The sequence below is a fragment of the Odocoileus virginianus genome, chromosome 2, assembly GCF_023699985.2.
Source record: "Odocoileus virginianus isolate 20LAN1187 ecotype Illinois chromosome 2, Ovbor_1.2, whole genome shotgun sequence".
Lineage (NCBI taxonomy): Eukaryota > Metazoa > Chordata > Mammalia > Artiodactyla > Cervidae > Odocoileus > Odocoileus virginianus.
The window spans coordinates 7,059,001-7,170,814 of NC_069675.1; the positions used below are offsets into that span (position 1 = coordinate 7,059,001).

The following is a 111,814-nucleotide window of genomic DNA, read 5'->3' on the forward strand; positions in this document are numbered from 1 at the left end:
TAATGTGGCTGACCCCTTACATAGATTATTCGTTTACTATTGACACTAGTCAAGTCTAAAGGTAATTAGCCTTGAATATTCATTGCAAGGACTGATGCTGAAGCTGAAGCTCCAATACTTTGGTCACCTGATATGAAGAGACAACTCATTAGAAAAGATCCTGATGCTGGGAAAGACTGAGGGCAGGAGGAGAAGGCAATGACAGAGGATGAGATGGTTAGATAACATCACCAACTGAATAGACATGAATTTGAGCACACTCCGGGAGATAGTGAAGGCCAGGAAAGCCTGGAGGGCTGCAGTCCATGGGATCACAAAGAGTCAGACACAACTTAGTGACTAAACAACAACTGATAACAATACCCACTTGCACTGAGACTTAGGATGGGAAGTTTGCCCAAAGTGACGCAGGCAGTGAGAGCAAAACCCTCTGGATCTAAAGCTCCTGCTCTTTCTACTGTATTAGAGAGTCCTAGGGAGATCATCCTGATCATTTGCAAGTCATCAACAGTTTGAACGGAGAAGGGAAAGGCTACCCACTCCAGTATTCTGGCCTGGAGAACTCCATGGGCTGTAAGAAAAAGAATCACACTGGGGCTTCCCTGGTATCTAGAGGCTAGGGGTCCACATTGCGATGAGGGGACACTGGTACGATCCCTGGCCCGGGAAGATGCCACATTCTCCAGAGCAACTAAGCTCCTGGGCCACAAATATCGAACCTGTGCTCTAGATCCCGGGAGCTGAAACTACTGAAGCCCATGTGTCCTAGGGCCCGCGCTCCATAACTAGAGAAGCCGCCGCGATGAGAAGCCTGAGCACTGCAACTAGGGAGGAGCCCCTGCTCACCGCAACTAGAGAAATGCCCAAGTAGCAATAAAGACCCAGCACAGCCAAATGTATATACTAGTAATAATAATAAAATCACATAGATGATTAAAGTCAGTTTATTCGGAATTCTCATGGAAAGAGTCCAGTTACAGAGGCTTTGGATTTTGGCTGTTGCCCTAAGTAGGGTAACTGATTAGCCCCTCTGAGCATCCACTAAGCCTCTGAGGAGTGCAGGGGTCAGCGTGTGTAGAGATCCCTGGGCACAGAGCCTGGTTCATGCCTAGGCACCCAATCGTATCAGAGTTTTCAAAACATAGACATCATGGCATCAACAGTAGAACCTCCTGCATAGATGTACACTGTTGTACTCAGAGCCATAGTTTCAGCTGCCAACTCACTGTAGGGGCACTGAGTGACCTGCCACCTAGATGATGTCAGGAGGCTTTGCTGAAAAAGTCAGCTACAAGGAAGGCAAAATAGAGCTAAGAGGAAACGTGACCAACTGCAGAGCTACCGTCACAGTGGAAAGTACAGCTTCATCAGAGATCTTTCAAATAGAGAACATGGTACAAACTGAAGTCAGTATTTTTTAACAGAGCAGCTCATCAGCAACCTGGTTCCTGTTTCTTAACTGATAAGGACAAAGGAAGGCTTCAAAAGAAATGTGGCTGTCACATGAAGCACAGAGCTGTTAGAGAACTGGTCTTTCGAGTTAGCAAACTCTGCTGGTAGGAAGCTGAGGGAGAAAGAGCTCACCAGCCGGATGGTAAGTGTCTTTCCTTGGGGCGTTTTTCAAAAATGCTTTGATCTCAAAGGGAATGGAATTTGAAAACAAAAATTTTGGTTGAAAATAATCATTGCCCTTGATTTTCTGTCTTTGAGAAAGGTAGTCTTACCAATGGGAAAACCAAGGTACAGAGTGATGAAGTCCCTTAAAGTCTTGTTTGTATTACATGGAACTTTGGCCTCAGGTGCGTGCTAAGTTGCTTCAGTCATGTCCGACTCTTTGTGAGGTTTTACTGACTGTAGCCCGCCAGGCTCCTCTGTCCATGGGATTCTCCAGGAAAGAATACAGGATTGGGTTGCTATGCCCTCCTCCAGGGGATCTTCCTGACCCAGGGATCGAACCCACATCTCTTACATTGCCTGCATTGGCAGGTGGGTTCTTTACTGACCCAGGGATCGAACCCACATCTCTTACATTGCCTGCATTGGCAGGTGGGTTCTTTACTGCTAACACCAAATGGGAAGCCCATTGGCCTGCTGTACTAGAAAAGAAATGGAGAGGGGTGGACTTGGGAGGGGGGTCTTGTGGTATATAGTACATGCAGAGTGCTCATATTCCAGAATTGTTCTTGCTGGAATCCACTGAATTCAGAAATGGAATCTGCTCAGATGGTGGAGAAGGAAAAAAAAGTTTGGGAAGAAAGGAGCTCCTGGGTGGCAGAGGGTGGGGAGGTGGAGAGGAATGTGGTGTGTGGAAGGGGAGAAGGAAATAGAATAGCAAAAGAGAGTGATGTGTTTCAGGAGGAGGGCTGCTGGGGGCCCATCTTTTGAGGGGAGTGGTGGGTAGGGAGGAATAACCGACTCAAATCCATGTCTGTCATGGGCACCTCTGGTTGATGGCTCCGTTCCTCTCCTCTCTGAAGGGCTCTCAACAAAGCATGCAGGGTCAAATGTGGCAGAGCTGGTCCCTAAAGCTGTACCCACAGGAGAAGAGGGAGGTATGCATATGTATGTGCCATATTCAATGACATATTCATGTGTCATTGCCCCCAAAGTCTCAATGTGGACCTTGTCATGCCATTCCTGCTAGTCTTTGAGAGAAAGCTCCAACACCCACAGAACCACATTTAATCCCTGCTCTTGCTCTTACTGATGACTCTAGACCTTTCATCTAACCTCTTTAATTCTTGTACTGTTGACTTATAAAGCCAGCATGTTAGTACTAACGTCAGGCTCAGAGGGTGGTGTCTAAAGATGAAATAGAATCTGCCTGCAATGCAGGAAAGCCAGGTTTGATCCCTGGGTCAGGAAGATCCCCTGGAGAAGGAAATGACAACCCATTTCAGTATTCTTGCCCAGAAAATCCCATGGACAGAGGAGCCTGGAGGTCTACAGCCCATAGTGTCGCAAGAGTTAGACATGACTTAGTGATTAAACCAGCTAACATCAGATTAAGAGTTAGACACGACTTAGTGATTAAACTAGCTAACATCAGATGCTTAATAATGTCAGTCCTCATCATCATCATTATTTTCTTATTTTTCCTACTTTGAGAACGTTCACCTCTGTGCCCTACTGGTGGCCCCCTGTGGCTGCTGATTTGAATCACAGAATCCCCAACAGGAAGGAGAGTTCTCTCTGCTCTTGAACAGCATGTGTAGGTGAGAAGCTTGATCCTTCTATATTTGGATATGTGGGCTAGTAGCTCAAAAATTTCGGGGACGTCTTTGGTTTTCAGATTTCTGCTTTTCCAATAGGAGAACTCTTCATCTACGTCCTTCAAAATATTTGTCCTATGATTATGAGGGTCTATATTTCTCTGCTTGCCCTTCCACACTTTCCAGTTTTTTGTGAGTATGGAGAAAGATGGGGCTTCCCAAGTGGCTCAGTGGTAAAGAATCCACCTGACAATGCAGGAAACTGGGTTCAATCCCAGGGTCAGGAAGATCCCCAGGGGAAGGAAATGGCAAACCACTCCAGTATTCTTGCTTGAAGAAACTCACGGACAGAGGAGCCTGGCGGGCTACAGTCCATGGGGTCTCGAAGAGAGACACGACTCAGTCACTAACAAGAGCAAAATTCTCAATACTTCTGCAGTGATTTACACCCAGAGGTTCAAACTGATCTGTGAAGCAAAGATGAATACCTCTCTCCAGGGAAACTTTCCAGGGAAGGTGAGCAGCTTTTCTCTTGTGTAGCTTCAAGGTCTTTCTGCTTGCACTCTGGAAGATCTCCTCCAGTCTAGTGGGTTTAATTTCATCTATACACTCATGTATGCCAAATTTATATATATCTGGATGTAGGTCTCTAACCTACATGTGTCTCCTGAACTTCAGCAGCAAATAGCTCATTGATGCCTTGACATCTCCAGCTGTATGTCTAAGAGGTATACCTGGTTGTATACATCCCATACTGAGGGACTCTCACTCCAAACCCTGTCCCATGTCCAGACTCCACCTTAATAATAGGCAGAAAAAATATATGGCTAAATTTTGTGCAAAGTCGCTTCAGTCATGTCCAACTCTTTGTGACACTATGGACCATAGCCCGCCAGGCTCCTCTGTCCAGGGGATTCTCTAGGCAAGAATACTGGCTTGGTTGCCAAACCCTCCTCCAGGGGATCTTCCTTGACCCAGGGATAGAACCCGAGACTCTTGCAGGGTTCTTTACCACTAGCATCACCTGGGAAGCACCCCATGGCCAAATTAGATTAATTCTGAAAATCCTAAAGGAGATCAGTCCTGGGTGTTCATTGGAAGGACTGAGGCTGAAGCTGAAACTCCAATACTTTGACCACCTTATGCAAAGAGCTGACTCATTGGGAAAGACCCTGATGCTGGGAGGGGTTGGGGGCAGGAGGAGAAGGGGACGACAGAGGATGAGATGGCTGGATGGCATCACCGACTCGATGGGCATGAGTTTGAGTAAACTCTGGGAGTTGGTGATGGACAGGGAGGCCTGGCGTGCTGTGATTCATGGGGTCGCAAAGAGTCGGACACGACTGAGCGACTGAACTGAACTGAATTCTGAAAATGAAGAGTAATTCTGAGAATTCTTAAAAAGAGGATAATCTGCCCTTGCAGTCAGCAGGCATTGGAAGATTTCTGCTTAACTTGGCAGAATTCATGGCTGCTCAATATCTTGGATTTAGTTATTTATTGGAAGCTCTTGCCTTTCATGTTTTGTCTTGCTGAGTTATTATAAACTACTATACTTTTACACTGGATGGTATCATAGTAGTTAGAGACCAAAATGGCTTAGTTCTCTATAGAAAATGGGCTTAAAGGAAATTAGGGCTACTTATTTTATTTCATCTCCCTGTCTCAATCATAAGAAGGAAAGATTTACCACTGTAATCTCTCTTTTTAGTTGAGGTTAGGGGCAAAAAAGACGTGTCTTTGAGGTTCAGCAAGTCTGATTTCAACCCCAGCTGCAACTGTGTGAGCTTGGTCAAATTATTTAACCAGTCTCATCCTTGGGTTTTTATTTTAATCTGTAAAATTTGAATGCTGCTGATGATAAGTACTATGCAATATTGTACTTTCAATGCAAGGACTTAATTGTTGAATAATTGAATTATTTTATAGTGATAGCTTTTATTTATCACAATAGCTAGACTTTATTAAATGCTTCTGCAAGATATCATGGGTATGCTATTAAAACTCTAACTGAAGCCTTATTGAAAACTAGGAAACCAAGATAACTATGGCCTAGTCTGAAGGAATAAATGCCTAAACTTAATTTAAAAATTTTAAGATATTTTAGGATACAAAATGTAAGTTTGTATTCAAATGTAAGCATGTTTAAGGTAGTATTATTTTGTTTGTCAAAATGATACCTAGAGGTTACAGTGTCCTGGGCGCTGTTACAAGCTTGCCTTCTCCTGATTCTGTGGAGCAGATTCTCATGCCAAAACCGATATGGTCTTAACAGCTAAGTCAAGAATAGTGGCAAGCGGATCTAATTCCTTGAAGTGATGCCAGCATCTTGTGGTGAATCTCCCAGCAGTGACAAGACTTTTCATCTCTCCCTCTGAGACCACATGACTGATATTGGTGCAGAAGGAGACGCCTGCCTCAGAAACACTGCCAGCCACAGGGGAGCAGGGCGGGGAGTGGTGGTGGTGTCAATGGGCTCCAAAAATCCACTGAAACTTTTCTTGGGCAGCACCTCCTCTTTTAACCTTCATCATATCGTAGCAAAATAGTACAGAATCTAAAATAGTTAGGAATCTAGCCTTTGGAGCCAACCTGCTTGGGTTCAAATTCTGGCTCCATCTCTTAGCATAACATAACTGGTACCATTTGCTTACCCTCTTGGTGTCTCAAGGCTTCCCTGGTGGATCAGACAGTAAAGAATCTGCCTGTGATGCCGGAGACCCAGCTTTGGTCCCTGGGTTGGGAAGATCCCCTGGATGAGGGAATAGCAACTCACTCCAGTATGCTTGCCTGGATAATCCCATGGATGGAGGAGCCTGGTGGGCTACAGTCTATGAGGTTACAAAGAGTAGGACGCGACTGAGCAACTAACACCTGCTGTCTCAGTGTCCTTGTCTGTAAAACAACTGTAACAATAATAGTGCCTGCTTCACGGGGTGGTTGTGAGAATGAAGGGGCTAACACATGGAAGTCATTGAGAACTGTATGTGACACGCAGTGAATTCTAGAGAAGCCTTAGCTTTGGTTATTATATTACAGTGCTAGTCTGGAATCAGCCCCAGAATCCTTCTGGGGTGTGGTGAGGTTTGAAAGTAAGTCAAATTTACTCATGACTGAATCACACCAGCTGTGTGGAGCTAAAGGCAAATGTGCAGCTAACATTTGTTTGACATGGAACCCAAGAGTTGAGGCTTATGGTTTTCCATGTCATTCCCTGTAAGGCAGTCTTATGACGTCCCTCTATTTCTATGAATTCTTTAGAAAAACCTGCCTTTCCTGTCTAAGAGCCTGTAGGGACTTGAATCTGAGAATCTGGAATCCGTGTTTGGATGAGACTATGTTAGTTCTGGACCTTAAATAGTACATTTGCAAAATTCCTTAGAGTCTGTTCACTTCTCATCTCTTGCCCCCATTTGCTTTTGAAACTCTCTCAGAACCAAAGCTGTTATAACTGGCTGAGCCTTCCTCGCTAGAGTCTGCCAAATGAAATATCAAAAAGTATTTGGATGGGCAGTTGTAGGGTTCCCGGATTTCCAGATCATTTGGAACTGGAAGTGTAGTAATATCGGAGTCACAAACACCAAGCATTACCTTGAGTAACTGATGCTAAAACAGATAAGATTTGATTACTTCTTCCAAGGGATTATTCACTGTTGTCCTTAAATATTTGCATACCAGGGTCAAGAGTTCTTGGTATACAGTGAACCAGCACTTTTGAACGAGTCATGGATTTTGGCTTAAGGTGAAAATTTAGGGTGGGTGGAGTGGGTATGTGGAAGGATGTCTCTTATCTCCCCTTTAAAATAAAAGAGGGAATTTGTGTATGTGTGGAGTCAGTCCGTAAGGAAGAAGCCGAAAGAACTGGAAAGTATTCACGACTCAGTCACTGACTTGAAGTTCTTTGCTTCTGCCCTTCACTTTGGGTAAGCATCCCTTACTTAACTAAATTTCATAGTAAAAACGTTTCCATACAAGTAATGAGAAAAGTACCAACAATTAATGCTTAGAGGAAATGTGCTATCCTGAAATATATTAAGGGTTATTGTAGTTGTATTTGTCAGTTTCTTTATTGGTTCCATCCTTCCTCTGACTTTTTAAGAAAAAAAATATTTTTTAAGAAAAAAAAATATAGCTGTTATCCTTTTGTTGAAAGAAAAAAAAATGCAATTGTTTTTCGTAGACCTTCAACTTATCTTAGAAAGCCTTTGGTGGATCTTGGGGACAAACAGGATGAGAGACATATTTTTCAGGGTTTGGTATAATGTCTAGGGCAATAATTTGATGGCCATTTTACCCATCTCTTTCTTATTATCCTTAGGAAATATGGGATGACAGCTTCCCTGTGTTCTTGGGGGAAGAAGGGGATCATGTGACCGCACAACAGTTACCAGCCTGTGTGGATGTTTGTGGTTTTATGTCAGCATTTATAATACTGTGTTGTCTAGGGTCTCTTAATTTTATGATTTTCTTTTTTCCCAAAAATAGAAACTTATTTTCTTTCCTCTTAACTTAGCTTCATTCACGAGACAGTGAAACAACACGGCCATCATAAGGTCTGCATGGCACCAAGGTCCAGTATTCAATAATGTGCGTCTGAAGTCAGCTTGTATACTAAAGATCTGCTAATGATGAATGCTCCTTGCAGGGGGCAGGGGTATTAAGCAAGTCAAAATCATGGCTGTAAATATTTTGCTTGTGATTTTTAAAAATTATTTTTAATTGGAGAATAATTGGTTTTTTAATTAATTTATTTTTAATTGGCGGATAATTGCTTGCTTGTGATTTCACATGATTTATTTTTTTGGTAGAGATACTGACAGTTCTTTGCAATTATCTATCTTAGGGAATACCATCAATCTCCTAGGTGGGAGCTTTGCCATTGGATGTCACAAACTCAACCTGAATCAGCTTGAGAATCGGTTCTCAACATCTGCTCTCACTTGAGAAACTGAGAATGAGACTTTGGGTCTCAGTAATTCTAACAGCTCTGATATCTTCCACATCAGCTAAGTTTAGTAAGTATTGCTTTTGAAATGAGATTTAAAACAATTTTAATTAAGTAATTACAAGAACATGTGCCTTGCTATCCAATTGCTCTAGCTGAATGGCAGTGTGGAGAGTTCATTTATGCTCTACAGTTATTCTTTTTTAAAAATCCATTTATTACTTATTTTTGCTTGCTCTGGGTCCTTGTTGCTGCACACAGGCTTTCTGTAGTTGCGGGGACCAGGGGCTACGCTTCACTGTGGGTCATGGGCTCAGATGCCCTGTGGCATGTGGGATATTACCAGACCAGGGATCGAACGTGTGTCCTCTGCATTAGCAGGGGGATTCTTATCCACTGCACCACCAGGGAAGTCCCTAGAGTTATTCTTCATCAGCAGTTCTTCATTTGTCCCCTTTATGGGGACAAATTTTTTATAACAAATACAACATCATTTTGATTTAATGCATTCAAATACATCAAAATGTAACATGGTGCCTGCATATAGAAGGTATGGTCAGGGTTTGTTGACTCAACAACTTGCTTTGTGTAGGTGAACTTCGCTGCTTTTCTTTGGAGCAATGTGGAGGATCAAGGTCAAGGTTAAACCACTAATTTATGTACCCACTGTTAGTCGCTCAGTTGTGTCCAACTCTGCAGTCCCACGGACTGTAGCCTGTCAGGTTCCTCTGTCCGTGGAATTTTCCAGGCAAGAATACTGGAATGGGTTGCCATTTCCTTCTCCAGTGTACCCATTAGAATATTTCATAAAAGAGCCTAGATGATTTACTTATTCTTTCTCAAAGTATCACAGAGTATGACAGCTTTCTCAATTTAATCTTGCTGTTGTTTAATCATTAAGTCATGTCCAACTCTGTGCAATCCCATAGATTGTAGCCTGCCAGGCTCCTCTGTCCAAGAGATTTCCCAGTCAAGAATATTGGAGCAAGTTGCCATTTCCTACTGCAGGGGATCTTTCTGATCCAGGGATTGAACCTGAGTCTCCTGCATTGGCAGGCAGGTTCTTTAGCACCAAGCCACTGGGGAAACTTAGAAGGGGATATTTAGAATACCAAAACTGTAATCTTTTCATATGATCACTTCAAGAAATTTATGTGTTTGTTTGTTTTTTTAATGCAGGCAGATCATTTTTGGGCCTGGAAAATGAGGCTTTAATTGTGACATGTCCCAGACAAGAAAAATCTCCACACCCTGTGGACTGGTATTACTCAAAAACCAACAAAAGTATTACTACCCAGAGAGGAAATCGAATAGTTGCCTCAGGGAAGTGTCTCAAGTTCCTCCCTGCCAAAGTCAACGACTCCGGATTTTATACCTGCATTGTCAGACGGTATTATCCAGGCCTGCTCCTTTGTCTTTAACAGCTAATATTCTGAGCCGCCTCACTTCTCTTCCCTCTCTAGACCTCTCTGGAACAGTCAAATTTATGAAGTAATCTGAATAAAAGAGCAACTTCTAGGAATGTCCTCATGGTGAAGTTCAGGTGGTGGTAAACTATTTGTTATTATTACTTGGAGGCACTGCAAAGTATGCAGTATTTTAGTTCCCCGAACAGAGATTGAGCTCTGTTTGGGGTGTGCTCCCTGCAGTGGATTCATAGAGTCTTAACCACTGGACCACCAGGGAAGCCCCTGGTGAGCTATTTGGATGTATAATTGCAGGGCTTAACTTGTAGCCCAGGTTTTTCTAGTGACTGTGAAGCTGAGAGCACTCGCTCACTCTGAGTTGCAAATAAGAACAACCCAGTATACAAAGCAGTGACCGAGATGTATGACATCCAGGTTAGGCTTGTGATGAATGTAAAAGGGTGGGCACCTGGGCCTTCCACCTGAGGGGCAAGCCCGAGTGCATTACTCTACAAGTAAATTGTCACAAATGTGATTTTGTGCCTGGTTGGTAAATATAAGCGAGGAGACCAACCATGTCAAAAGGCAAGTTGCTCTAGCTCAGCGCCTGGGCTCTGAGGTCAGATGGTGTTAGTTTTGAGTCCATGGTCCTCACCACTTATCTCTGTGCTGTTGTTAAGTCACTGCTCCTTCTCTGTTCCCTCATCTGTCAAATACACGTGATAACAGAACCCACTTCAGAGGCCGTTATGAGCACAAAACGAGGTAATGTTACCACCTTAATAAATGGTACATAGGAAAGAAACTCCTAAGAGATACTAATTATTTTCATTATTATATCAGGTGTTGGTGTGACGGCACATATAGTATATAGAGAAATGGTGAGGGAGTTGTTTTTAAGGCTACAGTAGGGGTTATGTTTTAAGCTTCCTTGGTGTCTCAGTGGTAAAGAATCTGCCTGCCAATACAGGAGATGTGCGTTCATCCAGGAAGATCTGCTGGAGAAGGAAATGGCAACCTGCTCCAGTATTTTTGCCTGGACGACCCCCTGGATAGAGGAACCTGGTGGGCTACAGTCCCTGGGGTTGCAACACTGAGCAACTGAACCGCAACTGCAAGGGGTTGTGTTTTATTTAAAATGTAACCATAAAACCAATTAAAACTTCAGATTTTAATGATTATTTTAAAATAAGAGCTACTCTATATCAATTGTTTTAGGAAGAAAAATTAGAGTTGCATTATTTCATAATGTTAGTATTAAGTTAAAAGTTAGAGTCAGATTAAGTCATTTCATAATGCTGATATTACAACCTGCCTGCCGATGCAAGAGACGCAGCTTTGATCCCTGGGTTGGGAAGATCCTCTAGAGAAGGAAATGGCAATCCACTGCAGTATTCTTGCTGAATTAAGAGTTGGATTAAATCATTTCATAATGCTAAATAATATCAAGTAAAAGTTAGAGTTGGATTAAATTATTGCATAATGCTAAGTGACTTTTAAAAAATTGCTTGATTTATTTTAATAGTCCTACCTCCAATAAGACTGGATATGTGAACGTCACCATTTTTGAAAAGCAATCAGATTGCAATATTCCAGATTATCTGATATACTCAACGACATCTGGATCAGAAAAAAAGTCCCTAATATTTTGTCCTACAATTGACCGCTACAATTGGACACAGCCTGTTGAGTGGTTTAAGGTAAAAAGAAACTTGCAGGGAAATAGATGAAAATACACAACCAAAATAGATGTGAAAGAATTACTAAAAGTGTACTGGAACCTTTCATTTCAGAACTGTGAAGTTCTCCAAGGACAAAGGTACCTGGCACATAAGACGTTTTTGCTGATTCATAATGCAACCGACAAGGACACTGGTGATTATACATGTAAATTTATGCACAATGAATATGGAGTCAAATATATTGTAACAGCAACCAGATCATTCACAGTTACTGGTGAGCTACTAAATGTAACAAAGGGCAATACTGAAAAAAGATAAAGTTAGAGAAATTGTGTCCTTCTTGTTGACTTGCCTGTATTTTATCCTCCTCCTTGAACTTCCTCCTGGCTCATCTTTTCTTACACATTCTCTAATATGATGCAAAGAGCTTTTCTATATTATACACCATCAAGTTTTAATACATTTGGGGGCAGTGGGCGAAATTACACTAATAATTCAAAGCCACATCTGCTCTCTCCTCTATATTTTAATTTTTCAAAGGTAATGCAATCACCTAACATTATTTTGAACAGCAGCTCAACTATTTGAAGAGCGGGATTACTTTCTCCCAATGTCTTGTCAGACTTTCTGTAAGTAGAGCAAGATCTGTTTACTCTCTGATATAACTAAATGGATTAGAAGTACAATGAGAAGCTTTATAAAGAGATACATAGGTATCATTGGGTGGTTTTCAATCTTGATTTGCAAGGCTTTCATCATCATCTACAACCTTAGGTAGGTCATTTAATTCTAATTTTTATTTCAAGCTCACTTTACATTCTATAAAAATCCATCAGGGGAAAGTCTTCACAATCAAACCTGAAAGATCAACAAAGAGTTGGGGTCTCCTCAACATAGCTTGATCTGGGAGTATAGATGAAACCTATATGCCTGGCACATTTCTTCGGGCAGAACAATAGTGGACAAGAGTTTTGTCTGGAGTTTTCCGGTGCTCCACCCCTGTAAAATGAACACCACTGGACCACATTTGTGTTAGTATCTCTCAGTGATCAACATCAAATCCCACAGAGGTCCTTAATCAGAGCACTCTGAAATAAGTGAGAATCAAGGGGTACAGGAATGCATCTGTGCTCCATTAGAACTAATTTCTAATTCAGTTAGTTATACTAGAGATTAAATAGGTTTCTCTCTATTTACATAACCTCTGAGAATACTTTTACCATGTCTAGGCAACAATGCTACAGGAATTTGAACTTTCTGATACGGTGAGCCACACAGGTGGAAGGCTGTGAGTACAAGTGTAGACTTACGTGTTTATCACTTTCATGGGCCTTTGAAAATCTTCCCTGTAGTGTTCTGCCTATTCTATAGAAATGAGGTTTTCTGGCAATTGCTACATTATGCAATTCATTTAATGGTTTGCATAATATTTGTTATAACAATAAAAAAAGAGAAGAGAAAATATCAAAAAAACAACATAGCTAGTAGCAGAAAGGTGTTGTTTGACTGTTTTTGTTTAACTGTGTGCAGGTGTATGTGTATACATGTGTGCTTGTTGCCATGGATCACTTTCGAAAGATGTGAGAAACGTCGCTATGAAATAGGACAGAAATATGAAAATACAAGCTTTGTATTTTCGGCTAGTCAGTGCTCTCCAAATACTGAAATTCTGTCTTTGTCTTTAATTTCAGAGGAGCAGCACTCTTCTTTGCCTCCTGAAATTAAAGCACCTGCACAAAATGAAATAAAGGAAGTGGAAATTGGTAAGAAAACTATAAGAATACTGTAAAATGTTTGCCTGGAAAAACTTCCATGTGACCCCAGGGTCAGGCTATCTCCATAGCAGGTCTTGAGGATTGAGTGAGATATACTTGCAAACACCCGTCTTGGGCACTTTCTAGTATCAGGGGTATGTGCTCACCACCATATACAGCACTTACATTTGTTCTGTGCTCTGCTTTGCTTTTTGTGTTTTGGTGCTTTTGCCCGTGTTGCCTCATTTCCCTCTTGCTTCTGTCCAGGAGGTAGATATTGTCCTACTTTATGTTTGTGGATGGTTAGGCTTAGACAGATCAATGTGTGCTGTGCTAAGTCACTTCACGTCCCACTCTCTGGGACCCCATGGACTGTAGGCTGCCAGGCTCCTCTGTCCATGGGATTCTCCAGGCAAGAATTCTCCAGGGTGTCTTCCCAACCCAGGGATCCAACTCGCAACCCACATCTCTTACATCTCCTTGCACCGGCAGGCGGGTTCTTTACCACTAGCGCCACCTGGGAAGTCCCATCTTTCTATAAGAACACTAGAGTACCTTGTGTTCTGATTATCACAGATTATACCGTTGTCACCTCCTGGGAGACTCTAAGCTCCTTTTCTCTCTTCAGATGCCTCTTGTTTGTTTTTTTAGTATTTTTAAAGTCTTTCCTGAATGTGTCACAGTATTGCTTCTGTTTTACGTTTTGGCTTTTTGGCCGTGAGGCATATGGGATCTTTTAGCTCCCCGACCAGGGATTGACCTCACACCCCCTGCCCTGGAAGGAGAATTCTTAACCACTGGACCACCAGGGAAGTCCCTGAATGCCTAATTCTTGACCCAGGAATGATGAACTCAGTAGGGGACAGCTGAATGTACTGTCCTAAGGCAGGAAACAGCCCTTAAGTCTTTCCTCTGAAGGAGGAAGTCTCAAATTAACAGGAGGGAGAGTAGAGAGGCTCTTGTTAGAAGATAATAAATAGTGGAATAGTTAGAAATCATGGAATTGTAGCTGAGTCAGATGAAATGGTTTTACCTACAAAGGTAATAACAGGGAAAGGAGGGGGATTTGGTAGGATGAGAAAGGAGTGGAAGACAGCCATTAAAAAGAAATTGCAAATGACCCAATTTCATTCCCTTTTATGGCTGAGTAATATTCCCCACACAGTGAAAAAAGTCAGAAAGAGAAAAACAAATATTGTATATTAATGCATATATGTGGAATCTAGAGAAACAGGGCAGATGAACCTGTTTGCAGGGCAGGAACAGAGACGCAGATGTAGAGAATGGATGTGTGGAAATGGTGGGGGTGGTGGCATGAACCGGGAGATTGGGACTGCCGTATATACACTACCCTGTGTGAATCAGTTAGTGGGAACCTGCTCTGTCGGGCAGGGAGCTGGGCTTGGTGCTCTGTGACGACCTGGAAGGTTGGGATGGAGGTGGGGTAGGGTGGGGAGGGGTGGATGTCCAAGAGGGAGGGGATATGTGCTTACATACAGCTGATTCGTGATGTTGCACGGAAGGAACTAACAGAACATTGTGAAGCAACTATGTGTGCTCAGGTGCTCAGTCGTGTCCCACTCTTTTCAACCCCATGAACTGGAGCCTGCCAGGCTCCTTGGTACATGGGATCTCCTAGGCAAGAATGCTGGAGGGGGTTGCCCTTCCCTTCTCAAGGAGATCTTCCCAACCCAGGGATCGACCTGTGTCTCCTGCACTGGCAGGAGGATTCTTTCCCACTGAGCCACCTGGGAAACCCAAACAACTCTATCCCATTTTTTTTTTAAAGCAGCTATACCCCAATTAAAAAAGATAAATTTCAATGTATAGTAAAGGGAAACCTTAGATTACAATGTGGCATTGGTGAAGGCTCTTGAGTTTCTGCTGCAAAGCAGGGAAGAAAGGAGAGGGGAGAGGGGGCTGAGCTTCACCCTGACCTGTGAGTGAAGTGAGGATGCTGGGAGAGGAGAGGAGGAGGCAAAGGGGGGCAGAGAAAGAAGAAGGTGCTAATGATGAAGAAGGGAAATGGGGATCCATTTATGGCCACGTATCTGCCTGCAGTGCAGGAGACGAGGATTGGCTCCCTGGGTCAGGAAGATCCCTGAAGGGAGTGGCAGCCCACTCCAGTATTCTTGCCTGGAAAGTTCCATGGACAGAGGAGCCTGGCAGGCTGCAGTCCATGGGGTCAAAAAGAGATGCGACTTAGTGACAGTTTCACTTTTCTTTCATGGCACACAGAGAGTGTTCAGTGAATTTTTTTCACCTTAAATTAAATCCCATTTGAACAGAATTTTATTGGTGAGTTTCTTTCCTTCTCATCTAGGAAAACCAACAAACATAACGTGCTTGGCTTGCTTTGGGAAAGGCTATCAGGTCATGGCTGAGGCCTTCTGGCGGGTGAACGGAAGTGAGGTTAAGAACTTTGGTGAAACGAGAATACAAGTGATGCAGGAGCGCACACAAAGGTATTTTTCAATGGCAGTTAAAGCAGCCCCCACCTTCCCCCCTGGTTTGCAGCTGCACAGTAAGCACTGGAAGTAACAGCCTGCTGTTTAATCCTAGTGGTGAGCTGACTTGCCGAAGAGCTGTTTTAAAAATCGAGGAGGTCAAAGAAGAGGATTTGACGTGGAAGTATGAGTGTCTGGCCATGAATTTCCATGGCTTCGTCACGCACACTGTAACACTGCGGAGGAAAAACCCAAGTAAGGCGTGTTTCTGAGACTGCAGTCACTTGAGTTTGCTGTATCAACTGTAAGCTGAAATCACATTCTCAGAGAACAGTGCGTTGGCCAGTGGTTGCTGGAAAATCCATCAAGACAACAGAATGCTCCATCTCACAAATTGAAGAAGGCAGGGGGAGAAAAGATTTGTCTTGGGTATAGGCATTACACATATATACACTGTATATAGAGATAGGTATATATTGTGTAGAGAGACAGAATTCAAGACAGAAAGGAAGCCCTTGAACTGTCACTGTGCTTTTTACGATCAGCACACTCAGACCCTGTTAAACCAGTCAGTAAGGACACACGTCTTCTCCCTGGGAGTGAGTGTGTCTTTCTTCCACTCCCTCCATGTACAACTATGCACAATGATGGCAGCAAAACATAGTTTCACAAACACTTCCTTCCTGAGCACCTGTCAATTCTCTCACTTGTTTGCACATCCAAGTAAAGACACTCCATTGGTTACATGAAGCATTTATTCCAGTGTAACAAAGGATGCAGGGAAATTTTTGATATCTTTTCTTGTCACTCCATGTGTGATGATGTAGAAATTATTTAATGTGTTTGTCATATAGTCACAGGGAGAATTCAACTCCCAGTTTATACCCATAAGTGGGGTACTGTGCTGTGCTTAGATGCTCAGTCGTGTTGGACTCTTTGTGACCCCATGGACTGTAGCCCTGCCAGGCTCCTCTGTCCATGGGATTCTCCAGGCAAGAACACTGGAGTGGGTTGCCATGCCCTCCTCCAGAGGATCTTCCCAACCCAGGGATCGAACCCAGGTCTCCCGCATTGCAGGCAGATTCTTTGCCAGCTGAGCCACCAGGGAAGCCCAAGTGGGGTAAAGTCCAGATTAATTTGGATAAACCCACAGAGGCACCACTTGATTGGGAGAGATGGGAAAGTTTAACAAATTTGATAGGGTTATTTAGTCTTTGCCTGAGGTGGTCTTTTGGATTTTTCTTGTTTGAATTCAACACAAACCACTGATTTGTAAGTTTTTATAAAACAACAGAACCATGACTGCTGTAGATGATTTTAAATATTATTATCATGCTCCATGGGTTGTCAGGATTCTGCTAGTTATATATATATATACATATATATATGCATGTCATCTCAGGATGTGTGGACCCTGATGAGATGTCATTTTATGGTGACATCGTGGTGCTGGTGGGCACGGAAGGCCCCACAGGAAAAGGGAAGCCTCCCGACCCAGCTCTGCCATGGTGTCCTTATCCCATTGCTGTCTGTGCGCACATTGTCATTTTATGAATGTTCTCTAGGTCCCTGTGTATTGGAATTGTTTCCTTTCTTTCTTTTTTTTTTGATCGGAATGTAATTGCTTTTGTTGTGTTCATTTCTGCTGTTCAACTAAGTGTATCAGCTATGCACATACATATATCTCCCACCTTGGATCTCTCTCCCATCCCTGCCCCCATCCCACCCCTCTAGGTCATCACAGAGCTCCCAGCTGGAACTGTTCTCATGTTACGCATACATGTGATTTTGTTTCTTCTAAATCATCTTTATATGCTAACTTTCACCTGCTTTTCTTCAAATCAACACAATTATACTCTGTCTCAATAACTGTGTAAATTAAACAAAAATTGTTGCAACTGTTTTTAATGGTCACAATAAGTTTCTTTGTTTCTAATAATACAGTAAAAGAAATTATACACTGTCCTGAATTTTAAAAATAAAAACTTAAAAGCCTATGTCCCCATATGATTAAATATTCAACATTTGATACTACTACTATTAATAATAATAATGTGTGCGTTCAGTCTGTGTTCAACTCTTTGTGACCCCAAGGACTGTAGCCCGCCAGGCTCCTTTGTCCATGGGATTCTCCAAACAAGAATACTGGAGTGGGTTGCCACGCCCTTCTCCAGGGGATCCCCCAGTGCAGGTATTGACCCAGGTTTCCTACATTGCAAGCAGATTTTTTACTGTCTGAGCCATTAGGCAATAATAATAATAATAATAAGCATTTATTCACTGTTCTCTAAATATGAGGACCAGGCACTATTTTTCATATAATTTTTCATTTGTTTTATAAAAAATCCATAATGAAGTTACTATTATTATTGTCTACTTTTATAGATTAGGAAACTGAAAGAGGTTGACTAATTGTGCAGTTCTATGAGCCAGGACTCAGACGCAGCTTTTCCTGTTTATAAACACTTATGGAAAATATTCAGTGTTAGGCATCGCATATAAGGGTTATTTATATCATGGCATCTGGTCCCATCACTCAATGTGAAATAGATGGGGAGACAGTGGAAACAGTGTCAGACTTTAATTTTCTGGGCTCCAAAATCACTGCAGATGGTGATTGCAGCCATGAAATCAAAAGACTCTTACTCCTTGGAAGGAAAGTTATAACCAACCTAGATACCATATTAAAAAGCAGAGACATTACTTTGCCAACAAATGTCCGTCTGGTCAAGGCTATGGTTTTTCCAGTGGTCATGTATGGATGTGAGAGTTGGACTGTGAAGAAAGCTGAGCACCGAAGAATTGATGCTTTTGAACTGTGGTGTTGGAGAAGACTCTTGAGAGTCCCTTGGAATGCAAGGAGATCCAATCAGTCCATCCTAAAGGAGATCAGTCCTGGGTGTTCATTGGAAGGACTGATGCTGAAGCTGAAACTCCAGTACTTTGGCCACCTAATGCAAAGAGTTGACTCATTGGAAAAGACCCTGATGCTGGGAAGGATTGGGGGCAGGAGGAGAAGGGGATGACAGAGGATGAGATGGCTGGATGGGTTTGAGTAAATTCTGGGAGTTGGTGATGGACAGGGAGGCCTGGCATGCTGTGATTCATGGGGTCGCAAAGAGTCGGACACAACTGAGCAACTGAACTGAACTGACTGATGCATTTGTAAAGTAACATTTAGGAAGATACTGAACTTCAAATTCTCTTAATGTCTTGAATTAACTTCTTTCTGCTTGTAAACCAGTCACATGCATATTGTGCAAGAAATTGGGATTCCCAGCGCATGTCCAAATATTATTTTTAGAAAAAGTGACCTGGAGAGGAATCAAGTTGAAATAATTTACGTAGGGAATATTTATCATTTAAACTGATGACAAGACAGATACTAGGCTCACTGCCAATTTTCAGTTTTTAATCAGCTCACTTTATTCATTCTTTGTAAATTTTTTTATTAAAAAGAATTTTTTTTTTTTTGGTTGTGCCATTAGGCATGTGGGATCTTAATTCCCTGACCAGGAATCATACCTGTGCCCCCTGCAGAGAAAGTGCAGAGTCCTAACCACTGGACTGTCAGGGAATTCCCCACCTTGGTAATTCTTGATTTCATAGTGCTAGATAGTCAGGAAGCTGATGAGCTAATGAAAGAATTTGCAAATCTGAACCAGTGATTTTCTTTGGCAAAACTGGGAGTCTATGTTTTGAGATCAGATGGAAATGAAAAGGGAACTATACAGCCAAATCTCATTTGAGTCTCCTCACATTTATCGTTAAGTAGGACTATTTGTAAGATAGGATGGTTAACAATTTTAAAGTGGGAAGTAAACTTACAACAGCCAAAATTACTATTGATGAGCACAGTCCTTACATTCAGTTTGTATATATCTGATACAGTCCAGATGGGGACCATCTTGCGTATATATGTTGTGAAGCAATGAGTAAAGGTAAAGGTGCAGCAGTGGCTAAAAAATGTTCAACAGAAGGGAAATAACGGTGTATTTAGGACCAAAAACCCAGTAATTTGACTTCATCAAACACTCATTAGAGACTTACAAAGTTCTTGTTTTTCCCTTTGCTTTCCTGTGTCACCAACCCCAGATGTGATAAGTCTCTAAAGACCTGTTGATTATTTCTCCCTGATGCCACCAATGCCAAGCCTGTCCATTCCTTTCTCCTTATTACACGAATCTGGCCCCTCCCATGCTGCAGAAACTTCTCATCTCATTCTACTCCGAGGGTCTATTGGCCACGGAAACAAAACTTCATGCCATCAGACTAATCTTGCTTGAAAACCACCTTTATTGTTAAGGAACCACTCAACACTCTTCAGTGGCTCCCACAACCAGGACAGAGACAAAATGCTTCAGCTGGACCCTCCAGTCTGATCAGAACCTAGGCCTAGAGCCAGCTTTCCAATCATGTATTCCAGCAATTCCCCAGATTAGAGTATCTGTCTTCCTCAGAAAACACACTCCCATCGCTGCCCTTGGGATCATAGCATCCTTGCGTGCCAGGAGCGCATTTCGTGAAACTCTCCGAATCTCACTCATCTTCCAGGGACCTCATTCCGCAGGAAGTCTCCAATTGCTAGTCCAGCACACAGTGGGTACACCTTCCTAAAACCTCTTTGAGCTAAAACTGATGCTTTCACTTCCTATCTTAGCTAAGTTTACATGTGTCTCTTTATCTTTTATATTGAAAAGACCCTGATGCTGGGAAAGACTGAAGGCAGGAGGAGAAGGGGACAACAGAGGACGAGATGGTTGGGTGGGATCACTGATTCAATGGACATGAGTTTGAGCAAACTCCAGGAGATGGTGAAGGACAGACAAGCCTGGCATGCTGCAGTCCATGGGGGCGCAGAGTCAGACCTGACTGAGAAAGAACAACTGTATGTCTTATGCTTTGAAAATCCCCTACAATGCCTAACCCGGTGCCTTGCACAGAATAGAGGCTCAATAACCATTAATTTACTGATTCTTGAAACAGCCACGAGAATTCCACATAGGCAGTCCTTGTGCGAATTTCTTGTCCTCCCAATGGATGGCAGCACCCATGTGTTTTTTTATTTTCTTCTGTTTTAGAAATAATAATGATCATGTTTCTCCTCCCCCATCTTTTGAATAGTGGATCAACAAAGTACCTACTACATGCTTGCAGGATTTAGCCTGTTGTTACTACTAATCAATGGCTTGGTGATAATTCTAAAAGTGTTCTGGATTGAGATTATTCTGTTCTGGAGAGACATAGCTAGACCTTCCAAAACTAGGAATGGTAAGTGGCAAGTTTCAAATTTTCTTTAATAGAAAAGGTTCTATACTGGCTGTTGTTTGCTTCTAATAATCTCTTAATAGTTATGATACTAAACCTAGATTTTCTCTTATTAGCATATTATCAATAAATCTTTTTGAGTACTCAGAGGACACTCTTCATCCTGTCTGGTCATTCCTTGTGGTTTTGAAATTCACCTAAACGGCTCCAATTTTCTTCCCAGTAGAACTGCTGTTCTTACTAATTCCTCAATATCAGAATCTGCTCCCAGCCCAGAAAGACCATTTGGGGAAATTTGTACTGGTAAAACTTTACGGAAGTCAAACATTTACAAAGTTTTTCGTCTTTTCCAGAGGTGAACATGTTAGAAAGGTCCATCAGATTGTAGGTGTATTTTTACCAGAAACCCTGTTCCATAAAGAGTCTTACCTCCCTACGTATGTATACACATGAAAGGAAGCAGTTATACCTGCTAAATATGAACACCATTCTTTTATTCGGAGGCAGATAAAACTTAGATTTTCCATATGAGTCACTCAACTACAGCTAATTGTTTGATTTGTGAGAAATTCAGACCCCTTAAACATTTCTCCTCCCTTGCCACCAAGAAACTACCTTTTAGCATTTTCACTGCCCCATGGGGAAAACAAAAACTAAAATTTAAATCTGCCTGGCACAGCAAAAAAAAATCCCTTATCTGTGACTATAAATACTTATTAATATATTATTAATCAAACAGGACAATATGGCTTGAACTAAACTGGTCAGGCATTTGTCTGTGTTCAATCTGAACAACTTGAACTCTGTTCAAGTCTGAGACAGTAAAAAGGAGAATGTTGGGACTAAGACTAGTTTCCTGATGACTGTACTGTGTGTGTGCTCAGTCATGTCTGACTTCTTTGTGACCCCATGGACTGTAGCCTGCCAGGCCCCACTGTCCATGGGATTTCCCAGGGAAAAATACTGCAGTGAATTGTCACTTCCTGCTCCAGGGGGGTCTTCCCAACCCAGGGACCAAACCCAAGTCTCTTGCATCTCCTCTATTGTCAGGTTGATCCTGTATCACTGTGCCACCTGGGAAGTCACTTCCTGATGACATTTTGGGGACAGTAGATTGTTGTCATCCTCTCTGGATTCTAGAATATTTGAGGGGATGTGGTATCTTCACCAATAATCCTAAAATTCCAAGAGAAATGTCTATCAAGAGTAAAATGAGAATTTTTTAAGGACCAGTTAATAACGTTGTGCTCCTTGTTCTCATGCTCAGATGGGAAGATCTATGATGCTTATGTGATCTATCCACGAAGCTGCAAAAACAGTCCAGAGGGGGCCAGCTCTGTGGAGTACTTTGTTCACCAGATTCTGCCCGATGTTCTTGAAAATAAATATGGTTACAACTTATGCATCTATGGGAGAGACCTGCTCCCTGGACAAGGTAAACTTATCCACAGTCATCAGGGCCAGAAACTCTCATTCTTCAGAAAGCTAAGTGATGAGCTCTTGAATCAGGAGTTGCGATCATTATTCCAGGTCTTAGGACCAGAACTTATAAATACTTCTCCAGAAGAAGGAAGTACTTCTTTTCTTCTCCTGTCCCCATCACCACTGTGATCCTGAGGTCTTCACAGGAGTGGCAGTGATGTGAAGACAGGGTAAGACATCCTTGCTTGTGAATCTGGCAGGCCCAGCCCCTACTTCGGGTTTCCCTGGTGGCACAGTGGTTAGAGTGCACCTGACAATGCAGGAGATACAGGAGACACTGGTTTGATCTGAGTCAGGAAGATCCCCTGAAAAGGGGAATGGCAGCCCACTCCAGTATTCTTGCCTGGGAAATCCTGTGGACAGAGGAGCCTGGCGGGCTACAGTTCTTGGGGTCACAAAGAGTTGGACGTGATGAGCAACTGAGCACGTCCACCCGCCCCTGCTTCACTTCCCGTGTCCACCACGAGGAGGAATGAAATCTCTGAAGTCTGTCTAGATCTGAAAGACTTAACATCCCAAGAATTATATTCTCCTATCCAGAGGCACTGGCTAACATATTTGAAGGGACTCAAAGTTTCTATAACTCTCCTGACACTGAAGAAACATTTACAAATTTATGTCCTCACAAGAACAGATAGAACTGTGTCTTCTCTTTCTTAATACTCCTAGTCAGTTTCACGTGCTTTTGACAGTTGGGTCACAATTCTAGCATTTCAGTAGTGTTTCCTCTTTCCCTAAATAAAGTCTCAAAATAATCAACTTGTTGGGGTCTGGATGCCAGGTTCTTTTATAGAACAGAGATGGGTGGGGGAGGTGAGAAAGCCAAGTAAAAAGCCCATTCATCTTTCAAATGTCTCCTAGAATGGCCAGCCTCAGAGAGGGGATGTGTTAATTTCCTCCTTCCTGTAGCTACCCCCAGATGGACAGGGTCCTGAACAAAGGCACGTTGGAAACCCTCCTTCTAATGCTACTCGAATTCCTCAGGGACCAGGAAGTATTTGGAACAGGAATGAGGGAGGGTTCGTTTCATAGACTGTGAGTTTAAACTGGCATTCCTACCACAAAGAGGGATTCAGATGCCTACATGCAAGACAGCAAAAGAGACAGATATAAAGAAGACTTTTGGACTCTGTGGGAGAAGCCGAGGGTGGGACGATTTGAGAGAACAGCATTGAAACATGTCTATTACCATATGTGAAATAGATCACCAGTCCAAGTTCGATGCATGAAACAGGCACTCAAAGCCGGTGCACTGGGACAACCTGAGGGATGGGATGGGGAGGGAGCGGGGAGGGGGCTTCAGTATGGGGGACACATGTCCACCCACGGCTGATTCATGTCAATGTATGGCAAAAACCACTACAATATTATAAAGTAATTAGCCTCCAATTAAAATAAATAAATTTATTTTTTTAAAAAGAAGTAAATAACACATCACAGGTGAATCTGATTTATCCTGAAATATTTAGGTAATGTTAATGGCCTAGTACCAGCTTGGGAGAACGGTAGAGTATACAATTCTGGAAGATGCAACCCACATCTCTCCCAAAGCACCCTTCTTCCTCCAGCTCTCCCCACTGGCTAGTTGTGGACCCCATGGACTGTAGCCCGCCAGGCTCCTCCGTCCACGGAATTCTCCAGGCAAGAGTACTGGAGTGGGTTGCCACTTCCTTCTCCGGGGGATCTTCCTGACCAGGCATGGAAACCGCATCTCTAATGTGTCCTGCATTGGCAGGCTGATTCTTTACCACTAGCGCCACCTGGGAAGCCCATGTCCTCTGATCTCACCTCAACCAAAATAAATTAAAAACCAACACCCAAATTCACTTTTCCCTTAGAAAAAGTTCATAACTGGCCCCTGAGGTGCATTTCTTCTCATGACGGTCACCTGCCATTTGCCCTGATAAGCCCGCTCTGCACCGCCCTGCTCCGTCCAGTGGCCTGGGGACTGATCTGTATGGAAGGCATCATCTGCTTCACACCGGGCGTGGCCAATGGGAGATGCAGGCAGGCGCTCAGAGGGCAGGGTGTATCCCTGGTCCCCTCCGGGTGGGGTAGCCCAGGTGGCCGTGCTTCTCCCTGCTGAGCACTGGAGCTGGTCCTCCAGGTACACACCTCGGGCTCCATAACCGTTCCCACTTTCACACCTGGAGGGTGACTGTCACTCTCTGATGTCACCAGTTGTAGAGGTCTGAGCATCTCTCATTGATTTCCCTTGGCTCTGCCCACAAACTGTCCTTTCATTAAACTCTCTCTACTCAGTGCTTTCAAGTATTCTGAGATTTCTGTTAGGATCTACTGACACAAGGTCTCTGGCTGGCACTATTGACATTTATTTCCTGCTTCCAACCCTGTGGACTGGCAGTCTTTGGCCCCTGCTCTCTAAGAATGTCTGGACTTGTTTTTTTTTTTTTCATGGTTGTTCCTCCATCACAGTTCCCTCCTTGCTCTGACAGCTGTGTGTTTTACATGTTTTCACTCCACTCAGAAGTTAAGGGAAATCACCGTAGAGCTGATGGTCCACAAACAGTGGCTTGACAAAGGATCTCATCTTCCTTAAGATTTTCCTAGTTTGAATCAAAGTAGCTTCTACAATAGAGATTACGGGGGGTGGGGGTGGGGGCCTGGGGGTGGGGAGCAAAGTGGATCCAAGACTTCCTGAGACTTGAGTCAGTTCAGAGAAGCAAAGGTTCCTGAGTTTGTGCTGTTTAATAAGAGTTAAAATTCTAAGTCAGAGAGAGAGTAGCATGGAAGTATACACATTACAATGGATATTGTAGCTATACTGCATAGGGAAGTCAGTTGGGAGCCCTGTGATAACCTAGAGGGTGGGATGAAGCGGGGTTGGGAGGGAGGCTCAAGATGGATGCGATATGTGCATACTTATGGCTGAATCATGTTGTTGTACAGCAGAAAGGAACACAACATTATTAAGCAATTATCCTCCAATTAAAAATCAAAACATTTTAATAATTCTAAGTCCTTTTGCAACACGTAAACTAATATTCTAGGAAGATAATGTGTAGATAATTCATCTGTCCATGGACTTCTCCAGGCAAGAATACTAGAGTGGGTAGTTGTTCCCTTCTCCAGGGGATCTTCCCAAACCAAGGATCGAACCAGGATCTCCCGCATTGCAGACGGGTTCTTCACCAGTTGGGCTACCAGGGAAGCCACAACGTGTAGACAATGAACCTGAATTCCAAGTCTCCTGCTATGTAACTGTCGGTTCCCCCTGAGCTGAAGAGCTCTGGACTGCTCTGCCTGGGAGAGAAGAGGGCTTGACTGGCGCGGTGACAGCGGCGTGCGGGTCCTTACCTCTCCCGCCCTGTCTTTTATCACTAGATGTAGCCAGCACAGTGGAAACCAGCATCCGGATGAGCAGGCGGCACCTCTTCATCCTCACTCCCGAGATCGTGCACAGCAAGGAGTTCACCTACGAGCGGGAGATCGCCCTGCACAGCACCCTCATTCAGCAGGACTCCAAGGCCATCCTCATTGAAATGGAGGCTCTGTGCCAGCCTGGCGGCCTGCAGCTTGAGGAGCTTCAGGACTCCCTGAAGCATCTCATCAAAGTTCAGGGGACCATCAAGTGGAGGGAGGACGACGTGGCCAACAAGCAGTCCCTGAATTCCAAGTTCTGGAAACACGTAAGGTACCACATGCCACCGGCGCCAAGCCGACTCCCCAGGAAAACTCCAAGCTTGGCATCCTTGAGTTCCCAGGGGTAATAGTGCTTGCTTTGATGGCGAATGCATCCTGTGTTGTGTACCCGAATTTCTCCTAACTGGGTCACGCTGCTGTACCAGACACTGAGCTCCAAAAATAGTACTATAGCAGAGGGATTTCAGACCTCAGGCATCATACTCTAACTTACTTGGGTGTCCCTGATTCCTGGTGCATGCAAAATGCCCAGGGATTTTCAGCCTCAAGCTCCGGGACTCCTGACCTCATGTTCCATCTCCCTTGGCTAGTCCTTCTCCACTGTGGTCCAGCATCTTCTAGCTACTCTTCCTCTCTCTCACTCTCTCATCCTCTCTCCTTATTCTTTGTCTATATTACATATTTTGAACATATTTTGAAAGTTTTAGAATTAAATTTTCATGTAATCTTAACAGACACTCAGATCATCTCTACTGGAACACCGGTATTAAATCTTCCTCACTCTGCCAGAGTGTGTTAGAGTTTATTCAACCAGATGCTTAATTTTTATCATCTCAATATTGCCGATTTTGTTGGCGTATTTTACTCAATTACCCAATTGTCATTATATTTGTTATTTTCAATTCTAAAAGTTATTTCATATGAGAGAAATGAGAATAATCATACCAAACTCCTTGTATTTCTGTGCTAATCAAGTGAAAAATAAAAGTATTTAGACCAGAGTAAGAATTCATTAAATAGTGACAACTTGTTAAGACATTTTCTTGTAATGTGGATTTCATTCTATGTTCTCTTAAGCAGAGGTCCCCAACCTCTGGGATCTAATGCCTGATGCTCTGAGGTAGACCTGATGTAATAATAATAGAAATAAAGTGCACAAGAAACGTAATGTGCTTGAATCATCCTAAACCATCCCCCCTCCCCCCTCCTCACCACCCCCTCCATGGAAAAATTGTTTTTCATGAAACTGGTTCTTGGTGCCAACAAAGTTGGGGACCACTGCTATAAAGAGTAAATTCTCTCCAGATTCACTACCACCTAGAATGACAGAGGCTTTTCTGATTTATGAACACAGGATATTTTGGAACTGATTTTATTTCCTTCTTTGCATTAACTACTTGAAAGCATAAAGCCAAATATGAAATCTTTCTATAGCAAATACATGGGATATCATAACAGGGAATTGAAAATAATCTCTTCCCTAGCTCCATAATAAAAGAAACTAAAAAATTAGAATGGGGAACACATGTACACCTATGGCGGAGTCATGTCAATGTATTCAAAACCAATACAATATTGTAAAGAAAATAAATAAATAAATAAAACTGAAAAAAAAATTTCAAATGTCTGCTGATAATTCTCACCTTACTAGTCTCTTTGGGAGGGGCAGTTCCTTTTCAGAAAGAAGTAAGGTAAGAATTTTTCCAGGTTTGCCTATTCATTTTTAAAATCACCGATTGATTAGCAGACATTTAAAATTTTGATTATGCCCAACTTATCAATTTTTGTCACATGGATAGTGTCTTCTGTGTCCTAAAAATATATGTGTATATATATATACACATTTGCTTATCCCAAGGTCATGGAGAATTTGTCTTATGTATGTACTGTTATGAACTGTGCCTTATTCCAGCTTTTATGTTTAAGTCTATGGCCTATTGTAAATTAATATTTGTATATAGAAATATCCCCCTATCAGTTTAGTTCAGTTCAGTTCAGTCACTCAGTTGTGTCCGACTCTTTGCGACCCCATGAATTGCAGCATGCCAGGCCTCCCTGTCTATCACAAACTCCCAGAGTTTACTCAAACACATGTCAGTCGAGTCGGTGATGCCATCCATCTATCTCATCCTCTGTCGTCCCCTTCTCCTCCTGCCCCCAATCCCTCTCAGCATCAGGGTCTTTTCCAATGAGTCAACTCTTCGCAGGAGGTGGCCAAAGTATTGGAGTTTCAGCTTCAGTATCAGTCCTTCCAAAGAACACCCAGGACTGATATGCTTTAGGATGGACTGATTGGATCTCCTTGTAGTCCAAGGGACTCTCAAGAGTCTTCTCCAACACCACAGTTCAAAAGCATCAATTTTTCGGTGCTCAGTTTTCTTCATAGTCCAGCTCTCACATCCATACATGACTACTGGAAAAACCATAGCCTTGACCAGATGGACCTTTGTTGGCAAAGTAATGTCTCTGCTTTTTAATATGCTGTCCAGGTTGGTCATAACTTTCCTTCCAAGGAGTAAGCATCTTTTAATTTCATGGCTGCAATCTCCACCTGCAGTGATTTTGGAGCCCCCCAAAAATAAAGTCTGACACTGTTTCCACTGTTTCCCCATCTATTTCCCATGCAGTGATGGGACCAGATGCCATGATCTTAGTTTTCTGAATGTTGAGCTTTAAGCCAATTTTTTCACTCTCCTCTTTCATTTTCATCGAGAGACTTTTTAGTTTCTCTTCACTTTCTGCCATAAGGGTGATGTCATCTGCATATCTGAGATTATATTTCCCCTGGTAATCTTGATTCCAGCTTGTGCTTCATCTAGCCCAGTGTTTCTCATGATGTACTCTGTATATAAGTTAAATAAGCACGGTGACAATATACAGCCTTGACGTACTCCTTTTCCTATTTGGAACCAGTCTGTTGCTCCATGTCCAGTTCTAACTGCTGCTTCCTGACCTGCATATAGGTTTCTCAAGAGGCAGGTCAGATGGTCTGGTATGCCCATCTCTTTCAGAATTTTCCACAGTTTATTGTGATCCACACAGTCAAAGGCTTTGGCATAGTCAATAAAGCAGAAATAGATGTTTTTTCTGGAACTCTCTTGCTTTTTTGATGATCCAGTGAATGTTGGCAATTTGATCTCTGGTTCCTTTGCCTTTTCTAAAACCAGCTTGAACATCTGGAAGTTCACGGTTCACGTATTGCTGAAGCCTGGCTTGGAGAATTTTGCGCATTACTTTACTAGCATGTGAGATGAGTGCAATTGTGCAGTAGTTTGAGCATTCTTTGGGATTGCCTTTCTTTGGAATTGGAATGAAAACTGACCTTTTCCAGTCCTGTGGCCACTGCTGAGTTTTCCAAATTTGCTGGCATATTGCATGCAGCTCTTTCACAGCATCATCCTTTAGGATTTGAAATAGCTCAACTGGAATTACATCACCTCCACTAGCTTTGTTTGTAGTGATGCTTTCTAAGGCCCACTTGACTTCACATTCCAGGATGTCTGGCTCGAGGTGAGTGCTCATACTATCATGATTATCTGGGTCATGAAGATCTTTTTTGTACAGTTCTGTATATTCTTGCCATAGGGATACCCAATTACTTCAGCAACATTTGTAAAATACTTTTCATTCCCTACTGAACTGACATGGTATCTTGGTTAAATAGTTATAGACTATATATGTGAAAGTGAAAATCACTCAGTCATGTCTGACTCTTTGCGACCCCATGGACTACACAAATCCATCGAACTCTCCAGGCCAGAATACTGGAGCCTTTCCCTTCTCCAAGGGATCTTCCCAACCCAGGGATCAAACCTAGGTCTCTCACATTGCAGGCAGATTCTTTACCAGCTGAACCACAAGGGAAGCCCAGACTACATAAGTATGGATCTGTTCTTTTATTTTCCATGTATATGCTCATACTAATATCACACTACCAAGATTACCATTGCCTTGTTGTAAACCTTCAAGTTGGTTTGATTCCTCTTTGTTCTTTAAGATTGTTCTGACTATTCTAGATGGTTTGCATTTTCATATGATTTTTAGAAAGTGTTTCAGTTTTTTTGAGAACTCCTCCTGTGACTGAATATACAGACTCTATAAATTCTGTAGTTTGTGGAAAGTAGATACCTTAACAATGAGTCTCCCATTCATAGACATGGTCTAGCCCCCCATTCACTGAGGTCTTTCCTGTCTCCTAGAGGTATTTTGTAGATTTCATAGGAGATATCTTGCATATCTTTGAAAAAAATTATCCTTTGGTATTTGATTTTTTTATGTTTTTGTAAGTGGTATCTTTCTAACAAAGTTCATTTTCCAAATTTCTATTATTAGTACATAGAATTGCAATCTGTTGCACTAATGGTCTGGTAGCGAGCGAGAATGAAGACAACATGAAATCTGGTGCAATGGGTTAGCCTATCAGCAGCCTCTATGGACTGAGGTGCAGAGTCCATTCTGAGTCCAGCTTTTATTCCTAATTGAAGACTACAAGACTTTCTCAGGTCTTATCTTTCTCAAGATACATACTCCTAAATGTCATGGACTATGCTGACAAAGTCCAGATCTCCTTGTGTTTACCCCAGGCCTTTCCCTTCTGGGCTAGTCTTGGGAACGATTAGCAAGTGCGTAGGCGGTGTTAGTGCCTGAAACTGACCAGCATTGCAAGGTCCATGCTTTTATGATCCCAGTCATACTCCCTTCTGGGTTTGGACTTGGGGTTTGTAACAGGGAGATTATTCTTAAGGAAAACATGAAAGATAATCATTAACATAGTTTCTTAATATATGCTATTTTTCCAGGTGCTCTTTTTGTGAAATTTCTCAAAGCTGTGAAAGTACATTATTAGAAATTCCCACTATACAATCGATTTCTATATATTCACCTTGTATTTTGTGATCTTGTCAAATTCATTAATTTTTTCCAACAGGCTTTTTTTGTAGATTTCATAGGGAGGTTAACATAAAATTTTGCCCTCTGCCAAAACCAGTAGTTTTATTTTTTTCCTTTCCAATCTTTATGCCTTTTATTTTTATTTCTTTACTAATTACAGAATGATTGTCCTAGGTGAGAGCTGACATCTTTATATTATTCCTCATCTTAGGAAAATGCCAAGGGTTTCACTATTAATTATGTAGTTACACGTAGTTTCTTATAGGTGTTCTTCATCAGAGTAAGAATGGTCCCTTCTGTTCCTAATTTCCCTAATGTTATTAATCAAGAAACAGTATTGAATATTGCCAGTTGCTTTTTAATTGCATTTCTTGAGAAATCCTATGGTTTTCTCTTTTATTAGATGAATGATTTTGATTGGATAAAAAGAATGAAAATCTCTCTCTTTAAACCCTTTACCTGTCTGCCATGGGTTTCATTTCTCATTTTTGCTTGAAAGATACAATCACAGCCCAGTCTAAAAATACATCCTGAGTTCCATTTGCTGATTTTTTTAGAAAAATGCACAATGTGGGAATTGAGAGTTAAAGTTGTATTTGGGGCAAAATAAGGACCGCACCCCTAAAATAGTGTTTCAGATAGTTCTGAGAAACTGCTGTGAGGAAGTGAGGGGAGGAACTAGGATATTTAGGAGTTTTGCAACCAAGGGCAGGCAGTTGGGAAAATCAAATGATTACTGTTAATTAAAGAAACCAGATGCTTCAGGTTAAGGAATTTAGCTCTTTTTTATGTGTGAGAAGACAGAAGAGTCTGGGCTCATTGAAACTATTCCTTTGTTGTGCGTCTCAGCTGTCTGAGGGTCATATCCTGTGTTTGCACGCCCTGAAGTGCCTCAACGTTCACCTTAGGGAACGGCTACATTCTGATGACAGCTAGATGGCAGGTATTCTTTCCTTCCAGAGTGTCCTTAGGGCTCATATTGGAGGGCTGAAATCGTGGATGTCTGTGACATCCTTATTTACTGACATGGCAGGAAATGTTCCATTTCTCACAGCACACCATAAAAACTTACAAACACACCTTCTCCTTTGGCCTCCTTTTCTTCTAACCCTATTAAAATTTCAATTTAACACCTCTGTACTTCTTTTACTTCCCAAGATGGAACGCGCATTCATCAGGCTGAGCAGAAAACCTTAGGACCCAGCCAGGACCCCAGGGTTTAAAACACCGAGTCCTCCGCACCTTTGGTTAGCCTCGGGGAAGCCGGGCCCCCAGGCTTAGGACTCCCCTTCTGCCTCCTCGGGGTCGCTTGCCAGCCCAGCCCCGTCCCCTAAAGCGCAAATGCTCTCCGTCCAAAGACTGACTCCGGGGCTCTGGTGCAAGCTGCCCGCTGCGCCCAGGGTGCGTAGGGGCTGCCCAGGCGCGCCCCCTCCTGGCCCCGGGGGCCGCTCGCCAGCTTCGGGGACCTAAGCGCGCCGCCCCTCGCCGCAGCCTCCACGGCCACCTCGGCCCCCGGCTCCAGCGAGCCGCTCCCCGGAACCCAAGGGCGGGGCGCCCAGAGACAGGAGCCTGTACCCCGAGCGCGGCGAGGAGCGCGCAATCCGCTCCCGGTGCGTCGCGGACCGGGACACCCAGGACCCAGAAGGGGCCGAACCTGGGACACCCGGGACTCTAAGCGCCCCCATCCGAGGAGCATCCCCAAACTGGGAGAACCCCAGACCCGGAGCGCCCCGACGGAGGAGCAGCCAGACTCAGAAGAATCTTGACCGGAGCAAGCCCGGACGGGAAGCATCCCAGACCCAGGACACGTCCCCCAGCCGCGGAACTGGAGCAGCGAGCACCCCACTCGCAGCTGAGTTCGGCCAGACTCTTTGTCTTCGCGTTCCTTTTCTTTTTCAGCCTTTCCTGTTTAATAACACTTGCGGCTCCTCCTTTCTTCTTTCACGGTGGGAGAAAGGCAGCAGGTATTGTTTCTCGCCTGCCTCCGTCATCTGAACCTTGTGGAGGAAGGCCCCGCTCCAGCCTCGGGACCCCTTCTGAAGGTAAGAAAGACCTGTCTTTTTCACCTTCACATTCTTTCACTGCCCACTGCTGCCCAGGAGGCGGCCAGCCTCTGGGGCAGCATTTCTGAAAGATCAGTTAAATATGTGTGCATACACATATGACGATGTATGAAAGTGTTTAGTCGCTCAGTCGTGTCTGACGCTTTGCAACCACATAGACTGTAGATGGCCAGGCTCCTCTGTGTATGGAATTCCCCAGGCAAGAATAGATCTAACGGAGTCTCCTGTATGTGTCTCCTGCATTGTAGGTGGATTCTTTACCGCTGAGCCACCAGGGAACCCCATTATATATGTTATACATATAATTTTAAATATTAAGTATATGTGCATACTTACATGAATAATTGGTGATTCAGCATCATCAACTTTCCCTGATGGTATGATTTTAGAGGCTAAAACCGTCCCAATTTTTTTTTTTTTCTAGAAAGGTGAGAACAGGGAAAGGAAGTGAGAGTTTTCATTTACCAAGCAGTTACTTGTGTCTGACACTGACTTTTAGGTGCTTCGTTTTCGATTTAGCCTCCTACAGGCCAAAGGAAGTATGCTTCCCATTCTCATTTTTGGTGGGGTGGGTGTAATTGCTTTAGGATGCTGTGTTGGCCCTGCTGTACAGTGAAGTGAATCGGCTGCCTGTGTACATATATCCTCTCCCTCCGAGCCTCTGCCCCGTCCCCCCAGGTCATCACAGAGCTCTGAGCCGAGCTCCCTCCGCTGCCCGGCAGTTCCCACTGGTTATCTGTTTAATACATGATAATAGATATGTCAGTCCTAATCTCAGCTCGTCCCACCCCCTTACCCTCCCTCTGCCCACACGCCAGCTCTCTATCTATATCTGTGTTCCTGCCTTGGAAACAGGTTCATCAGTACCATGTTTCCACATATATACGTTAATATATCATACCTGTTTTTCTCTTCCTGACTTACTACATTCTATATGACAGACTCTAGGTCCATCCACGTCTCTACAAATGACCCTATTTCATTCCTTTTAGTGGCTGAGTACTATTCCATGTAATCCACTCCAGTACTCTCGCCTGGAAAATCCCATGGACGGAGGAGCCTGGTAGGCTACAGTCCATGGGGTCACAAAGAGTCGGACACAACTGAGCGACTTCACTTCACTTCGCTGTTCTGTGTAGTACCACATCTTCTTTATCCATTCATCCATCACTGGACGGATTTAGGTTGTTTCCATGTCCTGGCTATTGTAAATAGTGGTGAAGTTTGCTTCTGAAAATGAGGGGGACCTGAGTGCAGGGAGGTTCAGTAGTTAACCCAAGGGGATCCAGCTACTAAGTAACACTCCTAAATTTTCCTAATTTCAAAAACTTTGCCTTTCTCTGAGGTGCCTCCAAGGGTTTTAGAACCCCAGTGGCTGTATGCAATTTTCAAATAGCTGCCTGAGCTGTGCCTTCAGATGCAGGTACCTGAGTTCAGTGTATTATTGACACACCACACCCATTCGGTGCTGTTGTCCTGGGATCTGGAACCCCACTTCCCAATGCAAGGGCCTTAGATGGGCTGGGAGGGAGCACAGGTTCAATCCCTGGCCAGGAAACTATTGATAAGATCCCATGTGCTGCATAGCTCAACCATAAAAAAAAAATTACAAAGCAAAAGAATGATAGATTTGAATGCATAAATATAAAATTGTCCATACGTTAAGACATCAAAACAGGGATTATAAAGGAAAACAATGCAACAATTTGAAATTTTGCAACAAATTTCTTAAAAATTTAAGAACTGGATAAAAAAAAGCATGAAGACATGAATATAAAATAGCTGAAAATACATGATTGGTATTTTGCCTCATTTATATCAATAGAAATGCAGGTTAATAAGCCATGAGATACTATTTTACCAACTTAAATACCCAATCAGATTTAAAGAAGGGGAGAACTCAACGCTAATGTGGGTATAGTAGAGGAATATTGTTTCGTGCTGGTGTGTTAGCCACTCAGTCATGTCAGACTCATTTGTGACCCCATGGACTGTAGCCCACCAGGCTTGTCTGTTTTTCCAGGCAAGAACACTGGAGTGGGTTGCTATTCCCTTCTCCAGGGGATCTTCCTGACCAAGGGATTGAATCTAGGTCTCCTGCATTGCAGGCAGATTCTTTACCTACTTAGCTACCAGGGAGGGTGCAGGTCTTGCGCTGGTGAGGGGTATGAATTATTACATTTCTGGGTACAGTTTGGTGGTATGCATTATATCATGTTTAGAATATACTCTTTGACTCATAGCTATATTGCCATATAGTAGCACCAAGGAAAAATAAGAAGTACAGAAAAATATTTGGTTGGCCAAAAAGTTCCTCCTAGTTTTCCACACCATGATACAGGAAAACTTGAATGAACTTTTCGGCCAACCCGTAATAATAGCTCAGTGATATTTATCACTCACCAGGCATTTTGCAGCAGTAACTCATGTAACCTTCACATTTCTGGGAGGTAGTATTCTTATTCCCTTTTATGGATAAAGTGATTGAGGAACAGAGATGATAAGTGACCAGCCCAATGTTATTCAGCTGCTAAAGAGTAGAATGAGTTATCTATTTTATACATACTATCGATAGTGTATATGGGTCAATCCCAACCTCCTGATTCATCCCACACACCCCCTTTTCCTGTTGGTATCCATATGTTTGTTCTCCACGTCTGTCTCTTTCTGCTCTGCAAATAAGATCGCCTGTACCAGTTTTTTTCAGATTCCACATATGTGGAATCATATATGATGTTTGTTTTCCTCACTCTGTACAGCTGTCTGTATAAAAATAGATAACTAATGAGAACTTAACTGTAGCACACAGGGAACTCCACTCAGGGCTCTGGCATGACCTAAATGGGAAGGAAATTAAAAAAAACACCAAACAGGGGATATATGCGTGCGTACAGCTGATTCCCTCTGCGGTTCAGTGGAAGCTGACACGCTGGCAACAACTATGTGTGGGTGCGGTGGCTTCAGGCGCGTCCAGCCCTTTGTGACCCTGTGGACTGCAGCCCGCCAGACTCTTCAGTCCGGGGCGTTTTCCAGGCTAGGATACTGGAGTGGGTTGCCGTTTCTTACTCCAGGGGAAGCAACTATACTCCAGTAAAAATTATTTGTTTGAAAAGGGTAGAATGAGGTTTCAAATCCAGCCAGTCTTGTACCAGAGGCTGTACCCCAAAAACTGATCTATGCTGCCGTACACAGGAAGATGGCCACAGAGTCATTTTATAATAAAATATATCTTGTAAATTATAAAATATCCATAAGAAGGAATATCATGTGGTAGTTAAATTCATAACAAAGGGTATTTTTTGACACAGGAAAAGGATATTTCATTAAGTAGTAACTGCAGGATATGAGATGATTTTAAATCTTAATTATTTGAAAATATACAGAAAGAAGTATGAACCAATGCTAAAGTATGATGCACATTGAAATTATTTTCTTCTTTTCAATCTTTATTTTATAAATGTTCCATAATAGGAATACATTACTTTCGAAATCAGAAAAATTTTTTCAAAGAAAGAAATAAAAAGAAAAAATTTTAAACTATGAAAAGGCAAAAAAAAAAAAATGGTATCAACATCAAACATAACACTAAAAATACCCACCAAACTTCCTGCATGTAAGAAATGTAACACTTATATCCTCCTAAAGGATATATAAGGATTGATAAGTTCCAGGGTGTCTATGACATTTATCAAAATAACTTTTATTTTGGAAATGACTTTCATAATTTAATATCTTAATGTTTTAAATCCATAATAAGTACATTAAAAATTTTATATATACACATACAGAAAGCAATGCAAATACCAGTTAATCTGTACACTAGGATCTTCACATGTTGCATATTGAAACTCAGAGTTAAATCATCAGAATGCTGAAGAATCTTGTAATAACTTCATCTCTTAGCAGACCTTGAAAATTTTAAAAATAAAACAAACAAAAAAAAAACCCCAGTGGTGTCCTTTACAAGGCTGTGTTGACCTTAACCAGAGGAAATGAAGCTTTTCATTCTACCTGAGCTAAGAGGATAGCGTTAATAATAAAATTGTGTGTGTGTGTGTGGTCAAGGGATTGATTTCAAACCATAGATGTATTCTAATTTGGTTATGATCAATTGGTACTTTCCACTCATACTATATTCCTTTGTCTTTACATTATTGAGTATTCTCTCTCAGAAATTACATCAAAGCCTTGGTGATGTTATTCCTAAGGCTTAATGTGAGTGGTTTGGCAGGTTAGCCATTAAACTTCACTGAGGATTCAGGCATTAACAATATTCTAAGAGCCTCTTGATGAAAGTGAAAGAGGAGACTGAAAAAGTTGGCTTAAAACTCAGCATTCAGAAAACTAAAATCATGGCATCTGGTCCCATCATTTCATGGCAAATAGATGGGGAAACAGTGACAGACTTTACTTTTCTGGGCTCCAAAATCACTGCAGATGGTGACTGTAGCCATGAAATTAAAAGATGCTTACTTCTTAGAAGAAAAGTTATGACCAACCTAGACAGCATATTAAAAAGCAAAGACATTACTTTGCCAACAAAGGTCCATCTAGTCAAGGCTATTGTTTTCCAGTGGTCATGTATAGATGTGAGAGTTGGACTATAAAGAAAGCTGAGCACAAGGAGAATTGATGGTTTTGAACTGTGGTGTTGGAGAAGACTCTTGAGAGTCGCTTGGACAGCTAGGAGATCCAACCAGTCCATCCTAAAGGAAATCAGTCCTGAATATTTATTGGAAGGACTGATGCTGAAGCTGAAACTCCAATACTTTGGCCACCTGATGTGAAGAACTGACTCATTTGAAAAGACCCTGATGCTGGGAAAGATTTAAGGTGGGAGAAGAAGGGGATGACAGAGGATGAGATGGTTGGATGGCATCACCGACTCGATGGACATGGGTTTGAGTAAACTCAGGGAGTTGCTCATGGACAGGGAGGCCTGGCATGCTACAGTCCATGGGGTCACAAAGAGTGGGACACGACTGAGTGACTGAACTGAACTGAGTGGCAATTAGTGAAAGAATTGTTTGGGGCAGAGAGACTATCACACCTCTAGGAATCCTTCATAAAGACTTGCTCATTTAATTGCTCAGTACTTTTTGGAGATAGGCCTTGTTATCAACACTATTTTGGTAATGAGCAAACAATCCTTGTGACTTCTAAGTAACTTGCTCAAGGTTGCAGAACCTGTGAGGACTCAGGCAGGAATGCCAGCCCAGTTTTGTATGTCCCAAACCCCAAGCTCTTTCCACCATGTTTCACTTCATTTACAAGTGTGTGTTACATAAGGAACATGGGTATCCTTTATGAGATATTCAGTCTTGATCTATGAAACCCAATGTACCCATTTTTGTATTCTCTCTCAATTTGTATTGTAATTAGTCAAGCAAAAGATCGGTTGGATTAGCATCAAAATTCAACACAGATTTGAGTTCACTGAGTCCATTTAGCTTAGGCATCTGGATTGTATAAAACTTTGAAATTTGGGAGTTTTTCTATGGTCATGTGAGTATAGACACACTTCTTCCTTTTTAACGAGTATTAATGAGTACTTACTATGTGGGAGGCATTGACTTTAGTGATATAGTGATGAGCAAGATAAACGTAGCTCCTAACTTGTGAAAAACTTAGTTCTGAAAAGAAAAAGGTCAATATTTAAAAATTCAACCCATATGAAGATTGTGATGAATATTTTGGTGTAGTGGGAGGGAAAAAAAGAAGCTTCAATGTACATACACACACACACTTCCACACAGGCAGACTGTTCATTTGCAGGATAGTGGATTTTCTAGAAATACTGTTGTCCTCACCTTTGACCTTCGAGGTCAGATTTAGTGGACCAGACCTAAAATACAGCAGGCTGTCTTAGAAATTTGCATTTTTAGGTATTCCCCCTGAATTGCCTTGAAATTTTATTAATTCTACCTGGCTGAAAGTTCTAAGGAACACTGGTGACTACAAAGGGATATGAAAATTTGTTGAGCTAATTTTTTAGCTTGTATGCCAGAAGACTTTTAAAACCTCTTTCATGAAACAGGTATGCTTTTGTTTGAAAGTCTTGGCTGAATCTGTTTTATTCTGTTTTCCAGAGAAACCGTTTGAAGCAGAATCCTAAACATGCATTGTAGAGAAATACCCCTGACAGTTTGGCTACTTATGTTTATAAGTGCCTCAGGTGAGTAGTTATAATCAATCACAAGCTTGCTTCATTGGTGTTCTAGAGAGGATATCAATGATTACTCATTTATGTGGAGCTGGTTACTAAAGATGTTGAACTTATTAAAATTTGTGATTTAAAATTTTACTTTAGAAAATTACCAACCCTTTGGTATCCCTGGAATAGAAAATGAGAGATTCATAGGAATGGAATCAAGTAAAAACTCATGTGAAGTTACTGATAAAGATTGAACCCTGTGAGTTTATGTAGAGAGCAGGAAGTGAAAACTTTTACTCTGAAATACATTTGTCTGAGATTAAAATTGGCTTCATGTTATTTGAAACCAAAGAGATCACAACCATCCTTGTCACTGATTTTTACAATTTTTCACATGTGATTTCCATCCCAGAGGGAGGTTATGTCATGGCTCCCTGGGGTTTCCCTGGTGGCTCAACAGTAAAGAATCTGCCTGCCAAGCAGAAGACCTGGGTTTGATCCCTGGGTGAGGAAATATCCCCTGGAGAAGGGAATGGCTGCCCACGCCAGTATTCTTGCCTGGGAAATCCCATGGACACCGGAGTCTGAGAGGCTACATTTCATAGGGTCACAACGAGTCGGACACGGCTGAAGCTACTTAGCGTGCACGCGTATGTAGGTTATATCTCTTAAACTGGAAAATATATCAAGCTTTTACTGACCTACCATCCTTTCAGGTGTCAGTTAAAACTAACACCCTCATTAACACATGTATCACGCCTTCTAAGTTGAAGTCCTGAGCTGTAAGATAAAGACTTTGTAACAACCACCAGAAACAAGGTTGATGTTCATTAAGTGCTGTGCTTTGAGGTCGTTTTGACAGCCATGTTTTCAAAGGACGCTTTTGCTGTTGGAGCCACTTCCTCTCTACCTTGTGGTTAACAGCACTGAATTAAAACCAGACAGTGGCTTTGGAAAACAAACCCTGACTATAGAGAAGGCACATACTTTGTATCCCCCCAGAGCACTGCTTTGTTCAACATAAGGGTTCTCATGTTCAAAATGCAGCCAGAGGGAACTTTCAGAAGACAGGATAGGAAAAAAGTCCATTCCTGCCTACTTTGAACTATTGGAACTGAAGAAGGAGGGGAGAGGTGACTCAGGATGACCCAAAGGATCTGATAAATCCCTAAAGCCATAGTGTCTGGGTTAGTTGAGAAAGAGGGAAGGAGAGAGAGATCTCTGAAAGGAGAAGTGACCCAGATTTGAGTAAGCCAATATGAATTAATCATCAGTATGAATTATATGAGTTAATTATTGATTATCCACATGATAACCTAGAGAAGTAATGGATTTACACATACATAGGCATACTTTTAACCATCCTCACCCTTGCCTGGGGAATGGTTAGGTAGACTGATTGAGAACAAGACCCGTGAGACTTCTGATGTTTTAGGTGGGAAACTGAGGTTTCTAGGTTTCTTTTTCTCCCCATGCTGATGCCTCAACTGGGATGTTTCAGGGTAAGTGTGGCAACATTGTGACCTTGCTGACTGTCATGTGTAACCTTTTCTTTCAAGAGACTATGTGCATTTATTTGCCTTCCAGCTTCTGTAGGTTAAGTTCCAGTATTTTCCTGTTTGGGAGACGATGTTGGAAATTTTGTCTTCATTTACCTTCTGCAAGTGCCTTACTGTTAGAGAGATTGACCTCCTGTTTCTTAATGTCAGAAAGGTTGACCCTAAAATAAGAACCCACAGAAATGAGGCATCGAGTTTTCTCAGGATGTTCTTCCCAACCCAGCTTCTTCATCTGAAGCAACCTTATGTTGTCATTCTGTGTTTTTTTTGTTTTTTTTTTTTTTACTTTGCTAATCTTTAGAAGAAACTTGTACCTCACGTCTTCATATTACCGCAGTCGAAGGGGAACCTTTCTATCTGAAATATTGCTCGTCTTCACCGGAGCATGAGAAAAAAACAACCACCATAAAATGGTACAAAAATGAATCACATGGACCTGTTGACCTGAACTTGAGCAGTTCACCCAGAATTCTTTTGCGTGGTTATGTTTTGGAGTTTTGGCCAGTGGAGTTGACTGACAGTGGATCTTACTCCTTCCGAATGGGGTGAGTACACCTTCTCTTTGTGGTAGTATATTTCACAGAACCCTTGGACTTGGTTTGACAAATCAAATAAACAATAATAGGAGAAGTCTGATTATCCATACGTTTTCTTCTTCCTGTTCTTCCTACAACATGAAGTAATATGTCATTGTTGAAAAATTGAATTAAATACTGCTCTATATTTATTTTCTTAGTAATGTTAATGAAAGGGGATTGCTTCAGTGTGACTTACTTGTAGTTGACCCTTGCCAAAGATAAGTGAGGCTTCAGTGAAATTCATTTTTTAATTCAGCTGTTCCTGTTGCCCAAAGTCACCAGTCAAAAGAATTAAGTGGTACAGGCTTCATGATGTTTCTAAGCATGAAGTGAAGGAAAACAGATTCCTGGGTGATGACCTCAGACTGGGGAGATGGGCTGGCATTGGGTAGACACTCTAATCCTGGTGGCCATAATTCTTTGGTGGCTTGGTGGTAAAGGATCCGTTTGCCAGTGCAGGAGACACAAGAGACACGGATTTGATCCCTGGATTGGGAAGATCCCCTGGAGAAGGGTATGGCAACCCACTCTAGTATTCTTGCCTGGGAAACACCATGGACAGAAGAGCCTGGTGGGCTACAGTCCCCGGGGTTGCAAAGAGTCAGACATGATTGAGCGATGAACACACACACCCTAGTCCAGTTTCAGGGTTGATTGAGAGCCAGGGGGCAGTGCTGGTGAAAGATGTGCGGGTCAGACAGTCACAAACCTACCTCCCAGGGCAGTGAGAGGGGAGCATCCAATGGACTTTGCACAGCCTTCTCAGGACTAAGCCTAGATAGTCTTCCAGGATACCTGTAGTCAAGAATGCTGAACTCTATGAAATGACAGACACTCACTGAACATGTCAGTGATTATTACTGAACTTAAATCTCTTTATACTTTATTTGGTGAGATGGGGAAGGAGTAACTGGGACAAGAAATATTCTATGTGATGAATCGTTAGTGAGAACATGGGTGACAGTAGTGTTAATCTGGTACGTTTGTGATGTTGTGTATGTACTTATGTATACATGATATATGTCTGGTTTTCTTTTAAATTAATTTATTTTTGTTTTTGGTTGAACTGGGTCTTCACTTCCTCTAGTTGCAATGAGCAGGGGCTACTCTCTAGTTGCAGGGAGCAGGCTTCTCATTGCATTGGCTTCTCTTGTCGCAGAGAACGGGTTCTAGGGCATGCGGGCTTCAGTAGTTGTGGCACGTGGGGCATAGGTGCCCCATGGCATGTGGAATCTTCCCAGACTAGGGATTGAACCCATGTCCCCTACATTGCAATGTGAATTTGTAACTACTTGACCATCAGGGAAGTTCCATGTGTGGATTTTTATAGAGATTTGAGACTGACCTGTAGAAAATAGCTCAGGGCCAGGTACATGGTGATGCAGCACTGCTAGACATAGTAGATTTCTTTCACAAGCACCTCTGGAGTGAGTCCTGATTTATCATCAGAGCTCTTGAGAGCTGAGTGAGACACCGCAGTGAAACCTTAATTGCACTCCTGTGGTTTTGCACAGAGTGAGGTCATTTGGGTTTGTTTTTACATATAGGAACTCTCAGGAGTCAGAAAGAAATCTTATTAACCTGTGAATGTTATGTGACCTTTTAGCAGGGGTGATTACAGAAGTGAGTTGCAGTTGGGTCTTTCCACACTAAGGTAGACTATATAACTCACAGTTGGGGTAGAAGAACAGGATTTGGGCATCCATGAACGAGTCTCTTTTTACAAAATAAGGGAACATTTTTTCACTGGATTAGTTACTGAAAAGTGGTATTTGAAAAGTCTCTGTCCTAATGATAAAATATCTCTAAACCTTTATTTTCTAGAAATGATACTCATGACTGGAAATTAAATGTCATCCCAAGAAGTAAACACAGCTGTTTTACTGAGAAGCTGGTAACGAGTAAAGCTGTGGAAGTTAAGAAATCTTTGCAGATAGCCTGTGAGCACAATTACTATCAACAACTGGTCAATAGAACGGTATTGTATAAGGTAGTGCTTTTAAAATACTTTAACTGAAGACAATAGAAAAGACACAATCCCAGAAGCAGGGTCTGATGGCTGTGCAGCATTCTGGTCTCATAACACGTAACACACAAGCTGTGGGTCTGCACAGCTCAGCTGACTTGGCTGAGCTCCCACATCCATGTAGGATGCTCCAGGTTGGGCACTCAGTACACACGCTGAATCTGCATTGGCAGTCAGATTCTAAACCACTGGATCAACAGTGAAGCCCCTCTTTTTGCCTCTCTAATCAGCCCACTGTCTTCTGGTGAGGGACTTCAGCGGGGCTGGGTGGTCTGCTAGGAACATGATTCTCTGAGTAATTCTGCTCCCCGCTCCACTACCCACCCCTAGGATGGGTAGTCCTGAGTGGAATTAGGCTAAAAGCATTAAGAAATAGTTGTGTGGAAAGTTTTGACCCAAACAGGGATATTTTCGTGGTAGTAGTTTTTTTTTTCCTCTCTCTCTCTCTCCCCTTTCTCCTCTTCCTCCCTCTCTTTGTGTGTATAAGAGAGAGATTAAAAGGAAATGATAAAAGCATTTACAATATCCCCATACGCTATTTCCCAGAGAATATTAATAATGCATATGATAATACCAGAAATAGGATTGTATTTCTTTTTTTTCTTTTTTTATTGTTCACATATACCCTTTATTCATCTTATCCTTGTTAACAATATACATACATAACCGTATAATACAATAGTCATAACCAGGAAATTAGAACTGATACAATATGCTTTTGAACTGTAGTGTTGGAGAAGACTCTTGAGAGTCCCTTGGACTGCAAGGAGATCAAAGCAGTTCACCCTAAAGGAGATCAGTCCTGGGTGTTCATTGGAAGGACTGATATTGAAGCTGAAACTCCAATACTTTGGCCACCTGATGCAAAGAGTTGATTCATTGGAAAAGACCCTGATGCTGGGAGGGATTGGGGGCAGGAGGAGAAGGGGACAACAGAGGATGAGATGGTTGGATGGCATCACCAACTAGATGGAAATGGGTTTGAATGGACTCTGGGAGTTGGTGATGGACAGGGAGGCCTGGCCTGCTGCAGTTCATGGGGTTGCAAAGAATCAGACACGACTGAACAACTGAACTGAACTAAACTACAGACCTCATTCTAATTCTACTAGTTTCTCTTTTTTGTTTCAGGCTCCAATTCACTGATGGGACTATATTTCATTGTTCCAGTAGAGGCAGTACCAAGTCACTGAGACATTTGTTCAGAAATTGCTAGTTTTCATTCTCTTTCCCTAAAGATCTTTAACTTAGCATTTTAAATTCTTGTCATAAGATACCATTTTTACTCAAGGTATTTTAACTTGCTTTTTCTAAAACAGAACTGTACAAAGATGGAGAACAATCAAAACCCATTTTTAAAGAATGCAGAGTTTAAAGATCAGGGATATTATACCTGTGTGTTTTTCCTACATCATAATGGAAAATTATTCAACGTCACCAAAACCTTCAATATTACAATAGTTGGAGGTAAGATAAATTTTAGAATCAGGAAGAAACAAATGTGTCTTCCTAAAACAGACTGTTTTCTTTCTTCTAAAGTCATACAGGAAGGCAGAGGCAACTTAGATGGACTTGTGACCACATCACTAGTTCACATATAAGGGTCAAAATCATTTTGGCATCATCTTCCACTCTGAATAATTTTGCACTGATGGAGTGAGGGTGGGTAATGAAAGTTGATATAAGTGAACCTCTGATGTTCCCTCATTTGGTATTTCAGTACATTGTGAAATCTTTTATTAAGCATCTGCTTTCACTCAATATTGCTTATTTAGCATCTATATTCAATAAACTGAGTATTCGGAGGTAAGAAAAGCAGGGAGATAGTAATTAGGTGAGAAATTAAGTGAGTAATGCAGTTTTCAGGAATTTGATTATATATAGTCAGGAGAGGTTAACACCAAATCTGAACTCTGGACCCTGACACTGAATTAAATCTTGGAGACAGATTTTTAGGTGAAGTAGAAAGAAATAGCTTTATTACTTTGCCAGACAAAGGGAGTCATGGTGGGCTAATACTCTCCAGATTGTGTGTCTCCACCTGGAGGGGGTAGTGAGGAGTCATGGTTCAAAGAGGGCATGGTCAGCCTGAGGACAGTCTTCTGATTGGTTGGTGGTGAGTGAGCATCAGCATGATCAACCCAGTTGTAACCAGTCTGAGGTCTACATTCTTGTGGGCAGCATACCATTGTCAACTTAAAAAATATTCACAACCTAAAAGTTGAGAGTGTTGAAGCCCAGAAGGCAGCATCTCAAGTAACCCTGAGAGAACTGCTCCAAGGAGGTGAATGGGGAGCCAGGTTAGAAGTTTTGCAACAAAGGGCAGATAATCTGAACCTCAAGAGTATTGTTAATTAAAGAAAACTAGATATCACAAGTTAAGGAATATAGCGCTTTTCTGTGTATGGGAAGATACAAGAATCTGGGCTCCCTGAAGTCATTACTTTGCTATGCACCTCTGCTTCCGTGATGGCTCAGCTGGTAAAGAATCTGCAATGTGGGAGGCCTGGGTTTGATCCCTGGGTTGGGAAGATCCCCTGGAGAAGGGAAAGGCTACCCACTCCAGTATTCTGGCCTGGAGAATGCCATGGATTGTATAGTCCATGGGGTTGCAAAGAGTGGACACAACTGAGCAACTTTCACTTCACTTCACTTCAGCTCTCTGGGGCTAGTATCCTGTGTTTGCACATCTGGAGGTTCCTAAGGGTTCACCCTAGGGAGTGGCTGTGGCCTGATGACTGAGATGGCAAGTATGCTACTTTCTGAGTTCCCTCAGGGCTCACAAGCTTACATTAGCACTGTCCTCATTTGCTTAGTTGTGTCTGACTCTGTGCAACCCCATGGACTGTAGCCTGCCAGGCTGTTCAGTCCATGGGATCTCCCAGGCAAGAATACAGGAGTGGGTTGCTGTTTCCTAATCCAGGGATTAGGAATCCCTAATTCTCAACCCAGGGATTGAATCTGGAGTGGGTTGCCATTTACTCCTCCAGGAGATCTTCTTGACCCAGGGATTGAATCTGTGTCTTTTGTGACTCCTGCATCAGCAGGTGGATTCTTTACCGCTAACACCATCTGGGAAGCCCTAGCTCACATTGGAGGGCTCATCTCTGATGAGGATAAGATGGTTGGATAGTATGACAGACTCAATGGTCATGAGTTTGAGCAAACTCCAGGAGATAGTGAAGGGCAGGGAAGCCTGACGTTCTGCAACCCATGGGGTTGCAAAGAGTTGAACTTGGCTGAGCAACGGAACAACAACAGCAGCAGTCTCTGATGACTGTGATATCCTTTGTTAACTGGTGTGGCAGAAAGTATTCCATTTATCACTGCTAACTTCTCCCACCTGGTGGGGGTTTCAGTATTTGCAAAACAGCTCAAAGATACTGTTCTGTGTGTCCCTTGAGGGGGAACCAGGACTCTGCCCCAAGGCTGTCTATTGTTTCTTGACTGTTCCTCCCTTGTCCTGCATCCTGGAAACTCAGGGAAGGCCCTAGAGGCTGAATGAAGCCAATTTCCTGTATTCAATAAATGGAGGACACAGAAAGGCTTTTGTGCCCAGGAGCCCCACTGGATCCTGCTCTGTATCAAGATGATAAGCCACATAGAAGCACCACAGAATATGAAATTGGAGTCATCTGTGAGTTTCTAAGGGCTCAGAAAGAGTTCAGAGGTAGAAGAGAGGCTGGAGGCTATTTGAGCTGGTTCCTAGAGGCAGAGCATGAAGGACAGATAGGAGGACATGCTAGGGACTGTCCACTCAGGTGAGAACATGTAAGGAGCACAGGTGTGGCTGCAGAAGAAGCTTTACATTTTGGGATGATGGCTTTTATTCTGGTTTACCATGAACCCAGACCCTATGTAATGGAAACACTGAAGCCTGGACTTGTAGGGTATTGGAGAGCTTGCTTGCTTGCTTGGAAAGTCTGTTCAGTCATGTCTAACTGTTTGCGATCACATGGACTGTAGCCTTCCAGTCTCCTCTATCTATGGGGACTCTCCAGGCAAGAATACTGGAGTGGATAGCCATTTCCTTCTCCAGGGCATCTTCCCAACGCAGGGATCTAACCCAGGTCTCCTGCATTGCAGGCAGATTCTTTACCATCTAAACCACCAGAGCACTGGAGCTGGAGACCTTAGAAGTAATTATTTAGTTAAATCCCACCCAGTGAAGATATCCTTCATATGGCTCAGCCAGTAATAGATCATTCAGTCTCTTCTTGGGAACTGCCATGGAAATGACCAAATCACTCAGCAGCTGGGTCAAGATTTTAATGCTTGATTGTCAATGAGTCTTTTTTTCCCATTCAGTCCAGTTATGCCTTTACAATGAACTGTGGGAAATTCTTAAAGAGACTGGAATATCAGACCACCTGACCTGCCTCCTGAGAAATACGTATGCAGGTCAAAAAACAAAAGTTAGAACTGGACATGGACTGGTTCCAAATCAGGAAAGGAGTACGTTAAGTCTGTATATTGTCACCCTGCTTATTTAACTTATATATCATGAGAAATGCTGGGCTGGATGAAACACAAGCTGGAATCAAGATTGCTGGGAGAAATATCAGTAACCTCAGATATGCAGATGACACCACCCTTATGGCAGAAACAGAAGAAGAACTAAAGAGCCTCTTCATGAAAGTGAAAGAGGAGAGTGAAAAAATTGGCTTAAAGCTCAACATTCAGACAACTAAGACCATGGCATCTGGTCCCATCACTTCATGGCAAATAGATGGGGAAACAATAGAAACAGTGAGAGACTTAATTTTGGGGGGCTCCAAAATCATTGCAGATGGTGACTACAGCCATGAAATTGAAAGACACTTACTCCTTGGAAGGAAAGTTATGACCAACCTGGATAGCATATTAAAAAGCAGAGACATTGCTTTGCCAACAAAGGTCCATCTAGTCAAGGCTATGGTTTTTCCAGTAGTCATGTATGGATGTGAGAGTTGGACTATAAAGAAAGCTGAGCACCGATGAATTGATGCTTTTGAACTGTGGTGTTGGAGAAGACTCTTGACAGTCCCTTGGACAGCTAGGAGATCCAACCAGTCAATCCTAAAGGAGATCAGTCCTGAATATTCTTTGGAAGGACTGATGTTGAAGCTGAAACTCCAATACTTTGGCCACCTGATATGAAGAACTGACTCATTTGAAAAGACCCTGATGCTGGGAAAGATTGAAGGTGGGAGGAGAAGGGGATGACAGAGGATGAGACAGCTGGATGGCATCACCGACTCAATGGACATGAGTTTCAGTAGACTCCAGGAGTTGGTGATGGACAGAGAGGCCTGGTGTGCTGCAGTCCATGGGGTCACAAAGAGTTGGACAGGACTGAGTGACTGAACTGAACTGATGTCTTCCTGTAGTTTCCACTTGTGGCTTTGGTTGCCTTCAGTAACTCCACAAATTAAATCTGGTCCCTTCTGCAAATGACAGCTCCTTCAAGTGTCTGAAGACAGGTGGCTTATCCACCCTTCTTCTTCTTTCCCAGGAAGCTGTCAACTCCTAGGTTGATTCATCCAACAAGGTCATGGGCTCACAGTTTCTAGAGCTCATTTACTTTAGCAGCATTTTCCCTCTTCTCTCCAACTGTCCACTTATATAGCTGTATTCCACGCATGCATTGTGAATGTGCAAATTACCACAAACTTCCTGTCTTCAAACAACATAAATTTATTGTACAGTTTTGGAGGTCAAAAGTCTAAAATGGTTTCCCTGGGCTAAATTCCAGGTTTTGGTAGGATTGTGTTCATTCTAGAGGCTCTGCAGGAGAATCAATACCTTGCCTTCTCCAGCTTCTAGAGGCACCTGCATCCTTGGCACACGCCACTTAGTCAGTGCCTTGCATCCAGTAAATCTATTTTGAGGTATTGATGGCAGAGAGAAGGGAGAACACAAAGACAATTCCCAGTGAGTCTGCATCTTCTAGGTCTGGAGGTATCATTGTCTTCTTGCATCTTCTGGCTTTTAGCTGTGCTGGGCAGAAGTCATAGGTGGAACTGAGGGGAGACCAAGTTCAGTAAGCTCTCTCCAGTTAGGTGAGCTTTGAGTTGATGAAAAGTGATGGAAAGGACAACCAGTATTCCCTGTCTCCCTTATCTAATGAAAATACAATAAAATAATAAATGTAAAGTGATGATTGTTAGAATGTTTGTTACCTGGAATGATAAGTATATTACAACAGATGTTGTAATACATCTGTCTTAGCAAAGCTCCATGCAACACTAATGCATTTTTCTCTTCTTTATTCGCTTTCAGACCACAGTAATATAATTCCAGCTCTTCTTGGACCAAAGATCGATGAAGTTAAAGTGAAATTAGGTATATTTTGACATATGTATATTTTGGATTTATGAACGGGGGCATAATTGAGTCTTTGAAGGCTAAATCTGGTTTTTTATTGATCAACATTGTGTTCCTAACACATACCATGTTTACTGAAGAATATTACAAAAGCAGGAAAACCTTGTCATTGTTTGAATGTTGCGCTTCTTAGTGATAGTTAAAATTAGCAATGTGTTCAAACGATTGTGGAAGTGCCTATGGTTTGCAGGCCCGTGGTTTTAGTCACTTTCTATGTGGCTTTTCTCTAACAGTAACTGTTGTTTAGTCACTAAGTCATGTTCAACTCTTCACAATCCCCTGGACGTGTAGACCTCTAGGCTCCTCTGTCCATGGGATTTTCCAGGCCAGAATACTAGAGTGGGTTGCCATTTCCTTCTCCGAATAGTAACTGTGGTCACTTTTAAATATGAAAACTCAATGAGAACTCTCTGGAGAAATTATTCAAACTTACTGTATGGTTTGAATATTTGATTAAGGGATTCACTTTGAATCAGTGGACTGACTTGACTGTTGTTTTTGCTATTCAAAAATTGCTGAGTTGTGTTGGATTCTTTTGTGAGCCTATGGACTGTAGCCTGCCAGGTGCCTCTGTCCATATACTTCTCCAGGCAAGAAGACTAGACTGGATAGCCATTCCCTCACCAGGGGATCTTCTGACCCAGGGATTGAACTTGTATCTCCTGCATTGGCAGGTGGATTCTTTACACCTAAGCCACCAGAGAAGCCCCAGTTCACCCTGGAAGAACTTTATTCCTCACTGTGCTTTATGTCCAACTGTTGCTCTTGGTTTGCCCTGCACTTTGACATCTTTAACTTTTAGCTCATTCAATTTTTTTGTTTTTTATCCATTTTGTTTTTCTAGAAGTTAGAGTGGGTGTTTTGGCCTGACACTACTTATTAGACTATTGGTTGAAAAGAAAGTCCACTGGCCTTCCTAAGTTTTAATAATTAATTTCAACATAAATATTTGAATAGAGGCCAATTCATAGTTTGGTGATGACTTGTAATCACAACCGAATTTCTCTGCTTTATAAGTTTTTTTTTTTAATGAGAACAAGGCATATTTTTCTTAGATGCAGCACTATATTAGCATTATATGTTATATTAATATACATTGGCTTTATTAATTTTAGCCTTTGGGAAACTTGAGTTTCTAAAATCAGGACGTTGGTTGTCAACTTTTACCTAGGAAAAGATATACAGCTCAACTGCTCTGCTTTGCTGAATGAAAAGGATATGATTTACTGGAACACCTGGAGGAAAAATGGAAAGGATCCTAACGTACATGAAGGGGAAGTGACGAGAATTAGGTATGGATATGTGATATATTGTTGTTGTTCAGCTACTAAGTCATGTCTGAGTGTTTTGCAACCCCATGGGCTGTAGACCACCAGACTCCTCTGTCCATGGGATTTCCCAGGCAAGCATACTGGAGTGGGATGCCATTTCCTAATTTAGGAGATCTTCCCAGACCAAGAGTCAAACCCACATCTCCTGCATTGGCAGGTGGGATCTTTACCACTGAGCCACCAGGGAAGCCCCTGTATCATATATATATATATATATGAGATCAAAACACCAGACTCCTGAAAGACTGATAGGGATGCTTGAGATGAATTTAACTTATTATTATAACTTACATATTTCATAACTACAATTCTCATATCTAAGCTGATGAATGATGCAGAAATTTATTGCTGATATCTAAATTAGAAAGAGAAGGTTGGGACTTCCCTGGCAGTCCAGTGATCAAGTCTGCATGCTTCCAATGCAGGGGGTGCGGGTTCGTTCCCTGGTCAGGGAGCTAAGATCCTGCATGCCATGTGGTGTAGTCAATAAAGAAAAAGAACGTCAGTGAGGCTTATTAGCACCGCCTTACAGAAGTAGCTTTTGGTGAGTCAGGATCTGATGGGGGTGAAGACTTTACCTTAGGCATCTTATGGAAGAGTGATTAACTAGGCCACTGTCATATGAACTTTGAACATTGTGTTAAATGCTTTGATTTTACAAATGTGCCAGAGAAAAGACCAGGTCAGGAGACTGGGACGTGTACAAGTCGGTCTGAGCCCCTTGAGTGCGCCCCGGACCCTTATTGCATGCCTGGCTGTGTTGCCTATGTGTCACCTTGGGGCCAGCTGGGTGTCCACAGGTGGCGCAGCGCATCACCAGCACCTCTCTGAGAGTCCTGGAACACCCCGGCCACAGGTAGGCCATCTATTAATACCACTTCCTCTCCAGATCTGCCCCCTGGACTTCCCCCGTACACATTTTTCTTTGTTCTGTTGCTGGAAATTACGGAAACTTGAGGAGAACTGAAAATCACAAAGATGGAGAGAGCCCTTTCAATACAGGTTTTTGTGTGTTTGGGGATATCCTCACTGGGCATGACCTATGCTGACATAGACACTGCCTCCTGCTCTTTAGGGATAGTTCAGAGCTTCTTTGTATAACGTTCCTTATAGTGATTATCTATTTTTTTTTAGGGTAGTCCCACTAATCAATTATATTTGCTTTTTAAAATTTTTTTTGGAGTGTGGTTGCTTTATAGTGTCATGTTAGTTTCTACTGTACAGCAAGCCAAATCAGCTATACGTGTATATATATATATATATATATATATATGTGTGTGTGTGTGTGTGTATATATATATATATATATATATATATATATATATATATAATTATCTCTCTTAAAGATGAGAATCAAGGAATTTCCTCAAGTCCAGGAGGGTCTCCAAAGATTGTCAGGTGTATATGATCACTCAAGAAAACACTGATTTAAATGACCAATCACCTACCCCACGACATTTGTTGTTGGTCGATTGACATTGTTCCTAGTAATTATGGCAGCCTTTTCCTGTCAGTGTCCATCATTGGAAATAAGAAACACAATAGGAGCAGGTAGAAACACCCAGCAGGGCAGTGGTTACGTATGAATATCCAGGAGGCAGAGTTAGTGCAAAAAGTTCCAAATGGCATATAGTTTAATACTTAAGTATCCTATATTAAAGAACATGAGTTTACTCAAACTCATGGGGTTGCCGAAGAGTCGGACATGACTGAGTGACTGATCAACAGCAACAAAGGAATGGCTATACTTTATTAAAACAAAACACCCTGAACTGATGGCCAGTTATTCATTTTTGCCTGCACCTGCCTTTGTGGGATCGTAGTTCTCTGAACTGGAATTGAACCACCACCTCCTAAAGTGGAAGTGCTAAATCTTAACCACTGAACCACCTGGGAAGTCCCTCTATGGCCATTTAAATGGTTCTGAATGGTTTGGAGTCATTACTGTCATTATTAAGGAAATTGTACACTCAGGTTTTAGTGAGTTGTGGTCCTGAGGTGTCTGTCACCTTAGCTACATTTTTGAGATTGTTCTGCTTTTTTATATGCACCATATATATATGTTATATATATATATATATTCTCTGACATCTTGCTGGCAGCCCTCAATTCTTGCTGACACATGTCTACAAGCTTCTTACAGTCCAAGGTCTATGCCCTCACCCAGAATCAGGTGTGAGATTGGTGCTCATGAAATGTTGGCTCAGCTGGACTGTGTGGCCCCCCAGCTGCTATATTTATCTTGTCCTCAGCATCTATTCCCCCACTGGATTCCTGCATTTCCCCCTTCCCATGGTCTATCGCTCATCTCTGGAGGCACAGCAAACCAACTCACCAAACTTACAGAAATGGAGCTTAAACTCAGCTAAGAGCCTAAGTAAAGCTGAATCTTTCTTTATAGTGGGTGCATGAACTTATGTCTTCTATTTTGGCTTCTCAGTAGTTTTTTTGTGTCTTGTTTGTGGATTTTACATTGATGTTGAAAGAAAGATGAAAGTGTTAGTCGCTCAGTTGTGATTGACTCTTTGTGACCCCATGGACTCTTTATCCCAGGCTCCTCTGTCCATGGAATTCTCCAGGCAAGAATACTAAAGGGGGTTGCCATTTCCTTCTCCAGGGGATCTTGGCAACCCAGAGATCAAACCAAGGTCCTCCTGCATTGCAGGCAAATTCTTTACCATATGAGCCACCAGGGAAGCTATTTCTGGTTTGGTGACTTCCGTAGAGAATTGGTTCTAAAATGAAACTGAGAGAGTTGGAGGCTGCAGTGGATCCCGCATCCAGCTGCTGGAGGCCTGGCAGGTGAATGACTATACTTGGGAGTGCTGGTTGACCCTAAGCCTATAGAGCCTGCCACTGGCAAGAGGCAGATAGCAAGAGCATTTGCCTTGTATCAAAGACAGGACATCTTGAGTCCTTTCAGAAGAAAAAGACAGCTGGCTGCACTAGTGGTCTCTAGTCATTTTCTGACACTCTCTGAGCAGCTTAACTGGTATTTCTCATGTGCTTGGAGGATGTCTGAAAATAGTGTTGTGTTTTAATTTAAATGCTGAACAAAATAAGAGTTATCATTAGGATTGTGAGGACAAGCTTGATTTGCATCTGCATCTGTACTAATGATTCACAGCCTTGTCACTGCTGGCAGAGACTTCACGGTGGGAGGGACACTGGATAGTCGGGACAGGAGGAATAGATGAAACACAGGCACACCTTGGAGCTATTGCGGGTTTGGTTCCAGACTACCACCATAAAGCAAATACCGCAATAAAGTGAGTCCCATGAACTTTTTGGTTTCCCAATGCACATGAAATTATTTGCACTATACTGTGGGCTTCCCCAATGACTCAGTGGTAAAGAATCTAGGAGATGCAGGAGATGCAGGTTTGATCCCTAGATGGGGAAGATCCCCTGGAGAAGGAAATGGCAACCCATTCCAGTATTCTTACCTGGGAAATCGCATGGACAGAGGAGCCTGGCGGGCTACGGTCCATGGGGTTGCAAAAGAGTCAGACACGACTGAGCGACTGGGCATGTACTGTACTCCATTAAGTGTGCAATGGCATTAAATGTAAAGAACAATGTCCATACCTTATTTTGAAATACGTGATGGCTAAAATAGATGCTCAAACCATACGAGAGTAGCATCAAAGATCCCTGATCACAGATCCCCTAACAAATATAATGATAATGAAAAAATGTGAATTTCTGAGAATTACCAAAATGCGACACAGAGACATAAAGCGAGCAAATGCTGTTGGGAAAATGGCAGCCAGAGACTTGCTTGATTTTGTAAAAAGTGCAATATCTGCAAAGTGCAATAAAGCAAGGTTCAGTAAAATGCAGTATGCCTGCATTTGAGAGAATATTTTCTTGTATTTTCAACTGAACATCGTCATCTTCCAGGCATTTTAGTTCAAGGCAGCACCTGCCCCAGATGGTCTCAGGAGGACTGACATCACCAGGGAGCAGGAAGCTCACACTTGAACAGAACTCAGCAGAAAGCGAAGATCTCTGAAGTCCATAGAGCATTGCTTTTTACAGACGTATTTGTGCATACAGATTCCTCTCTCATGGGTCATGTCGCTGGTAACGGCACACAGCCTATTGTTAAACCATGTTCCTCTCTTACAGGACTTCAGAAGGCAAATGGCTTGCTTCTACAATACTGAGGATTGAGAACATAAATACAAGAAATCTAAACTTTGCATACAATTGCACTGCGGTCAACCAGGGAGGCATCGACACCAAAAGCTTCCTCTTGCTGGTAGAAGGTGTGAGAAATTTTATTTTTGGAAGTCGGTGCAAACCTAGAACGCTGCAACTGAGAGGCCCGTCATAGCTCATCACTTCCTCACCTTACAAACCAGGAAGCAAGCTCCTGAGGGGGAAGGGTCTGACTTATCACAGGTGTTCAGTGGCAGAGCGGGTGCTCAGCCTTCGCTGCTGTCCTTTGTGAGGAATGAAAGCCTCAGGTCTATCTTTGCTCTCAGTCATATTCCAATCCTATGCAGCAGCCAGGAGCCTGGAGCAGGGAGGTAGGTGGAGCTCAGGGTTGAAGATGCTGGTGGGCAAGGATCGTGGGGGAGGTAGTCTGAACAGCTCTGCCACACTCTGGATAACCACAGGGAAGTTTGCAGCTGGGCAGAGGATGAGGCCAGTGGTCCTGCCTCCATCCTAACTCAGCGGGGCTGTGGGCACAGGAGCCCTTGGCCGGTCTTTCATTCAACAAAGGCGAACTTAGGTTTCCCTCCTTTGGGCCAGTCCCTGGTCTTGGCATGTGGACAGTTATTTGATGACTGATCACTGGACTCTTCAGGTGTTTCAGTACCTATCTGATGGAGTATTCCAGAATCACCCACCTCCATGTTGGGTGTCCCTGGTGGCTCAGTCGGTAAGGAATCCACCTGCAATGCAGGAGACCTGCCTTCCATCCCTGGGTTAGGAAGATCCCCTGAAGAAGGAAATGGCAATGTACTCCAATATTCTTGCCTAGTAAATCCATGGACAAAGGAGTTGGCAAGCTACAGTCCATGGAGTCACAAAAAGTGAGACATGAGTTAACAACTAAACAACCACCACCACCGACTCCAACCTCCACCAGAACAGTCCAGCCCCAGGACGTGAACTCAGGAGATGCTCAGAAGTGGCTGCTCAGACAGCGGTGCACTGTCCTAGGTCAGCACAAGGCTGTGCTATCTCTGCCGTAAAAGTTTCTACCCTGACCTTATCTTCTTCTCCTGGGCTCACAGATATTACCTAGGGAATTTGGTCTTTGATGCCATCATTTCCCCTGGAGGAGTATTTGGGCTAGCATGAAAGTGTATGCATTGTGTGATACAGTTACATTCTTCCTTTCAGAGATGCAGGAACCTCAGGGCCTATGTTTATCCAGAGTTAACTTATTAAGCAACAGCATTTGCTTTTGTTGTTTAGCCGCTTAGTCGTGTCTGTCTGTGACCCCATGGACTATAGCCCGTCAGGCTCCTCTGTCCATGGGATTCACCAAACAGGAATACTGGAGAGGCTTGCCATTTCCTCCTCCAGGGGAATTTTCCTGGCCCAGGGATCAAATTCACGTCTTCTGCACTGGCAGATGGGTTCTTTACCACTGAGCCACCAGGGAAGCCCGGTGTTTGCTTACTTACATCCTAATAGTTACTTTTACTGGAAAGATAATCCCTAAAATTGTGTCAAGATGACAAGAACTTTGTGTATGTTTATACTCTTTGACCCAGAAATCAATCCCACCGCCATTAGAATGTACTTGAGGAAAATAATCAGAAACATAGGTAAAGGTTTATACATATATTCATTGCAACATTATGTATATTTATGAAAAATTGGAGTTGATCTAAATATTGGGATGGCATAAATTATAATTGTAAGATGTAGAAAAATGCTCATAATATAATGTTAAGCAATAAAGAGTGATCACCATGTGTTTCCAATTAAATGTTTTCAGGGAAAAAAAATCTAGAAAGAAATGTACTAGTGTGTTGGTAGTGGCCATGGTCACACTGTGGAATGGTTATTAAAAATTATTCTATTGGGATTTCCCTCCTGGTCTAGTGATTGGGACTCCAAACTTCCAATGCAGGGGTGTGGGTTCAGTCCCTGGTTGGAGAACTAAGATTCCTCATGCTGTGTGGCCAAAAAATTAAAATTTAAAAAAAAAAGTGTGCAACTTTAAAAGTTTTGAACAGATTTATTTAAAAAATTATTCTGTCCTTTATACCTTTATGTGTTATGTTGTCCGTAATGAGCATAAATTTAGGAAAGGTAACTTTTTTTTCTCAAAGGACATTTTCATATAAAAATATGCAAAAATTCTCAGAGCTGAGTGCCAGGTAATGTGTTCACTATTTATTTGTAATATTTAACCCACCTTCAAAAGAGCAGCCCTGTAAGTGAAGGAGAAAATGTTCCTAGCTTCCTTGCTGTCCTGTGTGTACAGATAAGATGCTAAGAGTTTAGGGCATCAGTGACTTTCTCCGGGACACAGAATAGGTGATGGGTCCAGGCTGGAGCCCACGTGCCGTTACCTGGGCACTCCGTCTGTCAAGGTGACCAGGGAGTAAGGGGTGGGGAGGGGTGAATTGGAAGGTTGGGATTGACACGTACATACCGCTATGTATCAGATAGATAACAAATAAGGATCTGCTGTATACCACAGGGCACGCTACTCAGCATTCTGCGATGGTCTATGTGAGAAGAGAACCTGAAGAAGGGTGCATTTATGTGTACACAGAACAGACTCACTTTGCTGTGCGCCTGGACCTAGCATAACAGTGTCAATCAACTGTGCTTCAGTTAAAATATAGTGAGTGCCCTTTGCAGAGACACAGGTGGGCCTAGACAGTCATACACAGTGAAGTCAGAAAGAGGAAAATGAACACCGCACATTCATATACGTGTGCAATGTAGAAAACTGGTATGGATGATCCTGCCTGCAGAGTGGAAATAAAGACGCAAACGTAGAAAACGCGTGTGTGGGTGCCAAGGGGGAAATGGGGCGTTGGGGTTGACACATGTAGACTCATAAGACAGATCACTAATGAGAACATACTGCGTAGCACAGAGGACTCTGCCGAATGCTTTGCGGTGAGCTGAACGAGGAGGAAGTCCATATAGGAGGGGGTGTGTGTATATGTGTGGCCGATTCATTTTGCTGTACGGTAGAAGCTAGCACCACATTGTAAATCAGCAAAAATTAATTAAAAAATAAAATAAAAATTAATCTTCAACGATCCCACACCTTCACAATATGTTCCCAGCCCACGAACTGAGGTTTACATGTGGGTCCTTCTGCATTTCACCCTGGTGTCTCAGCACGCTAGAAATCTGACTTCCTCGGGTAGGAACAGACTTTCAGTTCACATCTCTGAATAATACCCTTGTACATGTTTCTGTGGGGCAGAAGGATCACCACAGGAGACTAAATGCAGGAGTTCAGAGTAACTGGATAAACAAGTTGACTTGTGTTAAAGGTTAAAGAAACTGACCACGGCAATGTGACAGTGAAAGACTCCAATGAAATTTCCCTGACTTATTATTCCCATTTTCTTTTTCTTTCTAGAAGACATGGTTGACATCCCCGGCCACGTCTTCACTAGAGGAATGATCGTAGCTGTCGTGATCTCAGTGGTGGCTGTCTGCCTTGTGACCGTGGGTGTCATTTATAGAGTTGACTTGGTTCTATTTTATAGACATTTCATGGGAAGAGACGAAACCTTAACAGGTAACGAATGTCTTAATGCTGGGATCTCTTGTCTTACAGTTTCATTAAGAAGCTATGTAAATACATATTAATCTTCACCTTATGTTGGTTATATTGTTGAGTTAATGGCAGTAGAGGTTTTCCGTAAGAAAAATTGATCTGATGAATCATCTGCTGTGGATGTTGTCTGTACCACTTTTTCCTGTGCTTGCTTACCTGTTGCCAAAAATTATCCTCTAATCATTTCATGCATGTATGCTGTGTCCTTCTAAATGTCCTGTGAGGTGTTCTTGCCCAAGGACTGAGTGTCTGAACGTCATTGCTCACACACCATCTGATGCCTTACACAAAGTGCACATTCATTAAAGTCATTTAAATTGAGTTGAGCTGTATCATGGTTCATTATTTAAACCCGGCAAAGGAGGCTGCATGATGGACTTGCAAGAGCCTTGAATTCCATACCACATGACCTGAGTTCCAGTCCCATAGATCTACGATTTTTTTTTTTATCTGCTCCTCCTTCTATCTTGGGATTGTGGTTTCTCAGTTTTCCTAATTTTGAAGGTGACTAGAAGTCCTCAGGGTTTTCTGGCTCGCCCGCCACAGCGTATTGCGTCCCGGGCCACCCCCCGCTCCAGGCACACCCAGCTCCTCATGCTCGCTCTCCCCTGGAGAAGGAAATGGCAACCCACTCCAGTATCCTTGCCTGGAAAATCTCATGGACAGAGGAGCCTGGTGGGCTACAATCCATGGAGTCGCAGAGAGTCGGGCACGACTGCGTGACTAACACTTACACTAACAGAAGTCCTCAAGATTCAAAATAGAGGGGCTTCCCTGGCGATCCAGTGGCTAAGACTCCACGTTCCCAATGCAGGGGCTCCAGGTTTGATCCGGGTCTGGGAACTAGATCCCACATGCTGCAGCTAAAACAAGAGATTCTGAATGTCACTACTAAAAAAAAAAATCCCACATGCCACACTGAAGATTCCAAGGGCTACAAATAAGGCCAGGGTGGCCAAATAAAGAGATAAATATTTTTTTTAATTCAAAATAGTTACCAAATTAGAAAGATATGTGTATAATCTGTTGCGCTTGCTTTTGTATCTGTGTTGTGTGTGTGTGGCACATACAAAGCTCAAAACACCAAAACTCTTAGAGATGATGCGTACATGTTCATCCAATGCCTGTTTCCCACCTCACTCCTATTGGTAGTATATTCAAATGAATATTAATCATATAGAATCATAGTTCACTCCTATTTGAAAGACAGATCTTGCCATGCTCTACACCCTATTCTGAACTTTGTTTTACTGTATCTTGGATACCCTTCCATCTTAGTTTATAAAGCCTCTCATTTTTTCGGGTTGCACAATGTTTTATTTCTGTGGATTCGCCTTTGTTTACTGAGTCACCACTTGGACATTTGGGTTTCTTACAAACTTCCGTTATTGCAGAAGTGATGTAGTGGAGAAATTTGTATAGTTGTCATTTCGTTTGTATGCAGTGTAACTGAAGGAAAACTCCCTAAAGTAGAAGGACTAGAACTGTAGATGTGGATCCAGTTGTTTTGATTACATGTGTGCGCTTAGTCACTCAATCGTGTCCAACTCTCTAGCCCCATGGACTGTAGCCCGCCAGGCTCCTCTGTCCATGGAATTTTCCAGGCAAGAATACTGGAGCCAGCTGTCATTGCCTACTCCAGGGGATCTTCCCAGGCCAGGAGTCAAACCTGTGTCTCTTGTGTCTCCTGCATTGGCAGGTAGATTCATTTACCACTAAGTCACCAGGGAAGCCCAATGGAATCACTGGCTCTTACTTATACTGTTAGATAGCTGTATTTCACAGCAACCTAAGAGTTATTCAAGAGACCCACTTACTGATTAAATTCAGAAGTAGCTCTATTTCTGCCAACTTTTCTTACCTTTGATATGCATGTGAATTCCACAATCTTTACCAAATATTCAGTCTTTCATATATGCTCTATTCTGCAAAGCAGTTGCTCTAAACCCAACAATAAGTTCTGATTTGAGCTGCTGAACCAGGATGCAAGAGGCAGAACTGGAGAATCTTTTCCCAGAGACAGAAAGGGTTGTTTTGTGAACCTGGACACTGCTGAAAATATTGGGCTGGGTCATTGAGCATAAGTGATACTCAACATAAAGAACATGGACCAAGAATGCTTTTACCCTATTCTTTTGAAATAAAGAAGCTGATAATATTTAGCCTTCAACTCAGTAGCAAATTCATTCAGTCCAATAATGTACCCAAGCATAAATCCAATTCCTCTAGCATCTAACCAAATGTCATGGGATAAGGTAGACTTTTTTACAACTACTCCACCTTCTTCCTCTACTGACCCCAACTAACACCATATCCATGGAGATCTCTGCTTACTCTTTGACCAAGTTACTTTGTTTGTTTGTTGTTTTGTTTACACTGACTCATAGCTGCTAATGTGTTATTTGTCAGCTTTTTCAAGTTGGTGCATGTGTCCACTCTGTCTTCTCAAATAGATTGGATGAAAGCAGAATAGAGGAATGTGTATTATTTTTCAGTCATGCAGTTAGTAGAATGGTCTTTACTGTTTGCTGACACAGTCCCCTTGAACACTAGTTTCCTATCCAGAATTAAATAGGAGCAGATGTCATCAATGAAAACCTTTAATAGACCAGAAGCTTTACTATTGCCATCTAAAGCATCATAGACCACATAGCATATGTTCCTATAGCATATGATTTCAATCATCTCCCATCACTTCTTTCCATTCACCAGGGTAAATACTCAGCTTTATTTTTATTCTCACTTTCAGGGGGTTCTTTTGAGGGTAGATTCAGATGGCAGTAGAATTAAATGATATTAATAGCAGTAGAATAAGCCAACGTAAGATTTGCTTCCTTGTCCTGGAAAGAGGGCATCTTTGGGCTCCTTGACCTTGTATTTTCTTTAAATTCCCTTAGTGCCCTAACCTATAGTTTGCATTCCTTCCAGTTATGGCCTTTGGGGGCCTGGTCTAGGACTTGAACTCTTCATCTGTCTTCACAGGTCTCTGTGGCAAGAGACCTTTTTGGTGTCAAGCAGTGGGACTCTTAATGTACATGCTTAGGAAACATTTGCCAGTTGACTACTTGATTCCCATACAAGGTCTGAGTATGTTATTTTTTTGTTGGCCTATAATAATAATTGAGTGTATTCCTTGTTTGTTGACAGCTTCAAAAGTCAGAGATAAAGAGTGATGCATGAAAAACATGGAACCAAAGGATACTTGAGGGACCTTAGGCATTACCTAGTTTAAACCTTCTTGTTATATTTTTTAATTTGTTCTCTATCAAAAATGTTTTATTCTTTTATTTCATAGCTTCATCAAGGTATAATCAATATATGAAGAACTGCACAGATTTTTTTTTTATTGGAGTATAATTGCTTAATGGTGTGTTAGTTTCTGCTGTACCACGAAGTGAATCAACTATATGGATACATATGTCCCTTCCCTCTCGGACCGCCCTCCACCAACGTGCCCCCCACCCCCCGACATCCCACCCCCAGGTCATCACAGAGCACCAAGCTGAGCTCCCCGTGCTATACACAGCTTCCCACCAGCTCTCTGTCTCACACATAGTAGTGTATGTAATTTCATGTATGCGCTGCATTGGATTGATGTGTTTGAATGTGAGGATGCTATACTTAACCTTCCTTTTTCAGTGATTCCATCCCCACCTTCCAGGACTTTCACTCCGTCTTTAGTTACATAAAGTCTTGTTTTCACACTAATGAAAAGGGTCAACCTTATCTCCTAGACGGAAAAACATATGATGCCTTTGTGTCCTACCTGAAAGAATGTCAGCCTGAACACGGGGAGGAGCACGCGTTTGCTGTGGAGACTTTGCCCAGGGTGCTGGAGAAACATTTTGGGTATAAGTTATGCATATTTGAAAGAGATGTGGTTCCTGGAGGAGGTAAGAAAGGGAATACCAGATAGAAAACTAGTAGAAGGGGACTTCCCTGGCCATCCAGTGGTTAAAACTCCTAGCTTCCAATAGGAGGTGTGGGTTCAATCCCTGGTCGGGGATCTAAGATCCCACATGCTGTGAGGTGCGGTTAAATAAGTAAATACACATTAATAATAAATAAACACAGTACATCCAATTTTAAAAGAAGGCACTTTGAAAAAATAAGGAAAATTAGTAGAAATGGTTTTTAAAAGATGCATGAGACAAGTGCTCAGGGCTGGTGCACTGGGAAGACCCAGAGAGATGGGATGGAGAGGGAGGCAGGAAGGGGAATCAGGATGGGGAACACATGTAAATCCATGGCTGATTCATATCAATGTATGGCAAAAACCACTACAATATTGTAAAGTAATTAGCCTCCAACTAATAAAAATAAATGGAAAAAAATGCATTAAAAGAAAAATGTTAATATCTAAGTAGGTAAATATACAGAAGATGTGATGAGGTAATTTACACAGGAAAAAACAACATGGTTCACAAACATGGAAAATGTTTAAACCTACTGGTATTTATGATAACATAAATCATTGTTGTTCAGTCACTAAAAAAAAAAAAAAAAAAGATGAATAGCTTGCCTTATGAAATGCTCTCCTGTTTGCTTAAAAATGAAAGAAAAGTGAAAGTGAAAGTCACTTAGTCATGTCCAGCTCTTTGCGGCTCCATGGACAGTCTAGTCCATGGAATTCTCCAGGCCAGAATACTGGAGTGGGCAGCCGTTCCCCTGTAAACCAGAAATTATGAGCAACCTGCACTCCTTCCAGTGTGGCCTCTCGGGGGCCTGGTCCAGGACTTGGCCTCTTCATCTTAGTTCACAGGTCTCTGACTCTGAAGAAAGGGAGCAAGTGCTCCGTTTTCAGAACCAGGGCCAGAATTACTATCACAAAGCGTTTAATAGACCAGACTAAGGACTTCACTGGGGGCTCAGTGGTAAAGAATCTGCCGCCTGCCAGTCAGAAGATGCGGGTTCTATCTCTGGGTGGGGAAGATCCCCTTTAGGAGAAAATGGCAACTCACTCCAATATTCTTGCCTGGAGAATCCCATGGACAGAGGAGCCGGGTGGGTTACAGTCCATGGAGTCACAAATCGTTGAACATGACTGAGCACAGGATGAATCCCTCTTTTGATGGGATTTTGTGTATAGCAAAACCAGTCCCTAATTTAATATGTGATTCTTTGGACAATAAACACAGGTTAATTCTTACCAAAAAATGTTTCTTCTTTATCATGTTGACATTGTGAGAAAATTGAAGTAGAAATTAGGAGTAGTGGTAAAGGTTAAATAAAATGAGATTGACAGTTCATACTATATTTTGATTGTGAAATTCAATTTTTAAATTAATATATGAATACAAATGGCTATAACATGATACTGAAGTATATTACAGCTAAACTCAAAGAGATTTAGTAATACTTCCACATTTTCTCTGAAAGTCTTTCAGAGATTTGGAATCTGGTGTCAAATTATTCTAGATGCTAGTGCCTCACAAATGATGCAACACAAATGTCTTGATAGTTACCATCACTCGTTCATTCATTCAGCTTTCACTGAGCACCATCCTTGTTCCCAACTCTAAGTTTGGGCATTTAGGATAGGGCAGTAAATAAGAAACAGTTGTGGGGACTTCCCTGGTGGTCCAGTGGTTAAGACTTTACCTTCCAATGCAAGGAGTGAAGATGGGTCTGGAAGCTAAGATCCCATGCAGCCAAAATGCAAAGCGTAAAACAGAACAATATTACAAGAAGTTCAATAAAGACTTTAAAAATGGTCCACATCAAAAAAAAAAAAAAAGTCTTTAAAAAAAAGTGTTTTTTCCCTCCTAGGTTACAAATTAAGAAGGGAAATGTTACACATTAGAAAGAGAAAATATTTTTAAATAACAAATAACCTCTCTAAGGAATAATATACCAAATTGTCAGATGCATTCGGCACTGTGATACTTTTGTGTGTCACTTCTTTGTATCCAAGAAGACATGCTGTCACAAAGTATTTCTTCTTGACTTTGCATCCATTTTATTATTAATATATTTCCATTATTTTTTTGGAATCATTTAAAGAACAGGTTTCTTCTTCATTCGTAAATGAAAATAGGAATGTTTGTATTGTTGTTCAGTTACTTAGTCATGTCCATCTCTTTGGAACCCCATAAACTGCAGCATGCCAGGCTTCCCTGTCCTTCACTATCTCCCAGAGTTTGCTCAAACTCATGTCCAAACTCATGCCATCCAACCATCTCATCCTCTGTTGCCGCCTTCTCCTCTTGCCCTCTTTTCCCAGCATCAGGGTCTTTTCCAATGAGTTGACTGAGTGGCCAAAGTATTTGAAGCTTCAGCTTTAGCATCAGTTCTTTCAGTGAATATTCAGGGTTGATTTCCTTCAGAACTGACTGGTTTGATCTCCTTGCTGTCCAGGGGACTCCCAAGAGTCTTCTCCAGCACAACAGTGTGAAAGCATCAATTCTTAATTAGTTTGGATTAGAAACTCAGTCTGAGAAGGGCTAGATCTAGAGCAGAGGTTGGCAGTCTGTCAGCCACAGGGCAGGTCCAGTCTTTGAAACAGCCACACGCCTGTGCTCTGGTGCTGTCTGTGGCTGCTTTTGAGCCAAATCAGCAGAGCTGAGTAGCTGTGACAACGACAGTATGACCTGCAAGGTTAAAATATCTACCATTTGGCCCTTTACAGAAAAGGGTTTTCAACCTGTGGTCTAGAATAATGGCAGTGTTGTGTGTGTGTGTTTTTAGAATATTTCAATTAGAACTTTAGCATGCTCTTCCGTGTGTGTAAAGAGGCAAGATGGTGTCATGGTTAGGAATAGACACTCTGGAACCAGACCACTTGGGTTCAGATTCCAGTTCTGCCATTTACCAGCTGTGTGACTCTGGGCAAGTTACTTAACCACTCTGTGTTTTGGTTTCCTCGTCGGTAAAATGAGGGTGAGTACAGTACTTTCTTCATAGGATCATTGTGCTGATTAAAGGAGTTCATTTTTGTTATGTGTTTAGAAGAAGGTATGGGACAGACTTGGAAAAAGAAATAACAACCCACTCCATTGTTCTTGCCTGGGAAATCCCATGGATAGAGGAGCCTTGGTGGGCTACTTCCGTGGAGTTCAGAGTCGGATGTTACTGAGCACACACACCAGGCACAGAATAAGGCTAAGTGGGTATTTATTATTATCTTTGTGCAGTTGATTGCTTCTTTTAATAGGCATATGGACTTCCCTGGCAGTCCAGTGGTTAAGATTCCTAGCTTCCAATGCAGGGGGTGTGATTTCTATCCCTGGGCAGGGAACTAAGATACCACATGCCACACAGCCAAAAAAAAATTAGTTAAAAAAATAGGCATATAAAACTGAGAATGACTTACCTTAAAATTTATTAGTGAAGTTGAGTTCAATAATGCAAAATAGGATTGTGCAACATGATTTTTATCTCATGTCCACCCTTTTGGTTTTCTTAAATTAACCTGCCATCTCTTGTATTTTCAGCTGTTGTTGATGAAATCCATTCATTGATAGAGAAAAGCCGAAGGCTGATCATCGTTCTCAGTAAAAGTTATATGTCTAGTGAAGTCAGGTATGAACTTGAAAGTGGACTCCATGAAGCATTGGTGGAAAGGAAAATTAAAATCATCTTAATTGAATTTACACCTATCGGAGACTTCAGATTTTTGCCTCAATCACTGAAGCTTTTGAAATCCCACAGAGTTCTGAAGTGGAAGGCAGATAAGTCTCTGTCTTATAACTCAAGGTTCTGGAAGAATCTTCTTTATCTAATGCCTGCAAAAGCAGTCAAACCCTGCAGAGATGAGTCAGAAGTCTTGCCTGTTCTTTTGAAGTCCTAATCTTCAGAAACACTGAGTGGAAGAAAGAGCTCTTGGCAGTCTGAGGACTGAGTGTCTGAGCCTGTGGATAACAGAGGGCATTATTCAAATATTTAACTCTAGTCTGTGAACATCTTACTCACAGACTGAAGATGAACTTGGCATTTAGGTTGCCGGGGATAAGACTAAACATTCCTCTATGGCCGTGGACTTCCACTGTGTGTGTACTTAGTTGCTTAGTCTTGTCTGACTCTTTGTGACCCCACCCAGGCTCCTCTGTCCATGGGAATTCTCTAGGCAAGAATATGGAGTAGGGTGCCATGCCCTCCTCCAGGGGATCTTCCCACCCCAGGGATCGAACCCAGGTCTCCCACACTGCTTGCATATTGTTTACTCTCTGAACTACTAGGGAAGTCCAAGAATACTGGAGTGGGTATCCTATCCCTTCTCCAGGGCAACTTCCCAACCCAGGAATCAAAGCAGGTTCTCCTCTATTGCAGGCAGATTCTTTACCAACTGAACCACCGGGGAAGTCCCTGGGCTCCCAGAGGACTGGGGAACTCAACAGAAATGTGCCTCCTGCTTCTCCTTCTGTAACTGGATGCAGGCAGTCTGCTCAGTCACACATTCAGCAACTGTGAGGTCAGTTGTTGTTCAGTTGCTCATTTGTGTGCAGTTCTTTGCAACCCCATAGACTGTAGCCCACTAGGCCTCCCTGTCTTTCACTAACTCCTGGAGTTTGCTCAAACTCATGTCCATTGGATCAATGATGCTACCCAACCATCTCATCTTCTGATGTGAGACTGGACACGGTGCAAATAACTTATGCCTTAAAATAAGGACATGTTCTAAGAGCTTTTTAATGCTAAAAGTTGAGCTAAAGGATTTTAAGTTTACCTTGTGGTATTGTCTATGAGCCAGTGGGTGACACAGGAACTGGAATGGTGTCTCCAAGCTCTTGCAAGAGCTCAGTTCAGTTCAGTCGCTCAGTCGTGTCCGACTCTGCGACCCCATGAATCACAGCACACCAGGCCTCCCTGTCCATCACCAACTCCCAGAGTTTACTGAAACTCATGTCCATCGAGTCAGTGATGCCATCCAGCCATCTAACCCTCTGTCGTCCCCTTCTCCTCATGCCCCCAATCCCTCCCAGCATCAGGGTCTTTTCCATTGAGTCAACTCTTCGCATGAGGTGGCCAAAGTATTGGAGTTTCAGCTTCAGCGTCAGTCCTTCCAATGAACACCCAGGACTGATCTCCTTTAGGATGGACTGATTGGATCTCCTAGCTGTCCAAGGGACTGTCAAGAGTCTTCTCCAACACCACAGTTCAAAAGCATCAATTCTTCGGTGCTCAGCTTTCTTCACACTCCAGCTCTGACATCCATACATGACCACTGGAAAAACCATAGCCTCACCTCTAAATACCTCAGTGCCTGGGATTTGGTGGCGGTGGGGCTGCAGGGCTATGTGCAGGGCAGGGTGTGAGGTATGGGCTATTGAAACAGTGTTTCAACCTCAGGGCATCCTTAATTATCCTTGCTACAGTTGGAGGCCTACAGTTCTTGAAATCCCACTAAGATGCTACAGAGGGCTTGCTTAATTAGACCTATTTGTGGAAACTTCTTAAAAGGAAATGAGAACAACCTTTTATGCCAGACACAAATAATTTTCTGGGTTTTTAAAAAAAAGTCTCAGACATTTAATGATTTTAAATGTTTAGACATGGGATAGGGACCAGATCAAATTAGTTATTCAGCAGCCAAAAAATTGATGGTTACTGGCTTGATTTTTTTTTAACCTTTTATTTTATGTTGGGATATAGCTGGTTAACAATGTTGTGATAGATTCAGGTGGACAGCAAGGGGACTCAGCTATACATACACATGTATCCATTCTCCCTGAAACTCATCTCCCATCCAGGCTAACATAACACATAATGTTACATAACATTGAGCAGAGTTTGCTGTGCTATCCAGTAGGACCTTGTTGGTTATGCATTTTAAATATACTTGCTCGATTTTTAAAAGGTTACAAATCTAAAATGCCCCTCAGCTCAGCTGTAAAATAAATCACCCTGTCAATTTACTTGATCCCTGGCAGGATCGAACTTGCCAGGGAGATGCAGGTTGTGTCCCTGGATTGAGAAGATACCCCAGAGAAAGAAATGGCAACCCACTCCAGTATTCTTGCTGGGAAATCCCATGAACAGAGGAGTCCAGTGGGCCACATTCCATGGGGTCTCAAAGAGACCAGACCGAGCACACATGCAGAGACTTCGGATGGAGGGACATGCAGGGGAGTGTGCAGCCAAGACCCTTGAACTGGATCCTGGGTTTACTATGACCGTGACCTCTGGCATCTCCTCTAACTCACCTGAGATGAGTTTTCCTCATCAGTAAAATCAGAATTTATAAGAATTGTCCAGGGGGACTAAATGAATCAGTATACATGAAGCACTTACATCAGTTACTGGCACAGAATTAACATCTCTGTAAGTGTTGGTACTGCCACTTTTGTTATTACTAGTTGTTTTTCAGTTGCCAAGTCGTGTCTGACTCTCTGGGAGCTCATGGACTGCAGCTTGCCAGGCTTCCCTGTCCTTCACTGTCTCCCCAAGTTTGCTCAAATTCAGGTCCATTGAGTCAGTGACTTGAGGATATTCGTTTATTCAGAGAAGCATAGAGGAGAAGCATATCCTTAGGGCAGAGGATATTTCTTCACTGGACATGTGCAACTTTCAGTGTCTAAAGACATGTATCTGTCTCCTTAAAGTGAACCCAGTGCTCTGGGCCTTCCTGGTGGCCATAGTGGTAATGGCTGGACCTGAAAATCAGTGAGAGAGTGAGAGCTATCAGCCTTACAGAGAAAGGAAAGAGCTGGGTAAGCTTGGAAGCCTAGTTAGGATATATGGGTGCAGTATGACGGTTCCAAAAAAATTTAAAGCAGATACTGTTTAAAACAGCTGTGGTACTACTGTATATAAAATAGATAATCAGCTAGGACCTATAGTACAGTCTGGGAAACTATTCAATATCCTGTAATGACCTATGTCGGAGAAGAATCCGGAAAAGAATGGATATATGGATATGGATTCATGAATCACTTTGCTGTACATCTGAAACTAACACAATATTGTAAATCAATGATACTCCAACATAAAACAAAAAATTTAAAAAATAAAAGGCAACTTAAATAATAGAACAGCTGTGGTAGATACTACTGAAAATCAAAAATAAGATTTTCAGTATAAGAAAGGGATCTAACTTTTGTAGCACTTACGACTTTGCATGCCAGTTGTATGGTTAAAAAAGTAAGAGGATTTAATTACTAAGAAGATTTATATGTGAAAATATATGGTCACGAGAAATTTTATTCCTGTCGTCATTGTCTCTAACGCATAGAATGATTTGCTTTTTTATTATGTTTCTTTAAATACATTAAATGGATTTTGTAGTAAATGTGTTCAATGTATATATTAACTAGGTGCCTTAAAACACATTAACGAATCATTGATGTTGTGCTTTTATTTTTGAAAAATCTCAGCATCTTTTTCGCTTATTTTAAAATTTCAGGGACTTCTCTGGTGGTCCAGTGGTTAGGACTTTGCCTCGCAATGCAAGGAGTTTGAGTTTCATTCCTGATCAGGAAGTTAAGATCCCATATATCTCTCAGCCAAAAAGTCAAACATAAAACAGAAACAATATTGTAACAAATTCAATAAAGACTTTAAAAAAAATGTCAACCCCTCATTCTCAATGTGGATTCCCACCTCTTTGATAAGATATGGGTTATTCACAATGAATGCTTACACCTATCTTTTTTTATGTCAAATTACTTTGTACCTACCTTCTTAGTTTCACCTTCCATCCAGGAGCCAAAAATGAACTTACTGTCACAAGGCCACACAATGCCCAGCAGAGATATCAGGTTATTCACATGCCAGTTAACTCATGTGCATATTTTAAAATGTAAAAGCAAACATTTTCAACCAGGACCAGTAAGTAACTGGCTGATAAAATAATGTCATTCTCTTTTATGACTTCATATGTCCTTAAATGTGGAGTCCATCTCAGAAAATCAGAGACGAGTCAGCCATCTAAGATGTACAAAGAAGCACTCCATGTGTGTCCATTATGTGCTGGAAGCATTTACTAAATTATTCTGACACTTTCTTAGAGCAGGTGGTGGTTTAGTCACTAAGTCGTGTCCAACTCATTGCCATCCCATGGACTGTGGCCCACCAGGCTCCTCTGCTCATGGGATTCTTCAGGCAAGAATAATGGAGTGGGTTGCGATTTCTGTCTCCACTTTGCCATTTCCTTCTCCACTCTTAGAGCAGAGAGAGACCTTATTACCCAATATTCTAAAGCCTGGAACCTGAGACACGGTCAATCCAGGAACCAATCCTGAGCATATAGGTAGCTAGTGTGACAGGCTGGAGCAGAGAGGGTACCGTCCCCTCTCTTTGGAATCACCTGTTGCACAGTGAGACTTGAGGGAAGCTGTGGGGACTTCTTGGGGAGATACATTGTACCAGAGGGTCTAGAGAGTCTTGCAGAGAGGAAGCAAGGCTGCTTAGGACTGGCTCATGCTATGCATGCTAAGTCACTTCAGTCGTGTCTGACTCTTTGTGACCACAGGGACTGCAACCTGCCAGGCTTCTACGTCCATAGGATTCTCCAGGCAAAAGTACTGGAGTGGGTTGCCATTTCCCTCTCCAGGGGGTCTTCCCAAGTTATGGCTCAGAGGAGGGTAAAAGAGTACAAGGGTTCTTCTAGGCTACTGTGGTAAGGATGGAGGGCAATAACACCCATGTTCTCCACAGGATGGGAATGTACACTCGACCATGGTACCTGCTAAGATACAGGGAGTCAGACCCCTGACAGGTACTAGGAGCGCATCCAATACAGATGCTAGCGGTTGACCAGCTGGCTCCAGAGGACTGTCAGCCAGGTGTAGAGAGGGTGAGCTCCCTGCAGCCATCATCAGCCTGCTCGTCTGAATGAGACACCAGCACAATCGAGTTGGATCGCAGCTCTAAATGCTCAGGGGAAGCAGCTCATTGCATCACCCCGGCATGAGTGCAGCTCTGAGGGAGGAGACCTGGGCTTTGGGGGGGACCAACTTCCTGAGCAGAAGCTACTCTGAGAAATGGGAGCCTCGCAGGGCTCTTCAGAGAGTGGCCAAACCACAGCTCCGACAGGAAACGGGCTGTGTGTGCTATAGGCAGGACGCAGGGTCCCTCCAGCCCCACCTCCAGACCACAGTGATAGCGATCACAAGCCGGGCTGGGAGTGCCGAGACCAACACTGTGTATCTGCAAGAGACTTGTGAAAACCAGCTTTCATCTCTTTGTAATCTACTATGTGGTTGCCCATACCATCCAGGGGACACATGATACCCCAATTACACAATAGCCACAACTTGATGCGCAAGTTTAATAATTAAAGGTGAGAACCTAGAGAGGCTTTCATATAGAGTGAAGTCAGAAAGAGAAAAACAAATATTGTATATTTACACATATATGTGGATCTAGAAAAATGGTACAGATGAACCTATATGCAAAGCAGAAACAGAGATACAGACATAGAGAACAAGTGTACGATTCCAAGAGGAAGAGATGGGATGGGCTGGGAGACTGGGATTGACAGGTATACACTACTGATACTATGTGTAAAATAGATAACTGATTACTGTATAGCACAGGGAACCCTATTCAATGCTCTGTGGTGACCTAACCAGGGAGGAAATCCCAAAAGATGGGATATACTTGTATGTAATACTGATTCACTTCATTGTACAGTAGAAAGTAATGGCATTGTAAAGTAACTATACTCCAATAAATAATAATAATACTTAGTGGTTAACATATTAAAATCAACTTTCAAATTGGGTTTCAGGAATCTCAGGGTTCATGGGAGGTGTCTTAGTGAATATCTAGGCAACGGGATGGAGTGAGGAGGGCACATAGATGTGCTGGACTCCAGACCTCTCCCCACCTCCCACTCCCTCCAACATGTCAACCGGACCAGTACTGCTTTTCCCATTTTTATGTTGAGATTTCATGTGACAATTTTATTTGGCAAAATGAAACATGTCTGAATAGGCCATGTTTTAGATGTAATGAATGCAATCGATCCTTTCTAGCTAAACAGAAATGGTTATAGAATTGTGTAGAAAGGGAAAGAAATAGACTCTAGGCTAATCTTCCAAGGATATCTTCCAAAGTGTTAAGTGCTAGTCACTAAGTTGTGTCTGACTCTTTTTGACCCCAAAGACTGCAGCAAAACAGCTTCTCCTATCCTTCACTATCTCCCAGAGTTTGCTCAAATTCATGTCCGTTGAGTCAATGGTGCTATCTAACCATCTCACCCTCTGCTGCCCCCTTCTTATGTCTTCAGTCTTTCCCAGAATCAGGGTCTTTTTCAATGAAAAACATACAGCATTATATGGCTCAGCCACACATAGTATTTACCTGGTCACAATGTTGTAAATATTCAACATTCAACTAAAATTATGGTATATTATTTGGAGGTGGAAAGGGAGGGAAAATGTGTTTGTGGTAGTGGTGGGTTTGGGGGTTAAAGCACAACTTTCATTGTTAGGAAGCCGACAGATTATATATACTACTTTGTTCAGAGTCAAAGTTCTTAGAAAGGCAGGCTATGCTTGACTTACTCATTAATCCCTGATCCATTTGCTGCAGTGTTTGCAGGCTCTGGATCCCCAATTCTAATGGAAACTCTTCAATTCAGCTTAACTTCTCTGCTATAGCCCACAGTAGCCACCTCTCTTTTCCTCTGAAACTTCACTTGGTTTTGTGAGATTCCCTCCTTGTTTTAATGAGGGAACGTGTGCATTCTCAGTCCCTCAGTCCTGTCCAACCCTTTGTGATCCCATGGACTGTAGCCTGCCAGGTTCCTCTGTCCATAGGATTTCCCAGGCAAGAATACTGGGTTGCCATTTCCTCCTCCAGAGGATCTTTCCTACCCAGGAATTGAACCCATGTCTTCTGAATCTCCTGCAATGGTGATTATAGTCTCCCTCATCTTACTGGAACCAGTCAGCATGCCTGTGTCTTTTTTCCAGCCATATTCAGTGGTATATGTTTAACTAGGGGATAGAGTTAGTATTTTTCAAGCTAATGCAATCAAATAGAGTGTCAAGTGAACCAAGGGTATAGGCAAGTGACTGATAATGCTGAATGATGGTAAAACTTAAATTGGAAAATGAAGAAATGGTGGGTATCATATTGGTAAGACCAACAAAGACTCATGTGTGACCACATGATGTCACAAATGAATCCAAATTGGAGTGTTTCAGGGAATAAGCTGATAGGAGGAGACTGTCAGGGTGGAGGGTGCTTGAGATGGAAATCACAGAGGCACGTCAATTACTGGTAACGGCAGGTGTAGGAATAAATGCCTGAGGTAGGTGTGGAGGACAAGACATTTAGAAGAAAGGAAGTTGAAGAACTGAGAGATCAGGGTGTTTCTTGGATCATCTAAGTGAATATGAAAATTACCAAGAATCAAAACAGGGAATGTTCTGGTGAGTATAACAATAAGTGGGGGGCTAAACTCTTCAGGGAATGTGAAACTGAGAGGACCCCTGGGGGCATTCCCAGGGACTGAACCCCATGTCCCCCACCTCTTGTCTATAGGAAAGCTTTAGCTGCCTAGGCTTTCCTTGAGTTCCAAAGAGCAAATTTAATCCAAGTGAGAAAATGTAAAAACAAAGGATAGCAATAAAGCAAGATGAAACACTAACAGTTCAGCCATAAATCTAAGTCAAGGACCTTTAGTTCCTCCTCAAGGGCTGTAGATAAGATTACCTCTCCTGTCAAGCCCTCTTCAAACTCAGTTTGAGCTGTCAAACTCACTTTAGGAATCGCCTCCCTGAATCACTTTAGACTCAACTCCAAGGTCTGCGTCAGGATCTCTGAAGCTTCACAAAGACAGCTCCTACAACCCAATTCACTTGAATCTAGTTCAGTTCAACAGGCATTGAATATAGGCCACAGACAACCCTTATGTTTGGCCTTTCCCTTACCATCTAGACATATCTCTTCCCAGGTCTATTTTTTTTTTTTTTCATTTATTTTCATTAGTTGGAGGCTAATTACTTTACAATATTGTAGTGGTTTTTGCCATACATTGACATGAATCAGCCATGGATTTACATGTGTTCCCCATCCTGACCCCCCTCCTGCCTCCCTCCCCATCCCATCCCTCTGGGTATTCCCAGTGCACCAGCCCTGAGCACTTGTCTCAGGCACCCAGCCTGGGCTGGTGATCTGTTTCACCCTTGATAGTATACTTGTTCAATGCTGTTCTCTCAGAACATCCCACCCTCACCTTCTCCCACAGAGTCCAAATGTCTGTTCTGTACATCTGTGTCTCTTTTTCTGTTTTGCATATAGGGTTATCTTTACCATCTTTTTAAATTCCATATATATGCGTTAGTATACTGTATTGGTCTTTATCTTTCTGGCTTACTTCACTCTGTATAATGGGCTCCAGTTTCATCCATCTCATTAGAACTGATTCAAATGAATTCTTTTTAATGGCTGAGTAATATTCCATTGTGTGTATGTACCATAGCTTCCTTATCCATTTGTCTGCTGATGGGCATCTAGGTTGCTTCCATGTCCTGGCTGTTATAAACAGTGCTGCGATGAACATTGGGGTGCACGTGTCTCTTTCAGATCTGGTTTCCTCGGTGTGTATGCCCAGAAGTGGGATTGCTGGGTTATATGGCAGTTCTAATTCAAATTTTTTAAGGAATCTCCACACTGTTCTCCATAGCGGCTGTACTAATTTGCATTCCCACCAACAGTGTAAGAGGGTTCCCTTTTCTCCACACCCTCTCCATCATTTATTGCTTGTAGACTTCTGGATAGCAGCCATCCTGACTGACGTGTAATGGTACCTCGTTGTGGTTTTGATTTGCATTTCTCTGATACTGAGTGATGTTGAGCATCTTTTCATGTGTTTGTTAGCCATCTGTATGTCTTCTTTGGAGAAATGTCTGTTTAGTTCTTTGGCCTATTTTTTGATTGGGTCATTTATTTTTCTGGAATTGAGCTGCAGGAGCTGCTTGTATATTTTTGAGATTAGTCCTTTGTTGCTTCATTTGCTATTATTTTCTCCCATTCTGAGGGCTGTCTTTTCACCTTGCTTATAGTTTCCTTTGTTGTGCAAAAGCTTTTAAGTTTCATTAGGTCCCATTTGTGTATTTTTGCTTTTATTTCCAATATTCTGGGAGGTGGGTCATAGAGGATCCTGCTGTAATTCATGTTGGAGAGTGTTTTGCCTATGTTCTCCTCTAGGAGTTGTATAGTTCTGGTCTTACATTTAGATCTTTAATCCACTTTGAGTTTATTTCTGTGTATGGTGTTAGAAGGTGTTCTAGTTTCGTTCTTTTACAGGAGGTTGACCAGTTTTCCCAGCACCACTTGTTTATTGCTGTGTTACTCCCTCATGACGCTTTGAGCCTGGAGCTCCATGTGCCTGGAATATCGTTCATCTGCTCCCTATGAGCTGTCTGGAAACAGGTCTGGAAGAAACCTCATTTTCTCTTGGAATTCTAGGTAGATTTGTGACCTGGGACGGATATGTTTTGGGGTTCATTCCTAGTTGTAACAACTCACTCCCTTTTTTCTCCTCCGTCTCAGGTAAACACTTATTTTGCCTTCATCCCAAAGTGAACATAGTCTTCTTTTGCATTTTACATCACCCTCTAGATAAACGTAGAAACAGCCCTGGAGTGCTCAGATGCTCAAAGAATCAGCCTTATCTTGAGGAAGGATGGTTTCTAGGCTTAACCAAGAAGCTTAATCAAGACTCTTTCTGACCAGGAAGCTCTCAGAGAGTCCTCAGGTTCCTATTAAGTGATTTTATTTGTTCTATGAAAGGAACATTAGTATTCTCAATCGGGATTTCCCATGTGGCTCAGTGGTTAAATAATCCACCTACCAACGTAAGAGATGGAGACACAGATTTTATCCCTGGTTGGGAAGATCCCCTGGAGTAGGAAACCACTCCAGTATCCTTGCCTGGGAAACCCCATGGACAGAAGAGACTGGTGGGCCACAGTCCATGGGATCACAAAGAGTCAGACCCAGCTGAGCACACACCACGCAGGATGTTCTTAATTAGATGTTATATTTTGAATCTTTCTTTTAATCATAAATAGGTGCCAAACATCCTTGGTGATTTTAGACTTTAAATTCATTTCCATGTCTGTATAAATAAATCATTGTTTCAAAAAAATGTTGATAGAGTTTTTTTTTTTTTTTCCTTTTGCAGAATTAGAAAAGTGAATCACAAGAAAAGCTTTAGGCTATATCATAAAGGTTACATTTTTGGGAGTTAGTTTTACAAAACAAAACAGAAAACCCCCAAACCCACAGTTGAGAAGTTGAGTTGAGTGCTAATAATCTGTAGAGGAAATTCCTGTAAAGGAAGTCGGCTTACTCACTCTTTCAACTAAACCTGACCGCAAACCTTATCTAGTCAAGGAGGTTGGCCTGGAGAGAATTTTAGATGCTTCATCTTTAGGTCATTTCCTTCTACTGACAGAGGCAGTTAATTTGATTTTTCTCTTTATGATCATGAATTTGACAATGTCAATGGTCATTTTCCTTTAGTAAAAGATTTTCCTTTTTTTTTTTCTCTCCAGTTTTAGCTTATTATTTCTAAACGTGTATGAGTTAAATGTATCTCTCTGGGCAGGATGACATACTGTATTCCTCTTTCAAAATGGATATGCTCACATTTCTTCATCAGATAGAAAAGCCGGCAGTCACTGAAATAAAGCCTTGAAGTTCCTTCCTCTTTTTCAGTGTCTTAAGGACAGGAAGTACAGGTAAGACATGAGTACATTTTTTTTTTCCACTAGATTTCCTAACCAGCAAATATAAGTTGAGAAAAGAACTTGAAACATTTTCAGAATGGATTGCTAATGCAATTCCTTTTCATTAACTATTTTATGCTGATAGGTGTGGTATTGAACTAGCAAATTTTGTATCTCCATATATATGGAGGCCTCACATTATTAAAAAACTTGTGGTTACCAAATAAGCCTTTCTATAATGGTTTGAGTATGTTGTGGAAAGCTGGAGAGTAGAGGGATTTAAGGTGCTTGCTGAATTTCAATGTTTGTCTTGACTTGACCGCCGTAAGATTGCTAAGAGTGTGAGCTACACTCTTTAAAAAAAAAATATTTATTTGGCTGCACCAGGTTCTAGTTGTGGCACATGGATGAGATCTTTAGTTGCAGCATGTGGCATCTAGTTCCCTAGCCAAGGATTGAACCCCAGGCCCCCTGCTTTGGGAGCTCAGAGTCTTAGCCACTGGATCAAGCTATACTCTTGATCTTCTGTAATTCCTAGACAATGGTATATAAAGCTACCATGGATTATGTGAGAACCATAATAATATTAGTTGAATTAAATGGTTGCTATTTCACCAGACCAGATGTCTACATGCACGTGTGTTCTCTGTGTATAGTCACTGATGATCCCATGGGAAATTGTCTTTGATGGTGGAATTCCCCTACTTGAGTCTCAGATTCTTTGTTGATACCTGCCTACTCCACCTGCCTTTCCTCTTCTTATTCTCACATCAAAAGTCTGGATCAGCAAAAATAATAATTCATCATCAACCAAAACTATTGAAAGCATAGTCTTGACAAACTGATTGGGGGGGTGGATCTTCAACCTCTGACAAAGGAAATATGGAAAGCAGGTATGGAGGCTGGTTTGGAGAAGAGACCCATCAGATACTTGAAGTCACCCTGTGACTCTCATTTCCATTTAAAAACTTTATTTATTTGGCTGTGCTGGGTCTTAGTTACAGCTTGCAGGATTCCTAGTTGTGGCATACAAACTCTTAGTTGAGGCATGTGGGATCTGTTCCCTGACCAAGGATGGAACCCAGGCCCTCTGCACTGGGAGCACAGAGTCTTAGCCACTGGACCACCAGGGAAGCCCCCCCTCATCTCCTCCTCTGAGGTGATGACATACGGTGATAGGAAAATTAGAGTCTCTGAGACCCTTTTCATATGGACACAAATTCCTCTGCTAATATTTCTAAGATGTGCAATTATCATTAATAGTGGAGACCACTCTTTCAGCAATGTGAGCCTTGGTTGTCCATCAGTAAAACCAGAAAGACAACAGCTACCTTCCCAAGTGTGAGCATAAAGTATGTAAAAGGGCAGGACCCCGTTAGATTCAGATCTTCCTGGCTATTGTTTTACTCCCATGAAAGACTTGCAGCCTGGTTTCGTTAAGTTGCTCAGTGCATGATAAATGTTTGGTAAATGCACCTTGGGTAATTCCTTATGATTCTTAGAAGTGTTTTGGTGATGGTGGAATGGACAGCATCTCATAGATACTAAAAGATCTCAAAGAGGTAGATGTTGACAAACAATACCCATTGAGTTATCCCACACGGATGGGGTTTCCAGAATGGACTAGCTCCCATGTTCCGTTGACAGCAGTGCTGGCAATAATTGCCATAACCTAGCACAGACCTACCTCCCAAAGCTCTGTTTTTGTCCTTGAGCAGGACTGCCCAGGGGTGCTCTCTGGGTCACAGTGACTTCCCTGACACTTGTTTATTTTTTTCATTTATTTATTTATTTTTGGCTGCACTGGGTCTTCATTGTTTCATGCAGGCCTTTCTGTAGTTGCGATGAGCAGCGGCTCCTCTTCATCGTGGTGTGCAGGCTTCTCATCGTGGTGTCTTCTCTTGTTGCCAGCACAGGCTCTAGGCTCATGGGCCCAGTGATTGTAGCACACAAGCTTAGTTGCTCCACAGCATGTGGGATCTTCCTGGACCAGGGATAGAACCCCTGTCCCCCGCATTGACAGGTGGATTCCTGTCCACTTCACCATCAGGGAAGTCCCCTGACACTTGTTTATAATATAGAGCCCAAAGTTCTTCTCTTTGAGAATCTGATTTAATATGGTTTGGAGAGCTCAGACAGGTGAATTTGTAATAAGTGTTTTGGGTGATTCTTGTAATGGAGGTCATCTGAGAAATGTAATCCCAGAGACAAAGGCCTTGCCTAGAGACAGTCCCAGGCAGCCTGAGGTCCTAACCCAGCAAGTGAACTTGTCGTGGACAGATGTTCATCTGTCCACTCAAGATTTGGATGGGAATTTCTGAGAGCTGGAGACTTACAGGTGTCGTGGTAGTCGATTTTCTGATTGGTCATTGGTCATTCAGTCATGGAATTGTGGAATGTTAGAGGTGAGATAATCTTAGAAATCATAGTCTCATGATTTCTCCAGTCAGGGAACTTTAAAAAAAAAAAAAGCAGATTTCAGAGCCAAATCCCCAGAAGTTTGAGCCCCCTATCTCTAAGGTGGAAAAACAACTATTACAGTCCAAATAATTTATTTTGCCAGTAAAAAATCCTGAATTGCAGAGGGAATCTAGGTGTCTTAGTTAGAGTCACACAGCAAGTTAATTGTCAATATTGATTTGTTTTGACTCCTCTTGAATTCTTCTGCATTTATTTGGACAATAGAATCGATTATGATTTATGCACGAAGATTTGTCCTAGGCTTTGGAGATAAGATTTCTGAAACAGGATCTCTGCCTTTAAGGAGCTCCAAACCTGGTGGGAGAACACGGTATATGAAATGACCACACAGTGGTGTGGATAAATTCTGAATGAGGACTCACTGAGCTCTGTGTGAGCCACACCCTACTCCTGGAGACAGTGCATCCCGCGAGACGCTCAGTTCCTGCCGGCATGGAGCTTTGATTCCAGTTAGGGGAAAAGTCTCTAAAACAAGATGTTTTTCAGACAATAATGAGTGCTAAGACAAAGTAATCCAACACGTGAGTTAATAAGAGAAATGGCTGCTGGCTGGTGCAGCGGGGAATAGGGAGGGAGGTAGACCACTTGATCATGCCGCGGTCAATGGAGGTCTCTCTGGGGATGAAGCACAAGATAAGTCAGGAGGGAGCCATATCAGGTCATACAGGGTTTGGCATCTGATGCTTTGGAATGGAGTCTTTATCTCATGGGTGGAGGGCTGGTGAGGTTATCAGCACAGAAGTGACATTCTCAGGTTTGTTTTCTAGGCAGGGGCTTGTAGACCTTGTTTCCAGGCAGTGACTGGAGATGGAGATATTGTCCCTTCAGGGGTTTTGTGGGCAAAAGAAAGGCAAGCAGAGGTGGGAAGCAGACCTCACCTTGCAAGGCAGTTACTTACCCGGCCCTGTTCCTTGCTTACAATCTTGGCAAGAAGATGAGAGCAACCCCCGCCCCGCCATTGTCACCCCTGGGAATAACTGATGCAGTGACTCTGGTCCCCATCCCTGACACCCTAGGTCTTCCGCCATCCTGTGAAGCCCTTTCTTCACTGAGCGTGCCCTCCTCTCAGCGGATCAGCCGCCAGGTGGAAACATCCTGATTTCCGGTCCACCCTGGGCAAACAGATCTGGAGGGAACTCCCAGTGTATTTGACTCTGTTTGCCTCCATCCAGGATAATGTCTCTGTGGTTTTCTGGCTCTGTCTCTTTCTGCCTCCTCAGAGAAGTCCGTACATGCTGTCTCTCCTCACTCTCACTTGCACTGGGCCTGCTACACCTCCAGCTCCTTCTCCTCCAAGGTGGAATGAAGCCAGTACCGGTGGAAACATTTCCTTGTCCTGTCTTCTGTGTGCAGGGGAGCCTGGGGAGGGCGTGGCTGGTCCCTACTCTCCACGCTCCTCTCCACTCCCTCATCCCCATCACCCTAAACCCTCCACGCTTGCGGATCTGATCAGCCACGGCCAAGCCTAACAGAAGCTGTCCAGTCTTGCTTGGGCCCAAATTTTCTGTAGCTTTGACCATCAATATTGAGTCTTTCCTCCAAATGTCCTCTGCGCTTCATGTCAGGGTAGTCTCCATGTTCTATCTCCCTCACATGGGTAGCTCCTTCCACCATATGAGGACAGTGAGAAGGTGTCACTTATGAACCGAGAAAAGAGGCCTCACAGAAGGTAACCCTGCTGGTGCCTTGATTTTGGACTTTCCAGACCCCAGAATTTTGAGAAAGACGTTTCTCTTGGGTATAAATCACCCAGTCTTTGGTCTTCTGTTATGGCAATCTGAATGGCAGGAATGCACAGAAGACCTGTACCAAATAGGTCTTGGTGACTAGGATAACCGAGATGGTGTGATCACTCACCTAGAACCAGACATCCTGAAGTGTGAAGTCAAGGGGTCCTTAGGAATCATCACTACAAACAAAGCTAGCGGAATGATGGAATTTCAGCTGAGCTATTTCAAATCCTAAAAGATGATGCTGTTAAAGTGCTGCACTTAACATGCCAGCAAATTTGGAAAACTCAGCAGTGGCCACAGGACTGGAAAAGGTCAGTTTTCATTCCAATCCCAAAGAAAGGCAATGTCTTCAAAGAATGTTCAAACTGCCGCACAAACCACGGGGTCACAAAGAGTTGGACACGACTGAGTGACTAAACAATAACAACAACCTGAATGGACCCAGGTACGCATCCAGCAACCTCATCCCTCCTCTCTTTCAAATGGTTTGAAAGTTCCAACAGCCACTGTATCAACAAGGTGGACTTAACCACCATGAACACAGTCCAGGGTCTGACATTCTACCTTGGGGTGGCCTTCTTTCCTTTCAGACTTCAGAGAATCCTTAGAAATGCCACCCAGCAACAGCGCTCCGTGTTTTACTTGGGGCACAGTAAGCCAAGCATCCTCTAGTCTCTCACATCTGTTACAAGCCAGCAAAGGGACAGACATTCTCATTTATACACGTGAGCTACAGGACTAGCTTCCCTAACGAGGATCTGACATTTTCACTCAACTTGGATCATCTTTTCAGGAAAATTTTCTCCTAACTCTTTCTAAACTTCTCATGAAAATGCACGTGATTAGAACTGAAGTGAAAGTCGCTCAGTCTTGTCTGACTCTTACAACCCCATGGACTGTATCCTGCCAGGCTCCTCTGTCCGTGGGATTCTCCAAGCAAGAATACTGGAGTGGGTTGCCATACCCTTCTCCACGGGATCATCCCGACCCAGAAGATACCTGGGTGTCCTGCATTGCAGGCAGATTCTTTTCTGTCTGAACCACCAGGGAAGCCCGAAATATACATACTTGGTCAGAAACTTAAGAAAAGAAGAAAAAAAAGTATTCCAGGAAGAAATAGCATCAAAAGAACACACTGTACGGAGGGTGAGTTCAAGCAGGACCCTGAGTCGGAGATGCCCTTCCTCCTTCAGTTGAGTAAGAAGTGAGATATGCAGGGACTTCCACACACCACTGAAAATACCACTCGAGTGTGGGCATATTAGGGCTTTTGGGTAGGACCTGCCCTTTCAAAGCTTCCTGTGTGACTTGCGTTTTGATCGCTGGTTCCAATTTCTTCATTTCCCATTTCTTGATTTACAGAAATGAAGAGGATCTTCAGGGTGGAGCTCTGAGGGACAATGTCCTCTACTCTGACCACAGAACCAATGTCCTGCAGTGATGACAGGGACCCAGGGAGAACGATGCTTTATTTGGGCTGGATATTTCTTTGGCTTATTGCAGGAGGGAGCATCAAAGGACTGAATATTCCAGGTAGGGGTTTTTCACTTTTCCTGCTGACCCTGTGAGTCTTATGTTCCAAGGTGAAAGTGACAGATATTCTGTGATACATGAGAAAATAATATAATTATCCAGAGCACTTCCTTTCTGCTGTTAAAATGGGGGTAGGAGATATGATTGGGCTGAACAGATTTGAATTGATTCCAAGCATTGGTGGAGAGCCCAGTTACCCCCGCTGAGTATTCAATGGATGCAACTGAAGAGGATTTACAGGTGGGTTGGCCATCTCTAACAGGAAACCTCCATTACTATTAGTGATGCTGAAGACCAGTGGAAGGGAATTAGACCTGAACTTCTTTCCCTCACAAAATGGAAAATAAGAAGAAAGACACCCATGGGAGCTTAATTCTTTGTGAAACCAAATACTCTTTGGAAATATAAGTTAGAGTGTCTTCTTTTTTTAAAATTACAGCTTTCAATATTTATTTAATAGAAAATAGGCAATTTCCAGTCCCTGTTTGAAGATAAAGAGTTACTTTTATTTTTTATTGGAAGGTGATTGCTTTACAATATTGTGTGTTTCTGCTGTGCAACCCCGCGGCTCAGCCATATGTATACACATACCCACTCCCTCTTGGACCTCCCTCCTTCCTCCCACCCCACCCCTCCAGGTCATCACAGAGCCCCGAGCTGAGCTCCCTGGGCTGTACAACTGTTTCCCACTAGATATCTGCTTTATTCTTGATAGTGTGTATGCACCAGTGCTATAGAGTTTCATCTTCTAATGTGCTTCTGTGTTGTTTTGCTTATTGTGGTTTTCAGGTTGCTTCACTGAAAAGCCACTTAGAACATACTCTGCAAGGTGTGGGGAGGAGTTTGTCTTGTTTTGTGATTTGCCAGAGCCACAGAAATCCCATTTCCACCACGGAAGTCAACTCTCACCCACCCGAGGTTCTGAACACCTGCCTTGTAGTGGTAGGAAGAACCTATCTGATGTCCAGTGGTACCTGCAGCCTCAGAATGGAGACCCAGCAGTAGAAATCACTCAGAATGCTCCTCACGTCATCCAGGGGAAAAGCACCCTTCATTTTCTGACCACAGGGATAAACCATGCCGGGTTATATATGTGTAGACCTAGGATGAGGTAATGTCTCAAATGCATTTCTCTCTGCAAACATCTCCAAGTCCTTTACTATCTGAGTATAGCATCTGTGTTCATGTTGTTGCTGTTGTTGTTTGGTTGCTAAGTCGGTCTGACTCTTTGTGACCCCATGGACTGCAGCATGCCAGGCTTCCCTGTCCTTCACTATCTCCCAGAGTTTCCTCAAATGCATGTCCATTGAGTTAATGATGCCATCCAACCATCTCATTCTCTGTTGTCCCCTTCTCCTCCTGCCCTCAATCTTTCCCATCATCAGGGTCTTTTCCAATGAGTCAGCTCTTCGCATCAGGTGGTCACAGTATTGAAGCTTCAGTTTCAGCATCAGTCCTCCCAATGAATATTCAGGGTTGATTTCCCTTAGGACTGACTGGATTGATCTCCTGTGTTCACGGGACCTTATTAACTTCCCTAGGAGCCCCCAAGAGAATGCCTGCTGTGTCTGGATGATCTTAGAAGTTAAGCCCCAAACAAATATGTCCTGTGAGAGTTCTGTCTCACATGAGCAACACCTTCTTCTTGGTAGCATGAGCTCCATTTACTGCCCAGGTCTCAGCCACCAAAGTGATGCACAAAGTCCAGAGGTGACCTGGTACCAGGTAAGAATCACTTCTCTGAATCTGATGCCAGAGTTTGTTTTTATGGTAATAGCTCTTTAAGTACATTATAGAAGCATGGGTTTGAATCTGAGGTCTAGAGCAGGAGTCCCCAACCTCCAGAATCTAACGTCTGATGGTCTGAGGAGGAGCTGATGTAACAATGATAAAGTGCACAATAATTGTAATGTGCTTGAGTCATCTCAGAACCACCCCCTCCCCCCACCCGGGTCCATGGAAAAACTGTCTTCCATGCAACCTGTCTCTGGTGCTGAGAATGTTGTGGAACCACGGCTGCAGAACTTCCCAAAGCATGGCCTCATGCCTACGGAGAAGACCTGACTTCCAAGCAGGCTATCCCCTAGTAGCCACAGAGTCTGATGTTCCGGTCATTAGAATCACCCTCCTGATCAGTGCCAGAAAAATTTCTAAAATTCAAGTACATGACATGGGAGGTTAAGACATAAACTTGTGACCACTCACTCATGCAGAAAACCTGATTTGTTCAACTTTACTGCCTTTGAAAAGCAAAGGGTATGGTTAAGGTGAAAGGTACACCCAACAAATGTGTCTTAAAGGGTTTCTAAAAGAAGCAGGAGGCTATAATACTTTCTGAACAGGGCACATCTGTGAAGACCACACTGTCAACACAGGGACGCCCAGGTGACAGGTGTCTCCCACAGGTGAGTAGTGCGTGGGGGGTTCTAGGGAAAGACAAGTTCCCAAATGGTTCTGAGTTAGGAATGACATGTGAGTAAACGTCACGACAAAAACAAGTTTTATGGTTTTACTAAGTCCTATCAGATACACAGATGCTGCCTGAGCATCTCTTCTAAAGTCACTTGATGTCAGTTGACCCCTGGGTGGCAGAATCTGGGAAGAGAATTTAAATTGCCTCCTACACTTGTAATGCTTGTTTGAAGTTCAATACTTTGCTTTAAGAAATCATGCAAAACTTTAAATTTTACTTCCAAATATATCTGTTTATTAATGTAAAATTATTATTTTAAATTGCCACTGATCAAATAATTTTTATGATTTCTTTAAACACCCCCCCCCTTTTTTTTTACTCTACTAGGGCTTAGTTGCCTATGGGATCTAGTTCCCTGACCAGCAATCAAACCTGGGCCTCCTGCATTGGAAGCACAGAGTTTTAGCCATTGAACCACCAGGAAAGTCTCTATCTGTTGACTTTTTGTATTCCTAGACTCAGCATCAGATACTCCTGGAGGTAAAATTATTGTGGGGTGAGATGCTATTTCCTCACTTGATTCTCTTGAGATTCAATGGCAACTGGTGTTATGGTCATTGTAAAAGTAAGTGAACAGGGAGGGTGAGTGTGTGCTTAAGGTCTCAATTTTATATTTTAAAGAGACGCTGAAAATATACTGCCCCAATGAAATCCTAATTTAAGAAACACCTTACTACAATGAGGAATCATTTCACACTGGTCAGAATGGCCTTCATTAAAAAGTCTGCAAATAAAAACTGCTAAAGAGAATGTGGAGAAAAGGAAACCCTCCGACACTGGGGGTGGGAATGTGAAATTGGAGCAGCACTATGGAGAAGCGTATGGAGGATCCTCAGAAAGGAAAAACAGTCGCCATACACTCTAGCGACTGCACTCCCGAGCACATATGCAGACAGAACTCTAATTTGGAAAGACACGTGCACCCCACTGTTCACTGAAGCACTATTTACTATAGCCAAGATATGAAAGGAAAGTAAGTGTCCATCCAGTGGATGGATAAAGAAGATGTGGTCTACACACACACATACACACAATACAATATTACTCAGCTGTAAAAAACAATGAAACATTGCCATTTGCAGGAACTTGGATGGACCCAGAAATTGGTATGCTAAGTGAAGTAAGTCAGATAGAGAAAGACAAATATCATATGATATCACTTATATGTGGAATCTAAAGTAAGACAAAAATGAACTTACTGATGAAAAGGAAACAGACTCACAAACATAGAAAACAAACTTATGACTACCAAAGTAGAAAGGAGGGGGAGGGATAAATTAGGAGTTTGGGATTAGCAGATACAAATGACTGTACATAAAATAAATAAACAACAAGTTTCTACTGTATAGCACAGGGTCCTATAGTCAATATCCTGTAGAAAACTGTAATGGAAAAGAATATGGAAAAGAGTATGCATATGTATATACATATATATGTATATATTTAATGTTTTCATTACAACCCCAAACAAAGGGAATGCCAAAGAACCCTGAAATTACCACACGATTGCACTCATCTCACACACTAGCAAAGTAATGCTCAAAATTCTCCAAGCCAGGCTTCAACAATACATGAACCGTGAACTTCCAGATGTTCAAGCTGGTTTTAGAAAAGGCAGAGGAACCAGAGATCAAATTGCCAACATCCGTTGGATCATTGAAAAAGCAAGAGAGTTCCAGAAAAACATCTATTTCTGCTTTATTGACTATCAAAGCCTTCGACTATGTGGATCACAACAAACTGTGGAAAATTCTTCAAGAGATGGGAATACCAGACCACCTGACCTGCCTCTTGAGAAATCTGAGCAGGTTAGGAAGCAACAGTTAAAACTGGACATGGAATAACAGATTGGTTCAATTAGGAAAAGGAGTACATCAAGGTTGTATATTGTCACCCTGCTTATTTAACTTATATATCATGAGAAACGCTGGGCTGGATGAAGCGCAAGCTGGAATCAAGATTGCTGGGAGCAATATCAGTAACCTCAGATATGCAGATGATGCCACACTCATGGCATAAAGCAAAGAAGAACTAAAGAGCCTCTTGATGAAAGTGAAAGAAGAGAGTGAAAAAGTTGGCTTAAAGCTCAACATTCAGAAAACTAAGATCATGGCATCTGGTCCCATCATTTCATGGCAAATAGATGGGGAAACAATAGAAACAGTGAGAGATTTTATTTTTGGAGGCTCCAAACTCACTGAAGATAGTGACTGCAGCCATGAAATTAAAAGACGCTTACTCCTTGGAAGGAAAGTTATGACCAACCTAGATACCATATTAAAAAGCAGAGACATTACTTTGCCAACAAAAGTCCATCTAGTCAAGGCTATGGTTTTTCCAGTAGTCATGTGAGGGTGTAAGAGTTGGACTATAAAGGAAGCTGAGCACCAAAGAATTGATGCTGTTGAACTGTAGTGTTGGAGAAGACCCTTGAGAGTCCCTTGGACTGCAAGGAGATCCAACCAGTCCATCCTAAAGGAGATCAGTCCTGGGTGTTCATTAGAAGGACTGATGCTGAAGCTGAAACTCCAATACCTTGGCCACCTGATGCAAAGAACTGACTCATTTGAAAAGACTCTGATGCTGGGAAAGATTGAAGGTGGGAGGAGAAGGGGATGACAGAGGATGAGATGGTCAGATGGCATCACTGACTCGATGGACATGAGTTTGAATAAACTCTGGGAGTTGGTGATGGACAGGGAGGCCTGGTGTGCTGCAGTCCATGGGGTCACAAAGAGTCAGAGACAACTGAGTGACTGAACTGAACTGATATATGTGGTGTGTGTGTGAAACTGTTTTCTGTATACCAGAAACTAACACAATATTACAGTGAACATCCTTCAATTAAAAAAAAAACACATTAATTTCATAACCTCTAAATTGTACTAAGAAAAGTCAGTGGTTCTGTTCATTATTTTCAGTTCTCTCTTAAGAACAAAGCTTCCCACGGTTCAGATGAATCTGTAATCTGGGGTGATCAACATCTTAACTATGTCAAGGTGGCTGTTCCAAGTCCCAGAAAATAAGCCTGTCCCTGGTTATTTAAGTTGAAAATGCATTTGGAGTTTTAATGTTCATGTCCCTGAAATGAAGGCTATTGTTGCTTTCTGGTAAGCACAATCTATAGGGTAGTTGACAGCTTTCTGTATAAACCGCTCTTATGAACTAAACCCTAAAACTGTGTGACATGCACAAAAGAAAGTTTTATTTCTTCTCTGGCTTGGTTGCAAAGGTCACGATGTGTCTAATGGTGAGGAACCATCTGTCTTAAAAGCAGGCAAACAATGACTGTTGTTAAAATTGTATCTTTTTAAAAAGTTTTTATTTTCTATTGAAGTGTGATAGTTTCAGGTGGACAGCAAAGGGACTCAGTTGTACATATACATGTATACATTCTGATTAAGATTTGGACAGGTCATTATTTAGGTTATGTTTCATGAATTGCATGAAATGCATGCATTGCATGTGTGTGTGTGCACCCGCACACACACACACATACACACACACACACAGTATCATGTAAAGTCACAAACCTCTTGGAAGCGGCATATTACTAAAAGTGATGACATTAGACCAATGGGGCTTCCCAGGTGCTAGTGGTAAAGAAACAGCCTGCCAGTGCAAGAGACATCAGAGATGTAGGTTAATAATTTAATAATAAATAAATAAATCATGAGAAATGCTGGGCTGGAAGAAGAACAAACTGGAATCAAGATTGCCGGGAGAAATATCAATAACCTCAGAAATGCAGCTGACACCACCGTTATGGCAGAAAGTGAAGAGGAACTAAAAAGCCTCTTGATGAAAGTGAAAGAGGAGAGTGAAAAAGTTGGCTTAAAGCTCAACATTCAGAAAACTAAGATCATGGCATCTGGTCCCACCACTTCGTGGGAAATAGATGGGGAAACAGTGGAAACAGTGCCAGATTTTATTTTATTGGGCTCCAAAACCACTGCAGATGGTGTTTGCTGCCATGAAATTAAAAGACGCTTACTCCTTGGAAGGAAAGTTATGACCAACCCGGATAGCATATTAAAAAGCAGAGACATTATTTTGCCAACAAAGGTCTGTCTAGTCAAGGCTATGGTTTTTCCAGTAGTCATATATGGAGAGTTGGACTATGAAGAAAGCTGAGTGCCGAAGAATTGATGCTTTTGAACTGTGGTGTTGGAGAAGACTCTTGAGAGTCCCTTGGACTGCGAGGAGATCCAACCAGTCCATCCTAAAGGAGGTCAGTCCTGGGTGTTCATTGGAAGGACTGATATTGAAGCTGAAACTCCAATGCTTTGGCCACCTAATGCAAAGAGTTGACTCATTGGAAAAGACCCTGATGCTGGGAGGGATTGGGGGCAGGAGGAGAAGGGGATGACAGAGGGTTAGATGGCTGGATGGCATCACCAACTCGATGGACATGAGTTTCAGTAGACTCCGGGAGTTGGTGATGGACAGGGAGGCCTGGCGTGCTGCAATTCACGGGGTCGCAGAGAGTTGGACACGACTGAGCAACTGAACTGAACTGAACTAATAAATTATTAATTAATTAATCATAAATTTAAAAATTAATAATAAATTAATCAATGAACTCAAATGGACTGGACTGTAGCCCAGCAGGCTTCTCTGTCCATGAGATTCTCCAGGCAAGAATACTGGAGTGAGTTGCCATACCCAGGGAATCTTCCTGACCCAGGGATCAAACCCAGGTCTCCTGCATTGCAGGCAGATTCTTTACCATCTGAGATACCAAGGAAGTCCTAAATAAAAATATAAGGACAAATAACTGGCATAAACAGACTTCATCTAGAGATGATGTTATATTGAGTTGGTCCAAAATTTCCTTTGGGTCTTTCTTTGAGATGTTGTGGAAAAACCCAAATGAAGTTTTTACCAAGTCAGTATCCCTGGGAGAGCTTCCCTGATGGTGCAGACGGTAAAGAATCTGCCTGCAATATGGGATACCTGGGTTTAATCCCTAGGCTGGGTAGATTCCCTGGAGAAGGGGATGGTAACGCACTCTAGTATTCTTGCCTGGAGAATCCCGTGGACAGAGGCCACAGTCCACGGGGTCACAAAGAGTCCGACAAGACTGAGAGATTCATTCTTTCTAATGCTAAGGGGAGTGTGTTTTTCGTTCAATCTTTAGTGAATCTTTGACCGAAAGATTCACAGAGATTTGCAGAGTTAGAGCAGTGGGAGAGGCTCTTCTGGAGGGGCTCGGGGCACTGAACCTGGGTGCCCACGACACGGCCGTGACGTCCTGCCAGGAGGACTGTGCCTGGATGACTTTTCCATTGGTGGTTTAAGACGGCCTCACTCGCATGCCACAGCACTGACGTGGCTACTGCGTCCTCTCTGAACCCTGAGTTCCATGGAAGTTTCACACGTAGACCGCCACTTCTTTTCATTTCCTCTGGCCTCATTCTTCTTGTTCCTGGTGCCCAGTGGCACCCTGTGAACCCAGGGTCATGGAGAGCTGGTGAGCAGGTACGACTCACCAGACCAAAGGCTGATGTGATGCCAGGGAGGGAAGGGGTTTTGGAAATTATTTCCAAGGTCCATACACTGGCCCATTCAATTGTCCTCACTGTGAAACTTCTGAATCCTGGGCAACTTCCTACCCTCTGTGCAACGCTACAATCCACAGGGTGTCAGAGGTGTCAGTTCTCTGTAGGACTCACTGATGCTCTTTATCACACTCAGGCTGATCCACTCTCCTCCTTCCCTGTTTTGCTCATGACTGGTTCATATCTGAGCGAAACAAAGAATTTCTCATGAGGCCCCAGCGACACCTCTTTCCTACCTGGATCATTTACGATTGTCTTATTAGAAGGGCTTCCCATCCCTCTTGAGACAAATGGTTTATCTCTTTTCTTTGATGTTTCGCTTGAGTTCTATCTCATAAACGTCGTTTTTAAGTTTTTTGTTTATTTTCGGCTATGCTGGGTCTCCGGGGCTGTGCAGGTTTCTCTCTAGTTGAGGCAATCAGGGGCTACTCTCTAGCTTAGGTGCACAGGCTTCTCATTGCTGCGGCGTCTCTTGTTACGGAGCATAGGCTCAAGAGTTGCTGCACGGCCTAGCTGATCCTTAGCATGTGGAATCTTCCCTGATCAGGGATTGAACCCTTGACTCTTGTGTGGGCACGCAGATTCTTTACCACTGAGCCACCAGAGAAGCCTCCATCTCATAAAATCTTAATGATACATACTCAGCCATACTTACTTTTCATTTAAAAAAAAATCAGGCTCATTAGTAATTACTTAGTAATTGCTAATCTTAGTAATTACTCATCTTCCCCATGGCCCAGCTGCAGTCTGGTTCCAACTTTGCATCTTCTTCTCTGTGCTACTTTCTCATGTAATTTAAAACCCACCTTCACCAATTTCTGTTCTGCAGGTATATTACCATCTTCTCTAGAAGTTTCATCTCAGTTTTACCCCGTGCTCTGAAGCATCCTTTTAAAAGTTTCTTGATTCTTGAGATCCACTAAACACTGTCTAACCTCATCTGTCCCCCTTCTTGGTCTGGTTTGACTTCCTACCTGCAGTTGCCCAGCTTTGACCAGCTCTGACCTTCTTCTCAGCACCCGGCCAACCTATTGGAAATTCTTTCTGAGGCCACAGGAAACACACCAGAGACTGGAGGAGGGGAATTCCTGCTTCTGCAAGTCAGCAGGCAAAGTGGAAGGGAAATTCCTTAATCAGAACATGAAACTCAGAATCAGAAAAATGAAGCTGGATTCTCAGGTCTCTCACGAGCTGTATGATATAGAGCAAAACACAGACCTCAGAGCCTCAGTTTCTCGTCTGTAAAATGGACGCATAGAATCTGCAAACCCAGCCAGAGAATCCTTGGAGTGATCACATGAAACACACATGAGAAAAAGCTTTGCAGTCTGCATGCATTGTTGTTTAGTGGCTCAGTCGTGTCCAGCTCTGATATGAGCCCGTGGACTGCAGCCCGCCAGGCTCCTTCTGTCCATGGGATTCTCCAGGCAAGAACACTGGAGTGGGTTGCCATTGCCTTCTCCAGGGGATCTTCCTGACCCAGAGATCGAACCCGCATCTCCTGCATTAGTAGGTTGATTCTTTATCACTGAGCTACCAGGGAAGTCTCTACATGGGTAATAGGTTATTATTATTTTGTTACTTTTTTTTTTAATCTCTTTTATTTTGACTGCAGTGGTGAGAAATATACCATTGGAATACTTGTTGGTACACTTTTAGTGAGAAGTTGGAAGGCCAGGTGCTACGTGAAGGTTAGAGAATTAATGATTACAGGACTAGTGATATACTGATTGCCCATCATTCAGTAAATATCACAGTGCCCCTAAAGATACAAATACAGAATGTTTTCACAATTTGAGGGTATGACTTTCTGCAATATCCTTACATCAGTCTGACCTTCTTCTCTGGTTCAAATTTGTGAAGTTTGGCTATAGGTGAGCTTAATACGAATAGTAATTCTCTGGTTAAGTTATTTAATTTTCTTTTCTCTTGGATTAGAATGGAAAACTTCTCTCTGAAAAGAGGAGAAACCCAATTGAACTGGATGAAGTTTATGACTATCACCAGGGCACATATGTGTGTGATTACACTCAGACAGATAATTCAAGTTCATGGACAGTAAGAGCTGTTATTCAAGTGAAAACCATTGGTAAGTGAGATTTTTGGTTTCAATATTTGATATTTCAAGTCTAATTACCCAGTTAAAGTTATCTTCTTTGGCTTAGTGATTTTTTCCTTTTGGGGCCTGAGGGGAAGGAGATAGTCATAGACTATAGTAATGAAAAGCCTGGAATATTGGCAAACATCAGTTTTCCATTAACCCAGCTTCCATCCTCTGAGGAAGGCCTTGTTGTGAATCGTATTCAGGTCACAAGCTGGGTTTTCTATGCACTGATTCTTTGTTTTGTGATACAAAAAACAAAAAACAATATTAGGGACTTTCCTGGTGGTTCACTGGTTAAGACTTTGCCTGCCAATGCAGGGGATGTGAGTTCAATCCCTGGGCAGAGAGTCAAGATCCCACATGCCTGCTGGCCCAAAAACCAAAACATAAAACAGAGGCAGTATCGTAACAAGTTCAATAAAGACTTTGAAAATGATCTACCTCAAAAAAAATCCTAATAAAAAAATGAAAGATTCATGCACAGAAATAAAAAAGATTAAATATTTCACACATGAGAGATAATACATTTAAAAATAATACTAAATATCTCACACCCAGAGACAAGTGACACTCACGTACCTATCACCAGCTTTAATAATGGTTTTTCCATCTCACTGTTTCTTTATTGAAACAAAATGTTATAGATAGAACTTGAGGTCTGTGTCCCCAGCCCTTCCCACTTCCTCTCTTTGCAGATATAGCCCACTCTTTCCACTTATGTGTTTATGCTTTCGCTACATATGTATATTTCCATTAATAAAGTAGGATATCATTTTATGTTATAAAATGAGATTTGTGCTACAAACACATGAGATTGTTCTTAGGCAATATTTTGCTAAATTACACTCCCGTGAGCAATGCACAGATTCTTATTTATCCCAAATATTAAGAATATTTGGTGGTTTCAGGCTTTCTATTTACATTTTTTGAATTATGAAAGTACAATAATACATTTATAAGAAACTTAGAAAATACAGAACAAAGTTACATATAGTTCTATATATTACAATTACTTTTTTAAGTAGATAGATAGACATTTTTAGTTGGAGTTTGAATATCAAGCTCTCAAAAATTAATAGAATGAATATACAGAGAAGTAGAAGGATATAATAGACCTGAAAACCACTGTGAACCAATTCAACATAATTAAGATTTATACAGCTTTCACACAACAGAATATACATTTCTATTTAAGTTTCCATAGACTATAAGCCAGAAGACACTGGGACATATCCAAGGACATAAAACAAGGTGTAAAACTTTCATGGTCTAAAGGTACCAAAATCATACAGAGTGTGTTCTCTTATCACTGTGGAATTATGCTAGAAATCAATACCAAAAGGTACTTGAAAATAACCCACGTAGTTTCAAGTGCAATGTGACCTTTAGCAAGAGAGATCTTTGACTCAGCCATTGAAAGCCTCAATAAAGTTAGAAGAGGTTTCAGACTTTCTAATTTGTATCAACCGGACTCTCTTTTCCCGTTCCAATTTACGTTTCTCTGACGGCTATCAAAGTTGAATATCCTGTCATTCGTTTCTTGGCCCATTGATCTTATTCTTCTGTGACGTGTCGATTTTCATGCCCAGCTTTCCCTTGGGTCTTTCTCATTAGATTTACAAGTATGCATGGATAAACTATATGATATAATTAATTTAAGTATGGTTGATCTCAAAACATAACCATACAGAACCGTTGACTTAGATCTTAGTAAATCCACTAATTACTTTTACTTCCTCTTCTTTCATTACAAGATACAAACCACATGGATCACCCTGAGACCTGTCTACTTCCTGGCCCTTGCGCTCACCACCACTTTCGATGTCAGTGACTCACATTTATATGAGATTGTTCCTTGGGTGAGGGGTTAGAAGGCAAATAGCTCACTTGGAGCGCTAGCTTCTCCTCCAAGTTCAGTTGCTGTTTCACTCAGGCATGGTAACTCACCCCATCAAACTTTCAGTGGCAGGATTTGCTTTTCTCTCTCCCAGAGGTTGATACCTTGAAATATCCATTGCAACTTTTCATGCCTTCTCTGTCATCATTCCTGTCTTCCTCACTTACTCATTCATCCTCTCATGTATTCATTCTCACACAGTATTTGTAGAACATCTAATACATTTCAGGCCCTGGGCTTGATGCTAAAGATGTAAGAGTGGGCATCTGGATGTTTCTCTGACCTCCCAGAACTTTCTGTCTTGTGGGACAAACCAGGAGGATTCAGGCTGCTACAGATCAGTAGGATGAATAGAGACAAAGGGAAGCAGTGCGGCATGTGGAGGCCCATCAAACCCACACCTGGGTACCCGAGCTGCGTAGTGAGGGGCAAAGACAAATCAGTCCACTGAAGATGGGTAAGACGCTGTTCCAGCCAGAGTCAGCAGCACAGCTAATGTGCGAAAGATGAGAGAGAGCATGGTGCATTCCAGGGAGAAGAAGAAAGTGAGTTGAGAGTATCTGGAAACAGAACTGACACCACACTGTTCTAGTAAGTCTGGACTTTGTCCAAGGAACAACCGGGAGCCACTGAGGGTTCTATGAAGGAGAGTGTCATGAATAGATCTGGTTTTGACATAGATCTCTCTGCTTATTGTGCAGAAGATGGGTTTGGGGGCTCAACAGTGGAGGCAGGAAGAAGAATTAGGAGGCTGCTATGAGTCAAGCAGGCAATTGCTGATGGTGGCCTGAACTAGGAGGGATAGAGGGATAGAGAGAAGTGAATGAACTCCAGAAATATTTAGGAAGTTATTTGTAAAGGGGTTTGGGAATCAGGAGTGAGGAAGAGGGGAAAGGAGGAGTCCAGGATGAGAGCCAGGTTTTAAGTTGGGCGAGGAGCTGGATTTTCTGTATACTGAGGGAAGGTGAGATGGAATGGGGAGGAATGGGATGAGCTGGGACGGGATGGAACAGAATGGGAAGGACAGGATGCGGTATACGGGGCTGGCAGAGGGAACAGGTGAGAAGCAACAGGTTTGAATTATGCTCTTAAGAGATGTCTCTCGTCACTTTTCAGGGGGAGGGGCTGTGCTGGGTCTTCATTTCGGTGTGGGGATCCTCTAGTTTCGGCGCGTGGACTTTTCTAGATGTGGCTTGGGCTTAGTTGCCCCATGGCATGTGGGATCTTCATTCCCCAGCTAGGGTTGGAACCTTGTCCCCTGTATTGGAAGGTGGATTCTTTACCACTGGACCACCAGGGAAGTCCTCTGTGGTCCCTGTTTGAGCAGACCTAGCAAAGGTGATTAGAGATGGAGTTTAAGTGCAAGATGAAAGAGGGAAATCAAAGATGGTTTACTTTTCTGGCACGATGAGTTGGCAAACAGTGGCATCATGCCATGAGAGAGAAGAACACTGTAAAAGAAGTGAGTATGAGGAAGAAATTCAGTGTTAGCCTTGAAAGGACTTTCAGTCGTCAAGTCACCGTGACAAGTGGGTATTTGGATACACCAGACTGGAATCTAAGAGCTGGAGCTGTGAATGTGAGAATGGTTGGCATATGGTCGAGGGAGACGGGGTCAGGCTGGCAGTGAGGACAGAAAGGAGAGAGCCCAGAGCATCCAGTGCTGGGGGTGAGGGAGCATCTCACAGGAGCTGAAGCAGGGGTGCGAGGACAGAGGAAAACTGCCCCGGAAAGCGGAAATAACACGTTGCAAGGAGGGAGTGAGGCTGAGCCTTGTGTGGTGAGACCCGGGAATAGATCACTGGCTCTGGGAAGAGAAGGGTCATTATTTACATCAGCAAGTGGGTATCAGTGGAAGGGCAGGGAGGGAGCAGTAGAGGAAGTGAAACTGATGACGCAGGAGAGAGAACCTTTCAAGGGCAGAGACGGCTCACAGGGAAGGTGCCCGCAGCGCTCTAGCTGCCCCCCGAGGAGAGCAGGTGGAGTGCAGACCGCAGGGACAGAACTGAGGAGTGACGTTCACAAGAGGCAGAGCAGCTCGAGGAGGAGCCCGCAGCTCTTCGTGGAGTGAGCAGAGGCTGGGAGGACAGGCCAGCGTCGGGGGACAGCGATGTGCAACCCAAGGAGGAGCGGAGAGCATGCCCGGCGCAGCCAAGGCTGCCTGCTGCTGTTTAGTCGCTCAGTCATGTCTGACTCTTGTGACCCCCGCGGAGGGTCCCACCAGGCTCCTCTGTCCATGGGATTTCCCAGGCAAGAACACTAGAGCAGGCTGCCATTTGCTTCTCTGGGGGATCCTCCTGGCCTAACTACTAAGAGGGAAAGCAGGTTAAAAACTCAGCCGTGCCCAGGGGATTTTTGTGCAAGGAGGTCACGGAGGTCGCTGGCAACTTTTGCCAAAGGGGTTTCAGTGGAGAGATGGGAGCAGAAATCAGACACATGAGAGGGGAGGAAGGACATGAAGACACAGTGATCCTTCCAGAACTCAGCTGGGAAGGAAGGAGAAGGGGTGGGGATGTGAGTTGAAGAGCATTTTTCCTCTGTTTCAAGATGGAGAGACTGGGGAATTCCCTGGATGTACAGTGGTTAGGGTTCCAAGCTCTCACTACTGAGGTTGCAGGTTCAATCCCTGGTCAGGGAACTAAGATTCCTACAAGACACCACAGGGAGCAGCAAAAAAAAAAAAAAAGGATGGAAAGACCGAGTAAGGATAAATGCTGATGGGAAGAGAGAGAGAGAGAGAAAGTCAAAGATACATGAAGAAGGTGGTGTAATTGAAGGAAGGAGGTCCCTGAGAAATAGGAGAGGAGTAGAAGGTGCCCAGAGTAGAAGAGATGAATTTTCCTATCTTAGGAGATGAGGCATCTTCAGGAGGGACTTTGACAGTGGTGGCACATTTGAAAGTTTGTGACAGGATGTTGAGGGATAATGATCCATGAAGGGCTGAACTCACCTTTATTTTGAAATAAATCATAAACTTGAGGATGGAGGGAGAGGTAGACTCCTATCTGGCTGACCTGTGCATTTTCTCAGGTGGGTTCTCTTTCCTGTTCCATTTCTCCAGACGGACCACAAACCAACCTTGGAGGGAAAAGATGAGGGTTCAAGTCTGTGGTTGGCAAGCAGTCTGGCCTGGAAGAAAATGTACCCAGGCAGATATGGACTTATCAAGGATTCATGTTTTGCTAAAACCTGCAACCTGATGTCACAGTCATTTCTGGAAACATGATTTTCACATGCAAACTTCAATTTCTAGCCATGGATTATGGATAAAATTTGGAAAAGGTCCCCCAAATTAGATCAAAACGTGACTGCAGACCAGGCCTTCGGATTTCCAATGCAAATAATGATTTCTAATTTTGTCTTTTAGTGAAGAACACTAATCTCAAACCAGATATTCTGGATCCCATCAAGGACACCTTGGAAGTAGAACTTGGTAAGATGGGTGGGGTCGTCACCCTTGAATGACCTTATCCTTCTGAGAGCAGGTCTAAGTGTGATTCAAGGAAGGACATCAGGATTTCAAGTCAAACAGAACCGGGGGTGAATCTAGATGCGGCCACTGACCTTATTATACAGTTGCTAAATCTCCTGAAGCCAAGGTTTGTAAAGCTGTAACTGGACAAAGCCAAAGTGACCTCACAAAATTGCATTGAGAAATAAAGGTGGCTTGAATGTCAACCATGGATAATAGATTTTTGTAAAAGATTCTTCCTTACTCCACGTGAATTGGAACACAGATTGGTTAGGTCCATTAGTTATAGATTTAACCAATTTACCAACTTAGGCAGCACCAAGTATTTATGAATACAGTGTTTGGTTTGGCCTTTAAGATAATCACAGGAAAATACTACAATCCCTGTTTAAATTAGTTGTATTCCAAAGTAGTGTCTTCTTTGGAGTGGAGGGGGAAGCAACTTCTAGTGGTTCTCTTCGATTTTGTCAGCTTCAATAATATCTACATCTTCCCACGTGGCCAAATAAGAACTGCTGTCTTCAAAGCCAAGTGCTGATTGCTCCAGTAAAATAAATGCTATTTTAAGTGCTAATAAAGTATTTATTCTTGTAGAAAGAAAGGAAAAAGTAATATTATTGTAAAAGACCACCGAGTAGCAGTTTCTTTTAGATGCTCATTAGGGCTCTTCTGATGGCTCAGGGATAAGAAACCCAGGAGCCAAAGCCGAAGACACTGGTTTGATCCCTGGGTCGGGAAGATCCCCAGAAGGGGGACATGGCAACTCACTCCAGTCTTCTTGCCTGGGAAATCCCACAGAGCAGCTTGGTAGGCTACAGTCCAGGGGGTCACAGAAGAGTCAGACAAGACTTAGTGACTAAACAAGATAATATATTTCATTATGAAAAGAAATGTCAGAATAGATATGGTAAGTTACCACTAGGTGGCGGGAGCGGTATATCCTGATAATGAAACAGGGCTATTGGGCTGGCTAAAAGGTTCATTGGGTCTTCCCTGTAAGACCTTATGGAAAAACCCAAATGAAGTTTTTTGCCAACTCAATAGTACAGGCAACGTCACAAGAATGAAAGGAAGGAGGAAAGAAGGAGGGAAAGCATTAATTAATATAAAAATAGCCAAGTTACCTATGTGCTGTGCTGAGTAGCCTCAGTTGTGTCCGACTCTTTGCGACCCTGTGGACTGTAGCCCGCGAGGCTCCTCTGTCCTTTGGGTTCTCCAGACAAGAAGACTTGGGTGGGTTGTCATGCCCTCCTCCAGGGGACCTTCCTGACCCGGGGCTTGCACCTGAGTGTCTTACGTCTCTTGCATTGGCAGGCGGGTGGTTTACCACTAGCGCCACCTGGGAAGCCCTAATTACGTATGGTACCAGTGAATGTTAAAGCTATTACTGTAAGAAAAGCATTATCAAGGTGTAAAGGTGAGTTTTCAAATGAAGTCCCTAAACTTTATATGGTTAAAATACTGAATTTCTGGATAACCCTTGCCTAGAAAATGGGTAGGAAGAAGGCGGTGTAGTTTCAGGCACACCCATCCACAGAGCACAGTTCAAAATAGAGCTGAATATCCAGATAATCACCAAAACCTCAGGATTTTCACTTAACATGCAAATGCTTTTGGCCACCTGATACGAAGAGCTGACTCATTGGAAAAGACCCTGATGCTGGGAAAGATTGAGGGCAGAAGGAGAAGGGGATGACAGAGGATGAGATGGCTGGATGGCATCATCAACTCAATGGAGATGAGTTTGAGCAAACTCTGGGAGATAGCGAAGGGCAGGGAAACCTGGCAGGCTGCAGTCCGTGGGGTCGCAGGGTCGGGCACGACTGAGTGACTGAACAACAATAAGAAATGCAAGTACTGCCTATAAAATATTCTTCAGCAACATGCTTGTAACTACTTCAGCAGCAGCGTTGGAAGACGGTGCCAGTCATTGCAACTGCTCACTTCCCTGGTGTTTATCCTGAAACCACATTAGAACTCTTAATGTATGACAATGCCAGTCTCCATCTGGGTAAATATAGTCATAGGTTTGAGATCTAAGTGTTGCCCAGTAGAGACAAACATTCCTGGTTTCACATGTTTCTCAATGAGAGGCAGGTAGACGGTTGGCTATGTCTGGCATGCCTGCCCTACCTGTGAACCTGACCGCCTCAGGGGGCAGTTTCCAGGCAGTGTCTTCCTCCTTCACAGGGCACATCATTCTCACCAGCTGCTTTCCTGTTTTCTGTGGCCCCTTCCTTCTCAGGAAAGCCTTTAACTCTTAACTGCACGGCACGATTTGGCTTCGAAATAAACTTTAATCCTGTGATAAAATGGTACATCAGAGATTCTGACCAGGAGTGGGAAATCAAAACACCCAAGGGAAGAAGGTAAGAAGGAAATGAGCCAACTTGTTCTCTGCAACTCACATGAAAGGCTTTCACCTTTAGAAAACCCCGCAATTGTGCACCCAGAGCTGCATGCAACACCCACAGCTGATGGTGTGGCCACTAGCGCCAGCTAGTGTAGGCATGCAAAATGAGAGCTCATTTTCTTTTTTTTCTTTTCTTTTTTTCATTTATTTTTATTAGTTGGAGGCTAAGTACTTTACAATATTGTAGTGGTTTTGCCATACATTGACATGAATCAGCCATGGATTTACGTGCGTTCCCCATCCTGACCCCCCTCCCGCCTCCTTCCCCATCCCATCCCTCTGGGTCTTCCCAGTGCACCAGCCCTGAGCACTTGTCTCATGCATCCAACCTGGGCTGGTGATCTGTTTCACCCTTGATAGTATACTTGTTTCATTGCTATTCTCTCAGAACATCCCACCCTCACCTTCTCCCACAGAGTCCAAAAGTCTGTTCTGTACATCTGTGTCTCTTTTTCTGTTTTGCATATAGGGTTATCGATACCGTCATTTTAAATTCCATATATATGCGTTAGTATACTGTATTGGTCTTTATCTTTCTGGCTTACTTCACTCTGTATAATGGGCTCCAGTTTCATCCATCTCTTTAGAACTGATTCAAATGAATTCTTTTTAATGGCTGGGTAATATTCCATGGTGTATATGTACCACAGCTTCCTTATCCATTCATCTGCTGATGGGCATCTAGGTTGCTTCCATGTCCTGGCTATTATAAACAGTGCTGAGATGAACATTGGGGTGCATGTGTCTCTTTCAGATCTAGTTTCCTTGGTGTGTATGCCCAGGAGTGGGATTGCTGGGTCATATGGCAGTTCTGTTTCCAGTTTTTTAAGAAATCTCCACACTGTTCTCCACAGTGGCTGTACTAATTTGCATTCCCACCAACAGTGTAAGAGGGTTCCCTTTTCTCCACACCCTCTCCAGCATTTACTGCTTGTAGACTTTTGGATAGCAGCCATCCTGACTGGCATGTAATGGTACCTCGTTGTGGTTTTGATTTGCATTTCTCTGATACTGAGTGATGTTGAGCATCTTTTCATGTGTTTGTGAGCTCATTTTAAACTTGGAGGGCCCAAGGCAGTTTTGTATGGGCTTCCCTGGTGGCTCAGAAGTACAGAATCTGCCTGCCAAGACGAGAGATGTGGGTTCCATCCCTGAGTTGGGAAGTAGTAGGAAATGGCACCCTCCTTCAGTATTGCTGCCTGGGAAATCCCATGGACAGAGGATCCTGGTGGGGTACAGTCAAGAGGGTCACAGAACTAAATTTTCAGTTGTTTTATTACTTTTTAAATTTATTTTTTATTTTTGGCCTCGTGACTTGTGGGATCTTACTTCCCTGACCAGGGATTGAATCCAAGACCCTGGCAGTGAAAGCCCAGAATCTCAACCACTAGACTACCAAGGAAGTTCTCCCCCACCTCCTTTTTTTTTTTTCAGTACTTTTTTTTTTGATTGCACTGTGCATCGTGTGGGATCTTAGTTCCCTGACTAGGGATCAAACCTGCATTCCTTGTGTTAAGAAATGCAGTCTTAACCACTGGACTACCAGGGAAGTCCCTGAAGTCCCTTTTAAAAAATTACTTAAAATTTTTTTATTTTTAAAAAATGTTATCAGCTGTTTCAAAGCTCTGTTTGTAGAACAGGTTGCTGTGGCTGCTTGGCTCACCAAGCTAACAAGCAGGGACACTGCCCCGGGCTACTTGAATAGACTAGGTGTGTCCAACAGACTGGAGCAGACTCTGCACCCCTGCCAGACACTCGCATCCCCCTGCGCGGTCCTCCCGCCACAGTGGGGTGAGTCAGGGTCCGAACTCTCTAGCCCTTAAGAGCCCAGAGCGTATCCAGAGGAAAAGGCACAGGAATACGAGTCTGACCGAAATCATGAGACATGAGAAATAGTTGACGCAATCTGACCTGGAAAATGAGACCCAGAGATGGGATAGCTATTTTTTTCTTTTTTTTTATGCATATCCACAGTAGCTTTATTTACAATGTTGTTGTTGTTATTGTTTAGTTGCTCAGTCGTGTTTGACTCTTTGTGACCCCGTGGACAGCAGCCCATCAGGCTCCTCTGTCCATGGGATTTCCCAGACAAGAATCCTGGAGTGGGTTGCCATTTCCTTCTCCACAGGATCTTCCCGACCCATGGACAGAACTTGTGGCTCCTGCAACTGCTGGCAGATTCCTTACCGCTGAGCCACCAGGAAGTCCTTTAGTAGAAGTTCAGTTCAGTTCAGTCACTCAGTCGTGTCCGACTCTTTGTGACCCCATGAATTACAGCACGCCAGGCCTCCCTGTCCATCACCAACTCCCAGAGTTTACTCAAACTTATGCCCATAGAGTCAGTGATGCCATCCAGCCATCTCATCCTCTCTCGCCCCCTTCTCCTCCTGCCCCAATTCCTCCCAGCATCAGGGTCTTTTCCAATGAGTCAACTCTTTGCATTAGGTGGCCAAAGTACTGGAGTTTCAGCTTCAGCATCAGTCCTTCCAATGAACACCCAGGACTGATCTCCTTTAGGAGGGACTGGTTGGATCTCTTTGTAGTCCAAGGGACTCTCAAGAGTCTTCTCCAACACCACAGTTCAAAATCATCAATTCTTCGGCACTCAGCTTTCTTTATAGTCCAACTCTCACATCCATACATGACCACTGGAAAAACCATAGCCTTGACTAGATGGACCTTTGTTGGCAAAGTAATGTCTCTGCTTTTTAATATGCTATCCAGGTTGGTCATAACTTTCATTCCAAGGAGTAAGCGTCAGTAGAAGTTAGACAATTATAAATTGTAGTATCTGTTCTCAAAAGGAGTTTGTCATGAAAGAAAGATCAGATGAGGCCCACAAGCAATTATCAGTTCAGTTCAGTTGCTCAGTAGTGTCTGACTGTTTGTGACTCCATGGACTGCAGCATGCCAGGCTTCCCTGTCCATTACCATCTCCCGGAATTTGCTCAAACTCATGTCCATCAAGTTGGTAATGCCATCCAACCATCTCATCTTCAGTCATCCCCTTCTCCTCCTGCCTTCAATCTTTCCCAGCACCAGAGTCTTTTCCAATGAGTCACTTCTTCGCATCAGGTGGCCAAAGTGTTGAAGCTTCAGCTTCAACATCAGTCCTTCCAATGAATAATCAGGACTGATTTCCTTTATGATTGACTGATTTGATCTCCTTGCAGTCCAAGGGACTCTCAAAAGTCTTCTCCAACAACCAGTTATATTCTAGTATAAATGCTTAGTATGATGCTTAGCCAACTCCATCATTTTTTAAAAGTGGGTCATCTCTGAGTATCTTGAATCCTTTCAGCATCTCCTTGTGCTATCTGACAGCTCTTCTGAAAGCCGAACAGTTAGTCTGCTTACGTAAATTCCAAAAACTGTTTAATGCATGTCAATCTGTGTTACCCAAGTAGTGTGGTATTTTCCCTCTTTTCCTAGTGTTAAATCCACCTTAAAGGATGAAGTCATAGAACGTGTTGTCTTCTTGGAAAAAGTTACTCAGAGTGATCTTCGCAGGAAGTTCATTTGCTTTGCCCAGAACTCCATTGGGAACACTACTCAGTCCATCCAGCTAAAAAAGAAGACAGGAGGTGAGCCTGAAGGTGGATGCAGAATGCACGCAACTGCTTTTACCTGGGAGGAGAGGAACTTTCCTAAAAAGTAGTCATGGTAATGATAGCCACAAACATGCACTAGATGCCAAGGTTCTAAGTATGCACTTTGCTTGTGTTGATTCACTCAATACCTTTACCAAGGCCACGCAACAGTAAGTTTCACATTGGTGATCTAGAGCTAGTCCTCTTACTAACATTTTGCATACAGGGGCTGTGTTGGAAAAACCTGTCATTTGTTCATTCACTCATTCATTCTTCCTAGAAAGACCTACAGAACATGCCCTACATGACAGGCATCATGCTAGGACCTAGCCCTCTTTCTTATTTTCCTCCCCTGGCTTCCAAATCCGGAGCATGTGATGGTCTGGAGATGGAGAATGGAGAAGAGAAAGAAGGGAAATGGAGAAATATGCTCAATTTAGGAGTTATATGTATATATCACAGATTGTGGCTGGAGAGGAAATTCCTGATAAGGAATGGCTTTTAAACTTCTTTAAGAAGTTCAGAGTTGAAGGTGATATCATTCATTCACTGATGAATCGAGATGAGAAAACAACACTTTTGGAATGCTTGTGAGGCTTCACTAGGACACACTTCATGCCCGGTGCCTGGTGGATGCTCTGTCGAGGTGTGGGTTGAAGGTGCCATGTGTTAGGTACTTTAGAGGTGAGAAAGCAAGTTGGAAGTCGCTCTGGGCTTCAGGAACTTTAGATTTTAATAGATTTGACAGCACATGAAAGTAAATTATAGTAGGCAATGAGAGGGAAGCTTATCAGGGAAAAGTAAATAAAATTAGTTTTTGTCAGTTTCCCCGGCCACCCCCAATCAGGAACTGGCCATCATCCTGGGTTCTCTTGAGTTCATTTTATGACAGTTCCTTCAAGATGTGGTTTAAGACATGCCCAGAATCGAGAGAAATGTTTTCAGTGGCAGTGATTCCGGTAAATCTCCTCTGGCAGAGGTGCTCGGGTGCTGTGTGAGCGTGGGGGTGTCGGGGGGTGCTCGGCCTCCGTAACTGCTCACCCGCAGCCGCGCCTCTCTGTCCCCAGCGGTGTTCCTGTATGCCCTCCTGGGCACCGTCTCGGCCCTGGCAGGCCTGCTGACCGCAGGCGCGCTGCTCTACACGTACTGGATTGAAATAGTGCTGCTCTACCGAACCTACCAGAGCAAGGATGAGACGCTCGGGGGTAAGCGGCCACCTCACCTCTGCTGTTTCCCCTCTGAATGGACCTGGACAGAGAGAGCGTGGGACAGGCACGTTCCCTGAGGGACAAGGTCATGGCCCCCAGCTGCTGGTCTGGTGGCTTTGCACCTGGGAGGGTTGGGACCCCAGGGGAGAAATGACCTCTTCTCATTCCAGTTACTAGGAATCTTGCCAACAATGCTATTGTAGGACATCTTGGACTTAAAAATGACTGTCCAGTTGACATCCTAAAGCAAGATGGTGGATGACTTAGCATCTCCATGCCTCCTTCGTTTTCTCTTCTGTAAAGTAGGGTTGTAATCACTATGAATGCCATGTGGGCTCGCTGAATGGACACCCTGAGGGTTTAGAACAGCATCTAGCACATCGTAAGCACACAGGACGTGTCAGCTCCGGGCTTCCCAGGTGGCACTTTTGGTAAAGAATCTGCCTGCCAATGGGAATTGGCAGAATCCAATCCCTTGTGTTGGGAAGATCCCCTGGAGAAGGGCATGGCAGCCCACTCCAGTATTCCCGCCTGGAGAATCCCATGGACAGAGGAGCCTGGTGGGCCAGAGTCCATAGGGTGGCAAAGAGTTAGACACGGCTGAGTGAGTGAACACACACACATAGCTGCTTTACAATGTTGTGTTAATCTCTGCTAACATCAACGTGAACCAGCTGTGTATACATGTATATCCCCTCCGTCTTATAATACTATTTGACAGGCATTATGCCAAGGGCTGGAAAATGAGCCAGTTATGTCCAATTTCAGAGCCCAGAGGCTAACTTTTGGGATTTTCTAGTTTCCATTTAGTTCTACAGCACACCTTAGAATCTATGTGTATTTATAATAGTTGAGTCAACAACGGCATTTGTTGTTACTGTTGTTTGGTCGCTGAGTCCTGTCTGACTCTATCTGCATGGACTGTAGCCCGCCAGGCTCCTCTGTCCATGAAGTTCTCCAGGCAGGAATACTGGTGTGGGTTGCCATTTCCTTCTCCAGGGGATCTTCCCCACCCAGGGATTGAACCTGCCTCTCCTGAATTGGCAGGCAAATTCTCTCCTGCTGGGAGGCCCCAACAGAATCTTATGAGACCTTAAAAATATCCTAAAACAAGTTCCAAAATATAGTTCTCCATCTGAAAGGGAAAAGGACATGCGTGCTGTAAGTCAGACACTAAACTCTTCATCTACGTTATCCCAGGCAATTCTGACAGCAGCCTGCCAGGGGTTGTTAGTCCCTCATTTTACACACGGGGGTTCAAACACAGGTATGTTGCTGTCAGCTCCCAGTGTGCTGGGCCCTCAGAGTGCTTTGCTCGCTGGGTAGTATCATGCTTTGATGGAGCAGACTGTCCTTTGATGTGCAACTAATGAGCCAGCGGGGCTGCAGCTACAGAGAAAGCTTAAAGGAACTCCAGAGTGTGTGTGGTTTAATCAGAGAAAAAGCCCCGGCTGTTTGATCTGACCTCAGGGAAGACGCAGGAGCACCTCAGTGATTAGAATCTGATTCTGGGTACACAGTCGATGCCCCTCAGCAGTGTGGTTCTGAAAAAGTGAACACAGATGCTGCTTTTTATTTTCAAAATCAGTTCAGGGCTTCCCCAGTGACTCACCGGTAAAGAATCTACCTGCTACTCTTGGAGACGTGGGTTTGACCCCTGGGTGGGGAAGATCCCTCTGGAGGAGGAAATGGCAACCCACTCCAATATCCTTGCCTGGAGAATCCCATGGACAGAGGAGACTGGTGGGTTACAGTCCATGGGGTCACAAAGGGTCAGATCCAACTGAGTCGCTAAACAAGGATCCCAAGTCTTAATTCCTCTCCACTTACCATAAGGCTTGAACTTAGGTAGGTATTTACATTCTTTCTTGTTTCTCTTTCTCAGACCAAAAGGAGTTTGACGCCTTTGTATCCTATGCGAAATGGAGCCCCTTTGAGAGTGAGGCCTCTTCGTCTCTAAGTGAGGAAACCTTAGCCCTGAATCTTCTCCCTGATGTTTTGGAAAACACATATGGATACACCCTGTGCTTGCTTGAAAGGGACGTGACCCCCGGGGGAGGTAGGTCTGCAGCCGGCAGAAAACGCAGAAGGAGAGCTACAGGCATGCACTCTCGGTGTCGTCCTTCATTCTTTCTCTTGGGCTACGGGAAGGTTTCATGAGCTTAGAACATCCTGGGCAACAACACAGAAAGCCATGTGTTGCAGAGACATGCTCCATTGTGGGGGAAAAAAAAAAAATCCATCTTCAGGGAAAAAAAAAAATATTGGAGCCCAGAGAGACATCCAGAACAAAGATATCTTTTCTGGCTCCTCAACCGAAAGTTAGTCCTGTCCTCCCAAATGAGTGATCCCTCTTCTTCCTGGGACTGCCAGCCACAGACTCAGCATTGGACCCGGCAGGCTCCCAGGCCGGGCACCCATCAGATGTGCAGACCTCATGCATCTTACCATCCTCCTCTGCCTCAGAGGCCCCCACCCAGGGGCCAGGGACATTACATGCCCCTCCCTCATTCCAGTCAACTTTGTTCCAATGAGTTTTGATCCAGGAGGGACTGAGAAGATGAGGGGAAAGAATTCAGGGGAGGAAGCTGACACCAACAGTCACTAGACTAGGAAGTGTATCTCCAACTGCCTGTAGAGTTAGTTGATGCAGTAGAAGTGATCAAGAAAACCAGGCTTCTCCTCTACTTGGCCATCGCAAAGAATCCCGCTGGGTGGATCTGGGAGGTTCAAGGTTACGGTGACTCAAGGTTTAACAATAACAATTGCAAATAATTAAATTCCTTTTCTCTCCAGTGTACACAGAGGACATTGTCAGCATTATTAAGAAAAGCAGGAGGGGAATCTTCGTCTTGAGCCCCAGCTATGTCAGTGGACCCAGCATCTTTGAACTACAAGCAGCAGTGAATCTGGCTTTGGAGGATCAAACACTCAAACTGATTTTAATTAAGTTCTCTTCCTTCCAAGAGCCAGAGTCCCTACCTCATCTAGTGAAAAAAGCTCTCAGGGTTTTGCCTACTGTCACCTGGAAAGGCTTAAAATCAGTTCCTCCCAACTCTAGATTCTGGACCCAAATACGCTACCATATGCCTGTGAAAAGCTCCAGGGGAGTCACTTGGAACCATTTGAGAATTATCCCATGGATTTTTTCTCTGGAAAAGACAGAACCCACTGGGAGGAGCTCCCAGCCTGGAGGATGGTAAAATGGATGCTGAACTGCCTCCCCCTGCCTCCCATCCTGTCCCTGGTGAGCAGAGACCTTGATGGATGAAACACACAGCACACACCTGGCTGATATCACCGGGAAGGGTCCTGCCAGCCCTGAGCAAGCTTGGTCAGCACTGGAATGAATGGAAGCTGTGGTGCAGGGCTCTGATTCCCTGGACAGGACAGAGAGAGGGAGAATTCTCCAGACTACTGCACACATTCAGCCCACAAAGTCCCTAAGATTTTCCTAGTGGTCTGAGCAGAATCGGCAGGTACTGCCACTTGGTTTTGTGGCCATGGACTGTTGTGTCTGTTATGTATCTTACACATCACTTTTTATATCTTTGCAATCAAATAAATATTACTTTATTAGAAACAAGTGATTGAAACTGTCAGAAGCATCTCTGTCAAGAAGATGATTCTTATTCTGTGTTTGCCATTCACTGGAGCCCAGAATGCAAGGAGGAAAAGAGATACCAGGGGTCAAGGACCAGACAGGACCTTGGTTCATCTCTACTGTGTCCTCGAGGGAACTAGAAGGAAGACCCCCTTCTTCTTGGCTGACACAGCCCTAAGTCAGGACACAGGCCTTAGGGAGCAGAGTGGGGTTAATTTCAGCTCCTCCTTGTCCCCTGGCCTTTGTACAGGGCCTGAAGTCCATGCTTTACTCTGGATCACAGGAAGTGGGGACCAATTAAGCCAACGTGATTTGGCCAATGCAGAGACAAGGAACCGACTAGCGGTTTTGCATGCATGCATGTGTGTGTGTGTGTGTGTGTGTGTGTGTGTGTGTGTGTGAAGTCACTTCAATCCTGTCTGACTCTTTGCAACCCTGTGGACTGTAGCCTGCCAAGTTCCTCTGTTGATGGGATTCTCCAGGCAAGAATACTGGAATGGGTTGCCCTTTCCTTCTCCAGGAGATCTTCCTGACCCAGGGATCTTATGTGCAAAATACCACATTGGCCTGAAAGTTCATTCAGGTTTTTCCATAAGACGTTACGGAGCTTTTTAGCCAACCCAATAGAAAGACAGTGGCAAGAGGCAGCAGCCAAGACAACAGTCTGGGAAATAATTGTCTACACTGGTTAACAGACAGCAGTATTAGGGCTTGAACAGTGCTTAAGTCTGAACCACTGGCCCACTGAGACTGGGGGTCCCCATGTGCTTCCTGACCCTCTGGTCTCCGTGTGTTCCTCCTAAGTGATGGACCATCCGCTGGCGGACCAAGTACCTGTTTCTCCTGCACAAGGCTCATTTCATTCTCACCAGTGCGTTTTCCTGATGAGAGTTCAACCTGCAGTTAAAACAGTGTTCTCGTCACAGGCGGATGTCCGAATGTCATGCTCTGTCTTCCCCATTTGTTGTTGTTGTTCAGTTGCTCAGTCGTGTCCAACTCTTTGCAAACCATGGACTGCAGCACACCAGGCTTCCCTGTCCTTCACTATCTCCTGGAGCTTGCTCAAACTCATGTCCGTTGAGTCAGTGATGCCATCCAACCATCTCATCCTCTGTCTCCCCTTCTCCTCCTGGCCTCAGTCTTTCCCAGCATCAGGGTCTTTTCCAATAAGTCGGCTTTTTACATCAGGTGGCCAAAGTATTGGAGCTTCCCCAATAGAAGGGAACGATTCGTTTGTGCAGTAAAGCAAAGCAGCTTCTGGGCTGATTGACACATTATGTGTCCCATTCACTGGTATGAGCGTGATCCAGGTCTAAAGTCATTGTCATATGGCCATGGCTTAGTGCCTGCGGAAAGGCCCTGACGTATCTTTGCACAGAGGCACCCACATCACAAAAACCACGGTGGCCTGGCGTCCAGCAGCATCCTTGTTGGGAATTTCAGTGATACAGTTAAAGATGAGTTCCAGGGTACAAATTATTCCTGGACGGAGCTTCTTGTGGGAAGCCTCATTGCAGGGTCTCAGAAGGGAAGGAGGCACACAGCCGTTGTGCCATGGGGTCAGGGGGATGACCCAAGTCCTTGGTTTTCCGGTCGGTCACTCTCAGAGACCTAAGCCTCAGAAATCTCTTTTGGCCAGTTTATCCAGGTTTCTTTTATTCTAGAATAAGCATGGCCATAACTGATATTTCCGGAGGTCCAGAGTTTTGTTCTTTTTAAAATACTTACTTATTTATTTATCTGGCTGCGCTGGGTCTTAGTTGCAGCATGTGAGATCTTCAACCTTCAATTTGGCATGTGAGATCTTTAGTTGAGGCATGTGGAATCTATTTCCCTGACCAGGGATCACACCCAGGCCTGCTGTATTGGGAATGCTGAGTCTTAGCTACTGGACCACCAGGAGTCCTTGGAGTTTTGTTCCTAGATTAACCAAAGCTTCTTTCTGCGTACACACAATAAAGAAACTAGGTCTACCACTGACAGAATACACTCTTTCAGGCAAATAGGTACAACTGAGGATGACGAATTAACATTTAGGATAAAGCTTTGTTTATATTTCTTACAGGTAATTCAATCAAATAAGGTGGACGGCCAAAACAAATGTATATACAGGAGACTGATGGTAATTAAACAATTGATCTCGGTAAAATACAATGTGAAGGAACCATTGTTTTTTCCCACCGCACCTTCTAAATAAGGTGCCCATATGTTCTGGTTCTGCTTTACACCTGTTGCCCAAGTAGTTTTCATAGGGAGAGTATAATTTCTGATTCTGAAAATGTGTCCCACTTTAGAGGGTGGTCATCTTTCCTCTGGTCTTTTCCGACCTGGGTGATATCTCAGGCAGATCAGACAATGTCCCTGGTCTCACCTGGGTTTTAATACCCACATTTACTATCTATATTATTGCCTTTCCAGACTGTAGTACCAGATAAGATGGAGTAAACATTCAACCACCTTTTCCCCACTCATTGTAGCTATGAAGCTTGGATTAGATGCATATAGAAATCAGTTTGATTTTTAAAATATGACACGAAAGAACCTATCTATGAAACAGAAACAGAATCACAGACATAGAGAAGAAACTGGTGGTTGCCAAGGGAGCAGGGGTTGGAGGAAGGATGAAGTGGGAGGTTAGGATTAGCAGATGTAAGTTTCTATACATAGGATGGATAAACAACAAGGTCCTCCTGCATAGCACACAGAACTGCATTCAATATCCTATGATAAAACATCATGGAAAAGAATACTGTAAAAGGTATATATGTATACATATACATATAATTTACACTACT

General features: G+C 43.0%; 3 protein-coding genes across 9 annotated transcripts; all 3 read left to right on the top strand.

Moving 5' to 3' along the window:
- Positions 1-1,334: 1,334 nt before the first annotated feature.
- IL1RL1 (interleukin 1 receptor like 1) lies at positions 1,335-27,196 on the top strand. Of its 5 annotated transcripts, XM_070475574.1 has the most exons (13): positions 1,335-1,594; positions 7,726-7,799; positions 8,056-8,227; positions 9,337-9,547; positions 11,089-11,263; positions 11,357-11,519; positions 12,937-13,008; positions 15,323-15,464; positions 15,562-15,701; positions 20,571-20,717; positions 21,982-22,149; positions 22,245-22,366; positions 25,542-25,627. In XM_070475574.1, exons 3-12 carry the CDS (start codon positions 8,167-8,169, stop codon positions 22,352-22,354), a joined length of 1,389 nt encoding a protein of 462 aa, XP_070331675.1. In that variant the 5' UTR covers positions 1,335-1,594; positions 7,726-7,799; positions 8,056-8,166; the 3' UTR covers positions 22,355-22,366; positions 25,542-25,627. The 5 variants fall into 5 exon arrangements, with proteins under 5 accessions (XP_070331675.1, XP_070331659.1, XP_020730617.2 ...); XM_070475558.1 differs by lacking the exon at positions 22,245-22,366 and having other exon boundaries at positions 25,542-27,196; XM_020874958.2 differs by lacking the exon at positions 22,245-22,366 and having other exon boundaries at positions 7,726-7,782; positions 25,542-27,196.
- Positions 27,197-32,032: 4,836 nt separating this feature from the next.
- IL18R1 (interleukin 18 receptor 1) lies at positions 32,033-69,835 on the top strand. 3 transcript variants are annotated; one of them, XM_020874914.2, is made up of 11 exons: positions 32,033-32,512; positions 38,623-38,708; positions 40,548-40,791; positions 42,649-42,814; positions 44,170-44,317; positions 49,112-49,174; positions 50,388-50,508; positions 54,679-54,818; positions 58,124-58,285; positions 62,059-62,217; positions 65,758-69,835. In XM_020874914.2, the coding sequence occupies exons 2-11, from the start codon at positions 38,651-38,653 to the stop codon at positions 66,111-66,113; spliced, it is 1,617 nt and encodes a 538-aa protein (XP_020730573.2). In that variant the 5' UTR covers positions 32,033-32,512; positions 38,623-38,650; the 3' UTR covers positions 66,114-69,835. The 3 variants fall into 3 exon arrangements, with proteins under 3 accessions (XP_020730573.2, XP_070331685.1, XP_070331690.1); XM_070475584.1 differs by lacking the exons at positions 32,033-32,512; positions 38,623-38,708; positions 40,548-40,791 and having other exon boundaries at positions 42,697-42,764; XM_070475589.1 differs by lacking the exons at positions 32,033-32,512; positions 38,623-38,708; positions 40,548-40,791; positions 42,649-42,814; positions 44,170-44,317 and adding an exon at positions 44,329-46,487.
- A 6,821-nt stretch (positions 69,836-76,656) lies between these two features.
- On the top strand, positions 76,657-109,001 carry IL18RAP (interleukin 18 receptor accessory protein). Its single transcript, XM_070475597.1, has 11 exons — positions 76,657-76,962; positions 82,527-82,697; positions 83,487-83,808; positions 84,239-84,422; positions 92,670-92,820; positions 98,100-98,165; positions 100,450-100,573; positions 104,050-104,201; positions 105,275-105,412; positions 107,301-107,474; positions 108,212-109,001. The coding sequence occupies exons 2-11, from the start codon at positions 82,565-82,567 to the stop codon at positions 108,616-108,618; spliced, it is 1,851 nt and encodes a 616-aa protein (XP_070331698.1). The 5' UTR covers positions 76,657-76,962; positions 82,527-82,564; the 3' UTR covers positions 108,619-109,001.
- The last annotated feature ends 2,813 nt before the right edge of the window (positions 109,002-111,814 follow it).

What these genes read in the sequence shown, in the direction of transcription:
- IL1RL1 (XM_070475558.1), top strand. Translation starts at nt 8,167, where the DNA reads ATGAGACTTTGGGTCTCAGTAATTCTAACAGCTCTGATATCTTCCACA. An exon ending in AGCCTGTTGAGTGGTTTAAG is followed by an intron (nt 11,264 to 11,356) that starts GTAAAAAGAAAC and finishes CTTTCATTTCAG; the next exon opens with AACTGTGAAGTTCTCCAAGG. An exon ending in ATGCAGGAGCGCACACAAAG is followed by an intron (nt 15,465 to 15,561) that starts GTATTTTTCAAT and finishes GTTTAATCCTAG; the next exon opens with TGGTGAGCTGACTTGCCGAA.
- IL18R1 (XM_020874914.2), top strand. Translation starts at nt 38,651, where the DNA reads ATGCATTGTAGAGAAATACCCCTGACAGTTTGGCTACTTATGTTTATA. An exon ending in ATAGAACGGTATTGTATAAG is followed by an intron (nt 42,815 to 44,169) that starts GTAGTGCTTTTA and finishes TTTCTAAAACAG; the next exon opens with AACTGTACAAAGATGGAGAA. An exon ending in CTTCCTCTTGCTGGTAGAAG is followed by an intron (nt 54,819 to 58,123) that starts GTGTGAGAAATT and finishes TTTTCTTTCTAG; the next exon opens with AAGACATGGTTGACATCCCC.
- IL18RAP (XM_070475597.1), top strand. Translation starts at nt 82,565, where the DNA reads ATGTCCTCTACTCTGACCACAGAACCAATGTCCTGCAGTGATGACAGG. An exon ending in CACCTTGGAAGTAGAACTTG is followed by an intron (nt 98,166 to 100,449) that starts GTAAGATGGGTG and finishes CTTCCTTCTCAG; the next exon opens with GAAAGCCTTTAACTCTTAAC. An exon ending in CAAGGATGAGACGCTCGGGG is followed by an intron (nt 105,413 to 107,300) that starts GTAAGCGGCCAC and finishes TCTCTTTCTCAG; the next exon opens with ACCAAAAGGAGTTTGACGCC.